This window comes from Saccopteryx leptura, chromosome 10 (assembly GCF_036850995.1).
Source record: "Saccopteryx leptura isolate mSacLep1 chromosome 10, mSacLep1_pri_phased_curated, whole genome shotgun sequence".
NCBI classification, from domain to species: Eukaryota; Metazoa; Chordata; class Mammalia; order Chiroptera; family Emballonuridae; genus Saccopteryx; species Saccopteryx leptura.
The window spans coordinates 11,863,883-12,005,211 of record NC_089512.1 but is presented as its reverse complement, the minus strand read 5'-3'; the positions used below and the strand labels follow the sequence as shown (position 1 = coordinate 12,005,211).

General features: G+C 51.6%; 1 protein-coding gene across 8 annotated transcripts; it reads left to right on the top strand.

The window, feature by feature from the left end:
• Positions 1 to 33,112: 33,112 nt before the first annotated feature.
• Positions 33,113 to 137,404, top strand: TRAK1 (trafficking kinesin protein 1). 8 transcript variants are annotated; one of them, XM_066351491.1, is made up of 18 exons: positions 37,614 to 37,755; positions 60,241 to 60,435; positions 98,442 to 98,518; positions 101,810 to 101,926; positions 105,227 to 105,327; positions 106,214 to 106,322; positions 107,993 to 108,071; positions 109,072 to 109,202; positions 109,832 to 109,906; positions 110,407 to 110,544; positions 112,939 to 113,015; positions 115,360 to 115,596; positions 116,610 to 116,926; positions 123,355 to 123,573; positions 128,555 to 128,610; positions 131,600 to 131,702; positions 132,447 to 132,534; positions 134,528 to 134,656. In XM_066351491.1, exons 1-17 carry the CDS (start codon positions 37,665 to 37,667, stop codon positions 132,491 to 132,493), a joined length of 2,169 nt encoding a protein of 722 aa, XP_066207588.1. In that variant the 5' UTR covers positions 37,614 to 37,664; the 3' UTR covers positions 132,494 to 132,534; positions 134,528 to 134,656. The 8 variants fall into 8 exon arrangements, with proteins under 8 accessions (XP_066207585.1, XP_066207583.1, XP_066207582.1 ...); XM_066351493.1 differs by lacking the exon at positions 128,555 to 128,610 and having other exon boundaries at positions 123,355 to 123,510; XM_066351492.1 differs by lacking the exon at positions 128,555 to 128,610.
• The last annotated feature ends 3,925 nt before the right edge of the window (positions 137,405 to 141,329 follow it).

The following is a 141,329-nucleotide window of genomic DNA, read 5'->3' as shown; positions in this document are numbered from 1 at the left end:
TCTGGGCCATGCTTGCAACCGAGCTATTTTTAGTGCCTGAGGCAGAGGCTCCATGGAGCCATCCTCAGCACCCGGGACGATGTGCTCAAACCAATTGAGCCATGGCTGTGAGGGAGGAAGAGAAAGAGAGGGAGAAGGGGGAGGAAGAAGGGGAGGGGTGGAGAAGGAGATGGTTGCTTCTCCTTTGTACCTGGACTGGGAATCAAACTCGAGACACCCACATGCTGGGCCAATGCTCTACCGCTGAGCCAACCTGCCAGGGCCTAATTTCATTTAGTTTTTAAGGGTTGAAAGAAATTTTGACTGAAATTGGAGACACTCATATGTATACCTTACCTAATTCTGAATATATTTTAGTGCATAATATTTAAATTAATCCTTTATGTTAAGTATGGCCAAGGAATTAGATTGCTTAAAAAAAAAAAAACTAAAGCAGTTTTAAGAATGCATAATTATTATGTTTCTGAATTTTCTTCATGTATTTAATGGAGATGAGGGGAAGTATAAACAGTTCCATACAAGCCAATCTTTTGACAGATCTGGAAGGTAGGAAAACTGCTCATTTAAAATGTACTTTTCCCTATTTTATCCTTCAGATCTGGGTTTGACAGTAATCCTGTAAAATAGAGGAGGAGGAAGAAGAAAGCTCTCGCTCCCACAACTTTGGAACATTAGCTCATAGCTATCTATGGCTGACTTTTAAAATTTAAAATAGTGACATGTGTGTGTGTGTGTGTGTGTGTGTGTGTGTGTGTGTGAGAGAGAGAGAGAGAGAGAGAGAGAGAGAGAGAGAGAGAAGTAGCCTGTTTTATGCTTTAGAAAAGAATAGAAATGAAAGCAAGAAACCTCCCTCTCCCAGATCAGACCACTCGGAAATACCCAATGTTCTGATTAATAGATCACATCTTGCCAGAAAATCTTCTCTGGGCGTGATGTCTATTTGACTTTATTTATTTATTTATTTATTTTGTATTTTTCTGAAGCTAGAAACGGGGAGAGACAGTCAGACAGACTCCCGCATGCGCCCGACCAGGATCCACCCGGCACGCCCACCAGGGGGCGACGCTCTGCCCAGGGGGTGATGCTCTGCCCCTTCTGGGCGTCGCTCTGTTGCGACCAGAGCCACTCTAGCACCTGGGGCAGAGGCCAAGGAGCCATCCCCAGTGCCCGGGCCATCTTTGCTCCAATGGAGCCTTGGCTGCGGGAGGGGAAGAGAGAGACAGAGAGGAAGGGGGGGAGTGGAGAAGCAAATGGGCGCCTCTCCTGTGTGCCCTGACCGGGAATCGAACCCGGGACTTCTGCACGCCAGGCCGACGTTCCACCACTGAGCCAACCAGCCAGGGCCTGACTTTATTTTTAAATAATTCATTTTTATCAAGAAACTAACATGCATTCTTTAAAAAAAAAAGGAAGCTTTATATTAGAAAATCAAACACAGAAACAGAAAGCCACACAAAGCACCGAAGAGCCTCGTGAGTTACTCTTAGAGAAGAATCTTCCGTCCCAGGCTGGGAAGCACAGCCTTGCCAGCTTCAGTGGAAGCTCCTCTCACCCTCCTCCCGAAGTAACTACTATTCTGACTTCTCCGAGGCATCATCATTCATTTATGCCTGTCTTTTTTTTTAAAACTGGATATGAATGTGAAGTCTCTGTTAATACATAGGTTCCTCCTTCCATCACCATGTTGTTCTTACCGTTCTTCCTGATAACCCAGTCTGTTGCTTCTTGAGCCATTGTCTTCCCAGGGGTGGCGGGTCACCCCACATCTGTCCTTGTAGTTGGTTCTGATGGCTTTCAGCAGCCTAGACGGCACTCAGTCTTCAGAGCTAAGCTCGGCGAGGATGAGGGTGGCTCGGAGCTTTTTGTGTCCCTGCCTTAATGATTCCGTCGGGAACCTTGGTGCCATGCCCAACACAGCAGTAAGCCGGGCAACTCGGTGGGATTCGTGCCGTTTTATTTTCCTCTGAAGCAGGGACAGTATTAATTGTGTTCAGAAGTCAGGTGCCCCTGTCCTGGCTGGATGGCTCCGTTGGTCAGAGCATTGTCACAAAACACAGAGGTTGCTGGTTCGATCCCTGGTCAGGGCACATACATGGAGCAGATCGATGTTCCTGTCTCTCTCTCGCTTTCTCCCTTTCTCTTTAAAATCAATAAAACAAATGTAGAAAAAAGAAAATAATCAGGTGCCCTCTCAGCAGAGACTGCCCCTTTATCTGCAGATCTCTTTTCAGCCTGGGCCAGTATGTGCTGTATTTTTATTTTTATTTTCTGCTCTGCCTCTGGTCTGTACTCATGGACCAGCGTGAGCAGCTGAGTAGCTGTGTGATGGCCCAAGGCCACGAGGTCTCGTGAAGGATGGCTAGCCCTTTCCCACCGAAGTCGGACGAGCCGAGGAAGGAGGGGAGGACGGTTACGGGTGATGGGACCTCGGAGATTGAGAGGCCTCCATCTTTTAAAGCATGAAAGACAGTGGTGTTCTCGCCGCTTTGTCCTCGGTCCCCAGAACACAGACCTCGTGGCTGTCCAAATGTGGCTGAGACTGTTTTTTTCTGATTAAACTTCTCCCCCTTCTTATCCCCACCTCTCTAGTGTCTGGTGGCACCCTGGTGACCCCTTTGGAATCCTTTCGTAAGTTGAAGCTGCCCTGTGGCTGCATGATATGATGGTAGCTTAGCGGGTACCCAGCTTTTGAGTGATTAAACCTGCAGTCTCCATGAGAGGCAAGAAGTAATCTGTCAAGTCTGAAGTTCACAAAGAATTTAAAGATGATTAAAAATACGAAACATCCGCTCCTGGGCAGGGCTCTGGAGGCCGGCTGGGGCATTAGCCCCATGCCGAAGAGTTCAGCGTGTCGTTCCTTAGGGATATGTTTGGCTTGAAATCGCTTGTTAGTTGAAAGCGGTGGCCCTCGTTGTGGTCCCCACATAACAGCAGCCTCACCTAGGAGCTTGTCTGAGATGCTGATACTCGGGCCTTACTCTAGACCACAAAATCTCAGGCACGGGGCCCAGCAATCTATGATTCAATAAGCCCTCTAGAAGGTTCACATGTGCGCGAACTGGTTTAGATGGTCTTGTAGACTCACAAAGAAGACAGTCGTCGTAGGGTGGAGAGTCAGTCCCACAAATCCTGGAAAGCGGTCTCCCGAGAGAGTAGTCCGCTGACCCTAGGCTTCCGGGGGGAGCTATCCCTCCAGCCCCACTGCCTGATGCCCCTCATGCCGTTGTTGAGGGGCTCAGCCTCTGATTTGGAAAAGCAGCCGACTGGACCAAAAGCATGCTTAGCTCTCGCTGGAAAAAAAAGTAACTTTCTTATTCTGCATCATGTGAGGAACTGCAGAGGTCTGTGTGTGAGGACGTGTGTGGTGAGAGCAGTTGGGATTCTGGGGCTTGCTCCCAGCGTTTCTTCTGTGTGCATGTAGGTGTGGGATGCGTCCTTATCCTAGTTGGGATCACACTGTGTATATTGTGTGTGCCTCCCTCCACCCCCATTCATGCAAGAGCCCTGGACAGCACAGCACCAAGGCCCAAGGCGGCGAGGGGCCCCAAGGTTTGAGTTCCAGTTGTCAGAAGCCCCTTGCCCTGTGGAAATTGGGGACCAGGTACACAGGCCCTCAAGAAGTCATTTTCCAGGGCATTTAGACATGGTGCTCCTGGCCCGAGCCTCTGTGAGGTGGGAGCCACAGGGGGCGCCCAGCGACTGGTCCACTCCACTGACATTTAGATTCCCTGACGCGGCGGACTGCTGAATGTTGCTTTTTCATGTGCTGCCTGGAACAGAGCCCTCGGATTCTTTTCTCCCGAACAAAGGCTGTTTTGATGGGGTTCCTGCTTCTCCCGGGCAGTGTCGCACACAATGCAATCTTTTCTTTCCCATTTGGTTAAGCCGTGGACCTTATGGTCTCTGTCTGGTTGAATTTTATCTAATGTTTACAGTTAGTGTAGTGTGATAGCGGAGAGCTCCCTCTTTGCATGCAGAAAAAAGAAGAGGCAGATCATCACACACACAGCCCATTCCCAGGGGGGTGGGGGTGGGAAGACCCTTTCTGAGAGAGAAAATACCCAGGTCCCAGGTCCCAGGTCCCATTCAGAGTTAGGGATCGAGTTGGCAGCACAGAAATGGGGTAGGAGGAGAGGAGACCCTTGGGACAAGTGGCTGTTCTGGGGTGGGGAGTCTCTCCTCTCGGTGGGGGACGGCAGCACCCTCTGCCCGGGTGTAACTTTAACCTAGTTGAAGACCGGAGAAATCCTTGTCTGAGGAGCCACTGCCCCTGAGGTCCAGGCCCAGAGGAGTCGGCAGAGGTCAGCTTGGCCCCTGTGCCAAAGGCCTGTTCCGGGCCAAGCTCACACTGACCCTGCTTGACCTGGCTGGCCGGCTAGCGCAGGCCTGAACCGGCCTGAGCAGAGGTATTCCGAGTTCAGGACACCGCCTTTCCTCCTTCCCTTCCTAGCTTGTCTTTCCTGAGACCCCAGCTCCTTCTCTGCCTTTGCCAGCACCGGTGAGGGATTCACTGCTTAGCCACGCAGCTGCGAACACGGCTCTCCCTGCAGACAGCCTGCCCTGCCCCGACGCCTACTTCCGCTGTGACAAAGGAGACAGGGCGGCACAGAGGTCTGCTTCCAGCTTTAGTAGAAAGCGTTCTGAATACTCTGGCCCTTCCTGCAGAATCTTCCCCCTGTTCTCTAGGACTGGTTTCATGCAGTCAGCGTTTTTATTGAGGATCTGCTGTTGTTGCCGTTTGGGTGTTGAGGATAGAGCGTACACAGGGACCTGTCCTTGTGATGCTCGTGTGTGTATGTGTGTGTGTTTATGTGTGTAGAACTGTATGTGTGTGACCTTAAACATAGCTGCCATTGATTGACGGCTCCTGAGTGCCAAGTGCTGTGCTCAGTGCTTAACCAACATGATCCCTAAGGACTAATGGAGAAGTGATCGATCTCCTTCCGTATTTCCTTCGGCTGGAGAGCTGAGTAAGCCTGGCTGGTGTCATGGCCGACCCTGCTGTCCTGCTTTGCACTGGCCCCCAGCCCTGCCCAGAGAGACAGATGCATGCCACACAGTGAGAGTCTGCAGGCCGGAATCAGGAATGTGGCTTTTATTTTATCAATGAGTGGGTTTTAAGCTGTCGGACCAGAAATAACTCACCCCAGGTCACTTGCTCACCAGCTAACCAGTTGGATAGCCAGACCTAGCTTCAGGGACTTCCCACTGCTGGCCTGGTGCCTGGAAGAAGCAGCAGTAGATGGGAGATTCCATTATTTCCTCTAGAAACGTCCTTCAGCTGTTTTACCCACCTTCGCATTTGTGCCCACGCGTTTGAAATACTTTAAGGAATGGTACAATTCGTGTATGTTGGGAAGTGGAGGTGACTTGGTTATTTTATTCACTGATACAGGTGCCAAGTCAGCAAGAGGTGAATCATTCTCCATTTCCCAGATTAATCATCAACATGATTATGTCTGAACATTCACTCATGATACATCAGCTGTGGATGTCCAAAGCCATTGACTTTTTTTTTTTTTTTTTGTATTTTTCTGAAGCTGGAAACGGGGATAGACAGTCAGACAAACTCCCGCATGCACCCGACCGGGATCCACCCGGCACGCCTACCAGGGGGCAACGCTCTGCCCCTCCAGGGCGTCGCTCTGTCGCGACCAGAGCCACTCTAGCGCCTGGGGCAGAGGCCAAGGAGCCATCCCCAGCGCCCGGGCCATCTTTGCTCCAATGGAGCCTTAGCTGTGGGAGGGGAAGAGAGAGACAGAGAGGAAGGAGAGGGGGAGGGGTGGAGAAGCAGATGGGCGCCTCTCCTGTGTGCCCTGGCCGGGAATTGAACCCGGGACTTCTGCACTCCAGGCTGACGATCTACCACTGAGCCAACCGGCCAGGGCCAAAGCCATTGACTTTTGAAAATTTTTTATTTTTCATATCGCCATCAGCAAAATAAAAATTTGGCAGTCATCACCATATCAATTCTAAACACTTTCGTGGCCCTGGGCAGAAACCCTATGCCAGCATTTACTCCCCCATTACTGCCGGTCCTCCAACCCCAGGCAACCCCTAATTTACTTTCTTTTCCTTTGACTTTGCCTGTGGTGGACATTTCAGATAAATGGAATCACATACTATTTGATGCCTTGTGCCTGGCTTCTTTCACTTTAACACGATGTCTTCAAGGTTCATTCGTGTTGTGGCTTATGTCAGCACTTCATTCCTTTTTGTTGTCAAATAATATTCCATTGCACAGATGGATGGACCCCATTTTGTTTGTTCATTCATCGGGTGATGAACTTCTGGATTGTTTCCACTTTTTTGACTACTGTGAACTATGCTGCTGTGAACATTTACTAGACGGCTTCTTGTATGGCCATGTGTGTTCGTTTCTCTTGGGTAGATTCCTGTGAGTGGAATTGCTAGGTCATCTGGTAAACCTTTTTTTTTTTTTTTTTGTATTTTTCTGAAGCTAGAAATGGGGAGAGACAGTCAGACAGACTCCTGCATGTGCCCGACCGGGATCCACCCAGTACGCCCACCAGGGGGCGACCCTCTGCCCACCAGGGGGCGATGCTCTGCCCCTCCGGGGCGTCGCTTTGTTGTGACCAGAGCCACTCTAGCACCTGGGACAGAGGCCAAGGAGCCATCCCCAGCGCCCCGGCCATCTTTGCTCCAATGGAGCCTCGCTGCAGGAGGGGAAGAGAGAGACAGAGAGGAAGGAGAGGGGGAGGGGTGGAGAAGCAGATGGGCACTTCTCCTGTGTGCCCTGGCCAGGAATCGAACCCGGGACTTCTGCATGCCAGGCCGATGCTCTACCACTGAGCCAACCGGCCAGGGCCCCTGGTAAACCTTTGATTGTAGCCGTCCTAGTCAGTGTGACGTCATGTCTCCTTGTGGTTTTGATTGGCATTTCCTTGGTGGCCACTGATGTCGAGCATTTTCTCATGTGCTTGTTGGCAACAGCTCTCATACAAACTTTGGAAACGGTTTTGTTTACTTGTAATATATCTTGGAATAAGTATCCTTGAATAAACACTTAAAATATTATATTTCAACATAAGCAGAATTACACTCTTGTTTCCTGCATCATTGATTTGTTTTTTTTAAAGATCTAATTGGCTCTATTAAGTGGTTCAGGAATTGGGCAGCATCCCATGCAGCAACCAGAAGGGCATTCCTTTATTGACTTTTAAGTGATATTTAGTATACATATTAACTAGATGAAATAGACTATTTCATCCAGGTGAATATTAGAAATTGTAAAATTAAAAGCATCAAATTTTTTTTGTTCTGTTCACTCAGAAATCTTGTAGAAACAAGGTAAGAATTCCTGCTTTTAAATGCCCCATATGCAGCATAAAAGTATCCATTTTCCCTGCCTTAACCTTTAAATGTGTACCATGTGAGGATCCAATACTGTGTATTTGGGATTAAAAAGTTTTTTTGAAATCCCTTATTTCTGCTCTGCATCTTTTCTGATCCTCTTAACATTGATATTTCTGTTCCCAATACCAGAACTTTAAAAATAAAAATCTCGTGTGAGACCAAGTACCTGAATTGCCTCAGTCAGAAGAGCCAGTGTTATATGGATGTGAACCAACCTGTAACCTGAGTCACACACAGCTGCTATTAATAGAACAGGGCCTGGTGAAGGGCACCTTCTGCTGCTGCAGGCGATCCCGATCTGGGAGCTTCCTGCCCGGCTGTGATCATGAAGGCAGGAAGCAGGGTGCTGGTGCATTCTGTGTACAGTGATTCAAATCACTCCCAAACCGAGAAGTCACTCTTTGGTATTTAGATCCCCTGGGATAACCAGCGCTCCCTTGCATTCCATGGACATGGAATATTCTTACGTGAATGCGGCTGCAGTATGAGCTTTTGGAGGGCTAGAATGTTGGGCACCTGTTTTCTCTGTGAAAACTGAGGTTGGGCTCACCGAGGTACTTTTTGAATGAATGAACGAATGAATGAATGAATGAATGGATGACGGGAGTAGCAGAAACTGGTTGCCAACCCGAGTAGCCATCTTCTGCCACACTTCCCTCTTTCCTAACAAAATTTGATCTTGTTCCATTCTTCATCCTGGTTCGCAGCTTGTGGGGGTGGGGTGAGGGCAGGGGAAGCAGCAGGTAGGTGTTGATTGGTCGAGGTCCACAGCAGGTAGGTGTTGATTGGTCCAGAGCCACAGAAGATAGGTGTTGATTGGTCCAGGTCCACAACAGTGGTTCCACTTTCCCCGCGTGGTTTTGACATGGGCCATTAGGATGAGTCTCCCGAGGAAGGCTTTCTTAGGTAAGACAGAGGCATGTGAAGAGACTGCCCCTCTTCTTTCCCTGGGCACTGTCATATGTGCAGGTGACACTGTCTGCGGCCCTTACCTTGTGACATGTGCTAAACACTGACACTAAGCCTGTAGCCCCATGGAATAGAAGGGGTGGGGTGGGTATCAGGGTTGTCTCTGACTGTCTTCTGTATCCTAGGAAGGCGGCTGTGTTCTCTTCCATAAAGCATCCTGTACTTTGAGAACTAGCTTTATTTAACCTGCTACTTTGCCTGTCCACTGTTAATTTGAAGGATTTAAAGAAACTGGGAAATACAACGGCCTGAAAGATGTTTTCTTTTTAAATGACAATAAATCTGAACATGTCATACGAGGCTGAGCTCAGACCTGACTCCCTCCTGTACTCCTCCCTACACCTCCTCTCTACCCAGGTTGGGTTAGTGTGGCACCTTGGAGCTCTCCTGGCAATTGAGCACCAGAGGAACCCTTAAATGACCCTGTCCTCCATCCCACCTGATGCAGGGATGTCCCTTAACATCCAGCGTGAACTTGCCCATTATTTTTAGGGCCCTTTGAGTTTTGAGTTGTTGAGCTAACCTCTCCCTCCAACAGCTGGCGAAGTGGCTTACATATATTTAAATGATTCCATTTGACTCAGCCATTTCCTATCTAGAAACCTATCCCCTGCTTTCAAAAATCTGCAAACCTGTTACCTGTTGTCCAGGGATATTCATTGTAGTATATACAAAAGATTTAAAACAGGCTAAGTTCCCAATGCTAGGCTACTGGTTAAGTTATGGTTCGTCCATTCACTGGATAATTGTGGATCTGCAAAAGTCAAAGAGACATCCGTGTAGACATTGATAAGGAGCCATCCAAGATATCCTGCTAAGCAAAAAAAAAAAAAAAAAAAAAAGCAAAGTGCAGAACTATGTGTATAGTATGCTACAGGGTGCTTAACTCTTTTGTGGACTGGCATGAAATTTCTGGTGGATTGGCAGTTGAAACAGTTTGTCAGTGTTCACAACATAACTTGCTGGGATTTTGACTGGAATTGCATTGACTCTGTAGATCACATTGGGAAGAACTGACATCTAGACAATATTGAGTCTTGCTATCCATGAACATGGAATGTCTCTCCATAGAAGGTTTTAAAGAAATCCCATTAGCAGTGAGCAGAACATACAAAAACCACACCCACATGGAGCTTACTTTCCATGTGGGGGAGGTGGACACCAAACAAACAAGAGAATTCTAGAATATTAGAAGGAATCATTTCTAAGAAGAAAAGAAGGGAAGATGATACTGAATGTTGCATAAGGTGCACAGTTTTAAACAGAGTGGTCAGGAAAGGGCTCATGGAGGGGCTGACATGTCAGTAACATCTGGAAAAAGAGAGAGAGAAAAGGTCATGAGGATCCCTGGGAGGAGATACCCAGTAGAGGGAACTAGTACAAAGACCCAGAGTTTGCCCTGGCCGGTTGGCTCAGTGGTAGAGTGTCGACCTGGCGTGTGAGAGTCCCGGGTTCGATTCCCGGCCAGGGCACACAGGAGAAGCGCCCATCTGCTTCTCCACCCCTCCCCCTCTCCTTCCTCTCTGTCTCTCTCTTCCCCTCCTGCAGCGAGGCTCCACTGGAGCAAAGATGGCCGGGGCGCTGGGGATGGCTCCTTGGCCTCTGCCCCAGGCGCTAGAGTGGCTCTGGTCGCAACAGACTGACCCCCCCCCCCCGGAGGGGCAGAGCATCGCCCCCTGGTGGGCAGAGCGTCGCCCCCTGGTAGGCGTGCCGGGTGGATCCCAGTCGGGCGCATGCGGGAGTCTGTCTGACTGTCTCTCCCCGTTTCCGGCTTCAGAAAAATACAGGAAAAAAAAAAAAAAAAAGACCCAGAGTTTTGAGGACCAGAAGAGGCCAGAGTTTAATCACTTCTTTTGAAATAATTTGTTTAAATATGGAATAGGGAACTCCATGAGAACGAAAGAAATATTCTTGTAGGCGCACTTAGGATAATAATAAAGGGCAACTGGAGGACCGTCCTTCAGTGTTTGTTGTCTCTTTGTTTTGAGAGGGTGGGGACAGGGTAGCACTGCAGACTCAGCTGGCATGGTCACATAGTGAGGGAATGACTGACGGCCTGTTCTCCGGGCGTGGCTTCACTTAGCGATCTCACCAGGGTACAGTTACAGCCCGTCGTGGGGAAAACAGCCTGAATCGCGACATTGAACGTTCATACGGGTGTTGCCAGGTGCATTTTGCAGACCCTGGGGGATCTTATCAGCTTTATTTCAGGGCTAAATAAAGTGACTCTCTGAGGGATTTAGGGATTTATGCCATAGGAACCTGTGAAAACTAGAATCAGAGGTTTCTGACCTTGAAGTTGACCAAATGTTTATTTATTTATTTATTTTTTTTTAAGCCGAGAGCTTCTTTTTTTTTTTTATAATTTTTTTAAAAATTTTATTTATTTACTTATTTACTTATTTACTTATTTATTTATTTATTATAGAGACAGAGAGTGAGTCAGAGAGAGGGATAGACAGGGACAGAGAGAGATGAGAAGCATCAATCATTAGTTTTTCATTGCGCATTGCAATACCTTAGTTGTTCATTGATTGCTTTCTCATATGTGCCTTGACCACGGGCCTTCAGCAGACCAAGTAAACCCCTTGCTGGACCCAGCGACTTTGAGTTCAAGCTGGTAGGCTTTTGCTCAAACCAGATGAGCCCGCGCTCAAGCTGGCGACCTCGGGGGTCTCGAACCTGGGTCCTCTGCATCCCAGTCCGACGCTCCATCCACTGCGCCACCGCCTGGTCAGGCCAAATGTTTATTTAAAAAAAAAAAATCTTAGTATGATATAATTTTAGATTTACAGTAAATTTGGAAAGAGAATACAGAGTTCCCATACACCTTTAACCCAACTTCCCTTCGTATTAACCTTGTACATGACCATTGACCTTAAGTGATGAGCTTTCATGTATTTACCCACACGGATACACGCAGACACAGGCACGCACATATACACAGGGCAGGTCTGTTATCTGTCAGTCCTGTGGTAACTCATCACACTCACACGCCCCGGGTACAGCTTGGACTCTGGCCATGGCAAAAGCAGGCAGGGAGCTACTTTGAAGCTCCAGTTCCAAAGCCTGAGATATGAGGAGAGCAATCAGCTGTCTGGAGAGCTCCGAGGATCATGTGAACTCAGTGCCACTTGAACTTTATTTAGGAGAAGATTGGCCTGAGATACTTAATATAGACATCCCGGCGGTCATGTGAGAATTCCATTCTGCTCAAGTACAAATACGAGGGAATTGGGGAATGTTCACTTTTGCTTCTCTCAATGCTGAGTCATCTGACTTCTTTCCCATGCGATTTCTGAATTAGGCGACTGACGGGGTATACCAATTTTATTAATTTACGAACCAGGAGCAGTCAGTCCATCCATCCATGCGTTTGCCTGGATTTTAACTTTATTCAGTAGTAATACTTTGCTCTGGAAGTGGTCCAGGTTGCTTTGGAAGGGGACATTCAATCCTAATGATGACAGCCTTTGGCACTCACTCGGGGGCTTAACAGGGAACCCACACCCTTCTAGGATGTTGCTGACGCCATCGCTGCAGAACACAGCTGTCTCTCTCGGGGAGGCTGTGGGACAGCTGCTTCTGGCCAGGGCTGCCCAGCTGTGGGAGGAAGGGATGTTGAAATTGCAAGTAGGTGTCATGGCGGAGGTCCTGCTCAGGTGTCTGCAGCAGGAAAATCCTACAGCGGACAAGGTTTCGACATGGGCAAGTCACTCAACTTCTAATACATCCATTTGCCTGTGGACGGAACAGAATTTTCTAGAAGCAGGAGTGGCATGCTGCTAGTTACTTTTGTGGATGGACTACGCCTAGAGGACTGTTGCTGTGCTAACAGTCGTCCCTGTCAGTGGAGGTGCAAACACAGCACTTTCATGTGTAATTCCTTTGGGCTCAGGATAGATTGAAAAAAATTTTTTGAATATATATTTTTTCCTTCAAAGGCCAATTTCAGAAAAATAAAGCTCATACCCACATGTTGAAAAATTCCATTTATACTTTTAGCATTTAAAAGAAATATACTTGTCTCAGAGACTAATTTTTTAACCTTTCAGAAGCTACAAAACCGGCTTCCGTATAGTAAATTATACTGCTGGCCCTCTGGACAAACTTTGTGTTCGAGTAGTAACACTTCTGAGGTTTGCTCTTCTGCTTTTCTTTCTCTTCGCCGACCACGTATGCTGCTCGTTTGTGAAATGCTGGTTGTGCCCATGCTTTCTGGCTCCCGGAAAACAAGGTATTTTGTTCTCGAGAAAGAATGCAGCAGTGCCAGGTCTTGAACAAAGACTGTTCAGTCCTCTGCAAAATGTAATTTCAGTTAGTGAAGGTTGCATTTCATCGGAAAACAGTGCCGGACGGTCCCTCCTCTCTGCCCAACTGGATTGTTCTGTGACACCCCCCCCACCCCCGCCGGGAGCTGGTTTGCTTCACTGAGGGGCATGCTGTGCCCTTTCAAGCCTGTCACTCCCTACAGTCACCTTGAGACTTGGATGGCATCATCCTTGTGTTTTAGATGTGGAAGATAAACAGGAAAGTACAAGAAACTCAACCAAAATCACATGGGTAGTGACGTCGGAATTCCAGACCCGCCTCTCCAGTCTCAAATCCCGTTCTCCTTCTCCTAGACCAGGCGTCAGCAAGTTACTCCGTCCCTCCACCTGTTGTTGTAAATAAAGTTTTATTGGGACACAGCCATGCCCATTGGTTTGCAGATCGTCTGTGGCTACTTTCCTGTTACAGAGCCAGAGTTGAGTCGTTGCCACAGGGACCATATTGCCGTGAAAACCTGAGATGTTTATGGCTGGCCCTGTGCAGAAAGGGACTGTGAGGCTGGCCTGGAGCACAGCGGAAGAAGCAGCCAGGTTCTTTGTGTTACCAGATCTTTCCTGCAGGAAAGGCTTTGTGACCACGTCTTGCTCCGTTGGAAAGATGAGAACCACACAAGGCAGGGGAGGCACAGCTGTGCCTTCTTGTCTAAGAGGCCTGGGGCTGCCTGGCTACGCCCTGGGCCACGGATTCTTGCCCCACTCCTGTGGAGAGGTGGGCTCTCCCTTCCCCTTGAATCTGGGCTGGCCTTGTGACTTATTTTTACCAACAGCGTATACCAGAAGTGACGCTGTGCAACTCAAGACCAAGTCTAAAGAGCTCTGCCGTTTCTGCCTCATACTGTGAACACCGCCCCCTTGGGGTCCAGCCGTCATGTGAGAAGCCTGAGTAGCCCATGGAAACAATACGTTTCCACTGGAGAGAGAGGTTCCCATCTTCCCGCCACTGTTGCCAAGGAGCTAGATGTGTTAGTGAACCCGTCTGAGACGCTCCAGCCCTTGCTGCCCTTCACGGGAGACCCCAAGTGAGAAGAGCAGGACCACCCAGCTGAGCCACGGCCACCCCTACAGCATTGTGAGAGATAGTAAATCATTATCGTTTTGGGGCAACTGTGTTTCTGAGTGGTTTATTATACAACAATAAATAGGTCCCAGACCAAGGTGAGATGAGACGTAGGGGAGATGCCACACATGCCTTCTGCACTGCTTAGGAGTGATCACCTCTTCTTGGCCTTTTGGCTAAGATCAAGAGTGGATTGCTCAGAAGTGACACATCCCCAAAATATGAATTCTCCCCCCCCAGTCAGTCCCATCCATGTCAGGGTCGGGAATACTCTGAGGTGTGAAACAAATATTTGCACTTGCCGAGTTACCCAAATGTAATTCCTGAGGACTCTTAAAATATTTTCACCTGGAACCTGGGAAGCTGCCACTTGATCGTAGACAAGGTAGAATAGAACGCGCCTCCTTTGCTTGTGAACGTTTCACAGAAATGCCAGTGAATTTGGAGCTACCAGGCAGTGGCAGTGGGGACACTTCTGGATGAAGAGCGGAGGAGGGGGTTGTACGGGGAGAGTGGAGAAGAGAGGTGACAGGTTTGGGCCGCAGGACTGAGGCGGAGCCGGACTGGGGTTTGAAACGCGTGCCTTCCCGCAGATCGGAATCTGTGAGGCTTGTTTGTGCCTGGCGTTTCTGACCACCCGGCCGTGAAACTCTCTCATGTCCGAGCCCAGGGCTCCATTTCACTCACTGAGTGTCTTCGGATGAACTTTGTGTCCCAGAGAACGCCTGCCACGGTGGCTCATTTGCATCCTGGATCAAGGCCAAGCTCTTGTTAGCCTGGCGTGGGGCCAGGGCCACCTTTGTGTACGCTTACATAGATATAATAGATTCCAGTGTGAATGGGACCCCTGCATCTGCCCCTGCCTCTCCTGCTTTACCCCTTGAATCTCAAGTTTGCCCCACATGGAACCTCTTTTAGGGTTTTCTTGCTCCAAACTGCCAAAAATGCCTTTCCTGCCCTTCCAACTACAACCCGAAAATATTGTTATAAACAACACTTGGTTACGAACAACAACAGCAGCAATGCATTTACACATTCCACCTCAAAAAAATTAAAAACATTTATTTTTTTAATTTTAGAGAGAGAAGAAGGGAGAGAGAGAGAGAAAGAGAGAAAGGAACATCAATCTGTTCCTGTATGTGTATATACCCTGACCAGGGATTGAACCTGCAACCTTTGTGTATCAGGACAATGCTCTCTAACCAACCAAACTGTCTGGCCGGGACCCAGATAATTTTAAAATGGACTATACCCATGCTACGACCATAAACAAAACTACTGAATAGAATTCAAGATTTACTTTCTGTGGTTCTTTTTGTCTTTAGAATGTAACTTATTGTGTGCATTGACTTGACTGCTTTCTTTTTTCTTCTGAGTGTCGTGTTACTAATTAGGTCTATGATTACGTTCATTTCTTTCTGTTTACATGCAGTATTAGGAGTCCTCCTCTTCATTGATGTAATTTAATTTTTAGATTATGTAAAACATTAACACGATCCAAAGTCCAAAGTGTAGGAAATGGTGTACCCAGAGACGGCTCATTACTTTCTTAATTCTTTTGCCCTTTTTCTACCTACCTGCAAAGGTAATCAATTTCTAGTTGTTAATTTATACCATGTTTCTGTTTATGAAAATTAACAGCTACATAAATATATGTGAATATTCTATTTCCCTTTCTTGTACAAAAAGGTAGTAATCTTTTTATACCTTCCTTTTTTTTTACTTAGTATATTATGGAGACTATTCTATGACCAGTTTATGGAGATCTTCCTAATAAATATATATAGTTATTGCTCTGTAGTATTCCATTGTTTGGTCAAACAAATGCCTATATATAAACATTTTGGCTGCTTCTGATAATTTACAGGTCATGTCATGTTGAATAACTTTGTGTGATCTTTTAAATATTGTTCATCTTTCTTGTTCAGCTTATTTCTGATTATTTTATCTTGCTGTCTTATATGGAGTTTTACCTTCTGACTTGTTATTGTTCATGGTTTTGAAAGCCGTTGATTGTTGTATTAATATAGCCTGCTACTTTACTGAGTTCCTTTTTTGTTTGGATTAGTTTTGATAGTATTTCTTGTGGTTTTTCCAGATATATCAGCAAGGAAATCACTTTACTTCTTTTCTCATTCTTATGCCACTGATTGCTTTCTTTGTCTAATTGTATCAGCTGATAACCCTATTGTTTCCCAGTAGGGGAGATAGTGGGTGTCTAACCTGGTTCCTAACCTTATTGAGTATGCTGCTGGCATTTCTCCATGGAGTAAAGGTGTTAGGCTTTAGGACTGTAAGCTGTACCTGTTTCTGTTAAGGCAGCATCCATCAATTCCTATTTTATGAAGTGTTTTAAATAGAAATAGCATCGGCCCCGCGTGTGGATGTCCTGGGTTCGATTCCCAGTCAAGGCACACAGGAGAAGCGACCATCCACTTCTCCACCTTTTCCCCCTTCTCTCCCCCTCTCTCTTCTCCTCCTGCAGTCATTGCTCGATGGGACTGAGTAAATTGGCCTCGGGAACTGAGGGTGGCTCTGTGACCTCTGCCTCAAGTGCTAAAAACATAATGGATCTGGTGGCAATGGAGCAACAGCCGCAGATGGGCAGAGCATTGCCCCCTAGTGGGCTTGCTGGGTGGATCCCAGTCAGGGCGCATGCAGGAGTCTGTCTCTGCCTCCTCTCCTCTCACTAAAAAACAATTAAATAAATATATTGAACCATCTTTACATGTCTGGAATAGGTCCCATGAAGTGGGTTTTCTTTTTAATGTGGTAGTAGATCTTTTTTGCTCATGTTATATTAAGGCAGGGGTCCCCAAACTATGGCCCACGGGATGCTTGTGGTCCCCTGAGGCCATTTATCCGGCCCCCGCCGCACTTCCGGAAGGGGCACCTCTTTCATTGATGGTCAGTGAGAGGAGCATAGTTCCCATTGAAATACTGGTCAGTTTGTTGATTTAAATTTACTTGTTCTTTATTTTAAATATTGTATTTTTTCCCGTTTTGTTTTTTTACTTTAAAATAAGATATGTGCAGCCTGACCTGCGGTGGCGCAGTGGATAAAGCATCGACCTGGAAATGCTGAGGTTGCTGGTTCAAAACCCTAAGCTTGCCTGGTCAAGGCACATATGGGAGTTGATGCTTTCAGATCCTCCCCCCTTCTCTCTCTCTGTCTCTCTCTCCTCTCTCTCCCTCTCTGTCTCGCTCTCCCCTTCTCTCTCTCTGTCTCTCTCTCCTCTCTCTCCCTCTCTGTCTCGCTCTCCCCTTCTCTCTCTCTGTCTCTCTCTCCTCTCTCTCCCTCTCTCTCTCCTCTCTAAAAATGAATGAATAAATTAATTAATTAAATAAGGAAAAAAAAGATATGTGCAGTGTGCATAGGGATTTGTTCATAGTTTTTTTTATAGTCTGGCCCTCCAATGGTCTGAGGGACAGTGAACTGGCCCCCTGTGTAAAAAGTTTGGGGACCTCTGTATTAAGGTGTATTTTTATTGTTGATATTCATGAATGAGATTAATCTTTACATTTTTTGTGCTGTATTTATCTAGTTTAGGTGTCAACGTTGTATCTTCTTCATAAAGAAAAATGGACCCCCCCATTTCCTATGCTTTGGAACAGTTTAAATGTAATTGGGATTATCAAGGCTGTAAAAAGGTCTAATAGAATTCCTCCATGAAATTCCAATGTAAATTGAATAGTAGAATTTGATGGAGAAAATTCTCATTATGTGAAGTTTAAGGATTAAAAAAAACTTTCATGATGGGTTATATGTTCGCAATTATAAACAATAAGCTAACCAGAAATTTATCTAAAATCAATCCCATTTCCAGAGATTCTTTTTAACTGGAATCTTGCAAAGTGAACTTGATATAAAAACGAGGGCCTGCCAAGATTGGAATCCTTCTGTATGAGTTGAAGCAAAGTTATTCTAGAGCTTTGCCTTTTTTTTTTTTTAGAACGTGCTAACAGAGGCCAGACGGATAGCACTAAGGGATGAGACTAGCTGGGTATAAGGTACTAGGGAGTGGTGGGGACTGTGGCAAATTAGAGGGCAGCTGCCTTCAAGCTCCTGACCAAGTGTTACTTCTCAGAAACGTCTGAGGAGTGGGAGCCCAACGTTGCCAGATCTTCCAATCTATCAAGGGAGGCTGAGCTCTCCAAATTTTTTCATACGAAAACTGACTTTCAAGTTTTGGCAGTTAAATCAAAAATTAAAAACATGGTGTAGGCCAAGCATAACACAGTTTGAAAAATGTGACCCCCTCCGCTCTCCTGAGGCCGAGCAGGTGGTGTAGTTTTGAAGCTGTGAGCAAGCTGCCTTCGTTGGGTCTGCCGTTAAAGGTTCTGTTGTGAACCTCTGAGGGGTCTTAAACCCACCAAGGCCGTGGAGAGAGGGGCCGCTTGCTCTGGACCAGGAAGGTGAGGGACAGGGAAAGAGACAGCCCATCCTGGGAAAGCAGCCAGTGGGTATCGATCCGCTGAGCAGGGTTGCAGACGCTGCAAGAGGGGTGCCCTGGGGGAGGCTCAGCCCCGCTGCCCTCCACCCGACCCCCCTGGGAGAGGCTCAGCCCCTCTGCCCTCCTCCCGACCCCCCACCCGGGGGGAGGCTCAGTCTGGCTGCCTCCAACCCCCCCCCCCCCAGTCCCTAGCTGGAGTGTTTCCCCCTTTCTTTTCTGGTCTTGTTCATGGTCTTCATGCGTTATGATGACCACCGCCCCTTCTTCCTAGGAGATCTTGCCATCCCTGAAACTATGGGACCCAAGGCCCAGCTGTCAATATTTATTGGGTGTGTACAGAACTGTTTTGACCAGTTCCCTGGTAACAGCTCTGTTAATTTCAGTGAGAAAGACTAATTGAGTGCCTTTTTTCTGGAGAAAAAAAATGTGCTTCCTCCAGTGGCTCTCTGGGCTCGGACCTCACTGCTTCCTAAGATGTTCTCATTCAGAGGCCTTTGGCTTCTACCCTCAATACCACACATTCCTAATTATTTGTGCTACTTCTTGAGTAATCCTGAAGTCCGCTTTGGATTATTTACTTAAAATGGATGATAAAAATTGAGCCAAGGGTTCTCATTCCTTCCTTTCTGCCCCCCCCCGAAACCTGTGTTAGTGCTCCCTATAAAGACTCTCCCTCTCTCTCTCTCTGTCTGTCTGTCTGTCTGTCTCTCTCTCTCTCTTTGCCATCAAGCTGGTTTAAAGTCCAGAATCTGATTTTTTAAGTGGACCTAGTGAAACCGACTGTCCTATTGGAAGATTATGTCAAATGAATAAAGTTAGGAGTAATATAGTACTTTTTTCCGCATGTGCCTGGAGTGTGAATTGTTAGCTGAGAAAACTTTTATGCCGTATGGTTTTGTCTAGAGAATTAGGAATGTAGGGGCTTGATTTATTGATTCCAGTGTAAAGTCTATTTTATTGAAAAGAGCAACATATGTAGCTGTGTAGCTCTATGTCCCAGCTGACGAGGATTCTTCTCACTTGATACTGCAGGGAAGTCAGAATACAGTGGCAACTTCTGTTACCATAGCGGTGGACTCTGTTTGCAAAATACAAAGGCTCTGATTTCACTGTACTTTGGCACGCGCCGAGAAGCCGATATGGAAATAGAAATGAAGCTTGATTCAGAAACGCCATGGAAAACAACACTGTCCTGTCCTCCTTTGCTGCTTCAATGGGCTTTCTTTCCTCTTTCAAGCTTTCAAGTTTTGCAGGTTGATTTCAGAAGTTGACCACGATGCTGTCCCTCAGGAAGCCCCTCAAACATTTCCTTCTCGTTTCCCTAAATGACAGGTGACTCGGTGGAAATCCTCTGGGCTTACAGCCGCCACAGTTGTGATTGGCCTATCAGGTGGTTGTAGTTAAGACAGAGGGTTAGGCTGATTATATTAGGTAGACTAGGGCATGAAGGGTGAGTCATTTAGTTCCTATTACACAGACGACAGAACAGTGAGCAAAATTATGCAGAAAGGAATATTTTAAACAGTTCCCGCCCGTACAACATGAGGCAAGGAATATAAGCCATATGTGCTTGAACTTTTTGTATAGTCTGATTATAGAAAAAAGCCTGTTGAAACAGAGTTCCCACTTCCCCAAAAGATTAACTCCTACATAAGGGGGGAGGGCGTTTTCTCAGAGGTCTGAGCAGAGAGCCATTGTTTACTGAGCATTGACTAAGTGCCTTGAATGCATTTCACTTTTACTATATTATCTTACTTAAACCTTAGGACAGCTGTGCCGTGTTAGGCACTGTTATTACTTCCCATTGTATAGATGAGAAAACTGAGGCTTGCAGAGGTTAGCTAACTTGCCCAACATCACATGGTGTCTAAGGATGACTGTGTCTTTCTGTCCCCGGGGCGGGGGGTGAGCTTGTAGTGGAAGCACTTTCTTTAGGAAATGCATTTGAGCCCGTGTGGTCGTGTTGGCTGTGTAACAGTGTGGGCAGGTAGGATGGTGCAGTGGTCCCGCCATCCCCTGACCATCCGGGGAGGTGAGAGCTGGGTTGTCATGTTGCAGGATGGCCGGGAACCTGATCAGGAAGGGTAATGGGACTGTTCACTGTGGTTCTGTGGGTGGGGAGAGGGCAACAGTTCTCAACCTGTGGGTCGCGACCCCAGCGGGGTCGCCTAAAGCCATCGGAAAATACGTAATGCATATCAGGTATTTACGTTCTGAATCATAACTGTAGCAAAATTACAGTTATGAAGTAGCCACCAAAATTATTTTTTGGTTTGGGGTCACTGCAACATGAGGAACTGTATTGTGGGGTCACGGCATTAGAAAGGTTGAGAACCACTGGGATAGGGGGTGGGGATGCTGTGAAGAGGAAATTCAACTGGAAATATTTTTTTTAAATTATATTCAGCTGTGTCTCATTTTTCTACATCCTGTTTTGTGATCTGCCCTTTGCCCACCCAAGTCTATGCGAGCACCTTTTCCTGCCACCCAGTGTTTCTCCGCAGCAGCGTTAGAAGCGGGGCTGTGGCGGGGAGGGCACGGACCTGGTGTGTGGGTGGGCCGTGCGTGACTTCATCGAAATCCACACCATTAGACGTTTTCACTTTCCGAGTTTTCTCTGTTGTGTCCGGGTTTTCTCTGTTACCTTTTCTCTGAAGAGGCAAGTTAAATGTCTGTGCACAGTTATGCTGTCTTCTTAGGAAACAATTGTAAAAGTGGAGTTGCTTTTGTTGCACACTCCTGGGCGTGAGCAAGCTCATTACCTGTTGGCAACACAGGTTGTCACGAGGGAAAAAAAGTGCCAAATGATAGATAACATGATGGCATCTCATACTTGTGTTAATTTTCATTTCTTTGGTTACATGTGGGTTTTTTTTTTTCTCTGAAAACTTTTATTCCTGAATTTCTTTTAATGAAGATTCCTACATAAGCATTTAAATGATGGATTTGAACATTTTTCAGTGTGAAATGATCTTCATGATTTCTTGGAATGTGTTTGTTGTGAAATCAATGTTATCTTCTAATTATATTAAAAAAATACATTTTCATGTAGGATTGCTCTTTTTAGGTCCCACTGTTTTCTTCTGAAATTTTTTAGATCCACACATGCGGTGAGAGAAGAGTTCAGTGAACTTAGTAGATGTTTACCTTACACATTTGCTGGTGTGTTTGCCACGTGCTGTGGAGTTAGACAGGCTTGGGTTTGACACCAGCCCCGCCTGTGGGATCGTGGACGGTGGGCGAGTTACTCCCAGCACCAGCTTTCCCGTCGGCCACTCGAGCCGGCAGGATGCGGTGAGCTCTGGGTTGGCGCTCCCGGGATAAAGGCACCCAGGCTTGGCCAGGCACAGGGTCACTGTGGAGTCACCCAGCCCCTAGCGCAGGGGTCCCCAAACTTTTTACACAGGGGGCCAGTTCACTGTCCCTCAGACCGTTGGAGGGCCGGACTATAAAAAAAACTATGAACAAGTCCCTATGCACACTACACATATCTTATTTTAAAGTAAAAAAAAAAAAAAAAACAGGAACAAATCCAATATTTAAAATAAAGAACAAGTAAATTTAAATCAACAAACTGATCAGTATTTCAATGGGAACTATGCTCCTCTCACTGACCACCAATGAAAGAGGTGCCCCTTCCGGAAGTGCGGCGGGGGCTGGATAAATGGCCTCAGGGGGCCGCATGCGGCCCGCGGGCCGTAGTTTGGGGACCCCTGCCCTAGCGCACTTGCAGTCATGATTTTTCAAAGGCCGACTCCTCCCAGGGGTGAGCGCGGGAGAAGCCAGGCCCCGCGGAGAGGTCATGTACGGACAGCTCCTCTCTTCCCCCTCGTCCTCTCTTCCATCCTGCCCCAGGTTTCCGGGCCTCTTTCTCGCTCTGGTTATTACATTGCCTTTGTCCGAGAGTGGGACAGCGCGGCGGCCGCTGTTCTTGGCTGGACGCGGTTTATGACTAATTCAGGCCTGCGCGCTGGAAGGGTGGGCCAGACCTCAGAGCCTCCCCCGGCCGGCCTCAGCTGTCTTTTCCCCCATTCCTCGCTCCCCAGAGACCCCGTGGCCCTTCAGAGTGATGACACATGCAGTGTGGGCCCTAAGGCTTCCTAATTTAGGACATCTGGCTTTTCTCAGGGGACGCTTCCTCCGCAGAGCGACAGCTCTCCAGCCTGGCATCTCAGAGAGTTCCAGCTAGCCGCCCTTCAGGGGTTTGGCGTGAGGGCTCAGCTCTCACCAGTGTCTCAGGCTTTGGCCGGACTCCACCTTCCCTCCCGGTGTCCTGGGAATGCAGAGAGAGCGCCGCTGCTGTTTCTGATTGGGCTGGAAGCGGGGCGGGGAGTACAACCGGGATGCCCTGCTGAGGGCCACCTCCGGCCTGCCTGCCACCCGCCAGGCTGGGCCTCCCGGCCCCTGGCTGGCATGTGAAGTGTCCAAAGGCTCTGTCCTGAGTTGGTGTGGGAGCACAGAGCAGCCCCGTCGGCCTGGCATTCTGGAAACCCCTGTGCAGAGTAATGTACTCCAGTTACCATTTCTACGCCGGCTCTCGGGGACCCGCAGCCAAGCTCTGAATGTCTTGCCTAGCTTTGGGGGTCTCTCTTTGTGACACATGTCTGCGTTGGGCCTGGGCCAGCTGGTTTCACTGAACTCGCTCTGTGCCGGGAGGCACAGAAAGGTTCCGGTTGGGGACGAAAGAGGAGAGTCGGGCTGGAAGGGAGGCCGTGCAGCTCACCTCCCCACCTGGGCTCCTCTGCGGGAGAGGGAGCTATTTATGGCGGGTTAGGGACCCGCTGCCACCAGCTAGAGGGATGGGGACCGTTACATAAGGCTGTCAGAGCATGTTGCCTCTTCATTCTCTTTTCACCCTTATTCTGGGAGGCAGGGATGGGCTCGCAGAAGGTACTGTGCCTGTGGCGGCAGAATTATTTTTGGAAATTGAGGGGTTTGGTCACGTGACAGCCGCGCTCATTCATGAGACCCGATGGACCACGTGGATTTGGCACGGGAGGGGGACGGTGTGTGTGTGGGGGGTCTGCATCTGTCCTCAGCAAGGCTCAGGAAAGAGAAGGCTGAGTGATGAGAGTAAGCTGGGCTGGGGTCATTCTTCTCCAGTTGCCGTGAGTTAGGGATATTTTCTTTGAGTGACTCTTGATTAAAAAAAAAAACAACAACTATTTTGAGAGATTCACTTTTTTCAGAGCTGGAGAACAGTAATGTATAACCTTAGAAATGGCATTTATTTATTTTTTTTGTGTGTGCATGCACATGTGTGCACATGTGTGTGCACGTGGGTGCTTGCACACGTGTGTATATACGGGTGCATATGCACATGTGGGGGGGCATGAAGGTGTGGGAAAATGCTAGCAAGGGAGGAAAGACGTGCATGACAGGCACATGAGTACAGTCCCCATGCCACACCATACGTCACTCTCGGGGAAACCGTGACCGCAGCTGCCCGCAGACTTCAGCTGTCCTGGCCTCTCCTTTCCAAGGGGCCCGCGGGGCTCTCCTAGGAGTTCACAGAGGCCCCGACAGTTGTCCTCGAGACCATGCGGCCTCTCCTTGCCCGTGCCCGTGGTTACCCGCGCGTGGCCCTGACTTTGTGGCTGTGGTGGCAGAGACGAGGCTCCCCGTGTATTCTTGCTTGTCCCCCGTGTCCTCCCCCCGAGATGCCCCTTCCCCGAGCAGCAGCAGTTCACATTGTTCGAGTAAGTAAGGGTGCTGCTTCTCAGTCCTGCCTCTGAGATACAGTTTTGAGCCGGTCACCTGACATTTGCTCACCCCGCCTCCCCAAATGAGGGTTGTTTTTATCCAGCTCTAGTGGGGGGACAAACGGCATGAGGTGTGTGGAACCTGCCGTGTGCGGTGTCGCCCACAGGGCCAGTGGCTGCCCGCGGGCGGCCTTGCTCTTTTTCCCACCTGGCACCGTCCCTGCAGACCTGCAGCTCATCTCCTCCGTCCTCCAGCTGTTCAACGCTGCCGTGCTATTTCCCACTACTCAGCCATTGCCCAGTTATTTAAGGAGCTGGCCCGGACCGGTGGGGCTGCCGGAAAGGTCAGATGAGGTAGGACAGCGACATGATGGAGAAGAGGAGGGGCAGACCTGCGGGGTCGCCTGTCGGGTACCCGCCAGCCCAGCATGGGCATCCGAGCTCAGACCCTGTCTTCAGGTCATGGGGGGGGGGGGAGTGTATCTCTTCTACAGCCTGCAGTGGTCTCTGGCGGCTTTGCCTTGAGTTCCTTTGCCCCTGTAACAGCAAGATGATTATTTTGAGAGACGGTGGACAGATGTAGGAGAATGGTCAGTGGTCAAGGATCCCATAGAATTTCTCATTCTCCACTGGACTGTATCTCTAATAAGTAGAAGTTTACTCAGAACTGTAAGGGAGAGAGCAGCATCGGGAGCCGTTGAAATCTAGGTTCAAATCCTGGGCAAGTTATTTAATCTCTCTGAGCCGGTTTCCTCTCCCCTGAAAAGCAGATAGTGATAGCCCTGGCCTGATATAGCTCAGTTGGCCGGAGCATCATCCTGATTACGCAGAGGTTGCTGGTTCAATCCCCGGTCAGGGGATTGCTCTGTCTTGTTGCTCTATCTCTCTTTCTCTTTTCCCTACATCTCTCAAAAAATTAATAAATTTTTTAAAAAGCAGATAGTGATATTACTTGATAGGTGGTGAGCTCAACACAAGTAAATTACTGAGCCTAACGCTGGACCTGTCACTCATTTTACAATAACAGGAATTCTGGGCTGCCCGCCCTTTAATACGGCACATGTAGGGCTCATCACCTTCTAAGCAGGCAGCAGTTTGCTGAGAGAAGTAGCAAGAAATAGAACCGCCCTGGCCAGAGAGCGGGGAGACCCCGGTGCTGGTCTTGCCTTCGTTAAGATTTAAGGTCCTTGGTGAGCGAGTCAGCCTCAAGCAAGTGTCGAGGTCCTGGCGTGCTCACCATAGTTCCAAGCTGCTCTTTCCCCTTGGGACCCATTCACAACCTGCAGCTTACCTGGCCTCCTGTGGTTATTCCTAAAATGTGTTGAAGAGGTTCTCTCCTTGTATGTTCAGGTGCTAAATGCCTACGATCCTTAGGGCAGGTCTCAAGTCTCCCGAGATTCAGTCTCACGCCTGCTCCCTGGGCCTGGCAGGTGATCCGCTGTCATGGTGTCCGCTGCTGCCAGCCACTTGACAACCAGTTAGTGGTACCCACGTTTTATAGACGGGAGGCATCTTGGAACCGGAGCAGGCGCTGCAGTCAGGTGGTGGTGGTGGCTGAGCTGGGATAAACCCAGGCCTGTCTGGTCCCCAGCGTCGGCTCAAAGTCATCTTCCTCTGGGGCCGAAGGGGTGTCTGTGTGCTGCTCTGGTCTGCCCCCTCACTGGGCTCAGGGCAATGTGGGGGCTCCCGGGGTGTACTGTGTCTTCAGAACCAGAGATGGCTGTGGGAAGCAAAATTCTGAAGCCTTTCTCTCAAGATTCTGGTCCCCTGGCTAATCAATCAAGCACGAACCTAGGTGCTGCTCCAAAGGACTTTGCAGATGGACTTAAGGATAACGACTACATGACTTGAAGATGGGGGGATTATCTGAGTGTCATCAGATGAGTTCTTAAAAGCAGAAAAGGAAGGCAGATGAGGCTAGAACACTGTGGCCAAGGGGGATGATAGGTTCCAAGTGTGAGAAGGAGTCGACACACCACTGCTCTGAGATGTGGGGTCAGAGGCAGGGGCTGGAGAGAGGCCTCTAGGAGCTCACAGGAAGTGTGAAACTAGGAGCTCGCAGGAAGTGTGAAACTAGGAGCTCGCAGAAAGTGGGAAACTAGGAGCTCGCAGGAAGTGTGAAACTAGGAGCTCGCAGGAAGTGTGAAACTAGGAGCTCGCAGGAAGTGTGAAACTAGGAGCTCACAGGAAGTGTGAAGCTAGGAGCTCGCAGGAAGTGTGAAAGGACCGTGGACAGCCTCTAGAAACAAAGACCAAGTCCCTGCACGGAAACAGGGAGCTCAGTCCTGCAACCGCAAGGAACCAATTTTTGCCAACAACCTGAACAAGCCTGAATACAGGCCCCTCCCCAGAGCTCCAGGGACGGGCACAGCCCTGCTAACCGATAGAACTGTGAGTTGACACATGAGTGTTATTTCAAAACACTAAATTTGTGGCAATCTGTCACAGCAGCAATAGAAGACTGATATAATCTTGGTAAACAATTTGTCCTGTTTTGAAAACTTTTTGCTGTACCTGTTTGTTCAGAATTGCTGGACTGTGACAATAAGTCACAGTCCGTAGATTTTTTTTTTTTTTTTGCATGCCTCTGCTCAGAAAAAGGAATCTTTGAAAGCACAGGCACCTGGCTGGCCACGGGCACACGGCTGGCCACGCGGGAGTTACTCCGGCTTCTCCTTGTCTGCTGGGCCTCTGACCTGGAGCTGGACACGTTTGCTCCTGGCAACCTCTGTGTTTGTCCTGGAGGAAGCTCCTTTTTTTAGCCCGTGGGAAATAGGTGATCTGTGTTCACAAAGGACAGCTCTCTCCGCACTATCTCTTGGCTCTCCTGGCATAAGCCACCTGCACGTGGGTGGGGGAGGGTTCCTGCTAAGAGCAGCGGGGACATGGGGGAAGGGCCCAGAAGGACGCAGAAGCCGTCCCACAATGCTACCTAGCTCAGGCTCGCCCTTGTCCCGATGAGGCACCTGAGGCCCAGAGGAGTGGCCCCAGCTCCTGTGTCACACGGCTCTTTGGGTTCAGTTCCTGAGCCACAGAAATCCCAGGCTGAAGTGGGAGCTGTTAGGAACTTGCACACGTGTACTTTGTCAGCAAAGTTGAGTTTGGCCACAAAGGGGTCAGCTGAGCAGCCCGTCCAGCCCTCTGACGACCTAGGGTAGGCGTCCCCAAACTACGGCCCCCGCATGCGGCCCCCTGAGGCCATTTATCCGGCCCCCCGCCGCACTTCCGGAAGGGGCACCTCTTTCATTGGTGGTCAGTGAGAGGAGCACTGTATGTGGCGGCCCTCCAACGGTCTGAGGGACAGTGAACTGGCCCCCTGTGTAAAAAGCTTGGGGACCCCTGGTCCTAGAGGCTGGCATCATGGAGAGGCGTGAGGCCGGGGACCTGGGATGAGTGCCCCTGGCGCCAGGCAGAAGGCTGCTCTCAGCTGTGTTTCCTCCTACTTCTCTTCCTGGCACGTCTGGTTGCTGGAAAAAAAAAACACAACAACAACAAAAACAAAAACGAACCAGGTTGCAGAATTTCTCACTCCTCTGCTGAGAAAAATCCCTCCTGCCTGCCGGCTGCCGGCTGGATTCAGTGAGCGGAACAGAGGCGCTTTCATGGCTCAGGGCCGTCCACCCGCACTCTGCTCGCCTCGTTTGTGTCCTCTGCCTGAAAGGCGCCTTTTGCTCCGGCGTGCCAGGGTTTTTCTGGAGCCAGAGAGCGCCCAGGGCTGCCGCCGCTTTGTTCCTGAACTCCGTGTGGAGCCTCAGAAATGCCTGCTGACGTTAGAGGGAGGAGGGGACAAGACGCATGGCAGGCAGCCAGGTGCCAGGAATCCTTTTCGTATTTTCCCCCCATCATTTAGCTCAATGCAGACCTGAGTTCCCCCTCTTTGCTGGCTCTGTGACCTTTGGGAAGTTGCCAGACCTCTCTGAGCATCCTTTTTCATAACTGTAAAATGGGGCTGGTGGCAGCACCCAGCTGAGACAGGAGCGGTGGCAGCCGGTGGTATCAGTTAGAACTTTCAAAGCACTTGCCACACAGCGTCCTAGCTTCCAGAGTTCTGCAAAATCTTGGGACCCAACCGCTTGTTTCATTCATTGTTGTTTATTCTGCAAATATTTACGGAGTACCTAACAGGTGTGTCACCACCAGCCCATGCTTACAAGGAGCTCACAGCTTGTGAGAGACCTGAGTCCTGGACAAGGGCTGAGGAAGGCATGCACTCGTGTCACATACAGAGGGACTCTTTTCCAAAGTGTACCCCACGAAATAAACGCCACGTGACTAGGCGTTGTGCGGAGAAAGGTTTCACGGTGAAATAGATTTGGGAAGTGCTGGCGTGTGAATCTTATGGTAGAACCAAGAAAGGGACCTGATTCTGAGAGTCTGGGAATTTATGTATCACGTCAGTGACAATGATGATTATTTTGAGGCCTTCCTATGTCCCTGGCATGGAGGTAAGTGCCTTCCTTTCGTGTTTTATCTCATTTTATTATAGAATTCAGTGAGTGTGGATATGCCATTATTGGGAGCTGTTTTTCTGTTGACAGGACGTGGAGGTGGTTTTCTCCCTTGATTTTGATGGGCCGAAGGTGGTTCTTTGTGCACTTCAAGAGGGGCTCCTCAGCACAGTGGAATACTATTCAGACTTAACAGGAGTGGAATTCTGACACATGCTGCAAGATGGATGAACCTTGAGGGCGTCCTGCTAAGTGAAACAAGACAGTCAGAGAAGGACAAATACCTTACGATCCCTTTCATGTGAGGTACTTAGAGTAGTGAATTCATAGAGATAGAAAGTAGGGCTGGTAGGTTGCCTGGGGCTGGTGGGAGGGGGAAGGGGACACCGTTGTTTAATGGGACAGAGTTTCAGTTCTGCAACACGAACCGGCTTCTGGAGGTCGGTTGTACAACGCCGTGAATGTGCTTAACACCGCTGAGCTTACACACGTGGTTCTTTGTAATGTTAGTTTTTTTTTTTAAATCATAACAACCCAGAAATACTAATAGCCCGAAGAAAGTCATGTGAGAATTAACATTTGCAAATCATGGGGTTGTGAGGTTCCTCAAGTGTGGGGTGCACAGAATGCACATACTTGTTGTGTACTTGATTATTTTAACTGGGGTTTAAGATGTGAAAAGAAATTGGAGTAGTTCTATTTTTTTTTCCTAACAAAAGGGGGCGGGGCTTGAGCTTTTACAGGCGCTGCCAGTTGCTGGGCATCAAAAAAAGTGTACTTTGGACTTCAAAACGGTTGCTTGTGTTCCCCTTTGAGGCTTGAGTGATCGTTCGCTATCTCCAAAATTGTTTTTTTTCTACTTGAACTGTTTGTTCTATAACAGGACATTTCTGAGTGAAGTGTATGTGAGCTGTAAATTGCAGCCAAAGGTCCTAGGAGGAAGGACAGTGATAATTTAGGGCTAGTGATCAGCATTTAGGCCAACTCCCTCGTCTTACTCTCCCTCCTCTCTCTCTAAAATCAATTAATAAAATCTAAAATGAGACCCTATTTAATAAAAGTAAATATTTCCAGTGTCCAATTCAGTGGTTTCTATAGCAAACCATCACCCCCTTTGAATTAATTTCCTTTAGAGACAATTGAAAGCAAAAGTTGAGTAATCCGTGCTTGAAGCCCTTTTTAAGAAATCTATTTTCGGCCTTTTGTTTAAAGAAAAAAAAAACACATTCTTTCAAACAGAATGTTTCTGGTTATTAGTAGAATAATGGTATTTTGCCAAAGGAGAAAGTATTTCAAACTTCCAGGGAAGGATCATATAGAACACATCTTAAGTTACAGATTAAAGAAGGTCTGAGCGAGAGTTCTATCTGTTCATGGGTTTTAAAACCTTTTTTTTTTTTTTGTATTTTTCTGAAGCTGGAAACGGGGAGAGACAGTCAGACAGACTCCCGCATGCGCCCGACCGGGATCCACCCTGCACGCCCACCAGGGGCGACGCTCTGCCCACCAGGGGGCGATGCTCTGCCCCTCTGGGGCGTCGCTCTGCCGAGACCAGAGCCACTCTAGCGCCTGGGGCAGAGGCCAAGGAGCCATCCCCAGCGCCCGGGCCATCTTTGCTCCAATGGAACCTTGGCTGCGGGAGGGGAAGAGAGAGACAGAGAGGAAGGAGAGGGGGAGGGGTGGAGAAGCAAATGGGCACTTCTCCTATATGCCCTGGCCGGGAATCGAACCCGGGTCCCCCGCATGCCAGGCCAACGCTCTACCGCTGAGTCAACCGGCCAGGGCCTTAAAACCTTTTGAAGTCCATATTCCCAATCTGCTGCCTCCTCAGGCAGGCATCTTTCTGTGTTGATACATTCACACCTGCTCCAAGCTTCCTGTTCACGGCTGCAGGTTGACTTCCCTGTGTCTGCACCGTAACCAACATGATCCTCTCGGTTGCATGTTGGGCTGTTCTTCGCATTTCACTGGGATAAGCAACGTAGACCCATGTATACTCGGGCCAAAGAGCCACGTGCATTCAGCCAGGCTGTCTTTCCAAATGTATCACCACCCCCTGCCCCGAGTAATTGATGAGACAATGAGTTTTTAAAAACTCTTGCCAGGCCCTGGCCGGTTGGCTCAGTGGTAGAGCGTCGGCCTGGCATGCAGAAGTCCCAGGTTCGATTCCCGGCCAGGGCACACAGGAGAAGCGCCCATCTGCTTCTCCACCCCTCCCCCTCTCCTTCCTCTCTGTCTCTCTCTTCCCCTCCTGCAGCCGAGGCTCCATTGGAGCAAAGATGGCCCGGGTGCTGGGGATGGCTCCTTGGCCTCCACCCCAGGCGCTAGAGTGGCTCTGGTCACGACAGAGCAACGCCCCGGAGGGGCAGAGCATTGCCCCCTGGTGGGCGTGCGGGTGGATCCCGGTCGGGCGCATGCGGGAGTCTGTCTGACTATCTCTCCCCGTTTCCAGCTTCAGAAAAATACAAAAAAAAAAAAAAAAAAAAATTGCCAAATTGAACCTTGTTATCATTTTTAACCTTAGTCTGATACATTTTTTTTGGATACTATTAAGGTTCCTTAAAGTGCTCGGGTGTTTGTGCATTTCTTGGTGTTTGGAAGGGGAGGTCATCTTTCTATCCTTTGCCCATTTCCTTTTGGGCTGTTTGCTCCAGGTTGATGAGTCCTGTGCATGATTTTAGGCATTAACTGCCATTCGTACCTCAGCACTGCGTCCTCACCTGCGGGGGCTGTATGCTGATTGCCCTTTGGTGAGAGTGTGTAAGGCAGAGTGCATCTGCTCCAAGCTTCCTGTTCATGGCTGTGCCAGGGACTGTGGGTCTTGAAGACTTTGCATTGCTGACTGTCCTTCTGTGGTCATTGCATGGAACAACAGCCTGGTTGGCTCACCTCTGGAGTTCTTGCCACCAGCAGCCCTTCTCCCCCCGCCCCCCGCCCCCCTCTCCAGGTTTCTGCTGCCCAGAATGTTTGCCTCCTGGGGAGTGCTAGGCTTTTTCTTACCAGGTGGTTTAGCTGTTCGTTCCTTGTCTGTTGTTGAATCACTGACCAGGTGGTACAGCCTGTTATGTCTCAGGGTACCTTTCACTTTCACTAGGGGCATACAGACTCCCCCCACCTCTTCCACCTTATATTAGGTTTTTTCATCTGAATGAGGGCAGAGAGCCCATCATTTCAGCCAAGTCCATTTATAAGAGGATCTCTTGGTGGATTTTGTTTGGGAAATGTCCCAGGCTCAGGGCTGCCATTTTCTATCAGAACTGACTGCACCGTGTGGGATAAGGTGTCTGTTAACTTTCTCCTCTTTTTGTTTTCTTTCATTTTTGTTTAAAAAAAAACAAAAACACAACGGCAAATGATTCTTTTACAGTTCATGTACTAGAGAAGTAATTCTCAAACATTCTGGGTCCCAGAACCCCTTAAAAATGCCTGAGGACCCCAAAGGGCTTTTGTTCACGCATGTTATATTGATTCACATATATCATGTTAGCAATCAAAACAGAGTTTTAAACCATAAGGATGCAGAATCGTACATTCCATTCCTTCACCCCCGGAGCGAGGGCACCGTCACACGTCCTGTAGCTCTAGGAAAGCGTCATTGTGCATCCACGAGGGAACAGAAGCACCTGAGAACATGGTTTTGACCTTGTGGACCCTTTAGTGTGGGGTAAAGGAACCCCGGGGGTTCTCAGGCCACAACTTTGAGAACTGTTGGGCTAAAGAATGTATCTCAGGCTTTCTGCCTTGCTCATTAAGCTCAAGCCTGACATTTCTGCTGGCCTGTGTATGTTCGTGTGCTTTCACACATACATGCGGTGTATGTGGGGGTGGGTTGGGAGGAGAGGGGCCACTGGGGAATTGCAGGTGAACTGCTGAGGCCCTAGCGCTCTCCTGAAACGGGTGGGGACCTCCCTGGCAGGTCGGTTGGCTGTAACTGGCGCGCAGTCGAGTCTTCAGTAGCCTCTGTTGTGTGTATACCTTTCTAGCAATCTTATGTCAGATTTTAAATGGGGGTTGAAAGGCCCGGTTAAGTGGATGTTGCTGGAGTGGTCCCCTAGAGAGCGCGTGACCTGCTGGGCCCCAGGGTCTTCACCTGCTGTCCTTGAATCCTCCAGAACCAACACGTGGGCTGCTTTTTCCCGAAACTACATGTGGTTTTGTGTGTGTGTGTGGGGGGGGTTGTTATTTTTTTTGAATAAGGTCTGTAGTCATCCTGTTCTTAATGGAGTGCCCTAATTTCTTCTCGTAGCTTCGGGTTCTTGGAGAGTTGAGAATGTGTCGTGGTTGAAAGGGTTCAAGGGAAACATGGCGTGATACGTAATTCAGTATACAAACAAAATGTATGTGGATCCCGTGGAAGTGGATTGATGCGTGTCTTCCACAGAATGGACGGGCGCCGCTCTTCCTCCAGTCCGCGTGGCTGCCGCCTGGCCGGGTGTCTGTTTCCAGGCAGGTGTCATCCTCTTAGCTGTGGTCCGGTTTGCGTGTTTGCTTAGCACTGCTTCAGGACGTGGAGCGGGTGAAGCCATGAGCCGCATCGATGGCTGGTTATTTGAATGGAACGTCACTGCGGTCCCTTTATCAAAACGGAGGAATCTGATCGACAGCACCTTGGCATGGAGGAAGCAGTTTTCAGAATTTGCAGCCTGAACCCACGTCATCTTAGGGCCCTGACTTTCTCAGGAGTTTGTCCATTTTTCCCCAGACTCTCCGTGACCGTGCTCCTCTCTCTGCGTTGTCCCGCAGGTTGCCTGTGAGGGAACCCCGCTGGTGGTGCGCCAGACCTACCGGGGGCCATCCGCCCGACTGCGCCAGACTCCGGCAGCGGGACCCCCCATGGCAGTGGGCACCTCCCCGTGAAACCTGCCAAGCTGGACGCCACAGCTCTGCACGACGACACTTTGGCCAGCTCTGTGCCCTCTCCGGAGGCGTGCGACCATGCAGTCCTAGCCGGCAGCCCGGGCATCCCCGAGGAGCACTATGTAAGCGAGGCTGTGGAAGATGCTCCCAGCTACAGAGGGTACCGGGATGCCTGCACCATCACAGGTACGGGGGCCCTTTCCCTGCCGGGGAAGGGAGGACGGAGGGAGGGAGGACTGGGGAGGAAAGTGGAAGGTGGTGAGGGACCACCGGAGGCTGAGCTTTGGGATCGTGAGACCGGCCACCGAGAACCCATCTGACTGAGATGGAGACAGCACCTCATAGAATTGTGAAGGTTGGAGACGGGAGCATTGAACCCTGAGACGCATGCGTGTCCATAGCAATGCTCGGTGTAGAGTGGGCCCGTGCCCCGCCCTCTCCCTGAGACGCGTGCGTGTCCATAGCAATGCGCGGTGTAGAGTGGGCCCGTGCCCCGCCCTCTCCCTGAGACGCGTGCGTGTCCATAGCAATGCGCGGTGTAGAGTGGGCCGGTGCCCCGCCCTCTCCCTGAGACGCGTGCGTGTCCATAGCAATGCTCGGTGTAGAGTGGGCCGGTGCCCCGCCCTCTCCCTGAGACGCGTGCGTGTCCATAGCAATGCGCGGTGTAGAGTGGGCCGGTGCCCCGCCCTCTCCCTGAGACGCGTGCGTGTCCATAGCAATGCGCGGTGTAGAGTGGGCCTGTGCCCTGCCCTCTCCCTGAGACGCGTGCGTGTCCATAGCAATGCGCGGTGTAGAGTGGGCCCGTGCCCCGCCCTCTCCCTGAGACGCGTGCGTGTCCATAGCAATGCTCGGTGTAGAGTGGGCCGGTGCCCCGCCCTCTCCCTGAGACGCGTGCGTGTCCATAGCAATGCGCGGTGTAGAGTGGGCCGGTGCCCCGCCCTCTCCCTGAGACGCGTGCGTGTCCATAGCAATGCGCGGTGTAGAGTGGGCCGGTGCCCCGCCCTCTCCCTGAGACGCGTGCGTGTCCATAGCAATGCGCGGTGTAGAGTGGGCCCGTGCCCCGCCCTCTCCCTGAGACGCGTGCGTGTCCATAGCAATGCGCGGTGTAGAGTGGGCCGGTGCCCCGCCCTCTCCCTGAGACTTGGTCTCAGACCCATGTCAGGCGTCGTGGGAATGAGACAGGTGTGCTGTAGGGTGCAGAAATGGGAGCTACAGCGCCTTTTGGTCACTGTCAAGATTTGTACAGACATCGCCTGCGTCAGTCACACCTTCCAGTGTCCCAGGACCGGGGTTAATCGCCCCCCCCCCCCCCCCCCGTGTGCCCGCGATGTCTGCTGCCCGGCACATCGCGCTAGAACTATTGCTTGTTCCTTTCCGCCGTGGGATCCGGGGGACAGGTGCCTGGAGCCGGTGCCGAGGAGGGCTCTGGGTGGACGCGGTTTACGGAATAGCAGCCAGGGGTGTAATTGTAGTTACACCCAGCTGTATTTGCATTGCCTTTTGCTCTGTTCCTCATTTCTGTCCACAGGGTTTGCTTCTGTTCTCCTGTCTGAAATAATGCCCAGTGACAGTTTAAAATATGGATATTTACCTCCAGTGGTTTTTCACTGTTCCATCTCACCAGTTAGGCACGGAGGACCTCCCGTGTGTCAGGAGGGGGGCACAGAGACGGTCCGGTCCCGGCGTGGGGGCCTTGCCCCGTGGGCTGAGCTCCCTGTCCCTCGAGCAACCTACACTCGTGCACTAAATCCCACCCCACCTGCCTGCTCTCTGAAGGGCACGGTTCCAACACCTGCCCTCTACTCTGTCATCCGCTTCCTCTCAATCATGGACCTTCCCTGATGGCACAAAAACATGCTACGATCACTCCTTTTTATTTTAATTTTTATTATTATTATTTTTTAAGATGGCTCCCTTCTTACAAGGAATCCTCCTCCACAGCCAGTGCGTTTCTCTGCTCCCTGGTTTGCTGACCCATTTCCTCTTTACCTGTTCTCTCCCGCGTCCAATGTGAGCAGGCCTGTGACCCCGCTGTCCCCCCCCCCCCCCCTGCAGCGATGGCCTTGTTCAGCCCAAGGGTCTGTCCTCAGCCTCCATCTTTTTTGTTTCTTTCAGCAGGAGTCGACGCCGCCAACCATTCCCTTCTCCTGGAAATCTGGCCCTCCCTCGGCTTGGGCCCCCACCCTCCGGGGTCTCCCACCTGGCTGGCTGCCCCTTCTTTCCTCCGAGGGCTGGGCGGACAGGAGGGCCAGGGGCTTCGCCCCTCCAGCCCCTCGCTGCTCCGTGTGCACTGTGCCCTGAGTCATCTCACCCTGTCTCCAGGGTTTGGAACCTGCCTCCGCACGGAGCACTGTCCAGTTCCCGTCCTCAGACTGGGCCTTCCCCTGTGTCGGTCTTTACTCCACACTGTTTTCCCTTGGAGTCCTACTAGGCATCTCTCAGACTCCTGATTTCCACCCCCACCCGCTTTCCTGAGGTCTGCCCTGTCTTTGTAGATGGTATTTCAATCCTTCTAGTTGTCCAGGCCAAAAACCTGGGAGGCAGCCAGGACCTCTGTGTTACTTTCACACCCCAGTGGGCTGGGAAGCCCGGGAGCTAGCTCTCTCTTCCAGAATGTGACTACCTCACCAGCATCCCAGCATCCCCCCTGGTCCAGGCCTCTTCATCTCACGCCTGGGTGATGGCAGTGGCCCCCTGATAAAGGCCTTTCACTTCCCTGCCTGCCTCTGTGCAATCCATTCTCTGCCGCCCGGAGAGAGGCTTCTAAATGACAAAGTCAGGGGGTTTAACTCTTCTGCTCAGACCTCTGGTGGGCTGCATTCTGACCATGGCCTGTGAGGGTCTGAGTGACAGAGCTCCTCCTGCCCCTCTGACCTGGCTCCTCTGTGTCCACTCCACGCTGGGCACGTGGCCTCCTCGCTAGTCTGTGGACACACAGGAACATCCCTCCTCGGGGCCCTTGTTCTTGGAGCTGCCCAGCACCCGGATCGCCTTAACCCCCAAAGGCCTCATGATTCCCTCTCCCCTTTCTCCAAATGGCATTTGGTTAGAAATCAGACTACTCTGCACAAAGAGTAGTCCCCTTTCCCTTCCCTATCTCCCTTTCCCACTTTATCTTTCTCCCCAGACTTAGCCATGGGCTACACTTGCAGAGTAGGAATAGCGTATAGACAAGCAGAATAGAAACTAACCTCGGGGCAAGGACTGTGTGCACCCCCACATCCCAGTGACTGCAGTAGCGCCTGCCTGTGGCCCGTGCTCAGTAAACATTTGTTGGGTAAAGAAATGGTCACTTCATTAATATTACTGCATCCCCGTGAAGTGGAGCCGGTTATCTTTTTTTTACAAGTAAAGAGAATAAATCACAAAAGGCTCAGCATCCTGCGTAAGATCCCTGAGCTCTGAGAGGGTGGGATGTGCATCCAAGTGGTGACCCTGGCACACATGTTCTCTGCCACCCAGGATACAGTCTAGTTGGGGAGCCAGATGAGCGAGTGGAAACATAACCATGGTGTACACCCAGTAATGGGCATGGGCACATGGGAGGGCATCAACGAGGGGGTGCCTGGCCAAGCCATGGAGGGAAAAAGATAGGGGAAGGCCAGGAGGGCTTCTTGGAGGAGGCAGTGTCCCAGCTGCATCTTCATGTGTTCAAACGTGAACTGATCTCTGGGATTCTTGTGGCATCTGTGAATCATCCAGCCTTTTGGGCAATTTCACTTTCTCTGAACGTGACAGCTGAGGGCCAAGAAATGGCAGAATGCAGTTTTGAAACCTCAAACCTGATAGGGCGTGGTAACTGAAGGTTCCTTGCTGGGGCATCTGTGGCAAGCTCCACAGGACAGCTGAGAAACAGAGCTCACTGCTGTCACGTTTGGCAGTGACTTTGGTAAACGGGAGGGTAAACACAGGCAATGTTACATGCTTAGGGTGCTGGGCAGCCAGACCGTGTGGCTCATACTCAGGTTAGCGTCTCATTAGATGCTCAGAGTGACCCGGAGTATCCCCGGGGATACATGCGTGGACTCCACGGGCGCTGCCAAGTGCAGTCCTGGGAGACCACTTGGCGTCTGGCTTCCGATAAATGCGCTCCACCCCCTGTTCCCAGGGAGCGCTGAGACACGAACAGGAGACTTTTTGTTCCCCTTAAATTTGTAGGCAAAGCCAAGTGCCCATCACCCCCTGCCCCCAACCTGGGGAGATCACATTTTCAGGTGCGTCATCTTCTGTTTGGGGAGGTTTTTACAAGATGAGCCGATAGGGTGCCCGGCTGCCTGGAGTTACGTAACCCATTGTGTGTCCAGGGCAGCTCCCCGTCTTAGGATTTGTCCCAACAAGCTGACTCGGAAAAGTGCTGAGGAAGGCGTGGGAGGCGGCGGCCGCGGAGCTGCCCGGCCGGGCTCGGGCTCGAGTGGCGTGCAGAGGACTCGCTTCTCGCTCTGAGCGGCCTTTGGGGTTGATTCCTGCACATGGCATTGGTGTTTCAGTTCCGGCCGCCCGCAGGGGCCCAGCCTCTGCCAGGTCTCTGCCGGGCCGAGCTCATCCGGACAGGCGCGGGCGGTGAGTGTGGGTTTGCCCGTTTCAACTGCTGTTTGTTGTCTCTGTGGTGTGGCCGGTGCGGAGAAAGGACCACAGGGGACGTCATTTCTTGCCTGCTCTGTTCTGCTTGCCAGGTTGTCCTCAGACGTGTGGTAGGGAAATTGCAATATTGAGTCATTGGCAGGCAGAACAGAGGGACCTTTGCTGCAGCACACCCCTTGTGCCCTCATCCAGGCACAGAGGGGGCAAGGGGTGCCAGGCCAGGAGCAGCAGGTCCGGGTTGGGACCAGGCCACCGGACTCCCATCACATTTTCCTTGACAGTTCTTTGCAATGGCTGAACAGGGTCTCCACGGTGCCCCCCACCCCCCGACCCCGCCGACTTCTCCAACTCTGCCAGTTTCCTAATCCTGTGTCTTTATCCTGGTTTCTTAGAGCTTTGACTGGTGTCTGAGTAGCAAGGAAGTTTTCAAGAGTGAAGAACAGAGTTAGACCTTCTCTCTTTCCCTCTTTTCTGCCTTCTCTTCTCTTCTCTTCTCTTCTCTTCTCTTCTCTTCTCTTCTCTTCTCTTCTCTTCTCTTCTCTTCTCTCTCTTTCTCTTCTCTTCCCCTTTATTAAACGTGCCTGGCCTTGTACCTGTGACCCACACCCCAGTGGTGGGGAGCTTGCTAACCAGTTCCGCTCTGGCTTGTCTCCTGGCCGTGGGGCTGACGTCCCTCTTCACTTCCTCTGAGCTGATCAGAGGCTGACTGTGGCTGACCCGTTTGGTTTCTGTCCTGTCTAGGTGCTGTTCTCCCAGAGCTCTCTGGGCCGCACACCAGTGCATTCCCGGGAGGTGTAAGCGTCTCTTGTCCGGGTGCAGTGAGTTTAGGTGTGAAGATGCAAGAGACTTGGCGTGAGAGAAGATTAGGGAGATGCTGTGAATGTCTGTGTCTGTGTGTGTGGCTTCAGGTTTATTCAGTAATCCTGTTCGACCAGCATCTACTCAACGCCAGCTTCCTGCTGGGGTCCCTTGTGGAGAACCGGTCTGGCCCCAGAGCCTTGGAGGTGGGCAGGGATGTGAATGACTAGCTGTGACCCCAGTGAGAATGGCTCCAAGTGCTCTTCAAGGAGCATCCTGCCTGGGTGACCTCTTCTTCGTGGGGCCACCCTTTGGGATTTGTTTCTTGTCTCTCACTCATTGAACCCATCAAACTCAAGGACATAATTGTCTGAAAACATGCTCAAGGAAAATAGGGACTTCTTTTAAGAGTTAAATACAAGGTCTTGATGATCAGTTCCTGTCTAGAATAAAAATTTTTATGTGTTTTCCATGGGAAAATGTATCTTCTAATCCAGGGGTCCCAAAACTTTTTACACAAGGGGCCAGTTCACTGTCCCTCAGACCGTTGGAGGGCCAGACTATATAAAAAACTATGAACAAATCCCTATGCACACTGCACATATCTTATTTTAAAGTAAAAAAACAAAACGGGAACAAATACAATATTTAAAATAAAGAACAAGTAAATTTAAATCAACAAACTGACCAGTATTTCAATGGGAACTATGCTCCTCTCACTGACCACCAATGAAAGAGGTGCCCCTTCCAGAAGTGCGGCGGGGGCCGGATAAATGGCCTCAGGGGGCCGCATGCGGCCTGCGGGCCGTAGTTTGGGGACCCCTGTTCTAATCGCTACTTACTTGACTGAATGAAACAGAAAGGAATGGACAGTTGAAATATCTGCCCACAGAGTGAGATGATGTGAATTAGACTAGCTGCTAGTCACTAGCATATTAAAACTTTTTTTTTTTTAATTTGTAATTTAGAAATGTTTTTTGCTACTTCTCTTACTGGACTCTCCCCTATTTGACAGTTTATTTGTTTTTGCAATTATAACCCTGGAGTGGGGCCCTACTGTGCTGATTTCTAGAGGTAACTAAGCTTTAGCAAAAACACAGAAGCACTGAACTCTTTTAACTGTGCTCTAAATGATTTTGGTGGCCCAGCCCATCCTGCCGCCCCTCAGCTCCTCTTCCTTAGATGAGTGAGGAGAACATTTATCCCACAGGGTCTTTGACATCAATTGTCACATTTAGTTAAAATGTATTAGTAAACATTTAGTTGAAATATATATGTATTACCAGTACCTACAATTGGGGTGGGGAAGGGAAGGCTACACTTCCAGGTGTTTGATCCATTTTTCTCCTCCTCCTAATTGATTTTTGTTCTGAATTTGAAACAAGTCTTTAATGCAGGGGTCCCCAAACTTTTTACACAGGGGTCCAGTTCACTGTCCCTCAGACCGTTGGAGGGCCGCCACATACAGTGCTCCTCTCACTGACCACCAATGAAAGAGGTGCTCCTTCCGGAAGTGCTGCAGGGGGCCGGATAAATGGCCTCAGGCGGCTACATGCGGCCCGCGGGCCGTAGTTTGGGGATGCCTGCTAATGTATCTAATGTATTGGTGTTCGTTTTTTGCTCATGTGAAACCATTTTAGGAAGCTGACGAATAATAAATTGTAATAAAAAAATTAAAGAGTAATCTTATTAAAGGATTAATCAGGGATGCTTTGCAGGACTTCAGAGCATTGATCCCAGGCACAAATAGCATTGCTAGTGGTGTTCCTTATGAAGCTAAGTTTCATACTGGATTTAGGTTAATGGGATTTGTGAGCGTGGGAGTGAGCTCCCTTGAGAAGCACCCACCCACGCTTGGTCAAGGCTCTTTCTTTTCAGTGCAACCAGATCAGGGTGCAGAGGCAGATGCTGGGCACGGGGCCAGGTGTGGGCCTCTGCTTATAGCACCCTGTTCTTCCCACACTGCTGAGTCTCCGGGCATTTCCCGAGGGAGGGTGCAGCGTGTGACCTGCCGGGATCAGGCCTCGCGAGTGGGTTTGGATGTGTCCCTGGCCACATGGTTCACTGGGGACTCTGGGGCTCATGGCCCCATGAGGAACTTTGAGTCAGAAAGGTGACTGTGTTCTCTGAACCCTGCTTTCCTGTGAACATTGACAGATGAGCAAATCAGGCTGTAACTACCATGAACTGAAACTTTGTAACTGTAATTAGACCTGGAATGAATCAGATTTCGTAAATCCTATGTTAGTCAGGGCTCTCCAGAGAAACAAGCTTTTAAAAATCATTCCAGGATCCGGAGAAACAAGTTCTTAAAAATCATCCTAGGAAGTTCTGATGCACATAATTCTTTTTCTACAAAACATGCGTGGGACCATAGCATGTACCCTGATCGGCATTAAAAAAATGATTTCACAATATTTCTTAGGGATGTTTTATTACAGTGCATATAATATTCCTTATTCTTTAACATAGCCACATAGCTTCTCATTGTGTGGCTGCATCATTATCATCATTCATTTATTTAAACCAGAAGTGGTAATGTTTCTTTTTATATAAAAATCACAAAATGTTTCTTTTATATAAAAAGATTTTTCCTCTTTTGATCTGAAATCAGTAGATAACTAGTCCTCCCAAACACAGTTTTACAACCAATGTGTAACACCTTACTGTAATAGAGTGGAGAGACTGAGATAAGATGATGGAACCTGGGTTTCAGTTGTAACTGCATAGACGTGGCTTCATTGGGATGCGTAATGAACAGCCCTGCAGGCAGAATTGTTGTGCAGGCAGCAGCGGCAAAGACAACCCATTGGACTTGGCCGCATAATGTCCGAGAAAGAGCCACTGTTTTCAGTAGTCCCCTCCTGAAGGATGCTTTCAGTTTTTCCAGGTTTTGCTTTTTAGCAGCGCTCTAAGGAACATTCTTGCATGTATATTTTTTTGGGTCATTCATGCTGCATGCCTGTACGCTGACAGTGGGATGTGCACTTAGGATGTGGTATACGTACGTGCATCGCAGCACTGCCCTACGGGGAGCCTGCACCTGCTAGGTGCAGCCCAGGGGAGTGGCAGTTTCCGGTGGTTTCTTGCCAGATCTTCCTATTATCGATGCTTTTCATCTTGGTTAATCAGATCGTCATGAGAAATGGTACTTCACCTTATTTTGTATCTTTTTTTTTTTTTTTTTGTATTTTTCTGAAGCTGGAAACGGGGAGAGACAGTCAGACAGACTCCCGCATGCGCCCGACCGGGATCCACCTGGCACATCCACCAGGGGCGAGGCTCTGCCCACCAGGGGGCAATGCTCTGCCCCTCCGGGGCGTCGCTCTGCCGCGACCAGAGCCACTCTAGCGCCTGGGGCAGAGGCCAAGGAGCCATCCCCAGCGCCCGGGCCATCTTTGCTCCAATGGAGCCTTGGCTGCGGGAGGGGAAGAGAGAGACAGAGAGGAAGGAGGGGGGGGTGGAGAAGCAGATGGGTGCTTCTCCTATGTGCCCTGGCCGGGAATCGAACCCAGGTCCCCCGCACGCCAGGCCGACACTCTACCGCTGAGCCAACCGGCCAGGGCCTATTTTGTATTTTTTTTTTTTTTTTTTTTGTATTTTTCTGAAGCTGGAAACGGGGAGAGACAGTCAGACAGACTCCTGCATGCGCCCGACCAGGATCCACCCGCACGCCCACCAGGGGCGAAGCTCTGCCCACCAGGGGGCGATGCTCTGCCCCTCCGGGGCGTCGCTCTGCCGTGACCAGAGCCACTCTAGCGCCTGGGGCAGAGGCCAAGGAGCCATCCCCAGTGCCCGGGCCATCTTTGCTCCAATGGAGCCTTGGCTGCGGGAGGGGAAGAGAGAGACAGAGAGGAAGGAGAGGGGGGGTGGAGAAGCAAATGGGCGCTTCTCCTATGTGCCCTGGCCGGGAATCAAACCCGGGTCCCCCGCATGCCAGGCTGACGCTCTACCGCTGAGCCAACCGGCCAGGGCCTTTTGTATCTTTTAAGTTATGAACGTGTCTGGTCCTCCTTTCTGTGGTGTTTCATTTTCTGCAAACAGCCTGCTTTTTGTCTTTGCTCGCTTTCTAAGTGGGTTGCTGGCCTTTAAGAGTCATAATTGAGTTTCTATTGTGTGTCTAGAGGGTAGAGCATTGTGCCGGCTTGAGATTCTTTTATATTTCAGAGGAGGGAAACCATCTTAACAATTGTTAAACAAATTTCTATTTAACTATGACTGTGTGTTGATATTCACAGGAGAAGTACAGGGTGCAAAGAGATTGTGTAAAGGGGATTTCTGAGTTGCCATTTCCAAGAAGGCTTCTGTGGAAAAGCAGTATTTAAGCAGAAGCCTGAAGGATATGTAGGGGTTAGCGGGGTGGGGAGGGAGCATTTGAAGCAATGGAAACAGCTTGAGCAAAGGCCCCATGGTAGGAAGATATTGAGAATGACAATAGAACACTTACTATGTACTAGACATTGTCCTGAATGCCTTTTATGTCTAACTTTGTTTAATTCTTGTGTCTTAGTCAGCTATGGCTGTGTAACAAATTTCCCCAAACTTTGGCAGCTTAGAACAACAAACATTCGCAACTGTAGGAAATAGTCAGGCAGTCCCTCATAGTTACTGTGTGACTTACCAGTTTTACTCCTAGTTATATATGCCCAAGAAATGAAAACATAAGCTTGCACAAAACCATATATGCAAGTGTTCTGAGCAGTATAATTCATAATTGCCAAGAGGTAAAGCAACCCAAATATCCATCAGGTGATGAGTGGATAAACAAAACGTGGTGTATTCATACTACGGAATATTGGCCGTGGATTGCAAATAGAAAAGGGCTGCAGGGGGTGTCCGTGTTCCCACACATTGGAGCACCTATGTGATGAATACACTTGTGAGAATTCTGAGACTGGGAACTTGAGTGAGAGAAGTTGTATATTTCATATTGTTCAGAAAGCGTAGGAGAGAGTCTGGGCCCACACCCTGGGCACCCTGGGCACCTTGGATCTTGGCAAATGCCTTACTCTTGCCCGGCCAAGATGTGGAAAACAGCTGTGCATCTGTCTGGTCTCTATTTTTCTCAGGATGTGGACATTGAGCATCTTTTGATGTTTCCTAGAGGAATTTTTTTTTGTCTATGACTTGACATAAACGCTTCTTCGTAGTTCCTATTTTTAGCTCACGGAGTAGTTACCTCCATAATTCGGAATAATTATTATGTATTCTTTAGTTACCAGCTGTAGAGTGGGGCTCATGGTAGTAGTGGTTACTGGATTGCTGTGAGGAGTAAATTAGTTAATCCATGCGGAGTCCTTAGCAGGCTGTTGGCACATAGTAAATGGTCACTTAACAGTTTTCTTTGTTACTATTGTCTGTCTCTCTCTTTCTGTCACCCATGTATCTGTCTGTCTGCTTATCTATCGTGCTGTCTACCTACCTACTCACCTGTCTTCTCTCTGCCTGCCTCTTTGTCTGTCTGTCCTTCTGTATTCAGCCTGTGGGGAAACCCTGGGGTTCTGTTGCTGGGTTGGTAAGGGGAAGGGGTGGGGGAGGGGTGGCAGCTGCCATAGTGGACTCAGTGTTGCCCTTCCATCCCCCCTGGGGACAGACCCCTTCCCCAGCCTCTGTCTTCTTTCTCCTTGTCTCTGAGCCTGGGCCCCATGGCCCCGCCTTTCACATTCTGGGCCCAGGCTTACTCTGTTCTTTCCCCCATCAACGGAGACTCCCCCCACCTGTGTCTCAGAAATGTGCTCATCCTTTACTCACTGATGACTGTTTGCTCCGTCCCCCCTCCCCCGCCCTTGTAGCTCTTTACTGTCCCGTTTCAACAGAGGCTGGCTCACTGCTCTGCTGGGAGGGGCAGGGCCTGGAGGCCAGGGGGTGTGGCCTCGAGGAGGGGCCCTCTTGCAGGCTTCAAGTTGTGGAGGCCAACTTTGTTTCTCTGTTTGTCTGATGGGAATGATGGATTTATTGGGGAGGGGGGGAGCAAGTGACATATTTTCGTGAAATGTCTTAGAAAAGTCTGAAGCTCTGTGGGAAGCCATCCAGTAGAACCTTCTGCGATAATGAAAATTCTCTCTACTAAAATGCCTTGGGAGACTTGGGGCACACGACCTCCGCTTTACAAGACAGTACTGCTTAGGCGATTGTAGAAGTGACTGGCGTCGCTGCGTTCTTTGTTAAAGAGATTTTAAAGATACTTCGTATTATTTAGTGTCTGTCTCAAACATTTCTTGATGAGCTATTAAGGTTCATGCTCGAACCGTTTCCTCTTCTGTGTTCTTTTAATTAGCTAATGAGTTGTTGTTTTGGTGTGGGTGGGCGGGTGTGTGTGTCTCTTTACTTTGGCTTCTCGGAAGCTCAGCTGCCTTAGGTTTTTATTGAGTAGCTGTTCTGGTCAAACTTTGTCCTTCGCCAACACTCTCCGCCCTCCCTTTATGAAGCTTATAGGTTGCTCTTCTTTCCTGCTTATTCTAATGGTCCTGTTGAAATCTTACTGCACGCGTGGGGTTTGAGAGGAGTAGACGAATGTTTGGGCCCTTGTGCTTTCTCAAGGTGCCGTGAACTTGCTCCTCTGGGAAGGCTGCCCTACCCCCCATATATCAGCCCCAGCGGACTGTCAGTGTGGTTTCCTCCAGGTTGGGGCCTAAAGCCTGTTGGCTTTGGGGCAGAGAGGTCTGAGCGTGACTCACAGCTGTAGCACTTACCGTGTGACCCTTGGGGCAAGTCGTCTAGCCCGAACCTGTTTCTACATCTCTGCAACGGACACGGCAGCCAGAACCTCAAGGTTGTTGTTGGTCCTCAGTGTGGACATTCCTAGTTAGAGGGGTTTGCGGTGAGTAGAAATGGGAAGGGGCAAATCTGAGTTTGAAGCAGGGCCTGCGAAACTTCTGGTACTGGCTCTCTTTACTTCGCTGGGGGTGGGGGTGGGGGGAGTAGGCCAGTCCACGTGCAGATGCAGCGCCACCTAGTGGGCCACGGAAGCACTAGCAACAGAGGTGGCAGCCTTAACCTTGAGACCTGATAAGATACCTGCAGTGCCCTGGGTTTGCCACTTTTGAAAGGGACTGAGGGATTGTCCAGAGAGCCCGATAGGCCAGGCAGGCAGCCTTTGCATAGCTAGAACAAAAGAAGTACCCACCTCCCAACCCAATCCCTTCTCCTGCCTCCATTTATTTGCCTTTACTTATTCTACCCTCACTGCTCCTGCTAGGGTTGATTCGAGTTGTTGTTTTTTTAAGAGAGCATGTGATGAGAGACGAGTGTGGCCATGTCTTTCTTGTTTAAACTTCTTAGGAGATCCTGATGGTGGTGTAATTCCAATCCCATGTGGTGAACTTCATTCTTATAGTTGTCAGTGGTTATACCTTACGTGATTTTAATTGGGCATGTATTCGTCAGGTTTGCTGTAGAGATGCTGGGTAACAAACAACACCCAATTCCACAGCGGCGACATTTATTCTGTGATCGTGGTTGTAAGTCACCTGCAGGTGGCCTGGGCTTTCCTCCAGGTCTGTTTCATGTGTCACTCATTGGAGGGTGTGGGCTAAAGGGCCAGCAGCTATCTTGGGCCATACTCTCCTGGCATAGGATAGGAGGAGCACAAGAGAACAAACTCACCCACACAGGCACATTCACAGCCTCTGGTTAGACCTGCAGGAAGTTCTATCCACTCACATTTCACTGGCTAAAGCAAGTCCTGTGCCCTGGCTCCGAGTCATGGAGTTGTGAAATGACATTTCATTCATGGTGAACCAGAGCAAGGGTAGAGCGTGGAGGGAGAACTGTGAACAAGTGAATGGCCTGGATTTTAAAGGATCCTCAGGTCACCGAGGAGCAGCCTTGAGTGGTGGAGGCACACAGGTGGTCTTCAGGCAAGCCTCAGGGTGTCAGTGACCTCCGAGGCCTTTGCTTATTCTCTTAGCCCTGCTGGACTAAGGGACTTGGGGACATGGGGAGGGGGAAGGAGGGACTTCAGCTCCTGTGGCCTGGAACCGGGGTTGGCAGATGTTTTCATAAAGGGCCAGAGTGTAATTATTTTAGGTTTGTGGGTCCATAGTCTCTGTCACAACTACTCATCTCTGCTATTAGAGCTGAAAGCAGCCGTGGACAGTACGTTTAGGAACAGGTCTGTGTTCCAGTACAATTCTATTTCTAAAAATAGGAAGGGGTTGGCTCTCACTGTGGGCCATAGGCTGTGCACTCCTGGCCTGGACCTTCAGGTTCTGATTTGTATCAGGGCATCCATTTAACAATAAGAGAAGTATATGCTTTTTTTTAGTTGGGAAGCCAAAAAAAGATTCAAAGGACTGTGGGTGAGTCCTGCAGTAGTACCCCACCCACTTACATTGTTAAGCTGTAAATAGTTGTTCTATAGCATTGAATTCCCCCCCCCACAGCCAAAAACTATTGTTTCTAAATATAAAATCTCATTTTGCTTAACCCATTTTCAATAGAAATGTCTGGAAAATGTATGAGAAACTCTTTTGGCTTTCCAAATAGTTGATATGAAAGACAGTTCACCTTTTACGAACCGTATTTCTGTTCTCAGATAAATGGCCCTGTCACTGGTCAAAGTGAGTTTGCTTGGTGACTTTGCTTTTACATCCCTTGTGGTTGCACTGTGTGTGTGCGCGCGCACACGTGTGCATGTGCGTGCGTGTGTGTGTGTGTGTGTGTGTGAGAGAGAGAGAGAAAGATTGCTTGAGATATAATTCACATACCATATAATTCACCCTTACACAGCATACTGTTTGATGGTGTTTAGCGTGCTCATCGAGTTGCACAATCACCACCACAGTCAATTTTGGAAATTTTGCATCACCCCCAAAAGAAACTTTGGGTTCTTTTGTTGTCACCCCCAATCCACTCCCTGCCTCCCCATGTGGCTGCATTTTTAATAAGCTTTCAGAAAGTCAGCTCTTGCTTTCTGCTGCCCTTGTTTTTCTTGACTCGAGGCTCAGCCTGCCCTTGGAGAACAGGCTGTGGCATCTTCCTGAGTGACGGTCGTGCTATTTAAAGGTACAGCTAACAGGCACTCGCATGGCTTCTGACATTTGTGTATCGTAACGACGTCACCTGATAAGACTTCAACTTTTCCCTTTGTTGCAGCTCTGTATTTTTTCACTTGTATTCTTTGTAGGAGGCTGTCCTTTGTCAGTCTCCACAGTTTGTATTCATGTCTCGGTGGGTTTGAAACCTGGTTCGAGGAACATGGAATCGTGGTGGTTTTTTTTTTTCCTCATGTTTTATTTTCATCTATTTTGTTTAACTGTTTATTATCATCAGGCTGCAGTAATTTCTTTGGATGAGTTTGAAGTCTTTTAATATCCAGATGATCTCACTTGATGTTTTGAAAAAAAGTAACCATTGTCCATTTATAAACAGAATTTCCTGCTCAGGAAACCATTTATGAACAATAAGACGGTTGACTGCATTGCGTGGTAGAGGCACAGTAGGTATTAGGGTTTCTCCAAATTGTGTTCTATTAATAAAGTTAAGTTTCCCTGATTTGGCACTTAACCCTTTATCTCAGAGTTTACCCCTTGCTACTGACTGCCTTCCACTGTCCCCTAGTAGGAGCTGACTTTGGGGAGAAGAGGACAGACGGAGGATGTGGGTCCTGAACCCTGCTGGGCATCTGCTCGGGCCTCAGAGGGTCTAACTGTCAATATTGGGGATAAATCTCTTTGGAAAATAGAAAGCAGTTGGCCTGACCAGGCTGTGGCGCAGTGGATAGAGCATCGGACTTGGATGCGGAGGACCCAGGTTCAAGACCCCGAGGTCGCCAGCTTGAGCACGGGCTCATCTGGTTTGAGCAAAGCTCACCAGCTTAGACCCAAGGTCGCTGGCTCGAGCAAGGGGTTACTCGGTCTGCTGAAGGCCCGCGGTCAAGGCACATATGAGAAAGCAATCAATGAACAACTAAGGTGTCGGAATGAAAAACTGATGATTGATGCTTCTCATCTCTCTCTGTTCCTGTCTGTCCCTATCTATCCCTCTCTCTGACTCTCTGTCTCTAAAAAAAAAAAGAAAAGAAAAAAAAAAGAAAACATAAAGCGGTTGTAGGTATAAAAAGTAAATAATTTTAAAACAGGAAACTGGATCTGAACCCCCACATTTGAGCAATGAAACCCAAGAAGTGGGGAGTGAGGGAGGTGAGATGAGGTGTAAGTCACCCTACTTTTGCTATGGTTAATCAGCTGTGACCACCGATCTATTTTCTGTCTGTAAATTTGAGTACCGTAGGGACCTCGTATAAACGGAGCCGTGTGGTGTTTGTCCTTTTGTGACTGGCTCATGTCACTTAGCATAATGTCTTCAAGGCTCGTCCGTGTTGTAGCACGTGTCAGAACCTCCTTTTTAGGGCTGAATAATATGCCATCGCCCCTACATGCCACCGTTTGTTATCCAGCTGTCCACTGATGGACACGGGCTGCTTCTGCCTTTGGCTGCTGTGAATAATGCTGTTATGAACAAGGGTGTGCAAATATCTGTTCAAGTCCTGCTTTACATCTCTTGGCTATACCTATACCCGGAAGTGGAACTGCTAGATCATAAGATTCTGTATTTAACTTTCAGAGGAACCCAGTAATTGCATGCTTTTTGCTCTATCAGATGCACAGTAAACATGCTTCGTTATTTTGCACTTTAGAGTTTTTGGAGTCCTTTCTTAGATTTAATCCCACAGGGGAGATGACTGGTTGGAGGGTCACGACTAGTTTTTGGTTTTCCGAAGAGGCTGTCACGCTGTGTACTGCACCTGTATTCCAGCCGACAGCAGTAAACACGGATTCAGCTGCCAGCCCTTTAATTACAATCATATTGACACTGGCTAGTTTTATGTAAAAATATTTGACCCTAGTCATTTTATAATTGTAAGACAGAGCGTATACACTTTAAACAGAAATTATCAAGAGAATTGGAAAACCAAAGTGTTTTTTTTTTTTTTCTATTTATCTCCTCGTCAAACAACTTCTAATGAACAGGAGAACACTTCCTAGTTTTTGAGCATTTTGGGGGGAAGTTTAACTCTGGACTGAATTTATACCCATTAGTTAAAAATATTATAATAAAACAAATGTATTGACAGCCTTAGCTGTGTGTCTCAGCATTAGAGCCCCTCTGATCTGAAAGGTAATACTATCTGCTTTTGCACAGATCCATCCCAAGCCCATTGGAGCCACCATTTCTGAAAAGCACTGACCTTGGCTTTGACATGTGGGGACCCCCGCTGCAGGGTTGTCCCTTCTGGGTCCTGCCTTGCCTCTTCTCGCCCTGGCCTTGGTGCAGCACACTGGCATGGCCCGGGGACTCAGCCACGGGCTGTTGCACAAGCTTGCGCTTCAGCCTGTGGCGGAGACCCTGCTCTGAGGGGGACCGTGGGGCCGAGTGGCTGCCGTGCTCCTGTCCGGGTGCGGATGGATCTCTGGAGTTGGCGTCCACGTGGGGTTAAGGGATAGCTCTGAGCTTGACACCCAGTCTCCGGGGCATCGAACCCGCGTCATTGGTTATCCTTTTTCTTAGAAAGAGTTGCTTTTGGTGAAAAGTCTGGCCCCCGCCGTTCCGGACAACTCCCCAGTGCCGGCTTGTTTCTGTCTCTGATGGCTTCTGTTTCTGTCTCGGATGAGCAGTTTTGTTGGTGTTTTCTTTCCTGTTCCGTGCAGGTTTCTCCGCTCGGCCTTCCCTCTCCTGCAGGCTCCACCCCCCGCCCCACTCCCAGTGCTCACAGCAGAGGATTGCCGGTTGAGGTGGAAAAGGGAGAGAAAAGGAGACTGTGCCTGTCCCATTGGGGCTGGAATGTGAGCTGCGGGGGAGGCGGTGGTCCCTGGGGAGTTGAGCCAAGGGGTGGATGTGGGACAGAGGGGCGTCGGAGCTCTTAGCGTCTGCCCCAGCCACTGCTTAGCCATGAGACCTCACACGAGTCCCTGAAGGCCGCAGAGCCTCTGCTTCCCCTCGGGTGAGTGGGAGGAGGAGTGCAGGACCAGCTGGGCTGTGAGCTCACGCCAGCTCTGGGGGGGAGTCTGAGAAGTCCTGTGTGGGAGACAGGAGAGGGCAGATGTGTGGGCGCAGCTGGCGGGGAGACACCTCACCCCGTCATACTGTTTCATGCTGAGCCACGTGCTCTACTTACTGATTTTTTTTTTTTTAAGAAAGCAAATTTAGTCAATTAAAATCTCCAGGGGCAGCACTGTCAACGCTCATGTCAGTGTGCAAGTTTCCCTCGGAGGACTGACTATAAAAGCCAGTTCCCGGGTCCCAGTCGCGTGGATCCTGGGTCAGGAGGTCTGGCGTGGGATCTCAGAAACCAACGAAAGACACCTCTCAGAGTAGCCAAGGTTTGCAGTGTGCTGGTGACCGCCCGGTGTCACTGTCACTCTGTGCCCAGTCCTCAGTACTGCCGTAACCGCTACAGATGAGCGAAGGGAGGAGAAATATGCCTTCTTATAGGTTCCTTCCCTTCCGGCTCCTCACCAGGGGCCGGAAAGAGTGGGCGCGAGTCCTGTGAATTAGAGCTGAGAGGAAGCCGGATTGTGTGGGGTCTGGCCACACCACTGACTAGTGGGGTGACTTGGGCTCGTCACATCATCTTTGGGACCTTGGTTTTTTCATTTGTAAAATGTAAAATGTGTTCCTAGTGTCGCCCCCCCCCCCCCCACACCGGCTGGTTCATGAGAATAATGAAATGTAGGAGCAGATGCAGGTGCTTTGCACCGTTCAGCGAATGTTTAATGAGCACTTACTGGTTACCAGGCACGGTGCTGGGCAGACAGTGGAGGAGGAAACATGTCCAGTGGCCCTGTGGCTTCCTGAGACCCCTTCGTGTGGCGCGCTGGGCAGCGGGCCGTGCACCAGGCGTGGGTCTGTTGCCGGTTGCTCTGTGACCCTTGGCCACCTCCCCAGCCTCCCTGAGTACATTGTCCTCTTCCATCAAATAAGGTGGTTGAGCCAGAATTTTTAGCACTAAGGGTCCCTTTGTGGTTTGTGAAATCACAACTTTGATGGGATAGAAAGTATTTACACTGAGTTCCGTGAACACCGCTTCGGTAAGCTCTATGATTGGGAAGAACATTCTAGAAGGACATGGGTCAGACACCAAGTTACAAAGTAGCACATGCATCTCCGGCACCAGTATGGTCTGTGTGTGTCTGGGCCTGTGCCCTTTCATCCTGATAATTTCACACAAAAAAGGAACTGTTTCCTAGTCTGCGCAGAATGGTTTGTGTGTGTGGCTGAGTGGGGGGGGGGGGGGGTCTTGTCTTGGGACGTTCTTTTTTTTTTTTTTTTTTTTTTTAAATTTTACTCATTTTTTTAGAGAGGAGAGGGAGAGAGAGAGAGGAGAGACAGAGAGAGAGAAGGGGGTAGGAACTGGAAGCATCAACTCCCATATGTGCCTTGACCAGGCAAGTCCAGGGTTTCGAACCGGCGACCTCAGCATTTCCAGGTCGACGCTTTATCCACTGCGCCACCACAGGTCAGGCCTTGGGACGTTCTTAAACCTTGCAACCTGTGACTTTGCTGTCACCACCGGGTGCAGCGGCTGAGGAGAGAGGCTCCCTGCTCCCGTCAGAGTTTCCTCCAGCACAGACCTGGGTCCGCCCCTTACCCGGCACCCCTGTGGCCAAGCGCAGACTTGCTGGGCAAAGAAATGGAGCCGGGTTGGGATGAGGAGGGAAAGATAGAGAAACGGCGGGCTTTTGGACGAGTTCACTCATTTTGATGAGTTCAGGTTCCTGTTGTTGTTCTTGACCTTTAACGGAGTCTAGAACATTCTCGTAAGGCCCAGAGTGAGACACAGGATGGGAAATCCCAGCATGGCAGCTGGAGGCCCACTTGCTTACTTTGGCCCTCGGGTGTTTACGGAACTCTGAATTGGTGTCCAACATGGAAAATCAAAGAATCAGCACGTCTAGGGCCTCGGGGCTTCTCGCTGGTGGAGCAGGATTGCTGAGTGGCGGCCACCCTCAGACACAGCCCTTGGTCTAGCCACTCCGAGTCATTTAGGGTAGAAAAAGAGCTTTTCTGCAACCGGACCCCTTTCTTCTGCCGATGAAGACACTGAGTCTCAGACTGATCAAGATGTGACTCGCTGGGGCTACAGGGTGAAGCTGGGTCCCATTCTCCCAAGTCTTGGAGCAGCGAGTGCCCCTGCTGCGTGCAGAGCCCGCGCCTGCCAGCAGGTGGCGGTGGCGGAGCTGCCTGTGGCCTCCCGTCCTGTCTCCTCCCTGACTTGCCTGTTCCCTTCTTTCCCCTGTGCCCTTCTGTTCTCTCTTCCTCTGATTTTGCCACTAACTTTTCCTCTTTGGTGCTGCTCGCTCTCTCCTTTTCATTCTTCCCTCTCCCTGGCTGTTTTTCCCAGATCCGCTGGGGTCTGGGCGGCTGTTTAGGACACTGTCCTCTGAGACAGCTCTTCTGCCCACTCCGCTCCCTGTGGCAGGACAGTGCTCTGCTCTGCGGCCCAGAGCCCTCCAGCTCCGGCGTGCGGACCGGGGGGCCCAGAAACCCTGATGGAGCTACCCTCACCGCATCCGGGGACGGCCACGACTCAGAGCGTGGAACTGCACGGTCCCGGAGGCCAGGGCTCTGTATTGTCACATGAGAGTCTCTGGTTTTTAAAGATTGGATCCTAATCTGGAGCTGCCACTTCTGGTGGGAAATGTCAGCATGGTCTTGGGCACCTGGCACGTTTCCTGAAGCTGGCATTGTCACCCACACACATCAGTGCAGATCATTAGATGGAGGGCCCTTCTTGTAGCCCGTCTCTGGGGGTGAAGGGCTAGTCCAAGTCAGGCATAGAGTGGACACAGCGACACCTACAGCCCCGCACCCACCGGACGCTGAGAAGGCTCCAGGACCCTCTCTCACCTCCCAGACAGCCCTTAGTGATGCTCTTCTCCTCAGGCAGGAGGACCCGGTCACTCCAAACCTCAGGCCTAGGAGGAAACCTCGGAAGAGGTGAAGACACCCGTTATGTTGTGCTCCTGTGGGAGGGGCGGGCCTGGGACCGGATCGACGTTTGCTGAGTGGCTGAGGGGTCGGGCACTTTCCCTCCGGACTTTCCTCCCTGCTTGACGAAGACCTGGGGTGCTTCTGAGAGGGGCCTGGGAAGACCTGGACGTTAGATATCCCACCTCCCCCCTGCTGAAGGCTGGCATGTGTCCATCCCGGGTGGGCAGGGGGTTGGCAGACCGGACCTGTCACCCACTGCTGATTCTTCCTTCCTATTGCTCCACTATACGTCTGACACTCCCCGGCACGACTGCCCGGCCCAGCGCTGCGGGCTGCGCGGGAGGCACAGGGGGGGTAACTCAGAGCTCTTTCTCCTGAGAGGCTCACGGTTAGAGGAGAAGAGAGTGTAGAAAGCGCTCATCCCCTGGTCGTGAAAGAAGCCATGGGCTAAATCCGCAGGCAGAGGACAGAGGGCAAGGGCAGCCTGAAATACAGGGTGACTTTTGCATGGCATTTTGAGATGCAGTTTGCTGAGCGGGGAAGGGCGTTCTAGGCAGCTAGAACAGCTGGTGTGAAAACCAAGATTTCTGCAAAAATGTGTCTGGAGAATGGTGAGAAGTGGGTGTGGCCTAACAGAAGAGGTATGGGAGGAAACAGTGGAGGCGGAGCCGGGTAAGAAAGGCTATTTGGGGGCGTTGCACTGGCTGGCTGCTTTAACAGAGACCCAGCTAACAGTGGCTTCCATAAAGTAGATGCTTCATTCTCTCTTAAAGGTCAAGTGGAAGGTAGCCCAGGAGTGCTCTGCCCCACCAGGCAGTCCAGACACCCAGGATCGCTCTGGGCATCCCCTGGTGTTGCCTTTACTTGTAGGGTTGAAAATGGCCTCAGGGCTGCCCATCTGCCGTTCCACAAGTGGAAAAGGCATGCCTTGAAAGTTCTGTTTACATCCTGTTAAGTGGCAAATGGACAGACCTTACTGCAGGGAAAGCTGGGAAATGTAGTTTTTACCTGGGGTGACCGTGTGTCGAGCCACACCTTGAGGATTTCATGACCAAAAGGGAGAAGCAGAAATTGGATTTTGGGAAACTTCTGTCCCAGAAGCCTCCGTCCTAGGAAGAAAGTGTGGGCTGAATCATGCAACACTTGATAGGGAGGTGGGAGGTTTGTAAATCAGAGGGATACTGTGATTTAAAAAGTGTCATTTTGGGGCACACAATGCAAATATAAATCATGTACCAGAGAAATGTACACGTGAAACTTATATAATCTTATTAACCAATGTCATCCCAATAAATTTAATTAAAAAAACCCCCCACAAACGTGTCTTTTGACCGATGGGGCCAGCAGCAACGTGGCCAGCAACCACGGGGCTGTTGTAGTAACTGGGGAAAGGGAGAGGCCGAGGGTAAGTCCGCCCTGACTGCCTGGGTGACCTGGCTGTTTGATGACCGGACAGGCTGGGAGGGGGGCGTGCTAGTGGGTTTCAGATTGTTGTTGCTGCAATTCTGTGAGAGCCGTGAACCGGTTGGGATCAGGCTCAATCAGGAGGCCGATGCTCTTGGTTTGAGACTTATCCGAGAACACATTTTTTTTATTTTTTATTTTTTTATTTTTCTGAAGCTGGAAACGGGGAGAGACAGTCAGACAGACTCCCGCATGCGCCCGACCGGGATCCACCCAGCACGCCCACCAGGGGGCGATGCTCTGCCCACCAGGGGGCGTCGCTCTGTTGCTACCAGAGCCACTCTGGCGCCTGAGGCAGAGGCCAAGGAGCCATCCCCAGCGCCCGGACCATCTTTGCTCCAATGGAGCCTCGGCTGCGGGAGGGGAAGAGAGAGACAGAGAGGAAGGAGAGGGGGAGGAGGGGAGAAGCAGATGGGCGCTTCTCCTGTGTGCCCTGGCCGGGAATCGAATCCGGGACTTCTGCACGCCAGGCCGATGCTCTACCACTGAGCCAACCGGCCAGGGCCCCGAGAACACATTTTTATAGCCTGTTAATAATGAGTTGGGGCCATGGAGACATGATGACCATCGAGAACGTTAAGGGCTCCTTTCCCCCAGGTTGGGTCAACTGTATCTTTTCACACCATGAACCTGAGTCATCTCCAGAGAGGGCCAGCTCCCGGGCCTTCGTGGCTCTGCAGACAGGGTACTTGCGTTCCTGGCTCTGCTCTGTGTGCCCCGGAAGGGAAATCATCCCGACTCCTCCCTCGGTTGTCAGCGTGCGTGATGGGACATCCTTGCTGTACTCACGAAATCTGCCCATTTAGAACACAGACTTTCAGCTGGGGCGATCCTGGGAATTCCCACAGTCCCTGTGAATCTCAACTTCCTCATAACAAAACAGCACAAGTATCATCTGTGTCTCAGGCCGCTGGGAGGGTCAGAGACCGCTCTGAAGTCACCTGGCCTGGTGGTGTTGGGTGTACCGGGGAAAGCAGGATTCGGGGGGGGACTCTCAAAGGCCTACATACTATGTTTACCTAAGGTCAGGCCTCGGGTGTCTTCTCCGTGAGCCAGTTGTGGCGTCCCTGTCTACGGGAGGTCCCTGGGGGCTTCCGGCCCTGCAGCCAAGGTCAAGGAGAGCTCCCGGAACGATCTCTATAATCCTCTCGTATGCCCTAATTCTGTGGGTCTTCCAGGTCACTGAAAACTTGCTGGTGTTTATGTGGCTGGTCATGTTATGGAAAAATCAAGTCTGCAGAGGTTTATTGAAAAAGGCATCTTGGCACAGCCTTGCCTTTTGATTGATACTTGATCTCAGCGGTCATCACATAGGCTTTAAGGAAAACGAAATCTCTGGAGCACAAGGACCCACAGTGTAAACAGGTTGACCTTCAGCCCTGGAAACGTGGATGGACAGGTCAGGTCTCTGCGTCTGAGCAGCTGCCAGCATGCTCACAAGTGATGCATTCTTCTTAGAAGGGACTTTTTTTCTTCTCTCTTTTGTGGACACCATTGCCTTCCCCACCACCAAACAGCAGCGACACCAGAAGACTCCTGCCTGGTGTGTGGGTGCGTCAAGCAGGAATGCGTGGGTCCGCTGCCCGTTGTAGGACAGGATGGCACTGCCGTCTGTGGGGCAGATCCCGGGGTAGCTGAGAGGTGCTGCCGGTGGGGCATCGGCCTTCCTCGACCCCGTGTCCCCTCGGTCTGGTGGCAGCCATTTTCTGGTTGTGAGGCCTCTACTCCAGATGAGCATCGTGGGAACTTGCCCTGGGTTGTGAGAGGAAGAAACTTAACGACTGTCTCCATCTTGAACCTTTTGGACGGTGTTTGTTGCGAGTGGGAGATGGGAAGAAATAGGAGGAGCCTCTGCCTTGAGGCTGTGCCGTTGGCTCTGTCCTAGGGGGGGACACGACTTCTGTTCGGGTGGGAACTGTGCCCAGGGGCGGAGTTGGCTGCAATGTCAGGTGCGCTTGCTGTGACATTTCCCACGTCAGGCAGAGAATCCCGAACCTCCAGCTGTTGTCTTCCTTCCGGGAATGAGGAGCTCCCCCAAAGCGCCAGGTCAAGTTCTGAATGTCTTCACGTTCTACTTAAAACTCTTTCCTTAGCTCCTAAAAAACCACACTGACTTCCTCAGTCATCTAGCGCTTTGCATATTGAATTGAGTGAGAGGCAGTGTTGGATGGGAGAGGGTTTGGGGTGGGGAGCCTACAGGTGACTTCAGGGGGCTTCTGCCCACAGGGAGACAGTCGGTCTCTTCACCTGTGGCTCCACATATCATATTTTTCTGCCTGCTCTGTGGCTATCTTACTAACCCAAAAGAGACAAGGATTTTGTTAAGTCTTTGGATGGCCATTCTTCTGGGCACAGGTGTCTCCATATTCTACCTGAATGTGAGTGGCCCTGTGGTCCTTGCCCTACGGCCTTCTTTGCCTGGGTTCAAGCCAGGAGAGGAGCAGAGGGACTGGTCTCCCTGTGGTGCCTGCTTTGATGCCCTGGGCCCTTCCTGCTTTCTCAGTGGGAAGCCCCCCTCCCCAAGCATGGAGCATCCCAGGACTTGACCCAACCTTTGCACTGTCATTCTCTTTGTGTGCGTAGGGCTGGGCCTTTCTCCTTTAATTAGATGCCAACTCCATCTTTTAGAAAAACCTCATAATTTTGATCTCTTGTCAACATCTCTTTATTTTCTCTTGCTGTTGGGTTTTATTTATCTTAAGAGTGTTTTTATTTTTTTTCTCACCCTTTTTTACACTTTGGAGAGGGAGGGGAGACTGCCCGGATCTGCCATCTTTGTTTTCTGCTTCAAGGCAGGAATGTGGTGCAACCACCTTGTTAAGACTTGACTGCTGGTTGGCTCAGTGGTAGAGTGTCAGCCCAGCATGTGGATATCCTGGGTTCGATTCCCAATCAGGGCACACAGGAGAAGCACCCATCTGTTTCTCCACCCTTCGCCCTCTCGCTTCTCTCTCTCTCTTTCTCTCTTTCTCTCTTCCCCTCCTGCAGCCATGGCTCCATTGAAGCGAGTTGGCCCCAGCTGCTGAGGATGGCTCCATGACCTCTTCCTCAGGCACTAAAAAGAGCTTGGTTGTTGAACAATGGAGCAATGCCCCAGATGGGCAGAACATTGCCCCCTAGTAGGGTTTCCTAGTGGATCCCAGTCGGCACGCATGCAGAAGTCTGTCTCTCTTTTTTTTATATATATATATTTTTTGAAGCTGGAAACAGGGAGAGACAGTCAGACAGACTCCCGCATGCACCCGACCGGGATCCACCCGGCACGCCCACCAGGGGCGACGCTCTGCCCACCAGGGGGCGATGCTCTGCCCCTCCGGGGCGTCGCTCTGCTGCAACCAGAGCCACTCTAGCGCCTGGGGCAGAGGCCAAGGAGCCATCCCCAGTGCCCGGGCCATCTTTGCTCCAATGGAGCCTTGGCTGCGGGAGGGGAAGAGAGAGATAGAGAAGAAGGAGAGGGGGTGGAGAAGCAAATGGGCGCTTCTCCTATGTGCCCTGGCCGGGAATCGAACCCGGGTCCCCCGCACGCCAGGCCGATGCTCTACCGCTGAGCCAACCGGCCAGGGCCCAGAAGTCTGTCTCTCTTCCTCCCCTCCTCTCACTGAAAAAAAAAAAAAGGAATTGACTGATATTGTAGTCTTATCTTTTGGGTGGTTTTCCTTAATGAAGGTGCATCTAGCTCAGTTAGCTCTTCTCTCTTGTCCAGCTGTGTGTACCATGGGTGCCTTGGTTTTTATGGGTTGATAAAACCACTGCTACTCATGCAGATCATTGACTGACATAGGTTCCAAGTATATTCTGTGAAATAGGCTGATAATAAGGGTTGATGTCAGAATTAGTTGCTAGCTACCCATTAGCATTTATTTCATTCATTCTTCCTCAGGAAGTTGCGTAAGACTGAATCTTGTTCTGGGAACATTTGCCCTGTTGCCATGCTTACAATTGAATTAAAAAGCCCCCTTTAGTGTGCTGTGTGTGGGTTGAATTACCTTCATAGACATTACGGTACGACCCCTGTACACAGTCTGGGCCGGGACTAGGAAGGGTATGGGTGGTGGATCAAGGACAGCCGTGAGTAGAATGTGACTGTGTGAGATGTCACGTGTGATGCTGTTATGTGATGAACGTGAGATGTTTGCCATCTCACAGGAAAATGAATCAGATACCAAAATACCTGAAGGATAGAAGTTAGTAAGTGCAGTCATGGGAGTTCTGACAAAATTCTGTATGAATACAGTGGTCCCTTGGTATCCATGGGGGATTGGTTCCAGGACCCCCACGGATATCCAAATCCACAGGTGCTCAAGTCGCTTATATAAAATGGTGTAGTATTCACATATAATCTCCACACCTCCTCCTTATACTGGGAATCGTCTCCAGACTAACTTAAGAGTATCTGATACAGTATACATGCTGTGGAGGTGGCTGTTATGCTCTGTTGGTTGGGGAATAATGACAAGGGAAAAGCGCCTATACCCATTCAGTACAGATGCGGCCATCAGAGGCTTAGCTGCAGAGTACACGTCAGCCAACAGATATTTTCCATTGTAGTTGACTACATCTGTGGATGCAGAAGCTGTGGATGCAGGGAGGCCGGCTCTATAGGAGCGAGAAGACAGATGAATTCTGCTTGGAGTGCTCAAAGCACCAGTGCTGTCCGGGGAGGGGTGGTATTCAAGCTGTGTGTTGATGGAGGGGTTCCCGGCTGCTTTCATGGTCGGAAGCCCCATGACCGTGGCTGTTGTGTTTACCATCATGTCTCCTGCATCTCTGGTACTCGGGATAAATTTGGGTGGATGCATGGGAAGGGAATGTAGGTGGATGAGCAGAAGAATGAATGGATTCCATGCAAACCAAGTCCCAGGTGGAGGAGATAGCTTGAAGGGTAAAGGAGTGGCAGAAAAAAGTGAGGCACCCTGGCAACGTTATAACTGGTTTGGCTTCCGTGTGCAGTGACTGGGAGAGGGTGGCCAGAAAACGCCTTGGAGGGAAGGATTCGGCCCACGTGCTGCAGGCACAAGAATTTTTGCCTTGACTGCAAAGGCAGTGGGCAGCTTAACCAGCAGGAACGACTCTTCTAGGTCGTTCTTGGCACTGAGCTTGCGGATTTCTAATTTTTGAGGGTAGAATTTAGATGAGAAAAAGACCCTCGGTGTGACCTTGTCCAACCACTCCAGGCTGGGGGTAAATAGCCTAAGATACCTGCTGTAAGCCACCAGGTTAGTGACCGAGTCACCAGCCCGGGTTCTCATTGCTCTGTCCTCTCCCTAGAGGTGTGCAACAGCACCGACCTTCCGGAAGTCGAGATCATTAGCCTGCTGGAGGAGCAGCTGCCCCATTACAAGTTAAGAGCTGACACCATCTACGGTTATGACCACGACGACTGGCTCCACACACCCCTCATTTCTCCAGATGCCAACATCGACCTCACAACCGAGCAAATTGAAGAGACGCTGAAGTACTTCCGTAAGTAGGTCCCCGATGGGGCTCTGTGACGGCCAGTTCTTCTTAGCCACACCTCAGGGGAGGTCTCCGTACTGGTTGCCAGGACCTGTGGCTGCCATCTGAGGGGGAGACCTCAGAGGAATGTGACTGTAGGGTTCAGTCACATAAAAGACCTGGATTTTAAATGTTCCGATTGGAAGTTTTCGAATAGCAGGGGACAAGTATGGATTTCCATTTGAACCACCCGTCTCTTAACTCTACAGAAGAATTTGACAATGCTCCCATTTTTTTCCTCCAAACCAAAAAGTAACATGTGAGGCCTCAGAAACTCTTATTGGGAAGGGATTTGTCAGCATTTACACCAAAGGCATTGGCAACAGCTCGGCCAGTTTATATGACTTAGCAAAACATGGAGACCAAGGCTGATGATTTCCATGTGACAGCCCGCTAAGCTGGTCACTCCGGAGAGTGGAAAGGTCCCTGCCGCAGCGGGCCAGCATGCCAAGGGGCTGCCAGGCTGACACCTGGTAGGCCGAGCAGTGTGCCGGGTGGTTTTTCTCAGGGTGTCTGGGGTGACAAGGGCGTGAAACCTGATTTTGTAGACTTGAAAAAAAAATGTGATATTTAAAAAAAATCATACCAATGACATTTCTAGTGTTCATTCAAGAGGCAGGCACCTTTGTAGAAAAACCGACTCTTTAGAAAGTTGTGGCAGTCTGATGAGATTGTTAGGACAGACGGCCCCCTTTCTTTTTTTTCTTTTTTTTTTTTTTTTTTGTATTTTTCTGAAGCTGGAAACAGGGAGAGACAGTCAGACAGACTCCCGCATGCGCCTGACCGGGATCCACCCGGCACGCCCACCAGGGGCGATGCTCTGCCCACCAGGGGGTGATGCTCTGCCCCTCCAGGGCGTCGCTCTGCCGCAACCAGAGCCACTCTAGCGCCTGGGGCAGAGGCCAAGGAGCCATCCCCAGCACCCGGGCCATCTTTGCTCCAATGAAGCTTTGGCTGCGGGAGGGGAAGAGAGAGACAGAGAGGAAGGAGGGGGGGGGGGCGTGGAGAAGCAAATGGGCGCTTCTCCTATGTGCCCTGGCCGGGAATCGAACCCGGGTCCCCCGCACGCCAGGCCGACGCTCTACTGCTGAGCCAACTGGCCAGGGCCAACGGCCCCCTTTCTTTTGGCATCTCCAGCTTTAAAATTCAAGTTAACTTGAGGCCCGTGTCACTTTCAGAGTGACATAATTTACATATCTGTGTATCATTGTGTAAACCTTAAAAAAAAAATACAGCAATTCTGCTTGTACTTGGAGATAACTTGGTTCAAAACAAGCTTATAATGCACCTCTAAAGTTCTCTGTAACTTTCTGTACAGCCGGATCCTCAATTTTCTTGAACCTTGTGAAGTCATTTATAATAAGTCAGAATGACCAGTTTCTCTATTACAGTGTATCTGAGGCTTCTCTTACATTTTCGCCATCAGCTATGAATAAGGAAAGCAGTTTTATTTAAGGTGACCTGGTCCTTACACCTAACACACACCCTATGCAGTCTCTGTTGTGAACACTGCAGATAATCAGTTTCGATAGGAATAAAAACTGCGTCATCCACACCAGACAGATAGGGAGCATGTTCGACTTGGACTCATGTTCAAGTTGAAGCTCTGCCAACTTCCAGTGTGTCTCGTAGCACACAGCAGTCCCTTTGCGAGTCACTTTAGTGTCCCGTACTGACAAGGACGTGTGGGGTTGTGTGGAAAAACCGTGCCCTGAGTAACAACCACTTTGGTAGGCTCCATATTGGTTCCTTTGGACTGCTTCAGAGAGGAATTCACAGCAGGATTATTTTTCTGGAAACTTCTCTGTGTTATTTACCTTAAGATTCTGCAGGATCCCTCATGGCCGTTTCTGCCACAGGAGGCTTTGAAATCACATTCATTATTAGATGTTGTTATTCGATGCATTAATGGAGAAACAGTTCAGTCGCTGACTTTTTTCAGGTTTTAGTCACGGCCTTATAATGAAAGGCACCTGGGCTCTCTTTGCCTTTTGTCCTCACGTCCTTCTCCTCCGGAGGGCCCTGTGAGCCTTGCCAAGCTGGCTGAGGGGCTGGTGACCTTTGGGACCTACCTGTTTGTTTACCCGCGTGTAACCCGGGAGATGCCGTGACTCACGGCGCTGTGATTCACGGGTGTGTTCAGTGAGTTGTGAGGTGTGTGAGAAGGCAACAGGACCCTTCCCTCCTTTCTGTTTTTTTTTTTTTTTTGCTTCAGCCAGGGCAGTGGTCCTCTGTTGTGGGTGTAGGTGGGGGTAAGGGGACTCCAGGAGGTCCCGATACGCTTCCCCAGGTACGGACCCCTGGATGAGTGGGTCACCTGCACTGTGTCTACACAGGTCAGAGCAGGGATAAGATCTCACTCCCTTCCCTCACCTGCCGTCCCCCAGAGTGGAGAAACGACACTAGGCCTTGTAGATCTGGCCCTCGCCCGGCTTGAGGAGAAGAGGCGAGAAGCTTTGGGTGTCTGCCCTGACCGCCTGGTAGAACGACCGTTTTAGAAAAGTGTCAGCATTTCCACCGTCAGGTGGGTTTTTTGACTCCTGATCAGTCTGCGACACTCAGAAAAGGAGAATGACCCACAAAGCAGATGTGCCCATGGGGCATTTAGGGTTAGGTGGTCCAACAGGGAGAAAAAAATGGTCAACATTTAGTGCTTACTGTGGGCCAGGCACTGCTTTTAATTGTTTTATGTGTCTCTTGTTTAGTTCTCAGAGTGACGTCTGATTTTTAAGTAGTCTTGCTTCCCCATTCTATATACGGGGACACTGAGGTTCAGGGAGGTCAACAAGCTTGCCTAAAGTCACACAGCAGGCTGGGGTGCTGAGTTTCAGACTCAGCTGGTCTGGTTTGACTCCATATCTGAACCACTCTCCCAGAGTAGCTAAGCAAGCAAAAGGGATTCTAGTGTAAGAATAAAGCTAATTTGGTAAAAATGGAAAAAAAAAAAGAAAAAGAGCCCTCAGTTTTAGAATGTGTTAGTAGCTCATTTATTGATAAAATATATGTCCAGCATATTCCAAATTTATTTGTTTTTATTCAAGGTCACTGTCTCAAGTGAAACTCAGCCTGATGCAGCTTAATTTCAGGATGAGGTTTTCTCCTTTTCTCTGATGTCACCTCCGTCCCGTGGTCTGGAGGCCACGCTTCCCTGACCTCGAGTGGAGCTGACCCTGTGCCGTAGGCCTGTCAGTCATGTACCACTCAGCAGACGGCAGACAGGAAGGTTGCTGGGTTGACACGCGGTTGGCTCTGGTGCCTACTGGCTCCTCCTTCCAGGGGCCAAGCGATGTAACTTTTGTTTGAGGAACATAGATCAAGAAGAAGAATTCCTGTGTGTCTCCAGTGCCCATGGTCTGCTGACCACTTCACCTCAGTGTACTGGAACAGTGTTTTCCCCGAGGAGAAAGCAAGTTCATGAAGCAAAGACGAGTTTCAAGAGCTCATTGCATTGTTCGCTTTTGCTGTAACGCGTCGGTCTAATATTTACTGAGTGCCTGGTGCGCACCCGTAAGTTCTTTTGGGAACTTGATTTGTTTGAGTTCCAGCTGAGGTTTTTCTGGCTGAGGAAGTAAAATCGTCTCCTGGATCATTGACTTTCTTTTATTACCTGACTGAGGACTTTGCACTGGGTTGGGCCCAGCAGGGAGGTCTCAAGGCCCTGGGCTGGAAGGGTGTACCTTTGACCGCCTACCTCCCGTTCCCTCTCTCTACCCTCTCTGCCTCTGATAAACACAGGTCGGACTTCTTTCTATGAGTTTTTTGTTTAATCCCAAATATAAGTGAGATCATAACAGGATTTGTTTTTCCCTTCCTCTGTTGGAAGTGGTAGGATTGCCTAATTTTATGGCCGGATACTATTCCATTATATACCCCCCTCCCCCAACACACAACTTCTTTACCCTTTCATCCGTCCATGGCGATAGTGTCCATTTCTGATTTTTCAGAGTCAGAACCCAGGGATGCTTTTCCAGCTTCATGGAATTAGGGAGCCTACCCCAGTTCTTATCTCTTAGCGCCTGGCCTTTGAATGAACATAAGTAGTCTTTAAAAGGAGTTAGGCTTTATAAATAACCTATCTTCTGGTCATAAGAACATGCTGATTTTAGATAATTTGGAAAGTAAACAAAGACAAGAAGATGACTAACTTAGCAATCACTGCTCATTTTTTTTGTGAGATATTTTTAGTTGCTTTTTTTCCCCCTCTAACAAACATATTACATATTTGGAAACATAATGTTTTCTTACTTAATGATATATTTTGACCATTTTCCCATGGCACTTTAAGTCTTAAATTTTCACTATTGCTTAATATTCCAACATTTATGTTTAACCATTCGGTCTATTATTAGGAATCTTGGCTGTTTCTAATTTTTCCTTAGATAACACACCAGAGAACATTTCCTTACACATGCATTTGTTCACCCAACTCATGATTTCTCTAAGGTATATGACTATAATTGAGATACTGGGCTTAAAGAGGTAACAATTGTTAAATCTCTTTGATCTGTATTATTAGTAATTTTTCGATTAAATGTTTTCTTAAATTAGTGCAATATAAATTGCTTACACTCAGCCTGTGTTGAGTCATGAAATGAATAGGAAACCTCATGAATAAGTGTTGGGAGAATGAATGGCTATAGGACCATGAGGTGGTAAGAGTTAATTAACTTCCCAAGTCTCGCTTTCCTGAGAACGTTCAGAGCAGATTTGTAGATTGTTGGATATCTCATGGTTCAGAATTCCTTTGGGGGTTTTCTCTAATTCTGCGGGATGGTTTGTGGGTGATGGGAGTTCATCATGAATGAAAAGGACATCCACTGAGTGTCACATTCCCGGGCTGAGTCCTCCCGGCAGCCCCCCAGAGGTGGAGACCGTTCTTATATCCATTTTAAAGGTGCGGAAGCCAAGGTTCCAAGGGACCGTCCCTTGCCTGTCCAAGGACACACAGGGAGGGTGTGGGCGGGGCCTGAGCAACCCTGGACCACAGCCGGGCTCCCGGGCAGTGGAATCCTCGCTGCATCCGAGGTCTTTTCTTTCCTATTGTCTTTGGTTTGAAAATGTCTTAGTTGTTCCCCAGGTACTTTAAATGGACAGAATGTTCCCTTTCCCTGAACTGTGACTTGTAATCTTCTCATCTTTCACCAAATCCTCTTACTTCTAAGATATCGGGTCATGTGGTACTTAGAAGCAGTTTACATGCAAACACCAAATTTGGTCTTTAAGACCTCTGAACATCTGCCTGACCTATGGTGGCGCAGTGGATAAAGCGTCGACCTTGTACACCGAGGTCGCCGGTTCAAAACCCTGCACTTGTCTGGTCAAGGCACAAATGGGAGTTGATGCTTCCTGCTCCTCCCTCCTTTCTCTCTCTCTCTCTCTCTCTCTCACTCTCACTCTCACTCTCCTCTCTAAAATGAATAAATAAAAAAATTAAAAAAAAATCCAAAACATCTGACCATCTTTTTTTTATTTTTCATTTTTAAATTTTTATTGATTTTAAAGAGATGGAGAGAGAGAGAGAGACAGACAGACACCTATTTGTTGTTCCACTTATGTGTGTACTCATTGCTTGATTTTTGAATGTGCCCTGACCGGGGATCGAACTGCAACCTTGGTGTACTGGGATGACGCTCTAACTAACTGAGCTACCAGCCAGGGCCTTAAATATTTTCTTACAGGACACCTGAGACAGGGTATCTTGCCTTTTTCTCAGTTTTTACAGGTTGTTATTTATTAGTGAATGTTTGGAAAATGATAGCAATAGGGCATGGTCATGAAGGAGATGCCTAAAGTTTACCTGAGTATAGTAAATTATTGCAAGCAAGATGTGTGTGTGTTTAATTCAAAGTGTTCTCAACCTCTTGAACCTTTTTGCCAAGGGCAGCTTGATGAGAGAGAAGAGCAGTGCATGCTGTCTGTGACGTTTAACTAGAATTAGGAGATGCAGCCAAACTGTGTGGGGGTAGACGATGTCTGTTTGAGATTTCGGTGATTTCTCTCCTTTTACAATTACGCACCATATACTGACCTTCAGTCAGTGACGGACTGTGTATACAACAGTGAGTGGTCCCATAAGGTTGTAATGGAGCTGAAGATTCCTACCACCTAGTGACACAGCCACCAACATCGTAGCGCAATGTATGAGTCACGTTTGTGGTGATCCTGGCAGGAACAGGTGGGCTGCCAGTCGTATAAAGTGTAGCTCATACAGTTAGGTACAGTGCGTGACACTTGATGATAATCAACAACTGTGCTACTGGGTTATGTAGTCCCTGCACTAGACTTTTCATTGTTATTTTAGAGCAGGGGTAGTCAACCTTTTCATACCTACCGCCCACTTTTGTATCTCTGTTAGCAGTAAGATTTTCTAACCGCCCACCGGTTCCACAGTAATGGTGATTTATAAAGTAGGGAAGTAACTTTACTTTATAAAATGTATAAAGCAGAGTTACAGCAAGTGAAAGCATATAATAATAATTACTTACCAAGTACTTTATGTTGGATTTTCATTAAGTTTGGCAGAATAAATTTTTATAAAACAACTTACTATAGTTAAATCTATCTTTTTATTTATACTTTGGTTGCTCCGCTACCGCCCACCATGAAAGCTGGAATGCCCACTAGTGGGCGGTAGGGACCAGGTTGACTACCACTGTTTTAGAGTGTATTCTTTCTACCTACTAACAAGTTTACTGTGAAACAGGGTGCCGTGGGATGCTGGTAGAGCCTCTTGTGTTCATGGCGGCTCTTGATCATGTCATTTTCTCTTGTACTTGGTTTAATCTCTGTTGTTTGGTCATCACGGCCCCTGAGTACTAAACCCACTGCTAATGTTGCCAGTAAGAGGCCACGCCAGGTGATTGGCCTGGAAATGAAATTACAAGTGACTAAGAACCACGAAGGTGGAAAGTCAGTGCCTGATCAGGTGGTGGCGCAGTGGATAGAGTGTCAGACTGGCACGCGGAGGACCCAGGTTCAAAACCCCAAGGTCGCCAGCTTGAGTGTGGGCTCATCTGGCTTGAGCATGGGCTCACCAGCTTGAACCCAAGGTTGCTGGCTTGAGCGTAGGATCATGGATATGACCCCATGGTCGCCAGCTTGAGCCCAGAGGTCATTGGCTTGAAGCCCAAGGTCGTTGGCTTGAGTCCATGGTTGCTGGCTTGAGCAAGGGGTCACTCACTCTGCTGTAGCCCCCTAGTCAAGGCACACACGAGAAAGCAGTCAATGAATAAGCAATTAATGAACAACTAAGATGATACAATGAAGAATTGATGCTTCTCATCTCTCTCCCTTCCTGTCTGTCTGTCTGTCTGTCCCTCTCTCTGACTCTCTCTGTCATTGTCAAAAAAAAAAAAAAAAAAGAAGTTGTTGAAACTAGAATAGCAATGCAAAGAAGAGGCCAGAGAAATGGAAATTGCAGGAAAAGAAGATGAAGAACCCTCAAGAAAATGCACAGTGAAGGGTTTAGCAGGAGCCTTTGCAGAAAGTTCCTTAAAAAGTTTGAAAACATGGACACCAACCCCGAAAGGTTTTCATTTACTAGGGAAGAATGTTCATGGTGCGTTATTTGCTTACAAGCAAACCTGTGATGAAAATAAGAAGCAAACCAGCATGGACAGGTCCTTCAGGGGATATTCCAGTGCCTTGCATTACATACCATATTTCCCCATGTGTAAGACGCATCCTTTTTCAAAAAATTTGGTGTCTAAAAACTGGGTGTGTTTTATACATGGGGACGTCATATACATGGAGAAATACAGTAGGTGCTTCATAAATGCTTCTTAAATAAGAGAAAATGCAAAGACATAGGTTTGTTTGTTTTTTTGTTTGATTGACTGATTGATTTTTAGAGAGCAAGGAAGGGAAAAAGAGAGATAGAAATCTCAATTTTAGTTCCCGCATGTGCCCTGACCAGGGATCAAACCAGCAACCTCTGTGCTTCAGGATGACGTTCTAATCACCTGAGCCCTCTGACCAGGGCATAAATTTAAAAAGTTTTTCTTCTTGTTTCTCTCTCTCTCTCTCTCTTTCTTTTTGTAAAAACAACTAAATTAAAAACTGACATAGAATACAAAGATTATTTTGTCTGTTGTCACCTTCCAAAGATTGCCTTTATCTAATTGAAATTCTCAGTGAAACAAAAATAGAGGCACCACAATACGGGCTACACCTGTGCAAATTAAATGGATGAATGACACACAGTGCTGGCCTCCGGAAGGGGGGGCAATCGTTTTATGAAGCGGTGACATAGGAGAAAACGTAGGTATTTGTGTGTGTGTGTGTGTGCGTGTTTGAAGGAGCGGTGCCATGTGGAACATTGAGGAGTCTGTTCCCACTCAGACATTGTGTGTGGTGAGTGGAGTTGAATGCAGGAAGAACGGATAATCTGTTCCCACTCCGACATTGTGTGTGGTGAGTGGGGTTGAATGCAGGAAGAACGGATAAATTATGGGAGTGGGTGGACGTCGTGCTTAGGACGGAAAAGGGATGTGATGACCAGGGTAAACTTGTCATTATCCTTTGCTAACAAAAATAATACTAAGAATGCATGCATTGTAATATACATGGGTGGGCAAAAGCGGTTTTACAGTTGCATTGTGGCATTCTTTTGAGTTAATTACACTCTGGTAATAATCATAACCTGCGTGTCGTTTTCTGTACAAACAACTCTACGCTTTCTTTTGCCCACCCCTGTATTTATAAGTAGTTGCCACGGATGTCTTTCACGTAAATGCCCACCTATTAGCCATGTCCTTTCAGCCATTCCCAAGGCCCGGGGCCATCTTATTTTCAGGCGAGACCGCGAGTGAACCCTGGAATTGTGCCTTCTCCCTTTTCTTGCTGGCTCCTCACACTAGTGGGCTCCTCTCTGGGCCCCTTTTCACTGTTGTTAGCTGCACCCATGTCTGCAGGGGCAAAGGTGGGAGCAGAGAGGCACCTGCCGCCATCGTTCCCCACGTGAGCCACACGTGGTCACCATGCCTCTACCCTGGTGTGGCCTGGGCAGCAGGTCCCGGGTGATTGAAGGTGCCTGTCTCTGGAAGGTGGTCAAAAGCAGCCCCGTGCCAGGGCGCCTGTGACAGCACCAGGAGCCCTGCACGCAGTGTCCTGTCGTGGGCAGGGCAGCCCGGCACTCGCCCTGGTGGGCAGGTTTACCCGCATGGTCCCCAGGCTGACTTTGTCACCTGCCACCTGGCAGCTTTTGTTCTTTCTCGGCAAATTCGATTCCAACGTTGAGTATTGGTTTTTATCTTTTTCTCTTAAAAACAAAAATGCTTGGCAAGCAATTCTGTACAGATTGACCGTTTTCCTTTTCATGTGGCTCCAGCATGTTTCAGACAAAGCTGGAACGGACCCAGGCGGGAAACTGACATGACGGCTCAGCTCACACGCCATCCGCCGCTCCCGGGTGGCGGCTCAGGCCACACCAGCTCAGTCTCAGCAGGTGCAGAAACGGGGACCACTGTTGTTTGTGTTTTGAAGCCGGTGGCATCTGCTATGTCGCCCGCCGGTCCCAGGAGCACGATGCCCAGGCAGCCCTCCCAGGCTGCAGAGAGCAAACTGGGGACCCGTGCAGCACGTCCGAGCCCTGGTCCCTCTCTGCCTCCTGCTGAGACGGGCAGGTGGCTTCAGGGACCGCCCGAGGTCGGGGTTGGCTCTGGCTGTGCCGTGCCCGCTGAACACCGACTCCCTGCTTTGGGATGATGTCTTCTCTAAAACCAGGCTTTGTTCTCTGCAGCCCTCCCCGCCCCGGAGGTGGGTCGGGCGCCTGAAACGAGGCGGAGAGGGTTTGAGAGTGGTAGCTGACAGCAAGCTGATCCTTAGCAGCCTGCTTTCTGCCGCCAGAGCTCAGGGACTGGCAGTGGCACTGTTTAAAAAAACAAAACAAAACAAACCCAGAACTCGGAAGGCGAACTCTGCAGAAGCAGCCTGTTAGTTCATTTTCTGTAGCCAGTGGAGGGACGGCGTGCTTGTGAGGCCATGCTTCCTGAGATCCTCACCCCCCTGCCGTCTTAGGCTCCTGGCTGGCTGTCTGTCCGCTGGGGCAGGAAAGAAGGCCGGCAGTCCTATTTCCCGGAGGGAGGAAAGCTCTGGAGACTGGGAACGTGTCCTAGACGGGGATGGGGAGGCTGAGAGGTTTCTCTTCAAGCAAGAGGAAGAGGCCCAGGGGGTCAGCCTTGGACCACTCACTTATTCACTGGGCAACGCTGGGGCCTCAGCACGACCTGTAATCATCACTAGGCGGGGTGGGGGCATGGAGGAAGGTGGCCTGGGGCATGATCTGTCATATCGGAGACACTCTGGGGCGAGCTCATAACTTGGATCCTCAGGTGTTAGTGTCGCCTCACCTTTCAACTGTATCGAATGACAGTCTATCAAAACTTGTTCCGTGTATGCATACACGTTAAAAATTGTATAAAATCGTATAAACATATACAGCCAATTCACAGGCTCACACAACTAATCACTAGAAACTTTAGAAATTTTATTTAAAGTCTTTTAAACATTTCCATTTGAATACAAATGTATTAGGTTCTCCGTAAGATTGCAGACCAAATCTATCAAGAGTCTCTTAAATGTTTCCCAGAGAGAACGCACAACCCACCTTGCGGCCCCGAGGCAGACCCTCCTCCGCCTGGTGTGGTAGGTAAGTGACCATAGCGTGGGGCGCCCTGTTCTCCGACCTGCCTGCGCATTCCGTATCTGGGAGCCATGCTCGTTACCGAAACATGCAGACCGAGCTGTAGAAAAGAGACATCGTCATGCACACCCAGCCGCCCCTACTTCTTAAAATGAATTAAAAATAGCTTCCTTTTGTATTCTTTTCTTTATACACCACTTGCCCTTTTCGTTTTGATATTCATTGATATTCACGGCCTTTACAGACTCAGCCTGTTCCCTTTGACTATTACTAACTGTATTTTCTCTTTGATGTTCAAATTGTCGCAGCCTGGTCCGTGATTGTCCTTTTACCCCAGACTTTTTGGAATCGTCTTTGCTTTCTTGCAAAGTGCTGTTGCAGGTCCGTCTCGATGTTTCCCGCCCCAAAACATGGAGTTAGCAGTCGTCCATGGGGCCCTGTTAGGGTTCAACTCAAGTCTGGGCACCAAAATGTTGATGTGCGGGGAGGGGTGGACGGCTACCATGTTGGGCCGCTTTCTTGATGGGGCTGGAAGTGACATTCTTTTTTTTTTTTAGATTTTTCCAAAGTGAGAAGCAGGGGGCAGCAGACAGACAGACTCCTGCATGCACCTGACCGGGATACACCCAGCATGCCCACCAGGGGGTGATGTTCAGCCCATCTGGGGCGTTGTTCCGCTGCAACCGGAGCCATTCTAGCGGCTGAGGCAGAGGCCATAGAGCCATCCTCAGCGCCCGGGCCAACTTTGCTCCATTGGAGCCTTGGCTGCAGGAGGGGAAGAGAGAGAGACAGAGAGGAAGGAGAGGGGGAAGGGTGGAGAAGCAGATGGGTGCTTCTCCTGTGTGCCCTGGCCGGGAATCGAACCCAGGACTTTCATATTTCGGGCCAACACTCTACCGCTGAGCCAACTGGCCAGGGCCAGTAACATTCTTTTTAATATCATGAAGCCACATTGGTATTTTCAATTTAACTCTCACTTTCCTGGTCATTTTTCTATTTTGTTCTTTAAGAAAAAAACTTTTTTGTTTTCTTTCTGAAATGCCATCCTGAATATTGATCTCCTTTAATTGTATCCTTTCATGTTTATTCTTTTCAAATTTTGTTTATAAATAATCTTAGGCTGTTTTCTCTATTACTGACCGTGTGGACAGGCTTTGGAGGGGGATCGTGCCTGGTGTATACCCAGAGGCTCTTGGTATTTGCTGAGTGGTCCTGGGCAAGCCACCCACCGAAACCTCCTGAGCCCCTCCCCTCATCTGCACGGTGGGGGCGAGCAGGTCGCAGGGGCCTGGGGAGTAAGGGAGCTGCGTAGCATCTCCTAAAAGGTGAGCGTGAGTGAGAGGTGGCTGCCGGGAGCCAGGGAGGCTTCTGGGAGGCTGCTGGGACCGGTGTCTGTTCCTGACTCTCCTAGCGGGGGCGGGGGAGCCCAGGTTCCTGGAGGGAGGAGCTGCCTTTTCAGCTGCAGTCAGCCTGGGCTGGGGGACGGTGGGAGGAAAGTGTGGATTGGAAGGCGGGTAGACCTGGGTTTTCATCTCAGCACCATCTCTGCAGAGCTGACCCGTGACTTGACCCTTCGGAGCCTATGAAACGGAGCATTGATGTGAATGTTCACTTTGAAAGTGCTCAGAGCCCCTAACGTCCACCCATAAAGGATGCTGTGCCCTTTGTACTTACACACTCTCTGTTTTTCTTTCTCGCCCGTTTTCTTACAGAATAAATGGGATCTGTGCGGTCTTTGGACCTGGTATAGGCTTTGTTCCATAAAGCGTTCCTGTTGGAGAAATGTCACCCCCTCCCCAGCCCCACTGTCACTCCTGCTCATTACTGTGAACTCGGTGCCTTCGAATTAATTTATGCTGGGAAAAAGCTAATAAATGATGTTTCTACCTCATTTCCCTAATTATAGCTTAGAAAATTGTACTCTCTTTTTAATAGCTCACACTGGCTTGTTTCCTATTTTAAAGAATTAGAGTGATGAAGATGATTGCAGCCAACATTTATTGCACTCACTCTGTCCTGGGCACTGTGCTAAGTGGTCGGCTGTGCATTAATTAAAGCCTGGCCCGTCAATGCAGCGGGCATTGTAAAAACCCCATTTAGTGACTAAGACTCGGCTCTCTACGAAGTTCACAGAGAAGGCGGAGCAAACCTCAGGCCTTCTGACTCGAAAAGCCCGTGTTCTTAACTATGAAATTAAATTGCCTGCCATTAGCCTGTCCATCCACCCTCCCGTCCATCCTTCCATCTGACCATCCGTCTATCCATTGTTTTTTGTTTTTATGGCGATGCACTATGAGTAGCATATTTGAATAAGTCTGTGGCACTGTGACATAAAAGCGCCACACCTTTGTCTGAGGGGTTTTCAGCCTCACCCAGCTTTTCGTGAGGCTTGGCGGAGTTTGCATTTCCTGTTTCTTTATTACTGTCTTCATTATGCAAATTCATGTTGGACCCTCCCCCCCCACCCCAGACATAGTGGATTGGACTTGTTGAAATGCTGATTTTTTTTTTTTTTTTTTTTGTATTTTTCTGAAGCTGGAAATGGGGAGAGACAGTCAGACAGACTCTCGCATGCGCCTGACCAGGATCCACCCGGCATGCCCACCAGGGGCGATGCTCTGCCCACCAGGGGGCGATGCTCTGCCCCTCCGGGGTGTCGCTCTGCCTCGACCAGAGCCACTCTAGCGCCTGGGGCAGAGGCCAAGGAGCCATCCCCAGCGCCCGGGCCATCTTTGCTCCAATGGAGCCTTGGCTGCGGGAGGGGAAGAGAGAGACAGAGAGGAAGGAGAGGGGGTGGAGAAGCAAATGGGCGCTTCTCCTATGTGCCCTGGCCGGGAATCGAACCTGGGTTCCCCGCACGCCAGGCCGATGCTTTACCGCTGAGCCAAAGCCAGGGCCGAAATGCTGATTTTTGAGGACCCTGTTAACTATTGATCTGTTTATGTATGAGGTCCCCTTTTTAGGGTGTTGAAACAAACAAAACCTTGGGACACTCGCCTCTGCTCACCTGTCACGAAGAATGTCATCAGAAAGGACCGCTGTGGGGCTGTTGAGAGGTGCCGTCATTGGTCAGTGCCGGGGAGACATGATAAAGGAGCAAAGGGAGAGACGAGATGTGCTCAGATGCCAGTTACAGCAGGAATTAAAATCGCTGTCCTCTGACTTGAAATAGGCAGATGCCCTAGAAAAATTTCAATGTGTATGCAAGCCGGGGTCAGGGAGAGGGAAAGGCAGGGAGAGGCGATGGGGGTCTGAGCTCTGCTTTGACCGGGAAACGTTGGGAGCTGGGTTGCGGGTGCCTTGGAGTAAAAGGAGAGGGGCCAGATGGGCGCAGGTCCTGCAGGGTGTAAGTGACAGCTGGGGTCAGGGAGGCCAGAGACAGTGTCATTCACTTGCCTCCTTCATTTCCTGAACTTTCTCGAAAGCCTGTTTGCAGCTTGAGCCAAGATTCATTGGCAGCGGCCTTCCACTTTCCCCTCTGAGACTTGAGGGCATCCTGATATTTGCTGGGGTTCAGTCGGCCACCTGGCACGTGGGCAGGTCTGTTGTGTAAGCACAGCCTGCGGAAGAGGCCCTGAAGCGAGGAGGGGGAACCCCGGAGCTGGGAGCGGCTGCTGGAACACAGACAGGATGTAGGGAGCCAGCTTTGGGGAACTCAGATCACAGCGCTAAAAGGCTCACTGGCTTCCAATGATCTAGGAAGGTTGAGACAGATTTATATATAGTATAGATTCTGCCCAAGATTAGATATACATATGGTGTATACGCATATTTGTGTATGTGTATAGTTTTCTTCTTAATTTCACACACACACACACACACACACACACACACTCCCCTACTGTGCATCTCTCACCTTTTTCTCCCTCTCCCCATCCTTCCAACCTGCCAGCCAGTCTGTCCGAGTGGGGTCTGGGGACCAGCAGCACTGCCGTCGTGTGAGACTTGGCTAGGCGTACAGAATCCTGGGCTCTGCACAGACCTGCAGCGTCAGAATCGGGAGTTCAAACCAGGGAAGCCCTGCCCTAGGGGGACGTCTCTCCCCTAGAAGGTGATTAATTGAGGCATTCTGTGCCACTGGGAAAAAAAACAAAGGAAAATGGTCCATTTGGTCACTGCAGGAGGGAAGAAGCATGCCCTCCCAGCGGGGGTCAAGGGACAGTTTACTATTCTTTGCAGATTTATTCAGGCTAGAGGGGAATTTAAGAGGAGGACTGAACTGAGGCCATGCTGCTGTCATTGACCCTAACACATAGTTACACACTCGGGTTCTGGGGTGGTTTTTTTTTTTTTTTAGGGCAGTGGTTTGCAACCCAGACATTTTGGCCCCTGGTGGACATTTGGAAGCATCTGGAGACATTTCTGGTTGTCACATCTTGGGGGAGAGAGGATGGTCCCTCTGGTCTCTAAGCGAGTAAGCCAGGGACGCTGTCAGACATCCTGCAGTGCCCCCACAGCAGAGAATGATCGACCCTACGTGTCTGGGGTGCTGCGCTTCCGAGAGCCTGCTGCAGGGGATGGACCGGAACCCACAGGAAGTCCCAGACGCGTCTGGTCGTCCAGGAGCTCATTTTTATGAGATATTTCAAACATGCCAAACACTTAGAAATAATGAATGTTATCTCTGTTTTTTGTTTGTTTGTTTTTAAGGAGACAGAACATCCCAGATGTATGTATTTGTAAGGATAGTTTGAAAGCCCTGTTTCCAGTCCTCCCTCCCTGGAGGCAGCCACCTTTCTCAAGGTGAGCCGTCACCTCCTGGTGGGTATTTCTGTGCTTTGCTTACACGTGGGAGTGTCCATGACATCCTATTGCTTGGGCCCCTTTTGACCGGCATTCTCCTCTTGTTTGTATGTGGCAGGCTATTTTTCCAGAAGTTTGAGCCAAGGCGTGAGCGGATATTGTTAGTACCGCATCCAAATGGAAATGTGTCCATTTTCTAAGTAATTTCCATTTCCTTTAGGTGGCAGTCAACATTTTTCAGAGATGTTGAATGTTTTTTAAATCAGATTGAGGACAGAAAACCAGTAGTGCTTGCAGGTTTTTCAGAGGTGACACATTTCCCAAGTGCAGACTCTCTCTAGTGGCCCAGACTCGAGCCAATAAATACACTTGTCCTGACATCTGTTGGAGGTGGCGATGGTGGTGAACCACGGCCCCCCCCACCACCACCCCCTGCACGCCCTCCTTCCTCCCTGATGGGCACTTCTTCTCAACCCCGGCCTCTCCACATCCTTGAAAGACATTTGCCTCCGTCTCTGCATCATTTTTCAGAGCTGGCCAGTTTCTATGGCAACCGATAGATTGAAAGATGAGCGGCGGCGAGCAGGAGGCCAGGCTGGAGTGAGATCTCCGGGTGGGGTGGTGTGTGTCCCTGACGTCACCCGCCATACGCCTGGATAGGATGATTCTGGCTACTCCCATTGAGGGCGGCTGGCCAGGCTGCTTTATGAGCGGGGCTGCCAGGGTCTCCCGTAGCTCTGCACACTGCCTCCGTTTCCGCTCCTCCTACCACCCCTCTCTCCCGCGAATTTCTCTTTCCACTGCCCCCTTTTCTGTTTGGGCTCCAGACTGTCGTTGAGTATGCCCAGCTTAATTCTGGTGTGTGTGTGGGGGGGGATGCCGTCCTCCTGCCCAGGCTTCTGGAAGGGCAGGGAGGCATGGCAGCGTTATCCTTGATGTGGGCGGCGCTGTGAAGTCCGTTCCTTTCTCGGCGAGAAGACTGACTATGCAGAAATTTATCGAAGCGGATTATTATGAACTAGACTGGTATTATGAAGAATGCTCGGACGGTAATTATGGCCCCTGCAGAACAGAGCAGGGATGTGTTAGGGGCATTGTCTCTCGGCGGGGGTGGGGGGGGGGGGAGGGAGGAGGGTGTCCTGAAACCCTTCCGGGGAGACCGGGGAGAAGGAGGGGGCAGTGGGACCGGCGCCGCCAGCAGACGTGCGTGGCTCTGTGGCTCTGACCGTTTCCCAGGCGCGGCGGAGGATGGCAGGTGGGCAGGGTTCGTTCCCGTGGGAGGCTGCTCCGCGGCTGTCGGGTCTTTGCTCAGAAGGGGAGATGGTGTTGGAGTGCTGGGCTCGCGAGCATTGTAAGTCGGATTGAATTCTCTCTCCGGGCTGAGGGGCGAGTGTGGCGTTGACAGGCGTGTGTGCAGCAGGGACGTGCTGCTGCTGTTCTCTGTGCTGTCGGAGCGGCTGGGAAGAGTGTATTCAGGAGGTGGCTCTCTGGACCGTCAGCAGCAGGCCTGGAGGAATCCACCCGTTCCCCCCTGAGCCCAGACCTGCCACTCAGGCTCACTGAGGGGCAGAAAATGCAGAAGCATCTCCCACCTGGCCCGGAGGGTCATAGGAATTCTGCTTGTGGGAAGCCACTGAGGTGGGGGTGGGGGCGGGGAGGTGCGGGGAGAGGCCGTGTCCTTCTGTCACAGTCTCAGTCTGTGCAGGGAGGGTGTGGCACATTCCAGGGGAGGCTGGGTGGAGTGTGTGTGGCCAGACGGGCCTCATTCTCAGAGAGGCCACCGGGCAGGGCCCCGGGCTCCTGTGGTGTGGGGTGTTGAAATTGTGTATGCCACAGTTCATCCATCGTCTTCAGCACGATCCTCACTCAGGTCACATGCCTTTACATGCACACCCAGCACACAAAAAGGGCACGATTTTAAAAAATGTACACTTCGAGGGTCTGTTCCCCAGGGCTGGTTTGTCTCCAGCCCCACACGAGCTGTTAATAGGTAAGGTAACTGCTTTTTAATTGAAGGGGGAGTTTCAGATGGCTCGAACCGCGGCTACCTTGGGTTAACCCGCATGATGTAACAGGCTGGGAGCTGGCCTCATTAGTCAGCCGGAGAGCTGCATAATTATTTCTTCTCTGCTGGTTCCTGCCTTGACCGGGGGCTGCAGGAGAGGGGGGGGGGGCTAGAGGCTGTCTAAGGGTGGTGGGGGGGGGTATTCAAATGTGCCACGCAGCTTCCCCAGTGGAACCCCACTGTCCCCCAGCATTAGAAGGAGACCGTGCCTGGTTGAGACTGTGTTTGTCTTTAGGCATCTTGAGTAATGAGGATGGTGGGCAGGTCCCGAGGGCTTGAGGGGAGAAGATGACCGAATTCTTGTTTTCTCTTGGATGTATTATTATTCCCGAAGCAAGTTCTCATCCTGTTATATCCCGTGGGGCTCCTTTTTGCAAACCCATCACTGACCTCTTGTAGTTTCCCTGGTGACTTGTGACTCGCCGGACCCTTCATAACTTTTTAAAGCGCGGACCTCGGCGAACCAGCAGTTGGAGAGCATCGGTGACAGCAGGCGCACCTGTCCCTTGGCCTGTGGCTGAGCTGGGTGTGGCCTTGGCTCCCACGGACCCATCCTAGATGTGGGGGAGGCAGGCTTCTTACTGTCTTGACCCAATTGCTATTACTGTACTGCCCAGCTCTCCTTACACCCCGGTGTGTGGAAGGAAAGCCAGCCCCTGGTGCGGGTCAATCTGAGGAGCGAGAGGAGGCCTGCTTCAGATATCCGTGCCCGTCGGGAGGATTTCCTTACCCAGCAGTTTCTCAGTTGAGCCTCTTGGCCCTGAGGCAGCCAGATCGCTCTTCTTCCAACAGAGAAGGAAGATGGAAGAAGAGGTGGCTTACCTGCTCACGGGTAAAGAGGTGCTGGTGGTGGTTACCGTGTGAACGTGTGTGGGGCAGAACGCGTGGCCTTGTACCCTCCATCCCAGTTTGGATGTAAAGGAGTAAAGCCACTGGGGTGGAGTTTCCTGGGACGATGGGCCGTTTCAGAATCCTCTCGTTTAAAGGATCGTTGGCAAAATAGGGACGGAAGGGGAACAGAGGCCCAGAGACACATATTATAGTTCAGGAAAGCTACCAGCGGGGCGGGTTTCGAGACCATGAGGAATTTGTAGTCACTGGTTTCCATACTACTAACGAGCCGGGTTCTTACCTGGCAGGTCGGTCTGGAAAGGCAGTTTGCGTCTGTCTCTGTGCATCTTTACAATCAATCGCAAAGCAGCCTTCATCTGCCAGGCCTGACCTTCCGGGCGGGCGAGGAGGCCCGGTGGGGGCCGGCACACAGCCTGGCTTTGTCTCCCTTATCTTCCGGCATCCGCATCCTTAAATAAGGGAAACTTAGACTTCTAGGGAACTTTCCATACTCATAAAAAAAATTAAAAAAAGGATGAGTCAAATGTTTTGAAAAAAGATGCCAAATCATCATGTATGTCAGAGTTACCAACTCATATTTAAATTACAGGGTTAGCACCTGAAAAAAAAAAAAAAGTGGTCCAGACGGGTGGGACTATCGCAGGACGGCGAGGACCCCTCTTGTAAAGTTGGAAGTAAAAAGAAATGGCCGCCGTTCGTTCTCTTTTACCTCGGAGCTCTCAGGGGCTCGGTCCAGTGTCGGGTGGCCGTCTTCTCCTCCCTTACCAGTTCCCGCTGTGGCATCTGACGCTCCTTCCCCCTACCCGGCAAGCACGCAGTAAGACCCCAGATGGGGTAACCAGGGGCAGGGAGGGCAGGGAGTTAGAATAATAAGATAGTAGAGGGGTGAGCTGCCCACTATCTTAAGTAATTTTTGGAGATTTGAACTAGCCAGCAGTAACGGTGGCCTTTGCAGGAGTTGCCCAGTTTACAGTTCAAGCTCTGGTGTCAGGCGGGGCCTTGGCGCACTACACTGCGTGTGTCCCTGTGTCCCATCCCTAATTGCAGGACCACGAGAGCCTGGCAGACCAGCCCAGTCTCCGCTTCCTAGTGCAGCAGGTACTCTGGCCCACCCGGGACCAGGGGAGGCTCTGAGCAACCTGAAGCTTTAGCAGATGCTTTCGGTGATCCTTGCACCAGGTGTGTCTGGGACACTTGGGGCCGTTATCACTGGAGACCAGCCCCGGGCACAGGCACACGGCGGTCCGGAAAATAATTCTTTAGGGTTGTTGCAGAATTGTAGGATGTGTCTTGGCTACCCCGGTCACTTAAAAAAAAAAGTGTGTTAATAAAGAGAGTAAGGCCTTCTTTAACTCTCAAAAAGGCTTCAGTTCAAGTGTGTGCCCTGAAGTTAAAGGAACGGAGGGCACTTTTGTAGTTATTCCAGCGAGAGGCGGGAGAGCAGCGCTGGCCTGAGGTTTGCGTTTGATGTCTGCTGTTCCCTCACGGGGGCTGTGTGGTGTGGGCACCTCCTGGGACCTCAGGGAGCCTGCGTCCACGCAGGTTCCCCTTCCGGAAAGTGGGGATAGCCAAGAGGGTGAAGAGTGTCGGGAGAGGAAGAGTTCTTTGTAAACAGGGCCGGGCCGGGCCGGGCCAGGCCGGTGCTCCATTGTATTTTCTCAGAAATAATGCTAGTTATTAAGTTCTTTTTGTTGTTGTTGTTTTAATCCCTTTGAAGAGGCACAGGGTCTATCGAACAAGGTCTAATATTTTGACCACCTGTTTCTCACTGCAGTTATTTTTGTAATCAGCCTCTTTCCCTCCTTTTCCGTGTGGCAGTTCCGCAGGTCGGGGCGGGCGATGGTCCAGGTCGTGGTGGTTCTATAAAGGGGGACACTCAGGCATATTGTCAGAGTTGTTTCTGTGGCTCCTTGCTTGATCGTGCAAATGCCTGACAGTACCCAAGGGCGGTCACCTGGGCTGTTACTCCCCTGCTTGCCGTGGCCCCTAACATGCCCCCCAGTGAGGTGAGGGGAGCTGGCCTGGGCGTGCAGCCTTGTCAGAGGTATTTTAAGCATGGATTGAAAAGCTGTCTGTAGATGAGTTTTTCTGATTTTCCTGTACTTTGTGTTGAACACTGTAAAGGGGCTCCCTGTTCTCGTCTTGTATTGTGAGATGTGCCTTTGGAGGGAGGGTTCCATCTCCCCTTCCAGATAGCACTCTTCTGATGGCCGTTAATGTTTTTAAAAAAGGGGAATTCAATATCACTGTAAAATGTAGCTGTGAGATTTTAATCGCTAGTTTTGCTCAAGTGGAGGGAATGTTTCCCTCAGATCGAGAAGCGGAGGTCTAAGGGCTCACAGGAAGGCCGAGGGAGAGGCCACAGTTTTAGAGCTCTGTGTCTCTGTCCAGAGGGGAAGCGTGGTGGGCTCAGGGGAGATGTGGTGGGCTCAGAGGGGATGTGGTGGGCTCAGAGAAGGTGTGGTGGGCTCAGGTCAGATGTGGTGGGCTCAGAGAAGGCGTGGTGGGCTCAGGTCAGATGTGGTGGGCTCAGAGAAGGCGTGGTGGGCTCAGAGGGGATGTGGTGGGCTCAGGGGAGGCGTGGTGGGCTCAGAGGGGATGTGGTGGGCTCAGAGGGGATGTGGTGGGCTCAGAGAAGGCGTGGTGGGCTCAGGTCAGATGTGGTGGGCTCAGAGAAGGTGTGGTGGGCTCAGGTCAGATGTGGTGGGCTCAGAGAAGGCGTGGTGGGCTCAGGTCAGATGTGGTGGGCTCAGAGAAGGCGTGGTGGGCTCAGGTCAGATGTGGTGGGCTCAGAGAAGGCGTGGTGGGCTCAGAGGGGATGTGGTGGGCTCAGGGGAGGCGTGGTGGGCTCAGAGGGGATGTGGTGGGCTCAGAGGGGATGTGGTGGGCTCAGAGAAGGCGTGGTGGGCTCAGGTCAGATGTGGTGGGCTCAGAGAAGGCGTGGTGGGCTCAGGTCAGATGTGGTGGGCTCAGAGAAGGCGTGGTGGGCTCAGAGGGGATGTGGTGGGCTCAGAGGGGATGTAGTGGGCTCAGGGGAGGCGTGGTGGGCTCAGGGGAGGCATGGTGGGCTCAGGGGAGGCGTGGTGGGCTCAGGGGAGGCGTGGTGGGCTCAGGCAGGGAGACATAGGCGGGGAGGCTGCAGGGCACAGCGCTTACCCCTGGAAAAGAAGTGTTTCTCTCAGAGCGCCCATGCCCAGCGGACCTTTCTGTGACGATGGAAGTATTGGTTTCTGTGCTCTCCGTTGTGGCAGCCACTGGCCACGTGTGGTTATGGAGCACTTGGAATATAGCCAGTGTGACTGACTTTTGGGTTTTATTTCAATTTAAACATAACCAGCCCCAGGGGCTTGTGGCCACTCTTTGGACGGCGCAGGGTACAGCTTCGGAGAGATGACCTTGTGGCAGGGTGGTAATGACCCTGGAGAGGGACACTCACGGAAGGACGTCCCTCTGTCTGCAGGACAGGGGTCACGCCTTCCTCCTTTGGTGCTTCTCATCCAGGGTTTCTGGACATGGGTCAGGAACACTCTCCCCACCTCCCTGCTCTGGGCCCCGGGGGCGACAGTCACACCTGCTACTGGACTCTCCCAGGGCTGGGCTGGGCCGGGCCACCCCCAGCTCCCAGGTCTGTGTCCTTCTCTCTCCTTGGTGCAGGGAGTCCCAGGCTTTCTTACTGGTCTTGACGGGTGTGTTTGGCTTTGGCTTTCGGACAAACCGCTCTGTTAGAGAAGATGCTGTTTGGCTCATCTTTGCCTTTAACCTTGAAGTGAAAGCAGATGTGGATGGGGTTTGGAAATTCCTTCACATCGCATAGGGAGGGAGAGAAGGAGGGAGGGAGGAGAGAGATCGGGGTGGTGGTGGTGGGGAGGTGCATATCCTGAAGAATGATGAAACCTAGAGAAATCGGGTGACACGAAGAGGTTAGGGTGGTCTTGTGTTCAACGTGCCACATCCTGAATTTTCTTAAAAATGTATCTCTATTATTAGTATTTATTATACAATGGATATAGACTTGGACACCATCTGTCGAGGGTAGGCTGGATTTGAGTTCAAGGATGAGTAACACCAACTTGGTTATGAGTAAAATCAGTTAACACTGTTTTCAAATGTAGGAACTCAGCTTTTGTTTTCGTTTATACACACGAGGCCCAGCCCAGCACCCTACACATCTTATCGCCAATCTGCGACTTGCTGAATGAATAATGCACGCGGTGGGAATTCTCCCTCCTTCCCTTCCCAGGGCTTCAGATTCCCTGTCACTGGAATCGAATTAACAAGCCCAACTTGATAACATTTCCGGAGATTAAAGAAAGATTTCTTCCCGAGTGTGTAGCTTTATAAACATGGCGATTAAAACTTGTGTGAAGATTCCCTCCCCCCATGTGATCCTGAACTCCTTTAAGGCTATAAAATGTAGCAATTGTTTGCAGAGTCCAAAACATTAAGCAGACATGCATCTGTCTCGAAGCTTTAGTTTTTAAATAAAATCTGTATTATAGTCTGGCTTCCACGTGAAGCCCTCGTCTGTGGTCTCCTCTTCCTGTGTATGGAGGTGGCAGTTCAATGGAGCAGACATTTTTCGCTGCCGAAGCAGCCCCCCTCGCCCCTAAGGATTCGTGGAGGAGTGAGACCTGGTCGCTGAACTGGTGCACAGAACTCTTCCCGACGAGGGGGGTGAATCGGCAGAGAGGTAGATAGAGCGGGTCTCCCCGTGTGTGTGGCCGTTAGGAGCAGGGAGACCTGCCACCGTGTTGCTGGGAGAGGCACTGAAATTGCAGAACGGGCTGTGATGCTGTCAGATGCTAGCGCTGGGGGCCACCTTTTAGTGGGTTTGATGGAGGAACTGCCATCTTCCCTGTTACAGGCAAAACCAAACAATAGCGCCGGGATTCGGTAAAGAGTTATGCAGTGAAACTGTGGATTCTTTTTCCAGGCAACATTGTAATCCAAAGCAGCCTTTAGATCTCCCCCTCCCCCTTATTTCAGTAATTAAAGAGCTCTTTGGCTGTGACTACACAGATTGTGGGTGAGATTTACAGAATGAACTTTAAAAAAAGAGCGAATGCAATGTATTATTGCCAAAGAAAGACTGGTGGGATGAGTTAAGCCTAACACTGGTAATGGTGACTGCAATTTTCCCTCCCTTTTGCTGGAATTCAGAACGATCACTTCCTTCCCTGTTGAGCACTGAGTCAGGCTGTTGTCCCAGTCGGATTTGTGTCACCTTCTGCAGCATTCACGGGAAATCCCTCCTCTGAGGGCGTTGGGCAACCATTCACCTGGCACGTCCTCCGCTAGAGCTCCACCTTCAGACTGGTGTACCTGCTTCAGCCTTGGTTGGTACTGCCCTGAGCAGTTGTTATGAAACTTCCCAGGAAGCCGCGATTCCTCTGTGGTTCGGGGGAAGTAGCGGTGAAAAGACTGTAGGCAGAGAGCTTGCTCTGAGTCCTCCACCTGCCTGCTGCCTCCCTCCCCTCTGAAAACAGAGCCCCTGGCAGGGTCACCCCAGAGCTGGATGGGGCATTGCCATTCTGACAGGTGCTTCGCCCCACCCTGCCTCGGAACTCCTCCCAGCTCAGGAGTGCCACCCCCTTCCGGGTCTGTCCTGGGTGATACTGGGCTGATGGCCCTGTGCACACCCGCCACTCCAGCTGAGCCAGGGCACGTCCCAGGCCCCGGCCAGGGCCCAGTGTGTGCCCCCGGGGCCTGGGCCCCCATGGCTCCTCCCGGGAGGCGGCCAGAAGCTCCTCCAACGACAGCCCCTTAGGGTGATGTTTTGGCTGTAGGGTGACTTCAGCAATGTCCCTGAGAAATGAGGGAGGGGAAGAAGAATGTTTTGAGTACAGTGGCCAAGGTGAAGAGAGGAAGCTCACCCCGGAGCACCAGGAAACCGTGGATCTCGCGGAAGAGGGTAAATTCTGTGCTTGGCACGAGTCTGATGCTTTTCCCTGTTGGGGTCTCGATCGATCGGCCTGGCTGGCTCCCTGATCTCTCAGCACTCTGCCCCTTTTGTGCTTTGGGGTAAGGTCAGGCGCAGTAGATCCTACATAGTAAGTGGCTTAACGACACTCCTGTGAAGCTGTGAAGCCACCAGGAGGAGAGACTCACCTTTCTAGCACCCTGGGAAGTCCCCTCACTTACACCTGCCTCCGGGGAGACCTCCTCTGGCTTGTATCTCCTGAGATTTGTTTTGCCTGTTTTTTTATCCATGTAAATGGAGTCAGACCGTGTGTGTCACTTTGTCAGGCTTCTGTTGCTGAACTAAAGGTCTTTGAAAGTCATACATGTTGTTGCAAATATCAGTAGTTATCTTTTTTTTTTTTTTAACCCTTGGTGGCGTTCCAGCACTCTTGTTTTAAGAGTTTTAATTGTTTTCCTTGGGACTGGACAGGGTTTGATCAGTTCACGGGCAAGAGACCGAGTCACTATAAATAAAGCATGTTTTTGCGCTGGCATTGTTTATTTTGAAACATTGTTAATTACTGGTTTGAAATAGGGATTAAAGAAAACCTACAGGGGGCCGTCTGGGAGGGGGTAGGGCTGCTTGTGGAGAAGAGGCAGGTGTGAGCTACGTCAAGATGTGCTGCCTGCAGGGGGGTCAGTTCCCAGTGGGCTCCTGGGCCTCTGCCCACCGCCCAGAGGAGGGGACTTGGGGGTGAAACAGGATGTTTAAACAGTGACCGCATAGCTGTTCTTTAGGTCTTGAGTAAAAACAGCATACTGCTCTGTGCTGGCCCATTTTCATGTCTCAGTGTCACTTTTAGTTTTAAAATTGTTTATAATTGGCCACATACAAAAATGCATACATGTGTGTGTGTGTGTGTGTGTGTGTGTGTGTGTGTGTGTGTGTCTGGAAAATGTCAATGTCTTCCCTACAGGACAGTTCAGGCTTTGTAGCTGCAGGAAGTGGGGAACAGTGGCGACAGCCAGAGGGAGCAGAGGGGCTCCTTGCTGAGGGCTGGCACCCTGCCGTGGCCTTTTCGTGAAAGAGGCGCAGAAGTGGGAGAAGAGAAGAGTGACAGACTGACGGGGACTGTGCATTTGGTGGCTTCCTGGAAGTGCTCAGGAGAGGCACCCATCTGCTCGTGCAGAACCAGGGCCAGCCCAATGTCAGTGGATGAGTTGTGTCCCTGTAGGCCCGCATCCCGAGAGCCGCAGCCCCGAGACCGGCACCCCTGAGACCCGCACCCCTGAGACCCGCACCCCTGAGACCCGCACCCCCGAGACCCGCACCCCCGAGACCCGCACCCCTAAGACCCACACCCCCGAGACCCGCACCCCTAAGACCCACACCCCCGAGACCCGCACCCCTAAGACCCACACCCCCGAGACCCGCACCCCCGAGACCCGCACCCCTAAGACCCACACCCCTGAGACCCGCACCCCGGAGACCCGCAGCCCTGAGAAAAGTAGCCCTGAGACCCACACCCCTGAGACCTATACCCCTGAGACCCACACCCCTAAGACCCACACCCCTGAGACCCGCACCCCTGAGACCCACACCCCTGAGACTCATACCCCTGAGACCCACACCCCTGAGACCCGCATCCCTGAGACCCGCACCCCTGAGACCTACACCCCTGAGACCCGCACCCCTGAGACCCACACCCCAGAGACCCGCACCCCCGAGACCCGCACCCCTGAGACCCATACCCCTGAGACCCACACCCCTGAGACCCACACCCCTGAGACCCGCACCCCTGAGACCCACACCCCTGAGACCTACACCCCTGAGACCCACACCCCTGAGACCCGCACCCTGGAGACCCACAGCCCTGAGACCCACACCCCTGAGACCCATACCCCTGAGACCCGCACCCCTGAGACCCACACCCCTGAGACCTACACCCCTGAGACCCACACCCCTGAGACCCGCACCCCTGAGACCTACACCCCTGAGACCCACACCCCTGAGACCCACACCCCGGAGACCCGCACCCCTGAGACCTACACCCCTGAGACCCACACCCCTGAGACCCACACCCCGGAGACCCGCACCCCTGAGACCCGCACCCCTGAGACCCACACCCCTGAGACCCGCACCCCCGAGACCCGCACCCCTGAGACCCACACCCCCGAGACCCGCACCCCTGAGACCTACACCCCCGAGACCCGCAGCCCTGAGACCCACACCCCGGAGACCCGCAGCCCTGAGAACCGTGAGAAGTGCAGATTCTTGGGTCCTACCTGGACCCCCTGAGTCAGAATCTGCATTTCAGCAGGATCTTGGGGGGATTCTTATGCACGGGAAGGTAGGAGAGGAGCTGCTGCCCTGAAGGATAGTAAGGTGACTTTCAGAAAAACCAGTCACGGCCCCTTATGATTCTCAATTAAAGGCTCTGGTTCTGGAGCAGTGTCAAGGGTCCTAGCAAGAAGAGAAAATGATTTATTTGCATGTGCATATTTCATATAGCTGTATATGTTTAACTTAAAAAAACAACAACTGAGAGCCAGATGGTAATGACGAGAGCCAGTGTTTGTTGTGCGTGTGCCAGGCACCGTGCTAAGTACTCCATGCGGATTTGTGCGTTCAGTCATTCAAATGACCATCATTACTTCTGCATTGTAGATCTCTAAGAGGAAACTTAAACCACTCATCTAATGGCGCTCAGCTAGGAGATGATTCCAGCCTGTGGAGAGGGGTCCAAGGGCCCTCTGCTCCAAAAGCACTTTGCTGGGCAGTCCTCAAAGTGGGGTCCCCACTGGCGGCATGAGCATCGCCCAGAGCTGTTGTTAGAAATGTACCACCTCGGGCCCACCCCTGACCTGCAGAGTCAGACACTGAGGCGGGGCCCAGCGATCTCGGTGTTAACTCGCCCTCTGGCTGGTCCCCCCTGCACACTGTCTGTGCCGGCCCACCTCTCAGAGATGCCGGGGTCCTGTGATCCCATTCGAGGGGGGCAGACCCCGCCCGCCCTGTACTGGCCGTCTGATGCGAGGCTTGCCTTCTCTTCCTTCTCTCTTACATGTTGGCACCCCAGGTCCCACCTTTCTCCAGTAAAAGACTTTTAGCTGTTCTGTAGCTGACATGTTAATAATATTTTCAGGATAGTAACCTTAAAAAAGAAGAAGACACTTCATTGCTAAGGTGTTTGGTCTCCTCTGTGAAATGAAATTTGCGAGGCTTGCTCCAGGCCTGCAGGAAGTCTGTGGCGTGGGACCGGCAGTCAGGGGTTTGGTTTGGAAGGCTCGGTTTCTGTGGCCAGTTTGGCTGGAAACCTGTCCAGCCTCCTGAGCGACCCGTTTTTCTGTGACGCGGTCCCACCACCCTTGTCTTGTTCGTGGGAAGCCAGTCCCATGTGTGGGGGAAGAAGCGCTCTGAGGATGGTGAGAAAGTGCTCCGGGTGTGGACACGCCGTGGTCTCAGGTGGTGTCGGTGGTGTTCTTCACTAACTGGCTGAAAAGAGGGACTTCGGGTTGAAAACCAAAGGACAGAATTAGCTCTGGGGTTGCTCTGATCACGACAGACACAGGGCACACCGGTTCTCACCCGGTCACCTTGTCGGGGGTGAGAGGCGCTTTTTAATGTCGCCCATTTAATCTTCAAAACAGCCTTTGAGATCGACCCATTCCCATTTGCAGACAAAGCAATGGAGGCTCTGCTGGGGTGTCCCTGTCCAGGGTCCCACAGCTGGGGGCACAGAGCAAGGCCTCACCCAGCCTCGGGGCCGCCTCTCGCCACGCACCCAGCCTCTAAGCTCTGAGTCCCTTTCCTCTCGCCGAGGCTTCAGGGACAGAAGACATCCTGGCTCTGTCGGAGGCTTGCTGGTGCAGAACTGGAAGGGACCCTCAGCAGGATCATGCCGAGTGGCGAGTGGCATCTTGGAGGGTGGTTTTGCTGGGCTCCCCCGGCCCCTCTGCTCAGGAGGGGAGAGCCAGCAGGGCTGCTGGGAGTGACGCTACAGGCCCCACCTGCTGAGTCCCAGCAGCACCCCGGGCACCAGCAAAACGCTGGTGGAGAGGGAAGTTCTGACGTCCGTTCCTGCGGTTGGCTGCGCGGCCAGTTCCCACAGCTTTCTCGAGGAAATGCCGGAAGAAGCCGGACTCCGTGCTTCTTCCTCGCCTGGACCCTGCTGAGGCTGTCACCCAATGGCCAGATCAGCCCCTCGGTCCCTGGCAGGAGTGGAAAAGAGCACATGGGATGGCCCAGGGTTTCCTGAGGGCCCCGGTCTGCAGGGGTAGGTGTTCTGAGCTGTAGGCGGTAGGAGGGAGGGTGTCTAGTCCTCGGAGTGGCTGGGGACAGGCGAGGCAGCTCGGCCTTCGGCACAAAAGGTCATTTCCAGGTGTTTAGTACTAACCAGACGTTATTCGGAGAAGCAGAGATAGAAATAATGCCAGTTGGCAGTGGAGACCCAGAGGCTGAGGGTGGGTCTCGGGCTAGCCCACGGGTCTCAGCTGAACCATCCACGGCCCCCAGTTGGTTCCGAAGCCAAGCGCGAGAAGCTGCACGAACAGCACATCCTCCCGTGTGAAGGGAAGCCCTGGGCCAGGTTGAGGAGGATGGCTGCATTCGGATGTGCTGTGTCCCCAGGTGGTGGCCATGCCTCTGGTCCCTGCGGAATGGGAACGCCCACCCCCGAGAAGGAGCCCTCGGCCGGCCCTGGTGTCTGTGTGGATAGGGTGGCCATCAGCACATCTGGGTGCCGTGCAGGACTTTCCCCTGGGGTCACGATGAGGAAGGAGCTGACCTGACTTATCAGAACTGCCCTCAGCACTGTTCCAAAGGTCTCTTTGCTGATGTGTTTACTGCATGGGTCCAGCCTGGGGTTTTGTTGTTAGTCTCCATGGCGACCCTTGCAGTGAATCAGTTGCTCAGGCGGTTCTCTTAATGGGGTGCTGGTACCAGCGACGCCCCAGGGCTGGCCATGGGTAAAGCTCACCCATGGCGGGTATATTCTGAGTCTCCGACCCCTGAGCCCTCCTGCATTCCCAGTCTTCTTGTCTCTGAAACTCCTCAACAGCACCTCTCACCTGGACTTCCTGCTCCCTCCTCTGAATTATGCTAATTTATGCATGTTTCACCTTCTCCACTAGGCCAGGAATTTTTTTTTTTTTTTTTTTTCATTTTTCTGAAGCTGGAAACAGGGAGAGACAGTCAGACAGACTCCCGCATGCGCCCGACCGGGATCCACCCGGCATGCCCACCAGGGGCAATGCTCTGCCCACCAGGGGGCAATGCTCTGCCCATCCTGGGCGTCACCATGTTGCGACCAGAGCCATTCTAGTGCCTGAAGCAGAGGCCACAGAGCCATCCCCAGCGCCCGGGCCATCTTTGCTCCAATGGAGCCTTGGCTGTGGGAGGGGAAGAGAGAGACAGAGAGGAAGGCGCGGTGGAGGGGTGGAGAAGCAAATGGGCGCTTCTCCTGTGTGCCCTGGCCGGGAATCGAACCCGGGTCCTCCGCACGCTAGGCCGACGCTCTACCGCTGAGCCAACCGGCCAGGGCTAGGCCAGGAATTTCTTGAGGGTAAGATTCACTTAGTTACTCTGCAGTTAAGGGAATGAGCTTAGGAGTCAAAGAGATCCAGCCCTTCCCTGATAGCTCTGTGACCTTGGGGCACTTTCTTCAGGCCTGAAAAGGTGGACAATAGTCATTCATTCTTTCCTCTTGGGACGAATGCAAACACTAGAGGAGGTGGCAGGCACCCATAACTTAGCAGAGTGCCAGGCACAGGGTGGGTCTGTCAGAAATGAGCCCTTCAGTTATCACCACAGGCCCTCATTAACATTCCTGGTGATGAATGGCCACCATCGATCAACGCTGAGTGTACCCGTCTAGGGTGCGGCGAGCGATTACAGCGTCTAACAGACCAGGTTCAAGTTCATGGTTCTGTCCCGCCTGACCTTGGACAAGCCATTTTGCCCTCTCTCCCGGTCTGCTGTGTTCAGAGGGGTTCATGTTTTGTATCATGGGGTTGTTCCGAGTTGTAAGTGAAGTGTAGTATCTGTAAAGTGCCCAGGCGTAACAGTTGTAGATACTCAGGAGTCATCTCACTCCTCCTACCCGGCTTCTTCAGGTGAGCCAGTAAAGCGCTCACCCTGAAATTTCAGTGAATGATGCTGACGAGCAGGAAAACACAGCCCCGGCTGTGCTGTCAGGTCACTTGGCATGGGACGCCTCTCTCCTGCCTCCCAGCCCAGCGTCCCAGAGCACAGACCGGGCCCCACGCAGGCCAGGCGCTGGCGAGGGCTGGGCAGCTGCTCTTTGAAGTGGGCTGGCCCCTGCCTGCTACCTTGTGCTAAACCGGCACCTCTCACCTGAGAGGGGTGGCACCTCTCACCTGAGAGGGGTGGCACCTTTCACCTGATAGGGGTGGCAGCCGCCGCCTGCTGGCTTCTGGCTTCAGACCACAGCTGCTTATCAGCTGACGCCTCTCTTGTGAATGCAGCTTCTTTCTCGGGGCTGCCTCCTCCTCTCTCTGTCACACTGGCTGTGAGGCTGCCCCCTCCGTTTTGCTTCTCAGGGCTCTCCAGGACACCTGCTTATCTCGGGGTGATAAGATTTACACCAGGGCTTTTATGTTCTCACCCCCTCCCTGGGGCGCTGATTAGAAGGGAGCCTTTCCTTACAAAGACTGGTCAGGGAGGAAAACAAAACTTTCCCCTTTTTTTGAGTATCATGATGATGCCGTTGGGCCCAAAATAAGACTCAGATGTCATTATGTGACTGGTACCACCCCGGTGGGAAGGGATGTGGGACATTTGTAAGATTTTGGTTCGTTGTGGCTATCACCATTTTTAGTGGACCCTCACCCTATTTCTGTACCACGTCAAGGGCTCTATCAAACTAGTTTGTATATATATATTAATATATATTTATATATCGTTTATATATGTATAGTTTATATATATATATGTATATATTTTTTTAATGCGTGTCTTATGTGTCCTAGTAGTCACTTAGGTTATTGAGTCAAGTCTAAATTATTTTGTAGATATTGAAGGACTATAGCTGAGCGAGGGACTTGACTAAACCTCCAAACCAGGGGTCCCCAAACTTTTTACACAGGGGGCCAGTTCACTGTCCCTCAGACCGTTGGAGGGCTGCCACATACAGTGCTCCTCTCACTGACCACCAATGAAAGAGGTGCCCCTTCCTGAAGTGCGAGGGGGGGGCGGATAAATGGCCTTAGGGGGCCGCATGCGGCCAGCGGGCCATAGTTTGGGGACGCCTGCTCCAAACAGTGGCCCTAAGTGAGGAGAAGGGTCAGAGAGTGTTGTGCTGGGAAGAAAGTTCAAAGCCAAATTCTTCTCTGAAACCGAGGAGAGCTGGCCCTTGGTTTGCTTACAGATCTGTCATGAAATTGTTCTGCCATCTGAGCAAAATTTCATGCCAGTTAACTTTTTTTTTTTTTTCTGTATTTTTCTGTAGCTGGAAACAGGGAGAGACAGTCAGACAGACTCCCGCATGCGTCCGGCCGGGATCCATCCTGCACACCCACCAGGGGCGAAGCTCTGCCCACCAGGGGGCGATGCTCTGCCCCTCCAGGGCCAGAGCCACTCTAGCGCCTGGGGCAGAGGCCAAGGAGCCATCCCCAGCGCCCGGGCCATCTTTGCTCCAATGGAGCCTTGGCTGCGGGAGGGGAAGAGAGAGACAGAGAGGAAGGAGGGGGTGGGGGTGGAGAAGCAAATGGGCACTTCTCCTGTGTGCCCTGGCCGAGAATCGAACCCAGGTCCCCCACACGCCAGGCTGTCGCTCTACCACTGAGCCAACCGGCCAGGGCCACATGCCAGTTATCTAAGGAAAAAGAGTCTAGCCTCTGTGGGGCAGACTGGTCCACTTACGTGCCCTTCATACGTGCTGGCTTTTACATGGGTGAGTTACTCTTCCTAAACCATTTCGCTGTCTGGGAGCACCATCGAGGACGGCTTGGTCGGGGCTGAGATGACGAAAGAGCGTTTTTGCTCCGTCATGTAACGGGGAAGTGGTTGGAATATGATGGATGTAGTCGAGGGGATGGCTGGTTTGCATGTTATTTGATAACTTAAAATATTGTCTAATTTACATACTGTAAATGTCACCCGTGGAAAGTGGACAATTCAATGATTTTTAGTAAATTCATGGATTGTGCCACCATCACCATAATTCACTTTTAGAACAGTTGTATCCCCCTCCCCCCATGAGACCTCGCCTGCCTGTTTACGGTTCACCCCATGCCCGCCCCCAGTCCCAGGCAGCCCCTGGCCTGCACTCTGTCTCTGATTTGCCTGGACTGGCTGCTTCATAAGGATGGAATCATGCCACCGACGGTCTTTCGTGTGCGGCTTCTGAGCGGCAGGATCCTGAGGTTCGCCCCGTCGAAGCCTGTGTTGATCCTTCATCCTTTTTTTTTTTTTTTTTGTATTTTTCTGAAGCTGGAAACGGGGAGAGACAGTCAGACAGACTCCCGCATGCGCCCGACCGGGATCCACCCGGCACGCCCACCAGGGGGCGACGCTCTGCCCACCAGGGGGCTATGCTCTGCCCCTCCGGGGTGTCGCTCTGCTGCGACCAGAGCCACTCTAGCGCCTGGGGCAGAGGCCAAGGAGCCATCCCCAGTGCCCGGGCCATCTTTGCTCCAATGGAGCCTTGGTTGCGGGAGGGGAAGAGAGAGACAGAGAGGAAGGAGGGGGTGGGGGTGGAGAAGCAAATGGGCGCTTCTCCTATGTGCCCTGGCCGGGCATTGAACCCGGGTCCCCCGCACGCCAGGCCGACGCTCTACTGCTGAGCCAACCGGCCAGGGCCTCGTCCTGTTTTTGTGAACAGCATTCCATTGTGTGGCCGTTCCGCATCTTGTGTCTTCACTCACCACCCGAGGGTCATCTGGGTTGTGTCCACTTTCTGGCTCTCATGGGTGGTGCTGCTGTAAACATGCGTGCACAGGTCTTGGTGCGGACATGCGTTTTTCTCTCTCCAGGGGAGACGCCCAGGAGACGTTTGGAGCCCTGTGCGACCTTAGGCGCGTCATCTAACTTCTCAGAGCCACGGCTCCCTGGCTCAGGTGTGGGGGTGCACGTCTCACCTGCCAGCGCTGCGTTCTGGCTGCCGTGAGGGGGAGTCGCTGCTGTGCTGTTGGGTCGAAACACCCGTTAGAAGATTTCCCTTCGAAAGTGTCGTGCCAGCTTGGCCCAGGCTCAGTGTCTGCTAGGTGTCTTCCAAGGGAAGGCTGTCAGGGGCACGGGTTTTATCATAGTGGACAGAAGGGGTGAGACTTGGAGAGGGGGTCAGCTCCATGAAGGTGCCATCTTCCTGCTGGGCCATGGCGGGGGAGGAACAGGGACTCCCCCAGGGGGAGAAGTGGGAGAACGTCCCCACGGAAGGAAACAGCAGCTCCCGCGGTGCCAGGCCACACACCCGAGAGTGGCACCATTGGCTGCGGATGAGCTGTGGTGGAAAACGGGTACCAGTGGCAGGTGAGGAGGAGAGACAGGCCGCCTGGGGGCGGGGCACGGGTGCTCCCTGTGTCGTAGGTGTGGAGGCCGCCGCTTGGAGGCAGTGGCAGAGCTGGTGAAGGTTTCTAAGCAGAGCATTGACACATTCCATTCAAATGCGTGGGGACGAACCTTTCAGGGACATCCGTTCTGTAATGCCTGGAAATGGGGCATCGGGGGCGACTCATTTAGAATTTATGGGAAGCTTTTCAGCTCTGGCTCTCAGGTTGTGAACCTTCCACACCTTGTCTCTTTGAACAGGACAGTTTTTATTTGCTTTACTTCTTTCTTCCCTGGACAGCGGAGGACTTGGTCCTTTGAGAGCACGGTGAGCAGTAGCAGGTCCTCAGGCACAATACAGGTTTCCAGGCAGAGGCCTTTGGTGGCTGCTGTGACAAAGGGGGTGCTCTGATGCTCTCCTCCTGACCAGCTGGCTGGAGAGTGCGGCTTTTTGTTTTTGTTTTTGTTTTTTTTAGTGAGAGGAGGGGAGATAGAGGGACAGTCTCCTGCATGCACCCCGACCAGGATCCAATAGGCAACCCCTGTCTGGGGCTGATGCCCAAATCAGTCAAGCCATCCTTAGCACCCAGGGCCAACACTCAGACCACCTGAGCTATCCTCAGCACCTGGGGCCCATGCTCGAACCAATTGGAGGGCCCGTGTCTTTATCTACTCTCTGTTTTAGAACATGGTGGCTGCCTAGCTTGGAAACTAACTCCTGTCCGCGGTGTCGGAATCTTCACTCGATTTCTTGTGACCTCGAGTTGATGAACTATTTACAGCAATTTGAGCTGGACTCCATCTCTTTTAAATTCAGTTTGGGTTCAAACCGGCCCTTATAAACCCCCCCCCCATGCCTTTTCCAACCTGGCAGCCCTGACAGCGGGGAGGGGAAGGGAGCAGCCTGAGGCCGTGCTGTCCCCTGCAGCGGGCATGGGGGTTCCCGCCACCCAGTGCCAGGTGGGGGAGAGGCAGGGAGGAGGAGGAGCCCCTCTCCTGGTTCCCAGGGCTCTGTGTTGGTTGGGTTTCAGATTTGGAACCAGATTTTAGGTCACCTTCTTAAGCTAGAAAATCATTCCAACAGATCGGATTTCTCTGCGCTCCTTCCCCGGGATGATCTCTACTTGCCTCGATCAAATATTTAGAGACCTATTGCGTTTCACTTGCAGCTTGTCATTAGTAACGCTCCTGAGTTTGGCATAGTAATCCACTTCGGTTCCCGCATGCCTTGCGAGGGCTGTTACTGAATGTGGGTCATTGCCAAGGCCGAGTTCCCTAGAATCTTAGTTAAGAAGAGTTACTACGAAGTTATTATTGAGCCCCACGGTGGCAGGTTTTAAAAGAAATGTAGGCCGTTGGCCCTAAATCCATTCACATTCACTTCCTCCTCCACTGAACAAAACCCATGCTAACCTTCTTGGTGTTTGTTGGACTGCAAATCACTTCCTTGCCATTGATTTAAAGTAAAACTACCTTGAGTTTTCCAGCGGGCTAAAGTCTTGCTTTAATTGCACAAGCTTTTTCTCCAATGGAAGGGAGAACAGAGACACACAGTCCTTAAAGTGACCTGCACACAGCCTCTTAGAGTACAGTAAATTGTACATGTAATGAAATATCGCTTTGTGTGTGTGTGTGTGTGTGTGTGTGTGTGTGTGTGTGTTTTACTGGTTCCAAGATTCATATGCTTGACACTTCATAAAGGCCAGTAGTCAAAATGTCAGAGTTTGGAGTAAGGAGTGGTTTATTGATCAAGAAGGCTTCAGCGCATGAAGATGGGAGTTGCCTTAAAGCTTCTGCAAATCCATCTTAAAGAGAGCCCAGAATTCAGGCTTCTTTTATGTCAAGGGAAGGGAGATGGGTGGGGCTAGGGCTGTTTGACACCTAGGTGCCTTGGCACCCGCAGGGATCCAAGGAGGAGTGTGAAATCTCTTAAATCTCTGGGTTCCCTGGCCCATTGAGCCCTGCTGATCTGAGTCTGGTCTTGAGGGTCCTGCAAATCTCAGCCAGAAGCTCAAGCCTCCAGCAGAATTCTTCTGGTAATTAGCACATCTGTAGCAGGAGCTATTGCCCTGAAGGCCGTGGGAGAAGTGCAGGCTAGACTGAAGGTAGAGTCAGACAGAGGCCTGTCACTCTGTTAAATGTGTCATGGTGATAGTTGAGGTCTTTTGGGTGTGGATTAGAAAACTCTTTTATCACCCTAGTTTTCGTGGTATGGAAACTGGCTGCATAGCCTTAGAATTTAGGTCATTTGGGGAGGGAGGAAGGGAGGACTGTGTCACTATGAAATTACCAGCTAAGACTGTCATCTAATAATTACACCAATAGCTGCTTTCTCAAGGATCCTGCTCTGTCCACGTGGCTGGTCTCCGTGGCGAGTGAAATCTAGATCCAGTTGGTCTTGCTGATCGTTTGGGGACTGTGCTGCTGACCCGTTTCAGTTTGCTGACTTTGTCTGAGGCCGGGTCCCCGTCCACTCTAGGGCCTTGCTGCCAGCACCACCTCAAAGTGTTACACATACGATGTCAAAGTTTTGCAGGGGGCCCTGGCCGGTTGACTCAGCGGTAGAGCGTCGGCCTAGCGTGCAGAGGACCCGGGTTCGATTCCCGGCCAGGGCACACAGGAGAAGCGCCCATTTGCTTCTCCACCCCTCCGCCGTGCTTTCCTCTCTGTCTCTCTCTTCCCCTCCCACAGCCAAGGCTCCATTGGAGCAAAGATGGCCCGGGCTCTGGGGATGGCTCTGTGGCCTCTGCCTCAGGCGCTAAAGTGGCTCTGGTCGCAACATGGCGACGCCCAGGATGGGCAGAGCATCGCCCCCTGGTGGGCAGAGCATCGCCCCCTGGTGGGCAGAGCGTCGCCCCTGGTAGGCGTGCCGGGTGGATCCCGGTCGGGCGCATGCGGGAGTCTGTCTGACTGTCTCTCCCTGTTTCCAGCTTCAGAAAAATGAAAAAAAAAAATAAATTTTTTTTTGCAGGGGTTAGAGGTCATTCCCACCCCTCACCCTCTCAGAGCTTTGGGCTCGTCGCTGGACCTGGGAAATGAAACCAGGGGGTGCTGAGTGCTATGTGGGTTGAACTTGGCAAAGCCCATGACCCTTTGTGCCTAATACACGGGCACAGTTTGGAAGCCGCTTTCTTAGATGGGTCATTTGTTTGGCAGGTTTGTGGCATTGGTGATTTCATTGTCATTTTTAAAAAATTAAATTTGTTGGGGTAACATTGGTTAATGATGTTATATAAATGCCAGGCGTGCAACTTTATAATACACCATCTGTATTATGTCCCATTGTGTGCTGGCCGCCCAGTCTCGTCTCCTTCCGTCACCACGTGTCTGAATCCCTTCACCAAACTCTTTGTCCTCCGCCCCCTCCCTCCCCCTCTGGTAACCACCATTCTGGTGTCTGTATCTGTGAGTTTATCTGTTCATTTGTTGCTTTTCGTTTTGTATTTTGCATAAGAGTGAAGTCGTATAGATCTTGTCCTTTTCTGTCTGACTTATTTCACTTGCTATGATACTCTGAAGGTCATCTATGTTGGCACAAATGGAAAGTACTTACATCTTTTTTTATGGCCGAGTAGTATTCCGCTGTAAATGTGCACCACATCTTCTTTATCCACTCATCTGTCGAAGGATGCTTAGGTTGTTTCTGCGCCTTAGCTACTGTAAATAATGCTGCAGTGAACATACGCATACACATATCTTTACAAATAAGGGTTTTCAAATTGGGGGGGGGTAGATACCCAGAAGAGGGATTGGTAAGTTACATGGTAGCTTTAGTCTTAATTAATTAATTAATTAATTGTGACAGAAACAGATAGAGGGACAGATAGGGACAGACAGGAAGGGAGAAAGATGAGAAGCATCAATTATTAGTTGCAATACCTTAGTCGTTCATTGATTGCTTTCTCATATGTGCCTTGACTGGGGGGCTACAGCAGAACAAGTGACCCCTTGCTCGAGCCATGGACCTTGGGCTCAGGCCAGCAACCTTGGGCTTCAAGCCAGCAACCTTTGGGCTCAAGTCAGTGGCCATGGGGGTCATGTCTGTGATCCCACGCTCAAGCCAGCGATCCCACGGTCAAGCTGGTGAGCCCGTGCTCAAGCCGAATGAGCCTGCGCTCAAGCCAGCAACTTCAGGGTTTCGAACCTGGGTCCTCTGCGTCCCAGTCTGACCCTGGGACGCGCACCCGCGCTCCTTTTGTTCTACACCCCCGACAACACTTGTTACTCCTTGTCTGAGTCATTGTCCTTTTTATTTCTCGCAGTTTTATGTGCTGAAAGAGTTGGCCAGATGACTAAGACATATAATGACATTGATGCGGTTACTCGGCTTCTTGAGGAGGTAAGTGTTTCCGGGGAAGGGGAAAGGTCACTTGTAATTGACCGATTATAATTTACATAGATTGAAACAGTGTTTTTCAACTGCTGGTCCGTGGACTGGTGTCGGTCTGCCAGAAATTTCGTGCTGGTCTGTGAAAGAATTAACCATCTGGATGTTGCATATTTAGTTTGGAGAATATGGCTAGTTAGTTGATTGACAGTGGAATGTTTTTACTTTAGAAACACAGACCGGGTAATGTTTTTTTATGGGATGCTGCCTCTGTGAGTGCCCACCACCCGCGTTCTTGGCTCTGGCGGAGTTTGAGATGGCCGTGCTCGGGTGACATCGGCTCTGGCCCGACCTGACCGGACCAGCGAGGCTCTCTTCCAAAGGAGCCTGGGGCTCCAGCCCTTTATGCAGATGCTGGTTAAAAATAGTTCACGTTCCCCCAGCTAATTTCTTAAACGTGCCTCAATGTAGAAAGAGTATGCCATTGTTTTTTTTTAAATAATTGAGTCACTGAAAAGAATACTTGTGGGCCCGTTTATCAGGTGGCTCTGTGTTGTGCCACATTGGTTTTATTTTTAGTGGCTTCCCGTGGCCGCGGTGGGTGTGTATCTCTGTGCTTTGTATCGACCATTCTTCTCATCCTGATAAGAGTGGTATCTGAGTCACTCTCTTTGGAAGAGGCGGGTTTCCTGGTTAAAGTCTAAAGAGCCCAGTCTGAGTCACTCACGGCCTTTCTTTAGAAGCGGCGGGTGTCCTGGTTACATCCAACTGGCCCAGGCATGTGACAGTTGCCCGGTGCTTTTCTTGGCGTTGGTTCTGTTTCCTCCCATTGTGATCATTTGCTTTGGTTCGCGGGCCTGCCACATGCAGGGGGGGCGGGTGGGGGACTTGCACAGGGTGCTGAGGCAAGGCCGGTGTGGAGAGTTTGCCTCTGGGTTTGAGGGGAGGAGGACTCAGCAGCTCGCTCTGGCTTGCTGCTGTTCGGAATGGAATTCTGTAACTTGCCTTCCCGCCAGTTACAGAGAGGGTTGTTCTGAGGGCCCCTTAGTCACTACGCCTTTTACCCAAAACGGATGAATGAGATGAGTTAGCTGCTGAGTGTGGGAGGCAGTTCATTGGATGAAGGGGCCGAGGCATAAGTCACAGTCTTTTTAAACAAAGCGTATCTGGGAAGAGGGTGTGAGCAGGATGAGAATGAGCTCCACCTGGCCGCCTTCCCCAGGGACTAAAAGAACCCGTCTTTCAAGACCTTATTTCCAGCGGCCTTAGTTACTTATTTGTCATCTTTCATGCTCACTGTAGTTGAAGCCGGTGGTCATTTCCTGGCTGTGCTCCTGTATTCAGAAGTAAACTTTTATCAGCTGTTGGCTGGTTGTAAGAAATGGGAGCTTTCTCGTTCTTGTAATTCTCCAAGAGAAATCCAACCGGCCTGTCTGTCCCCTTAGTAAAGAAAAACCCAGAGACACTGTGATAACATTTTGGTTTAGTTTTCTTTCCATTTCATCCATAAACATTTTTACTACAGTGCCCTGCCCTTTCTTCCCCCTGCCCCCAGTAGAGAGTTTTCTTTAGGTTCCTATGAAGATTAGATTTTTGGTGTAGAGCAGGTGACAGCTTGGCAACAATGGGGCAGGGAGGGGTGAGGCTGGGAGTGTAAAGGGGAGGGGCAAGGGGCGTGGCCATCAAACTCCCCGCCCACTTACTCTTCTCTGGGGCTCAGTGCGCTGTGGGTAACCTTCAGCATCCTGCCCCTGCTCTGACATCGCTGTCCCCCTGCTGTCCCCCGCCGGTCTTCATCATGACCATTTTTTGCTTCTTTTGTCTGCAGTGGAATGTGTGTACAAAATGTGGCTAAAGCGTAGCGAATGTCTGTGCAGATGGGAACTCAGCGGCTTGGAGGTGTGAGGGAGGCTCAGACTTTTCCTCCACCCTCAGGGGTCTTCTGGCCAGCCCAGTCATCAGACAGACGCAAGAAAGATTGGTGCAGAAAGGCTAACGTCCAGTGATGTGTATACTCAAGAATGTCTTAAATTGGCAGTCCGGTAGTCATCAGCCTGGCAGTCATAATACCTGCTTCTGTGTTATCCTTGTGAACAGTCCTGTGGGACACAAGGCCACCCTGGGCTCAGTCCAAAGGTTATTGTGCCAGTTGAACACTTCCAAGGTTCGAGACAAGAAGACAAGCCCTCCGGGATGCCAGCTCCGGCTCCGCTTTAAAGTGGCTCCGTTTATGTTATTTTTCTTAATGACATGCTCCTTGTTCGTCTGTTTTTTATACCAGCTAAACAGAATGATTAGTATAGGCCTCTTAAATAATGGGGTTTTCCAGAGCTCCCCCTCCCCTTGCCAACCCCCGCCTGAAAGTGAGCGAGTTGAATCTAACCATAGTGACAAACAGCCCCTCTGGCGGGATCAGGAAGTCTGTATTTGATGGTGGCGACTGCCCCCCCGCTGTCTCCACTGTCGGGGGACATCTGTCCGCCCATGAAGGCAGCTGAACCTTTACACGCCACTGGAGGTTGTCCTCGGTGCCCTGCTCTGCTCTAAGTGATGCCGTCAGCTGGCGGAACGGAAAATCCCGCGTCTTGAACACGTCCTTGACTCAGAAGTAGGGCTATTTTAGGCATGATCTCTCCAGTTTGAAAGCTTTTTTTTTTTTTAAATAAAGCCCACCACCACCACCATTAAGTAAAGGAAACATGTTATTGTACTGTATTCCAGAGTAACTCGAAACATTTTTGTTTCACATGAGACAAATGCAAGGAACTCGGTCAGTTTCAGCTTGACCTGTTGTGCTGAAGAGGCTGCCTCCCTGCGTCTGTTCTTGGCTGTATGGGAGGAGCAGTGTGGAATTCCTGGCTTCGTCCCTTCGCCCAGGCAGTGGTCACTGAGTGGTTGCATGTGCTGGTCCCTGGCAATACGATAGCCCGGCCCTCGGGTCTTCCCGGAGGGTCCCGTCGTCAAGTGACTGCACAAATCCCAAAAGCAGGTGCAGAGAGATGTTTTTGGAAGCAGGGTTTTCCCGTTGGAACGAAGACTTGTTTTTATCACATGTTAAGGTTCCCTTGCATCCTTTGAGGTCTGTGTGGCTCCTGCCCGTGACGTGGGCAGAGCATGCATCTCTTTGAATGAGTATCCAGTGCTGGTGAGTGGATGGTGAATTATTAATCCCTTTGTTATTTCTAAATGCCCTGTTTTCCTCCGCAGGCACTGAGCTTCGTTGGCTCCTGCGGGAAAGCCTGAATTTGTGTTTTTTTTTTTTTTTTTTTTTTTAAATCTCCTCTCTCCCTCTGCCTTTTGTAGAAAGAGCGGGATTTAGAGTTGGCTGCTCGGATTGGCCAGTCGTTGTTGAAGAAGAACAAGACCCTCACCGAGAGGAACGAGCTGCTGGAGGAGCAGGTGGAGCACATCAGGGAGGAGGTGAGAAGCGGGCGCAGAGAGCGTCCCGGGCGAGAGCGGAGATGATGGAACGGGGTCCCACTCGGAAAGGCCCTCGCGAGGGCTCGCCTGAGGCCTGGGCACAGAACGCTGCCTTCCCGCAGCTCCTGTCCACCGTGTCTCCTTCCCACAGTGGGGACAGGGTCGCCCGCAGCGGGGACAGACCGCACTGAGTGGGTAGGTGCACACTGCCGTCCCGTGGCAGGCGTGGGTGTGCTGGACCAGCCACCATCCCTTTCCTCCCAGAGCCCAGATCATCGCCTGGGCTGGGGAGGAGACTCAGGGCGTGGCAAAAGCGCAGCAGGCAGGTGACACCGCAGTGACAGGGGTTCCCGCGTCGGGGTGGGCAGGCCGGAGAAGGAGCCCTCTCTGGAGGCCAGCCCATGCTCCAGAGTGAGGCAGAGGCTGGGAAGTTATCAGTATAATTTTGAGTTGGTAAATACAGAAATATAGCCTGTTGTTTTCATGATAGTTGTACCATTATTGTCATGGTACAACTCTTGGCTGTTGGGTATCGTGATGGGGGTGTGTGTGTGTGAAAGTTGTAAGCTTATCTTAAGGGGTTGAGGTTTTGGAGACACACGACACTGATTTTCTAGAAGGGCTGGGGTGTGGGCAGGAGGGGGCAGATTCTGTGATGTCCAACGGGTTTCCAGACCAAAGATGAGAGGCTCAGAGCCAGGTCCCACTTTGTAACTTCTTTCCATCCCATTCTAACAAGTGATTGAGTAATCGGTTTTATTAAAATTTATCGGGGATAGCGTTGGTTAATAACATTATATAAATTTCAGGTGTGCAACTTTGTAATCCATTCAACTATTACGTGCTCCCCACCCAAAGTCTCCTCTCCTTCTGTCACCGTGTAACAGCGCCCCTTCGCCTTCCTGTCCTCCCCGCCCCACCTCCCTTCCAGTGACCACCATTCTGCTGTCTGAGTCTGTGAGTCTGTTTGTCACAAACAGGGAGTTTTAACTGTGAGCGCTGTCACCGGATTTCCTTCTCTCCCTCATTCTGGATCAGAAACTGTCTTAGTGGGAGGGGACGCCCTTATTCGTGCCCCTAGGATGTATTCACACTTTTTCCCCCCCGGAAAGCAGTTTCCAGCTGTGGTTGTCTGGGTTTAATAATAGCGTCAATGTGATGAAGCAGAGTTGCTACTGTCCATGAAAAGTTTTAATCCCGGACTTTCTTTAAAAGATGACAAGGTCGTATGTGCCCGAGTTCTCGAGAGGTTGAGTTGTCCCCTGCCTTCCCTGCCCGCTTTCTCTCAGGTGCGAAAGCATGCCAGGTCCGCTGGGCACCTTCCAGCCCCCTCTGAGCAGGGGACATGCCACCGGGAACCAGTTCACGGTCACCCGTTGTCCCTCACAGACTGATTCTCCATGTGACCGCCCCTGCTTGGGGCTTCCCCACCTCACAGAAAGGACGCGCTGCTCTCTGGTGTGGAAATGCCTTTTCTCCCCCTTGGAAAAGCTGTGACTTTGAAAACTGCATTCCCCTTTGGAACATCATTAAATCCTCAGCCTGAGTGTTGAAGCAAGAGCCCGTGTACTCGTAAAATGGGCTTCTCTGTGGGTGTCGTACGGCACTGGTCCCCAACCCCCGGGCTGCAGACCGGTACCAGTCCGTGGGCCATTTGGTACTGGTCCGTAGAGAAAGAATAAATAACTTACATTATTTCCGTTTTATTTATATTTAAGTCTGAACGATGTTTTATTTTTTAAAAATGACCAGATTCCCTCTGTTACATCTGTCTAAGTTACAGGCGTCCCCAAACTACGGCCCGCAGGCCGCAATGCGGCCCTGAGGTCATTTATCCAGCCCCCACTGCACTTCTGGAAGGGGCACCTCTTTCATTGGTGGTCAGTGAGAGGAGCACTGTATTTGGCAGCCCTCCAATGGTCTGAGGGACAGTGAACTGGCCCCCTGTGTAAAAAGTTTGGAGAACCCTGGAGACTCACTCTCGACGCTTGTCTCGGTCACATGATACATTTATCTGTCCCACCCTAACGGCTGATCCATGAAAATATTTTCTGACATTAAACCGGTCCGTGGCCCAAAAAAGGTTAGGGACACTGTCGTACGGTACTCGGTGTGTTGTTTGGAGAGTTGGACTAAACCATAGACCCCAAGTCAAATTAGAAACAGGAAAGAATTAAACCAGAAGGGCAGCTCCCGCTTATAGCACTGGTTCCTCGTTCGTTCACACTGAACAATGAAAAGTCAAGTGGAGAATTTAATGCCCAGGTTTATTTGTTTTAAGCCCGAGGTATCCATATGATCTCACTTGTATGTGGAATCTAATGAACACATTAAACCGACCAACACAATAGAAACAGAGACATGGACACATGGAACAGACAGACATCTGTCAGAAGGGAGGGGACTTGGGGGACAGGATAACAGAAGGTGAAGGGAGTAAGCTAAGAAGAAAGCCATATGTATAGACACAAACAACAGTGGGGTGATGGCCATAGGGAAAGGGGGGTGGGGCGCACGTGAAGGCGGGCTAAGTGGGGGGACAGGGACAAAAGAGACTTTGCTTGGGGCGATGGGCACACGATGCCATGTGCAGGTGATGTTCCGTTGAGTTGCACACATGAAACCCGTATCCCAATAAATTCAGTGGGAAAAAGCCCCACCTTAGATAGAAGTCAGGATGACTTGCAGAACTGTCCTAGTAGTAGTTGCTCTGGCCAGTTCCTGAGAGTCGCTTCTTTTCTTCCTGTGTCTGAGACTCCTGTCTGGCCAGGCGTGGCGAGGAGCCCTGTGCGGTGCAGCGGGCCCAGGGTGGGACTGTGCCGTTTCCAGGTGTCAGAGCGAGGGTCCACATCCTGCTTGGAGCCGCCCGCCCAGAGCTGGCACCCCCAGGGCCCTGGTCCCAGGGGGAATCTGGTTTTGGCAGAAGCCAATGGCCTCCTCTTTCATTTGGGTAGCATGGTCCATTTCTCTGGTCATTTGCCCATACGCTATCTTGCACCCCCAAACATCATTCTAGAACCTTCTAGTCCCCTCTCTCACCTCTTCTCTGTACCAAAGTAAATAAAATTACAAATTGAGGCAGAGGAGTTTTTGCCAAAGGGGAATCCATTGTATCTTCCTTAAATGGGATGAAACTCAAGTGTTTGCTTTCTTTGAATGGCGCAAAATCAATGACAAGTCTTCGCTTTTAATGAGGAATCTTAAAAATATTGTCACTGAGCAGTGAGTGTTTGCGCCCTAGCGGGACGCCGCCGTCACCTTTGGGACGTGAATGACGGGCTCCTGGCTCTGTCTGTGCAGGTGTCTCAGCTCCGGCACGAGCTGTCCATGAAGGATGAGCTACTTCAGTTCTACACCAGCGCCGCAGAGGAGAGCGAGCCCGAGTCCGTGTGCTCCACCCCGTAAGTCCCCGGGGGCGCGTGTCCAGGGGCCAGAACCCAGGCTGCCTGCTGTCCCTGTCCTTGGAGATGCCTAGGCAGGGACGCCTTCGCCAGCCACGCAGGCCAGCTGCCCCTGGCCTCCTGCAGAGCGGGCATCTCTGCGCGCCCCGCACGGACTGACTTCACCGTTTCAGTGGGATGAGGAAGGACGGGCTTTTTGTTTTCCTCTTACTGGGTCTCCTCGCTCATTTGTGAGATTAGAGGGATTTGGCCTGGCGTGTTCATGGGTGGTAACAGGGTGGGGGCTCTGCTGGTAGAGGAGCCGCAGGGCCCTGAGGTGCTGGGGTGGAGCAGGGCCTTGGCGACAGGAGATGTGGCAGCTTCTCTGAGAGTCAGCAGAGCCTCGTGTTAGCAGCATGAACTCTAGAGCGTGAGGACCTGAGTTCAGTTCTGGAATTTACCAGCTGTGTGCTCTGGGCTAAGTGACTTAATCCCTCTGTGCTTGTTTCCTCATTTGTAAAAAGGGGATAATAACAGCACTGAGTTCATAGGGCTATGAGCATTAAATGAGCTAACCCATGTATTTTTAAACAGTCGTTGGCACATAGATGCGCATTATAAACATTAAACTCCCAGGCATTCCAGGATTGTGTAGGCTTCGAATAGAGCTGATTCCCCCCTAGTTGTGAGGCGATGTGACAACTGCAAATTGGGGACGGGGGTTGGGATGTGAGTCGGAGGTGTGAGCGAGCCTGTGTGTCGGCAGATGCTGCTGTCCCAGAGGTCACTGTCACGCCTGCGTGTTTCAGGACCATCCTGGAGACAGTCCTTTGGGCTTCCCCGTGGAGTACCAGCTGGTGGGAGGAACGTGTCTCTCCCTAGAAAGTGACTGTCCTTTCTCCCCCAGGCTGAAGAGGAATGAGTCATCCTCCTCGGTCCAGAATTACTTTCACCTGGATTCCCTTCAAAAGAAGCTGAAGGACCTTGAGGAGGAGAACGTTGTACTTCGGTCCGAGGTGAGGGCGCTCTCTGCTCTCGTCCCCTCTGGAAGGGTGGTGGCCCTGTTCACCTGCAGCCACGGTTACGGCGCCCTTCTCGAAGGGGGCACTCTGGAAGAACCACCTGAACCTTGGCTCATTTATGTGCTGGGTGTGGCCTCCCAGGACAGCACACACGGTCCGGGCTGGGCAGCACACATGGTCCTGGCGAACGAGGCAGCATGTGGACGGGCAGGGGAGGCAACCCCCTCCTCCTCCTCACAGTTAGGGTCAAAGCTCCCACACTGGGGTCTTTCCCTGGTGTTCTCCAGCTCTGACAGACATGACTTGGAGGCCTAGTGTGAAGTTCTCATTTCCATGACCCGAAACAGCTCCCAAGGAAGTAATGCCGGAAACTTGAAGATACATTTCTTAGACAGTTAACAAGGGCGAACAGAGGCTCGGGAACCTTGCCTTTGGGTTCCTCTGATCGACTAGTCTTTGTGCCAGGTCCTTTGCCTGCATTATTTTTTGCAAGACCCTGGGACTCCAGAGCCCACGTTCTCTCCCTGTCACCCGCTGTCCCTATCCAGAAACACTGATGCGTGCAGATTGAGTACGTGTTGTCTGAAGCATCAGTGCATTGGTGTGCTCCAGCCAGAGGTACGGTACAGCCCTGTTTACTGGGAGCCCGAATCTCAAGCTTGGGCTGATTCCCACCTGAGCTGGTCCAGGGCTCCCTGAAGCCCCTCCCAGAGGGCGGACCACCTGTCACCTTGAACTTGCCCACACTTGGGAAAGAACCTCACGTCTGGGCTTAACAGGACACTCTTCGGCACGAGGCCAGGGCCATGCTGTCTTAGACCTCACCTCGTCCAGCCCCTCATTTACTGAACTTCTGCTGCCAGCCGGTGGCTGAGCTGAGACTAGAGCCCAGCGCTCCTTATTCGGAGTCTGGTGCTGCCCCTCGTAGCGTCTGCCCCAGCTAAGTGCTCTAGTCCTGGGCACACAGCGATGGTCCCTCTGTCAGAGGCTTCACCTAAAAAAAGCCAGGAAATCCGATCCCAGCCAGAGTCTTTCAGGAGGGTAGGGTCTCTCTGGGGCCAGGACCTGAGCTCTCAGAGACAACGGTCTGTCTCACTGGGGCCTTCAGATCTGTCTTCTCAGCTCTTTAGCTAGGAGCAAGCTATACAGAGTCCTGGAATAGCTCCCGGGTCTCTGAATTTTAATGCTTTCATATTGTACCTTGTTTTTGCTCAGTTGAATGCACCAGGTTTAATTCCAATTCAGAGCCTCATAAAATAGTGCCCGGCACATAGGAGGTGAATGTGTTAGCCATTCTGCTTGCAGTTATCCATAGAATGCCCGCAGTAGGCAAAGCTGTGTCCCTAGGCACTGTTTGGGTCACAAACGGGTTCAGACTATAGGCCAGACAGACAGACATAAATAGACGGATTGGACACAAGGCACATGGCTTGGTGCAGCGCCCTCTAGTGGTACATGTTTCAGCTCTGAGAATCCGAGATTCCTTCACTAAGCAGGGGACTCAGACTGCCTTTCTGTATTTGAGGGTGCGATGGGTGACAGGTAGGGAGATGTGGAAGGGTGACTTTCCAGACCCAGGTTAGCCCTTGCTCCGTGCCCCAGCCTTGGCTGCCCCACTGGTCCAGGTGTGAATATGGGGCTTCTGACCAGAACCTTGTCCACAGGCCTGCCAGCTAAAGACGGAGACCATCACCTACGAGGAGAAGGAGCAGCAGCTGGTCAATGATTGCGTGAAGGAGCTGAGTACGTGCCTGGCCCTCGCCCCGCCCCTCACCTCGCCCCGCCCCTCACCTCGCCCCGCCCCTCCTTGTACTTCCGCCTGCCACCGTTATGGCCAGGCAGACTCGCATCCTCTGACAGGGATAATCTCCCTGCCTACCGGGCTCAGTACCATTTTCCTTAAAACGAGAGGTTTCCCTGTGGCAGCCCTCACCCTGACATGTGAGACCTTGGGGGCTGGGTTGTCAGTCATCCATCGTCTCAGTGTCTTGGTGAGTTAGGCATTTCATTTTCATTTTGCTCTTCGCTGGAATACTGGAATACCTGGTAGTGGCTTAGTTAGGCGTAGCTTCGGAGTCTTTGGGCTGAAGAGGCAGAACCGCTTTCTGGTCATTTGCTTTGTGAACATTGAGGCAAGAGTTCTTTCCACCCTCTCCATTATAGGTTTACAAGGTAAGATTAGACAGAGGTAAACAGAATATTTTGAGTTCCAGCACAATACTAAGTAAATGAAACAAACACACCTCATGTTCAAACCTAGGAAAGTGAGTCATGGCTCTGAATAGGGATTGAAAACCCCCAAGGGACGTGTTTCATACACGGCAGTATCTCCCTTCCAGAGCAGGGTTAGCTGGAGTTCCTGTTAGTGACGTGGATTTGTTTGTGGGTGGGAAGTGGGTTTTGGCCCCCTGCACCTCTGGGTTGGGGCTGCACCCCCTGGCTGACTCCCAAAGCCCGCCTGAGTTCCGTGGGGGAGGCCACTTTTGACAGCAGGCCTGAGCCCTCGCACTGAGCCTAGGGGCCACCGCTGGGGGCCAGGTTGCTTCTCCGGACAAACGGAGCCAGAGGAAGTCTCTGGGTTCCTTCTTCATAGGTCCTCTTTGCTCCCCACACCCCACCCCACCCCTGTCTTGCAAATAGAGGTGCTTTTCCTCGTACACACCACAAAGACACCATTCTCTCTTGGTCTGCATGTGGGGGTTTCTGGCTTCACCTGGTGATTGTTGGTGTGTCTCGGTCCAAGGGGACGCCAATGTGCAGATTGCCAGCATCTCCGAGGAACTGGCCAAGAAGACCGAAGATGCTGCCCGCCAGCAGGAGGAAATCACACACCTCCTGTCCCAGATCGTGGATCTGCAGAAGAAGGCGAAAGCTGTAAGGCTCTCATTGCTCCGGCTGACACAGAGGGGCTGTTCTGAGACCGAAAAGGGGCGCCGTCCCTGGGAGACAGTGCCCTTTAGTGTCCTATCTTAGGAGTGGCTGCCCCTTTGGAGAGAAAGCTTAGCCCATTCAATAGTATATTATTTATCACTGCTTTTCTCCTAAGAATAATCGTCCGGTTAACAGACGTCACTAAGAAAGGCGCCGTAGATACGGAGTTTTGGAATGTTACGTATGAATCATCTAGTCTAGTGTTTGTTTTTACACACCGCGCCTGGTGTGCTTAGCAGTAGAACAGTGTCCGCTTTAAATTTAAGATGAAGCAGCCAAAAAACAATTTGGTTTTCCATGTTCGGCCTTTGCTGAAGCAGGAGGTGAGAGATACTTCCGGAGAGCAGCTGGGACTGGGGGTGGGGTGAGGTGGGGTGGGGTGGCCCCTAGAGAAGGAGTATGGATGTAGGAGAGTCTGCCTTCAAAGTTACATAAAAGGTGAGAATTTCCTCCAGTATAAGATCAAAGCCACTGTAGACGTGTGGTGGGATCCGAACGGATCGGGTCATTAGAAGGGAAGGTCGTACTGAGTGTTCCGAGAGAGCAGCTGACGGCCCTGTGCCCCGTTTCAGTGTGCGGTGGAAAACGAGGAGCTGGTCCAGCACCTGGGGGCTGCCAAGGATGCCCAGCGGCAGCTCACGGCCGAGGTAAGCGGCTCCGCCTCATTTCATCAGGGGCAGCTGCCTCTCCCTGACGGGCTGTGAGTCGGGTTCAACAGCTTGTACTGAATGAATGTCGTTTTCACTCCTGGGTTGATTCCGGCCGTCGCTGTTACCGGTGTGAGCGCCCGGGAGGCGGGGCTGTCCACCGGCCCAGAGCCAGGTGTGCACGGGCTCTCCATAAACGGTCCCGTAAGAGGTGGCACAGAGCGCACCATGTGAAGCAAGCCCATTCCAAGACGCCCTTGAAATGAGGGGGGTCACGATTTGCAGTCCGATGTTTTTCATCCCAGTTGCCCCTGGTTAGGAGAGTTCTGAGTCTGTCACTGTGCTCCCTCCCTGTGAAAGAAAAACTGAACCTTGAGGAGTCCTAGGCTTCAGGCCGCAGGGTGCCGGGGCCTCCGTGTGCGGTGCCCATGCGGTTCCGGCTGCGCGGGTGCGTGGGCGTGTCCCCGTTGCTCAGGAGCTGCCTTCCCGGCCCCCCACAGCTGCGTGAGCTGGAGGACAAGTACGCGGAGTGCATGGAGATGCTCCACGAGGCGCAGGAGGAGCTCAAGAACCTCCGGAACAAGACCGTGCCCAGCACCACGTCCCGGCGCTACCACTCGCTCGGCCTGTTTCCCATGGTGCGTGCTGCGCGTCCTGGCGCCCCTGTTCCCGCCCAGAGCGCAGGAGGGATGGTCCTGGGACCAGGCGGGGCTGGGGTGCAGTCTGTGTGGGTGGCCTCTCATTTTGCAGCTTGGATCCGGGTTCCGGCTGAGGGCTCCTGAGCCCAGCCCGTGGCCTCTTAGCTACGGGGAGGCAGATTGGTGCTCTCTTTCCCATCCCTCCGAATCTGTCGTCTTTTCTCCTCCTGCTTGGAAGAGAGAAATTTAGTAGGCACTAGATCTAGTAGGAACCTTAGATATTTGGAAGATGTGATTTATACATTATTTTTTTCTGACCTCATGCAAGTACACTCTACTTCGGCCTCAGGAATGCATTCCGAAATTCCTAAATTGCCCGCCTGGACCTGCCGGCTCCTTGTGTGCTTATTACTCATTCTCCTGGTGCCTTTCGGGTTCTGTGATCTGAAAAAAAAAATATGTCGCTCTGTGTAGGTGTGGCATTTTCATACGGTTCCTATTATTTCCCCGTAGTCTTCCTGTGGAGCCCTGGCCTGACTCGTTTCCCATTTGGGCTTTAGGGAGCGTGGCTGAGGAGGGGGTTTTCCGGGAGGCTAACTCTCCCTCGAGCTGTTCGGCAGGGGCCCTGGCTGGTTGTGTCCCCGTAACGCTGGTGAGCTTCCTTGTTTTATCTTCTGTTAGACCAGAGCCCCTGGAGGTGAGCTCCGTGTCTCCTTGCTATTTTCTTCCTTCCCTCTCCCTACGACTCGGCACCTAGAATTGCAGATGCTCAGTAGATACTAGATTCAGACAGTGGATGGACAGACTGAAGAACAGATTACCCAGGACTTTTATCTGGGGCTCTGTTGCCATGGCATGCTGAAATGCCAGAAGTCTCTGGGGAGAGCACTTTTGAGACACTCCCCTGGCGGAGGTCAGCGTGGCTGGCTGTGTCTATGCTGGTGGACCGCGGTCCCTTCCCAGTCTGGCTTTTCCTTGGGGCTCTCTCCCTCCACCCCACTCCTTGTGGTCTGGTCCATTGTTCCTACATCTTGGCCTCTTTTTCTTTGTTGCTTCCATACCTCCAAGTCAGGCTGGGACTCTTTCTCTTTTTCTTGCAACTTGACTGAAATCTAATGAAATCAAAAAGAAAGGCATGGAACATGTATAGCTCCCCAAGGAGCAGATCATAATCCAGTGATTCCAGGAATCCCAGTACAGGTCATTCTGTCCCCCAAATTCCTTGGCCTAGAGATGTCCACACTCGGCTCATAGACTGGCCTGGGTGGCTTTGCACACTTCTTGCCTCTGTTTCCCTCCTTCCTGGCTTCTCTTCTGGGCACGGTGGTCTCCCAGGCCCTGAGCAACCAGGATCCACTGTAGTGCAGTCCCCACTCTCAAGGGCAGTCCTGTGGTTTTCAGCTATAAACCATCACATGAGAAAAGCTGACTTGTAAATCCACGGTTGGGTTTCTTCTGGAGAGATGCTCAGCTTTCATATCTGCTGAGATAAAGCTTTTGTTAGCCGTTGGCTGTAGCTGTTGGCACAGCTCCGTTTTAGAAGATGTCTATGTTTTAAGTGCATGATGCATGCATTAAAAGGATATTTCGGTCAACTTAATTTAAATCCATTAAAGTTCAGTGCAATAAAGAATTCAGTTCCTCAGTCACCCTGGCCATATTTCAAGGGCTCAGTAGCCCCCGTGGCTGGTGGCACCCATGATGGGCAGAAAGAGAACATTCTGTCATTGCAGAAAGTTTTGTTGGTTCGCACGGCTTCAGCCCCTCCCTTCAGGTTGTCCTACGTGGGTGACCTCCTCTGAGGCCGTGGTCGATGCTTTTCTGCACACGCCTGGGTCTGTTGGCGTCCACCTGTGTTTGTGTGTGGGGTTATCTCTTGGGTTCTGCCTCACACAATGCGAAGTGGCGGGCGGTTCAGAACCCTGGGTGAGCTGAGCAGTGAGCAGACCCTGCGGACGGGGAGGACAGTAGCTTACGGTGGCCCACATGGGCCACAGCACCATCTCGGATGGCTCACAGCTAGATGGTCTGGGAATTTGTTCATCCATGTCATTCTGAACACAACGCTCTCCACCCCCGTACCTTCTCCGCCTCTCCTGTGGCCACAGTTGCAGCTCCGAGGGAACATAGGACTTACTCTCAGATCTTTAGCTGCATTAGAAGCGAGAGGGCTTTCTACTCAGGCCCGCTGGGCCTGCAGTGTTCAGAGCCCGCCCTGGGGAGTGGCCCAGCCAGGGTCTCTGACAGTGGCAGGTGTGTCAGCCTTGTGTTGCGGGAAGTCTGCAGGCTGTCAGGCCTCGGTTTACCCTTCCGTGGTTAGCCTGGGCATGCGCCTCTTTTGGAGATAGAGTGTTTGAGGGGCTGCTCACTCATGTGTCTTCTGGCTTCTCCCAGGACTCCTTGGCAGCTGAGATCGAGGGGACGATGCGGAAGGAGCTACAGCTGGAAGAGCCCGAGTCCCCAGACATCGCGTACGGCCTTACTTCTGAACTTCCCAGAGAGACTGCGCGGTGGCCTGGGGTGGCCTGACGATCAGTGTTTGGGCCTGAGGCACCGAAAGCGATCACAGTAGTCCTTCCTCAGACGGAGGGAAATAAGAGAACACAGCTGACAGCACCCCCAGCGCCTCTTGCTAGGCTTTAAAGATACAGATGAACCTACAGCAAGTGGGGAGAGGGGAGACGCATTTCCTGTCTCTCTGACACAAGCTCCGCCTTGACACCGCAGCTCCTTTTTATCTTTCCTCGCAGTGATAAAAACATTATTTAAAAAAAATTTTTAAATGTCTTTGAGGGGAAGAAAAAAATAGGATGTGTGATACAGAGGACTCTTCAGGGGCCTCCATCTCCCTTCTGGGCCCCTTAGGGGTATCGGCCTCTGCCATCTCTCTCCTGACTCAAGCCTTGTGCTCGGCCTGCCCCGAGCTGTTTATCAGTGACCTGTGGATCCGGTGTCATTGTGTTTTCTCTGCCCCAAAACCCTGCAGACTGAACCGAAGAGGGATCCTGGGAGTGACCAGTGTCCCTGAGCCTTGGCACGTGTGTGAAACCCCATCCCAGAAAAAACTGTCCGTTATGGAAACGTGTCTTTTTCCCCTTGAAAGGGAACACAGTGAGCATCAGAATGTCCGGTTCTGCTCTTAGAAATAGCAGTTTCTAAAAACAGACTGATCTGGTGTTTATCATCTCAGAAGTTTAAGACTTAACTTCACGCCTTGCTTTTTTTTATACCCAGTCATGAGCCGCATAACGGCGTCTCAGTCAGTGATGGACCCCACGTACGGTGGTGGTCCCATCCCATAAGATTATAATGGAGCTGAAAATTCCTACCGCCTAGTGACGTCATAGTTGTGATAACGTCATAATGATGCCTTCCCTTTGCGGTAACGCTGGGGCGAACAGACCTACTGTGCTGCCCGTGGTTAAGGTGTATCACATGCGATTATGTACCGTGCATAATACTTGACAATAATAGATGACTAGGGTACTGGTTTACACATTTATTATACTTTTTATCGTTTCTTTAGAATGCACTCTTTCTACTTAAAAAAAAGTTTTCTATGAAACAGCACGCCATGTTACACTGGCTGCAGCCTCACGAACTCCGGGTTTACCACGTCTCATGATTGCATTTTTCTCTGGTGCGGGATTTAATCTCGTGCTGTTTTGTACGGTACCATGCTGTACAGGTTTGTAGCCGAGGAGCGGTAGGCTCTGCCATCTAAGTCAGCGTCAGTGCCCTCTGTGACGTTTGCACAGTGACAGAATTACGTATCGATACATTCCTTTAAACCAGGGGTCCCCAAACTTTTTACACAGGGGGCCAGTTCACTGTCCCTCAGACCGTTGGAGGGCAGGACTATAAAAAAAAAAACTATGAACAAATCCCTATGCACACTGCACATATCTTATTTTAAAGTAAAAAACAAAACGGGAACAAATACAATATTTAAAATAAAGAACAAGTAAATTTAAATCAACAAACTGACCAGTATTTCAATGGGAACTATGCTCCTCTCACTGACCACCAATGAAAGAGGTGCCCCTTCTGGAAGTGCTGCGAGGGCCGGATAAATGGCCTCAGGGGGCCGCATGTGGCCCGCGGGCCGTAGTTTGGGGACCCCTGCTCTAAACCATTGGTTCTCAACCTGTGGCAAAACACAGGGGTCGCCTAAAGCCATCAGAAATACATATTTTATTTAAAAGTGTATTGTATAATAAATATGTATTTTCCGATGGCTTTAGGCGACCCCTGTGTTTTGGTCGTTCGACCCCCGCCGGGGTCGCGACCCACAGGTTGAGAACCGCTGCTCTAAACATATCCCTGTCATTGAGTGGCCCATGACTGGATGTGAGCCGCCCAGAAGTACTCATTCTACAGGTATTTGTTGAGCCCTCATGGGCTGAGCAGTGACCACGGCCCTCCTGGCGTTTGCATTCTGGTGACTCTCACGAAGAGAGAAAACTAGCTGGGAGGCAGAGTACCACTTAAGTATTTTTATCCGGAGATCAAGCCTAAAGGAGGTAGACAGGAGCACATCACTCTTGCTAGCATCACTGTTAGGACGCGAGCCCGTGTTAGAGCCCATGTGTTAGAGCCCATGTGTTAGAGTCAGTGGGTGATCAGTCTCTCGAATTCCAACCAACCCCCTAAGAAACACATGCACGGCTGCAGGGTGGCGGGTTGCTTGGGCGCTCAAGTTGGGCCGGCTACCTTTTCGGCTTCTCAGTGGATAGTTTTTGGAAAGTTTTAACTAACTCCCAGGGTCATTCCTCCACGTGCTTATTCATGGATGACGTTGTTCTTTCTCCCCAGTCACCAGAAGCGCGTCTTTGAGACCGTGAGGAACATCAACCAGGTTGTCAAGCAGAGGTCTCTGACGCCCTCCCCCATGAACATCCCCGGCTCCAACCAGTCCTCGGCCATGAACTCGCTGCTGTCCAGCTGCGTCAGCACCCCCCGCTCCAGCTTCTACGGCAGCGACGTCGGCAACGTCGTCCTGGACAACAAGACCAACAGCATCATCCTGGAAGCCGAGTCGGCCAGCCTGGGGTGAGCCAGCCAGGAGCTCATACCTTGCTGTTTTTGGGGAGAGAGGGGTGTGACTTGAACGCAGGTTCCGTAACCAGAAGGGGGAGATGGGTAAGGATCGTGTGAGAAATAGAAACCCTCTGGTTCTCGTGTGTGTGTTTTACCAACCCGCTGAGTCTGGGCTTGTCCTCGACAGTGAGTGATCCGTTAACCAGTTTAGGGAGGAGGTGTTACAGGAGGCAGCAGGAAGGCTGGTTTTCTGCAGGATACCAAAGGGGAGCACAAGTGAATATGCGTTTGTTTCTGTTCATCTTCACGGCGAAGGCTACAGGGCAGATGTTTGTTTCATGAACCCTTTCGTAGCTGAGACGTTTGAAAGGCTGAACAGGACTCAGGTTCTGTCTCGTGACCGGAATCCGGTTTGTGTAAGAAGGTGGGGTGCAGGGTGCCCCGCGAGTGTCCGCCGCCACACCGAATGTCCCTGCGGTGGCCCTTTCCTCAGCGGTGGTCAGTCCCTGTCCGCCCTGAAGCCCTGCAGGACAACCCCCCAAACGTTGTCACCTTTGTACGCACTGTTCCTGTGACTTTAATAACACTGCTGTGTCTGGCCATTTGGGTCAGACCGCTGGGAAACGGCTTGATCAGAACAGTTTCTCAGCTTCCGGCTCCTTTCATTCATGAAGAAGGAGAAGCATCCCTGAGCCCGCAGCCCTGCTGGTGACTAGGAACTGCAGCCAAAGAGGGCTGCTTCCGAAGGTTTTGTAGGGACTGGATTTTACGTCGTGTGTGCAGATTTCCATTCTGCCTGATGGCTTTCTTTGCTTTCTTTCCTCTGGTTACCCCCCCCCCCCGCCCCTCGACACACCCCCACACACGCCAAAAACCAACAGAGAGAATTAGTTCTTCAGGATAGGCATTCGTTTCCCCATTTTTGCCCACATTTCCACCGCACACTCAGCAGGAAGGCCTTATCGTGTGTGGTACAGCGCCCCCTGCTGGGCGTCCCGCGCTCACCGCGTCTCCCCTCCTTCCAGAAACAACGAGCAGAGTAAGAAGCCGGGGACGCCGGGCACGCCGGGCTCCCACGACCTGGAGACGGCGCTGAGGCGGCTGTCCCTCCGCCGGGAGAACTACCTGTTGGAGCGGAGGTTCTTCGAGGAGGAGCAGGAGAGGAAGCTCCGGGAACTGGCGGAGAAGGGCGAGCTGCTCAGCGGCTCGCTCACGCCCACCGAGAGCATCATGTCCCTGGGCACGCACTCCCGCTTCTCCGAGTTCACCGGCTTCTCGGGCATGTCCTTCAGCAGCCGCTCCTACCTGCCCGAGAAACTCCAGATCGTGAAGCCGCTGGAAGGTGATCACCTGGGCCCTCGGCCCCTAGCCGCCCTCCTCGGGGACTCCCTGTGGTCTCTGATCCACCACCCGCCTGCGGGGAGCCTCTGTCCCGCTTACTCCTTTTTCTTCAGGGATAGCCACCCGCGCTGCTGGTTTGAGTTCCTTTGAGGGGCTCTGGCCCCGGCCCCGGCCCCCTGCTCCCCGGCGCAGGTTTGGAAATGTCCAGGCAGGCAGGCACCCACTCACCTGGGCCAGGAAGCCAGAGAAAAACACCTGTGGATGGCTTGCTAGTTCTCTCTCTTTTGCATTTAGATCCTTAGAAAGACAGATCCTTTTTGGAGAGCCAGAGGCACTGCTCAGGCACTCAGGAATTCCTGGGGGTCCTTCCTGCCCCGGGCGTCAGAGCAGGGCAGAGAACTAAGGCTTTGACTTCTCAGAAATGTAGGTGCCAGGGAGGGAGGGGTGCAAGGCACACGCTCTTGAGTTTTCTCAACCACGTGAAAGCGATTTGCAATTTGTTGATGTCCGTGTTCTGCTTCGATCTTCAAATATAAAGTGTGGCTTTCTTCCTACGCGGTGTTCTGAGCACGGCCCCCAGACCGCCACTCTTTGGGACCTCCAGGAAGGAGGTGACCGTGGAGGCCAGGGAGTTCAGTGCCTCCTCAGTTCTGCCTTTCCCAGGGTCACGTCCCTTTTTCCTACCAGAGACACCTCAGACAGTTCAACTCATGGAGGAATGCACCTTTCTTTTCTCTTTCCTTTAGGCACTGTACAATGTTTGCCCCTCTACCTACCTACCACTGCCCGGCCACGTGTCTGTATTTTTCATGTTTTACAACTTTAGTTTGGAATTCTGTATTACATTTGTTGATGAAAAGCCAAATCAGAATTTCTGCAAGACCGAATATCTCAAGTTTTAATATTGCCCCCTTTAAGGAGCTGTTTTAGCTATTTATTCCCTCTGGAAAATGTAATTCCACAGATATACTGTTTATGTACTAGACGTATGTCTGTGCTCTGTGCCTAAAATGAGTCGATTCTTCTCACCCCACAAGAACCTGTCTTCAGCCCCTTGGAGGCAGCATCACCCCTGTTGAGAGTTCCTGCTCTAAGCTGAGGTTGGGCTGGTTAGAGACCCCAGGCCAGCTGGGCTCCATCCATATTCTCCAAAGGAAGGAAGAGGGTGGTGGGTTAGATTCTTTTTTTCATGATTTTTTTTAATTGTATAATTTAGATCTTTCTTAGATTTCAGAAAAGGGACAGCTCATTTTTTTTTCATGTTTATTCAGTTGTAAGCTTGGTGATTGTTTTCTGATCCACGATTATGTCTGTTTTTCTTTCAATAAAAATCTTCCATTTCTGCAATTTTACTTTTTGCCTTTCTTTTCTTTTTTCTCTTTTGTCTCTCAACGATCATTGGAGTTTATCATCTCTATCTTGTCTGCTTTCTATAGTTGACTTTGTGTCTCATTAGATCATCTAAGAATATGTTTTTGGATTCATTTTCCAAGCATTATGGCAGGAAGAGATTTTTTAAAAAAAATTTATTTTGACCAATACATCTTTTTTCCCCCCCTTATAATCTTGTGACTTAGGTAGCAGTATTTTTGTGATAAGTTAATGGAATAAGAGGCAGTCCCATTAGATTTGCAAGAGAAATTTCATCTATAGTGCCCTGCTCACCAGAAAGCTAAGTCGCTATCATTAAGAATTTTTCTCTTATCACTGTGGCTTGTAACGCAACCTCATGATAGAAGTCCCTCTGGCTCCATTTTGTAGTTCTCAGATATTTTAGTTGTATAAAATATAACTAATATTTTATTTCTCCCCTCCACAATTATTTTTTGTGTTAGTATGTTTAGTTTGCTCAGATATACTACTGGCATGGAAATCTGCCTGACCCCAGGTTCAAAGCCACTCTAACTGTGGCATTGGCTAAGTTACCTCGCCGTTTCGAGCCCTCTCTCCCTTATTTGTGAAATAGGGCTCACATCCACCACACAAGACGGTAACGAAGTGAATGTGATATGTTTTGTATAACGCCCACACCTAATTGGTGCTAATTAAAACTTGAGGCTCCTCAACCTTGTCCCTGACCCAGCCGCTCAGGTCTAAAGGGTGGCCTCAGCCGTGTTGAGACCAGGACCAGCATTGTGCCGGGGCCATGTTCTTACGTCGTCTCTTCCCATTGGCTCACTAAGCAGCTGATAGGCTTCCTGTGATCTGCAGTGACCCAGGTAGACCGTACCTGAGGTGAGGCCCCGGAGAACGTTGGCTGAGAACACGGCAGATAGCCAATCGGTGTCTTCCATCGGTGTCTCCTTACCTATTTAATTCATCTTGCTCTGTGTGTCGGAGTCAGCCAGAAGAGCTGGGCTCGGTGTTCAGGGGCGCGTGCACCCGTTTCTTCAGCTTACTTTAGTGCTTTAAGCAGCTGAAAAGCGAACAAAACATTCGGACTGGAAGAGATGTATGTGCCTTACAAAGATGAGTTGGACAGTAATTTTTCCCCCCTGAATGTTGTCTTCCTTTCTGATTAATCATAATCAGGATAGTATTTCCAAGTCAACAAGATAATATGTAATGAGGGAAAGGTATACACCTCTAAGCTGTGCAGTGCCCAGCAGGCTCACTTCTGACTCTTAGGGGTCCGGGTGCTCCTCTGACACCCACGCATTTGTTCTTTTCCTTTGATGACATGAATCCCTTTTAGTTAGAACAGTGGGGTGTGGAAGAAGGGCCAAGAGAGGGACAAAGGGCAGTGACTGTGATGATGGTTTCTGCACTGTCCACGCCCTTGTTTCATAGAATTTCATCGTGCTGCCCACCAGGAACGCGAAGGACCCTCTCTCCCCCTGCCCTGTCGCCTGACTGCGGCCTCATTCTTGTGGGGGTGGGAGGCGGTGGTGGTAGTGGGAGGTAGCTACTAGTACAGTCAGTCCTCCCTTAACATCGTCCATAGGTTCTCAGAACTGCCACTCAAAGTGTGTTACTGGCCCGGTTTCTGAGATACTTAGGAGAGGCCTCCTCTTGGCTGTGGTTCAGAGGACGGATGCTGGGGCCAGTCTGGGTCTGAATCTCGGAGTGGCCACCTGCCAGCTGTGCAGCCTCTGGCAAGTTATTTTACCTCCCTGTGCTCAGTCTCCCTACCTGTGGAATGGGACAGGAGGGTTACCGTGATGCTGAAGTGAGTTCATAAATGGAGACCTCTTAGAAGGGTGTCTTGTCACGTAGTAAGTGCTCAACGAAAGTTAGTTGCTCTTTGATGAGTAAGGGAGGCCAGGGACTGGGATAAAAATCCAAGTCCACGCACCTGTCAGCATCATCCTTCATTTGTCATCTCACTAAATTTCCTTGGCTCTGTGTTGTCAGGGAATGCAGCTAACCCCATGTCCTTCTGTGACCTCTGTAACTCCCAAAGCAGGCCCTCTTAGCCTCATTTCTCTCTGGGGTCCATGCATGGGAGGTGGGGAGGAGGTGGGGGGGCCTTCTGGTAGGCAGGAGGGGCGAGGTGCACGGGACCCTGGTCTGGGCGATCCTCCAGCCTCACGGAGTTCTTTCCCGGCACGTCGTGACCATCTCGAGCCCCATGCGGAAGCATGATGAGATTCGGCCCTTCCTTGACAGCAGTGTCAACTTCCCTTCCCCTTCCAAAAGTGGAGGTGAGGCGGCCACGTTGCCCCGGGGATTTCTCATCATCCTTCTAAGCCCATGTGTGCAGCCCCAGGCCGGAGGTCACATGCCTTGTTGAATACTTCTCGCCATGTGCTTCAGTTGTCAGGAATGTGCCTGCGCCTCCTGTGAACACGTGACCGGGTGCCCCCTGTGGGTTAGGAATGGGGGTCCCCGGGGTGGGGCCTGAGAAATCCCATGAGCAGAAGCGTGTGCACCTCCTGGCGGGCCCTAGACACCCACCTGGACGGTTTCACTGCCCACCATTGATGCTTTTCACTTAACCCATGTTCCTGGCTGGAATGCTGATGTCTTTGCTTGATTTCAGACCTGTGGGTTTTGGAGGGGGGTGGCACCTGGGACCCGGGACCCTGGGAACTGGTCTCAGCGGGAGTGCGCAGCCGGGCTGTCTGCACACAGGGATGCTCACCTGTGGGGTCCCTTCGGGGAGAGGGCCCACGGCAGCCTCAGCCAGCCAGAGGCCGGGTTTCTTGGTCTCGACACTGCTGACACGGTGGTCAGACCGTTCTTTGTTTGGGGGCTGGCCCGTGCCTGGCAGGATGGATGGCAGCATCCCGGCTTTACCCAGTGGATGCCATTAGCTCTCCTTCCTTCAGGGTGGTGACAACCAAAAAACACCTCCAGACATGGCCAGATGTCCCCTGGGAGGGGGGGCACTGTTTTAAATGTGTCTTATCAGCTAGTGACAGAAAATAGGTATGTGATGCCCTCTTTCATTAGGCGCATCTTGTTTTTGTTTTTTTTTTTTTTTGCATTTAGGATATTTTCTGTTTATCAATAGATTCCGGTGAAGCAGGTTGCTGTTGTACTTGTGTATGCTTAAAACTGAGACGGACCTCAGAGAGGAGGGGGACCTGTGTATTGGCAGTATGGACCGTTTTTTCTCTCTTAAGTGGATTTGAAATTGCCCATTTAGGCAAGTCTTTCATGGCTTCTTGGCTGAGATTGTCCCATGGGAAGTTACCTTCCATCAGTGATGAGAGATGGTGGCCTCGCTGGGCAGCCCCGAGGGTCGAGGGCTCCTGGTCCGTGAGCGAGGGTTCTCCGCCTCTCGGTCCCATTCCTGGCTGGTTCCTGACCTCACTGCCTGCCTGCCTTTCCCTTCTGTTCCATCTCAACTTCCTGAGCTGTTGGCTTCTGGTATCCTCAGCTCCCCTTTCGGACCGGGCTGCCTAGTAACCCGGAGTGGTTCCTGCCCGCCCACAGAGGACGCTGTCGGTAAACCGGCAGTGACCGTGCGTGTGGAAGGCTGTTGCTCTCCCGTCCCCGAGACCCTCTCTCAAAGTCTGTCTGGGGTGTAGAATATTGACTCGCGTGGTTAGCTTTATCTTGAGAATGGATATCGGATGCCCAGCCGTGCGGGCCACGTGCCCGTAATCCTGGGGCCGTGTCCGGTGTAGCGAGTCCCCCAGGGGCAGACGGGCTGGCAGCATCAAGCACATAGCAGCGTCGTAAAGGCTCTGAGATGACCCCCGGTAAACATGCTTCCCACCTGGGTTTGCTGAGCCCACTCGGTCTTGGAACGTTTCTCTTTGTGAGCACCTGGGACATCCTCGAGGTCCCCAGGGACACAGTCCGGTGTTATTACAGACCTTTCGTGATGTTATCTGAGTCCTAGGGTCCGGTGTCACTGAGCAGATTGGCTTCTCTGCCTCAGACCTCTGTGTGGAACCATGTTCTTTTTTTTTTGTATTTTTCTGAAGTTGGAAACGGGGAGAGACAGTCAGACAGACTCCCGCATGCGCCCGACCTAGATCCACCCGGCACGCCCACCAGGGGGCGATGCTCTGCCCCTCCGGGCGTCGCTCTGTTGTGACCAGAGCCACTCTAGCGCCTGAGGCAGAGGCCGTGGAGCCATCCCCAGCGCCCGGGCCATCTTTGCTCCAATGGAGCCTCAGCTGAGGGAGGGGAAGAGAGAGAGATAGAGAGGAAGGAGAGGGGGAGGGGTGGAGAAGCAGATGGGCGCCTCTCCTCTGTGCCCTGGCTGGGAATCGAACCCGGGACTTCCGCACGCCAGGCCGACGCTCTACCACTGAGCCAACCGGCCAGGGCCTGGAACCATGTTCTTCAGTCACACCTCTTTAGGCAGGTCCCCTGTCCCTAACCTGGAGCATCTCAGGGTTGCTGGCAGATATGCAGAACACCTAAGTCAAGGAGGCAGGGGCCATACCTACCCCTTGTCTACATGCTACTCCGATTCCTTTCCGCTTTTCTCTTCTTGTGGCTCCCGGGCTCGGCTGGGCCTGGGCCTGTTCTGCTTCTGCTGTGTCCTGCCTGTTCCCAGCGGTGTGCACTCCACACAGAATCAGGACGTGTCCCCTCCCGCAGCCCCCTTGTGTGCCCATCTTGCTTATTCCCTCCTCTTCTGTTCCTAAAGTGAGTCTGTGTTGGAGTTTGGGGTTGACTTCGGTTCATTTAAAAAAAAAAATTGTTTGGAAAAAAAAAAAAAAGTAAAAATAACAAAGTGTTTTTCCCAAACACACCTGGCCCACAGAATGGTATCAAGTTTACTTTAAAAAGATTTTTTTTTTTTTTTATTCCTTACATTGGTGCCCTTTTTGGGCACGGTGGGTATTCGCTGCAGTTGCAGGGTAGGAGGGAGAGGGAGGGCCACCCCTGTCCCTACCGGAGGCCACCTCCTGCGGAGCTCAGAGCCTGCTGGGCCCCCGAGGCGGGTGAGCGGCCCGTCAGCTTAGACTCCCATCCTGACCCTCTCTCCTCCCTGTCCCCCTTGTCTGCCCTTTCTTCCGCAAGGCTCGGCCACCCTTCACCACTGGCAGCAGCTGGCCCAGCCTCACCTCGGGGGCATCCTGGACCCCCGGCCCGGTGTAGTCACCAAGGGCTTTCGGACGCTGGATGTCGACCTGGACGAAGTGTACTGCCTTAACGACTTTGAAGAAGATGACACAGGTGACCACATTTCCCTCCCGGGCCTAGCTACCTCCACGCCAGTGCAGCACCCAGAGACCTCAGGTGAGAGGTCCCGAGCACATGTGACTGTCTCAGGCAGCAGAAGTTACCCGAGCCGGCCTCAGGCTTTCCCAGAAGAGATGCAGGAGCCGCCAGCGGCCGCGGAGGAGGAGGAGGAGGAGGAGGAGGAGGAGGAGGAGGAGGGGTCTGGTGAGGGCACCGAGATAAGTCCTGTAACCCTGGCGCCTTTCCCGGACATGGAGTTCTGGGCCACCCTCCCCTCTGTCCCGAGCACCATCCGTAGTGTCTCTCTGTCTGTAGCTTCTGCGCGTCTGTGTGGGTGATAACTGAAGCACTCCCGTTGTGCCCTTCTGGGGTTCGCTACAGTCCGATGCCTCCTTTCTGTAACAAGTGGGTCCGGCTCCCGGCCCGCCTGGGAGGCACACGGCTCCGCAGGGTTCTTGAGGCGGGGGCAGGAAAGGCTGCTAAAAAGAAGTGGGTTATTCCCCCTCACCCCCACCCCGGACATCAGCTCCCCTCCTCCTGTGACGGTCTCTCCCCCGCATCTGAGGGACAGGTTTGTCTTGGGTCCCCCCGCTGGTTCCCAGACTGAGCTGAGGCGAGGTGGACGGTTTGCGGGGAGGCTCTGAGTCCTGGAGGTGAGTGAGCGATCTCTATAACCTGCCTGCCGCAGGAGGTCGGGAGAGGGCCCGGAGAGCGCTCAGAATTTCAAGCTCTTGACACCGGTTTATTTTTCTAACTTGAATGAAGGTGTATTTCTTTTCCAGCTCGCATGTGTGTGCAAAGTGGATCTTGAAAAGTGTTTGAGCCACCACACTCCTTAGCCAAACCAAGCCTCAGAGGCTGTCAGAGAGAGGACGCCAGACGAATCTGGAAAACAGATCTGGCCTGTCCCCCCCCTTACACCCCCACACACCGTCCCAACGAGCATTGAAGCAGTGACCTTGAGCTTACAGACCTGCCCACATCCCAGGTGCTACAGGGTCAGAAACCTTCGTGCTCAGGGTCATATGGTTACTATTAGCCAGACTTCCTGGACCTCCTGGCTGTTTGTGCTAAAAAGACAAGGAAGCTCTTATGGGATAAGGGGAGAAACCCAGAGAAACATGAATTAGCCAGTGTCTTCATCCTCACGATATTCCCGACTCACCAAATTCGAAAACAGGATGCTCAGTCATCTCTGCGATTGGTAACTTTCATTCATGAAGGCCACAGCATTCCCTGGACGGTACAAGGCGGGGCAGAGCGGAGGTTCTGGGGGCATCCCTCCCCCCTGGCTGAGGGCAGACGCCTACGGCCAAGGGACTTCATTTGGGGTCTTCTTTTTTTTTTTTTTTTCTTAACATAAACATTAGAGGTATCATCAAGATACAAGTATTTGTTTAGCATGGAGGTTTATTTATGGTTTATTTTCTCTTATGTAGCAATTAAGTTATCAGATTAAGCTGGTAAGGGAATGACGGTCCTTATTATTTTGTATCTTTGCACTGAAGAGAGGGAACCCAGCCCCGTTGTTACTTCCCTTCGTTAGGAACACGGCTGCCCATCTGGAAGGCAGACACTGTTACAGAAAACAGGGTGTCTGCTGATTTTAGTGGCTAAAGTGGGGGGGGGGGATCATGTCGAGTCAGATGTCCCCTCCCTGCAGCCCCGACGTGTGGAATTAAAAGGTATATCCAGAAGTTTAAAGAAGTGCCATTAGGTGTGTCTTTGCGGACTTGTCCGGAGGGAACAAAGCTTATCAAGTCAGCTAAGAGCTTCTCTGAGGAGGCAGAGGGAGAGGAGGGACCAAGTATGAGGACCTAATCCCTCCCCTTTTCTTACATAAACAAAGACTTCGTTCTTGCTTCTTCTTCCCTCCTTCCCCAGCCTTGCCGGGGGACAGTCACCCCAGCAGCTTTGAGGAGGGACACAGATTGACAGTTGAAGCTGTCAAGGGGTCAGGTGGAAAGTGTGTGATCAAAGAGAATTATGCGGATGGCTGAAGGCCATTTAGGAATTGTTTAGCTGAGAGTTCTTTGGGGCTTGTTTTCTGGGTAAGACTTGTTGAAAGCTCAGTGCAGAGAAGAGAGTCACAAAAGTCTGGCTCTTTTTTTTTTTTTTTCTCTGTTATTGGAAATGACAGGATCATTTTGATTCTTGGAATGTCTAAGAAGCACATACTCGAAATAATGGCCCCAGAAACCCGAGTGGTGCTAGGTTTACAATCTCAGAGTCAAGGGTAGAGAGGTAAGCTTCAGCAGGAAGGCCTGGGCATCTTCTGTCTTGGCATTTGTATCCAGGCTGCTCTGGTCCCCACCCTGGTCCACCCTCCATGCTCAGGCTCCTCTGTTGCCAGGCAACACAGTCCCAGGAGCCACCACCGACGTGGGTAGACTGCGTAGGGAGAGTCTTAGAAGACAGAAGGGGATTCACCTTTTTTTTCTTGCAACTGCATGATGGAAGGAAATTGGGAAGACTTGTCTGTCGGGCACTTGTCTAGAGCCTGCTCTCTCACACAGAGAAAAAGTTTGGAGCACACACTGAAACATACGGATGAATCTATTTTTAATGTATGATTATTGTATCACCATTTGCTGATTTTTATACTTCCATGTCTTAAAAACAACGGATCCTTGTTTTCGTATTTGTAAATAATTTAGATAATTAAAATTGGATTGTTTAAAACAACTTTTAGATTATAGTTTTACTTTATTCCAGTGATGTTTTTTACGTTGTCATTCGTCTAGAAAGTACGCTCTACCGGAGGAAGGCGTTGTTGTCTTGTCCTGTTGGTGTTCTGAGTCTCGGGTATTTACGAGTAGGGAAGAGCCTGCCTGTGGTGAAGGGATCAGACCCGAGGTTTTAAAGTCACACAGTGAAGTTGGTAGACGGACGGTTGGTTGGCCGGATGGTTCCATCAAATTTTCTTGGATGCTTTGGTCATGGAAGGGGAGAAGGAGGTGGGAATAAGAACAGGGAAGAAGAAAGTGAAGGTCAGTTTATTTTCATACTCAGACATGTGGAGACATTTCCAGTGTGTGTGTGGGGGGGGTATCCTAACACAGGCTCCTACAGATAGACAGATCAGGGTGGCCTTTCGGATGGTGGCCCTGTGGTGAGCTGTCATCTTTGGGCGCGGCTGCTCTCTGACATCTGTGTGGGCACACGTGAGGGTTATTTTTTTTTTATTTTTATTTTTTTTCATTTTTCTGAAGCTGGAAACAGGGAGAGACAGTCAGACAGACTCCCGCATGCGCCCGACCGGGATCCACCCGGCACGCCCACCATGGGGCGACGCTCTGCCCACCAGGGGGCGATGCTCTGCCCATCCTGGGCGTCGCCATGTTGCGACCAGAGCCACTCTAGCGCCTGGGGCAGAGGCCACAGAGCCATCCCCAGCGCCTGGGCCATCTTTGCTCCAATGGAGCCTTGGCTGCGGGAGGGGAAGAGAGAGACAGAGAGGAAAGCGCGGCGGAGGGGTGGAGAAGCAAATGGGCGCTTCTCCTGTGTGCCCTGGCCGGGAATCGAACCCGGGTCCTCCGCACGCTAGGCCGACGCTCTACCGCTGAGCCAACCGGCCAGGGCGTGAGGGTTATTTTAAGGACTAGGTTTCATGAAAGAAAAGTTTCTGCTCTGCCCAGCACGTGACCAGCCTGTCCTTCCCATCAGATGGGGAGAGGAAAGGAACACTCAGACGAATGACTTGCGTGAGCTGATGTGTGCAAATCTGGTCACGTGAACGGCCAGACTGCAGGTACCGAGGTGTCCTCGGGTCCCCACCAGAGTGTACCGGTCTTGTCCTTGGCCCGAGTGTCCCACCAGAAGCGATCAGCAGGTCTACGTAGCACACTTGCAGATAATCCCAGCGCAATCTGCCGGGACACCCAGGGCGTCGCTGGAGACTAGGGTGGGGGTGTGCCGGGTGCCCCCCCTGACTGGTGCAGCAGCAGGGTCCAATGCACCCAGTTTTCCAGTCTGTACCAGGTTCCACAGGCCCCCCAGAGGAGCACTGTAGATACAACCCTCTACCTAAAGTGCACCTCTCCGGGCAGAAAGCGCGCTGATTGGATCAGAGAGCGAGTGAGCAGGGTGACTGTCACCCTGGCAAAGCCCTCCCGCGCCCACCTGCGGCCACCTGAAGGGTGTGAGCTGGAACGTGCCATCAGAACAGAAATCTGCACACTCACCACCCGTGCATAGTTCACCCGCCCGGATCTCCAATAATTTGGGGCTAATTAACTTGATAAATGATCTCTGATAGATTAGGATATCGCACCGGTGTCAGAACCTGGGGAAGGAGGAACAGATAAAAATAATGAAGGACGAGGGGTTTTATTGGAAAAGGCAGTGTCTCACCTAGATAAAAATCCATGATGAAAGCACTTGTCAGTGGCAATACTCTAACCCAGCGGTCTTCAACTGGTGCGCTGCAAGAAATTTTAAAACCTGCCACACCTGACTGTTTAGTCAGGGGCACAACCTCCTCTGCCCGAGACTGTCAAGTAATAGAATGACAACAGCCTACACCACAATAGCCTTCCAGTATGAATGAATCAAAAATAGACCTATTTTTTTTTTTTTCATCATATTGGCAAAAAAAAGAAAAGTGTTTTTGTGGTGTGCTGCAGAATTTTAGTAATTAGTTCATTTGTGCCGTGAAATGGAAACAATTGAAAATCTCTGCTCTGACCCGTTTACCCTCTCTTCGCACAACATTCTGCGATCAAGTCAGACGGAGAAAAAGAATAAGGGTTTAAGTAGGAAGTCAGCACTGAGTCCCAGAAACCCTGTCCTCGGAGACCCCGAGTGAACAGCACTGAAGGCTGGGGGTCGGTGTGGGGTGAGGACTGGGGAGCTCAGTAGTGAGCCACCCCCACCCCCCAGCCCCTACCCTGCCGAGGGGAAGAATGTGTCTGTGCCTCTTCCTGTGGGAAATTGCTCTTTCCTGCATGTAGGGCGGTGGGAACCCGCCCGGAGCTCCTCCGTGGCAGCACAAGGAGCCTCGGGCGACTCACTGTCCCTGTGTTGTGTCCCAAGGAAGGGAGGTGCTGCAGCGGCCCGGCCGGAGGTGACACGCGGAGAGCTGGCGTCCCAGTGGTATTGCAGAGGGGCCGAACTGGTGGCTTTGGCACTTTTGATACTGGTTGATCTTCCTTGGTCTTCTAAAACCATCTCTTCTGGGGAACAATGACTTCCAAATTTTAGCAGCCTTTCCTATCCCCCCCCCAGCCCATTCATTCTCCTAAGATGGGTTTTGCTTCTGCTGATGCAACAACTGTGTCTCTAAATTGTCCATCTCACGCCCCCCTGTTGCAATCAGAGAGCTAATGAGATGGGGGGAGGGGGAGGTGAGCACTGTGTCCTTTTGATCTGACCTCTGGCGATTTGTGTGTAAATGGGGCACGCTTCTGATCCCAAATCCAGCCTTGCTTGTGTTTGATTATTTTTGTTTTTAAATGTTCTCTCTCTTTCAACTCTTTTGTCTTTAATTACTTCTGTTTCCCACCTTTTCCTTTCCTCCCACCTGAATAACCACCTCGCCTTCCGCCTGCCGTGGGACGCTTTTCTCAGGTGTTCTGCTGCTTTTGTTTCTAGTCCTCATGGCCGTCAGAGAATCCTGATTGTTCGGTTGCCTTTTTTTTTTTTTTTTTCCCCATCGCTTACTCCATTTTAGTTTGGCTTGCGGCAGTTCCTCGGTTATCCGAGGTCCTAAACCTAAACCAGCCCATCTGTTGCTTGAGAAACACAGATTCATAAAGGCTGTTTCTCTGTGCCCTCCACCCTCCCACCTTTGCCTGGAGCTCCCCGTGGTTGAGAGAGTTTGCTTTGGTGGCCGTGGCGCCAGCTGCCATGCCGGGGGCCACGGGAGCCTCCATCAACACAGAGAGACGGGTTGGACGGTGATAATCTGGACAAAGCTGTCTTGCGTTGCTTCTCTGGTTGCCGCCGCCATTTTTTAAATTTTTTTATCTTTCCGAAGTTGGAAACAGGGAGGCAGTCAGACAGACTCCCGCATGCGCCCGACCGGGATCCACCCAGCATGCCCACCAGGGGGTGATGCTCTGCCCATCTGGGGCGTCGCTCTGTTTCCACCAGAGCCACTCTAGCACCTGAGGCAGAGGCCATGGAGCCATCCTCAGCGCCCGGGCCAACTTTGCTCCAATGGAGCCTTGGCTGCAGGAGGGGAAGAGAGAGACAGAGAGGAAGGAGAAGGGGAGGGGTGGAGAAGCAGATGGGCGCTTCTCCTGTGTGCCCTGGCCGGGAATCGAACCCGGGACTCCTGCACACCAGGCCAACACTCTACCACTGAGCCATCCTGCCAGGGCCCCCACCGCCATTTTTTTTTTTTTTTTTTTTTTTTTGTATTTTTCTGAAGCTGGAAACGGGGAGAGACAGTCAGACAGACTCCCGCATGCGCCCGACCGAGATCCACCTGGCACGCCCACCAAGGGCGACGCTCTGCCCACCAGGGGGCGATGCTCTGTCCCTCCGGGGCGTCGCTCTGCCGTGACCAGAGCCACTCTAGCGCCTGGGGCAGAGGCCAAGGAGCCATCCCCAGCGCCCGGGCCATCTTTGCTCCAATGTAGCCTTGGCTGCAGGAGGGGAAGAGAGAGACAGAGAGGAAGGAGGGGGTGGAGAAGCAAATGGGCGCTTCTCCTATGTGCCCTGGCCGGGAATCGAACCCGGGTCCCCCGCACGCCAGGCCGACGCTCTACCGCTGAGCCAACCGGCCAGGGCCCTGCCATTTTTGTGCTCTGGCTGTGTCCTGCCTGCCTTGAATTTGCGTTGTCTCCACCATTTTTTGTTTGTGTCATCTGGTTTCTGCTTTTTGTTTTTTAAAGACACAGTCACCCGTGTGTGGATTTGTAGGTCTGGGGCACCCATCCCTTCTGTTTTGTCTTTCTTGCCCTGTTTGCCAAGTCTGAGAGCAAACTTGCCATAAAGAGCTAGAAGATTCTCGTTCCCAGCCTGTTGAATCTTCAGAGCGCTCATGGCCTCTGGTGCCCGAATCTGTTTTCTCCCAGGAGGTCTCTGGGGGCTGAGCTGCTGCTGGGGCGGCGGGCGGGCGGGCGGGCGGGCAGGGGCACTCTAGCACTTCATCGTGCATGCTATTGGGAGCAGCATCTTTTTATTTTTTCCTTTTCATTTTTTTTTTTTTTTTTTTTTTTTAATGTTTGAGTTCTGAATGAGAATGACCTCTACAATCATGATGTCTCCCGTAGACCTTCCTCCTTCTCCCTCTTCACCAGCCTCCCTGATGCACGGTCCCTCACGCTGCTGTGACGTCCTGTGCCCCACCGCGTGGCCTCCAGCCGCCTTAGCAACAACTCTGGAGACCTTTCAAAGGAACTAAATCGAGGATAACGTGTTGCCGTCTCATTTTCGTTAGAAATCAGATATCCTAGAGATGGCAGGAGAGTGGCCCGAAGGGGCCGGTGCTGTCGGCACCGCTGTGCTTTGGACGGAACCACAGAGAGCCCTGGGTCGGGGTCTCAGCCACGTTGTTGCTCGGGCAGCTGGGGTCCCGCTTTCCCCCGCCCCCGCCCCCGCCGGCCGCAGAGACAGTAGTGGAACCAGCCTCCCCAGGCCCCTTTTTGTACACACCGAAAAGGGAGCCGCGTGAGCCTGCCCTGTTCCCAGGTGGCGAGTGCCTCTCCCCGCCTCGCGCCCGTCCCCTCCCCTTGGCAGAGGTCGGCACCCGTTTGCCAATGCAAAGAAAACATAAAGCAACAAGGACAGGAGCCGATTCTGACCTCCAAAGAGGGAACCCAAACTGACCCCCAGGGGGCCCCTGGACCCCTCACGCTGGATCCACTACTGAGCGAAGCGCGCCCAGGGGGAGCTCTGTCTGGACTGGGCCGGAAGCTGGGATCGATGCTCTGCACGCAGGGCTCGGAAGCGTGGTTCTTGAAGAACCACCTTCGGTCCAGAACATTTGCGTTTCACCTTCCTGGCCCAGATCCGGCTCCCAAGGTAGCTCCTCGCTTCTTGCATCTGCCGAGGGCTGTGCTGGGTTTGTCCCTGTCTCGTGGGTGTCCTGGGATGCAAGAAATGTGTTTTGTCCCCTTCCCCTCCCCCGATTTAGCCCACCACCCCGGGAAGTGCATGTCACAGACCAACTCCACCTTCACCTTCACCACCTGTCGCATCCTGCATCCTTCAGACGAGCTCACACGGGTCACGCCAAGGTAAGGGGCCCCGGCCCTGGGAGCGGGCGGGGGTGGGGTGACGTGGGGCTCGGCCGGCAAGACGGGATGTCGAGGAAAGCCCAAGCAGAGAGTCTCGTTCTGCACCAGCGCCGGCCAGCGGAGGCGTCTCGCAAGCGTGTGCAGGCTCCGGAATGGGGGCCAGCCTCTCCTTTGGAGCCGAGGTCCCTGTTAGTTCAGATCCACGCCTGTAGCTGAGGAGACCCGGGCCGCCGTTAGCTGCCCTTTTAGTCAGTCATGGAAGAGTCTCGGGCCTCTCCTTCGCCTGCTGGCCCTTCCTGCGGCCAAGGCTGTGGGCTTCTGCCCCAGCGTTGGCCAGAGGAGCCTGGAGCTTCTTCACGGATGGGCGTCAGCGAGCCCGGTGGGAGCCCGTGTGTCCCCGGAGCAGACCGCAGGAACCACGCACCACGCTGCACCGTAATGACCGAAACGGTCAGATCTGCGGGCTGGACCACGTGCCCCGCACGGTCCATTTCCCTCCGGCGCCTCCAAGAGGCAATAGCGGTCGGCACCCTCTGGCGAGAGGACCTGTATGGCATGGGGTGGTCTGCGTGGCTTGATGCCAGGCCTTCCACAGCTTCCAGTGAAAGGGAGTGACCTCCCTGACCCCCCAGCCAGTGTCTCTGGGGAAATGGAGGCAAAGCGAGAGGGAGGGCAGCAGGCGGGGCCGGCGTGGACCGGGCAGCACCCCGCAGGGCACCTTCAACTCCGCATAACTCTCCGCAGGTCATGTGAGGAGGACGGCGAAGCAGCCCCGTGCCCCGCTGAGCTGAGAGATGTAGGGCAGAGAGTGCGCCCACGGGCGAGGCAGGGGGTGAGCGCACGGGCCGGGCCTGCCCTGGCAGGGCCCCGTGCAAGGGGCTGCGTGTGCACGCGTGGCCGCCACTAACCCGGGACTCGGGTGTTGTTGTGTCTCTGTGGTTGTGCCTGGCTAACTCGGCCCTGACCGTGGATACCCCTAACCCGTCTAAACGCCCCAGTCGAGCCGAGCGCCGGCACTAATCCAGGCCTAACCGAAGTTCTCACCGGAAGGGGGCCTGCAGTTGTTAGCCTGTCTTCTCCGTTTCCCTGCCTGCCTGTGGGGAATCCGGCTTTCCCCGTCCTGTTGGGACGAGATCGTGTTTAAAACCAGGGGACGGGGCTCCCCCCGCCTGGACAGAGGCTGGTGCCCTGGCGTCCCTGCAGCCGTAGCCCTGGTGTTCGCACCTGCACGCCTCTCTGCGTCTGCAGGGACGCTCAGGAGGGTAAGCCTGCACACTCAGTGGCAAGAGGAGGCTTTCTGCCTGAGTTTGGAAGAAGGGCTGCTCGGAACAGAACAGACAGTCTCCCGAGGATTGGCCCTGGAGACGGGGTTTTCAGTCCAGAACGGCCTTGCCCTCCCTTGCTTGCAGATCAGCGTTTTGTAGCTGTCCACCTGCACTGTTGGGAGAGTCTGCCTTTTAACCTTAGGACTCCACTGTGGTTTCTAACCTCGTGTTTCTCCGTGTGCCCCCGACCACCAGCCTCCCGTGGGGTGGGCCTGCCCGGTGTGCCTCACCCTGCGCTGACCGCTCAGGGGCAAGGTCACCTGATGCCTGAGCTTGAACTTGCTTGTGAAACTGTGCCTCTCACAGAGGGGACCCCGGCTTGGGTCACTCCAGGAACCTGCTCCAGAGGGCATCCCCCTTCCTTCCCTTTCTCTCCACTGGAGCTTTGCCCAACGTGTCTGGTCCTTCCTCCCCCTGTCAGGCTGAGGATAGAAGGGGGAACCGCCCGGCTGGCCTGCTCCAAGAGGCCCCTGGAGCGGCAGCCACATCCCTGGGCGGGTGCCGGGGCCGGTCTCATGACCGTCAGGGAGGATGTGCCCGCGTGGCCTCCCCGCCTCCTGCAGCAGCTGTGAGAGGCGGCCTCTCCTGTTCCTTCAGCGGACAGCCAGCCATCGCCGCTGCTGGTCCTCTTACCTTCCTGTCCGCATGCCTGCACGGCTGGATCCCAGCTCCTGGGGCTCAGCGTGACACGCGTGGACGTAGGAATCTCTGCTTTTCCGTAGTAACGGGTTTCAGACGCCCACTGGGCCTTTTCCTACGGAGCTCCATAGACGTAGATCTGAGAACACAGCATGGCTTCCTATGACCCCATAAGTTATAGATTTTGGCGACCGGAGGAAGGACTAAGGGCCGCTTCCTGCAGAGGAAAGAGCACTGTACTGGGAGTCAGGGGGCCGGGGTCTCCACTGACCTGTGTGCCCTCGGCCTCCGTCTCCCCGTCGCCCAAGGACCCTCCACCTGGATGCCACCCCCCCCACCCTCCGCTTTGGCCATTCCTAGATAAACTCATACCCTGTGGTCCTGGGCAACTTTTGACCTCAGGGACATTGGAAGTAGGAAGGAACTCTGGAGTTTGAGTAAATTTGGTAGGGAAAGACAGACTCTCTGTCCGAGGGCTTCTTCCCCTATGGTGGGGGTCCGTAGACTGGGGTTCGGATCCAGGGTCTTCCGCTCAGTAGCTGAGTGTGACATTCACGAAGCCGCCTGACCTCTGAGCCTGTTCCCTCACCTGCAAGGGGGACAGTGATACCCACCCTCCAGGGCTGAGAGACGGGAATCGTGTGCCACTTCCTGTGAACTGAAACCATGCCGCCGCCCCCCCCCGAAGCGAACCCAGGACCCCAGGGGTGGTGGAAAGAAGTATCCAGTGAACGTGGGCTGGGGGTGTCCTCTCATTGAGTCCCAGGCCTGCCCTGCACCCCTGCAGGAAACTGGCCACAGACCCCCTTCCTGGTGCTCGTAGCATTTTCTGATGAAGTACCTCTTGTCTTTTCCTGTCAGCCTTAACGCGGCCCCGACTCCAGCCTGTGGCAGCGCCAGCCACCTGAAGTCCACGCCGGTGGCCACGCCGTGCACTCCCCGGAGACTGAGCCTGGCCGAGTCCTTCACTAACATCCGCGAGTCCACGACCACCATGAGCACGTCCCTGGGGCTGGTGTGGCTGCTGAAGGAGCGGGGCATCTCCGCGGCCGTGTATGACCCCCAGAGCTGGGACAGGGCCGGCCGGGGCTCCCTGCTGCACGCCTACACCCCCAGGATGGCTGTGATCCCCTCCACCCCGCCCAACTCGCCCCTGCAGACGCCCGCCTCGTCCCCCCCCTCCTTCGAGTTCAAGTGCACGAGCCCTCCCTACGACAACTTCCTGGCCTCCAAGCCGGCCAGCTCCATCCTGAGGGAGGTGAGGGAGAAGAAGACGGTCCGGAGCAGCGAGAGCCAGACGGACGTGTCCGTCTCCAACCTCAACCTCGTGGACAAAGTCAGGAGGTTCGGCGTGGCCAAAGTGGTGAACTCAGGGCAAGCCCACGTCCCCGCCTTGACTGAGGATCAGGGACCTCTCCTCTGTGGGCCTCCGGGCCGAGCACGGGCGCTCGTCCCCGGAGGCCTGGGCCCTGAGGGCCTGCCTCTCGGATGCCCCACTGTCACGAGTGCCATCGGCGGGCTGCAGCTCAACAGCGGCATCCGACGGAATCGCAGCTTCCCCACCATGGTGGGGTCCAGCATGCAGATGAAGGCCCCCGTGACTCTCACCTCGGGCATCTTGATGGGTGCTAAGCTCCCCAAACAAACAAGCATGCGGTGAGGGTGGGAGGGGGGCCCTTCCTCGGAGGAGACCAGTCTTGTCCCGCCTGCTTTCCCCCCTGCACTGCTCTCTCTTCCTCTTCCCTTCTCCCCCGCCCCGTCCTGAGCTAGACAAATCAACCTCGTGCCTAATGGGGAAAAGAGTGGAGACTTTGTAACATGTGTACATAGGACTTGGAGATCGGTGTCCAACCTGCCCTTTCTTCAGATCCCACGGGGGGAGCCCTCCCAGCCCCCACTGTCACCGCTCTCCCAAGGACTTCCCCTGGGCTCGCCTGCAGGCAGGGCGGGCAGGCGTCCCTTTCTCCTCCTGTCCTTTGTGAAGCACTGAATTCCCAGGGCATTCTTATCCTATGGATAGGAAACCAGGGGACTGTGGCTGGTTGCTGGTGCGCACATGGTGAGCGGTCACACGGCAGAGGGCACGATGGCCACGTCCCCCGTGTCGCTGCCTCGCCCGCCCTGTCAGAGCGTAAGGGACCTTCGTCTGCGGCCGCAGACGGCTGACGTAGCTTTCAGGACTGGAGAGCTGTTCTTTTGTGGGTGGTCCAGCTTCTTCAAGACCCCTCACGACTCTGCCTCAGTGGATGGTCGCTGCTTTTCTGAGGTGTGACTTTTTCCTCCCATGCCTTCCACCTGAAATCACCCTTCAGTGTTTCTGCAATCAGCCGTCAGGCCGGACCCCTGACCGGAGAGAGAATGTGTTTACACTCCCCGCCCAACCGTCCCTCTGCCCCCGCAGGCTCTGTCTGCCCTGTTCCGTCTTCCTGTGTTCCGTAGGCAGGGAAGCCGTGGTATACTAGGCGGGCCGTCACTGTGTGTGTTCTCGCTGTGGTTCTGTGACACCAAAACACACGTGGCCAACACACCAAGCCAGTGAGGAGATGGCTGCTTATTTCCTGGACCCAGGGGCACAACCCAACTCATTAAGGCCAGACCCAAGACAGCGTCAACAGTAGCATTAAAAGGAAAGGGGACAGAGGGGAAAAGGTGGTGAAGAAAATCTGTCAGCAGTCACAGGAGGAAAGAACACGACCAAACGTTAATACCAAACTGGTTCACGGGAGAAACGAGGCTCTGGCCTCCGGACTGGGTCCAGCCCTTGCTCTGAAACCCGAGTCAGGCCCACGGCTTTCACTCCGGTGGGTGGTTGTGGCCGCCGTTCGTGCCCACACGTTTTGCCCTCCTGTTTTAGAACAGAGCAGTGGCAGCAAGAGACCCCTCCCCCAAGCCACCAAGCCACCAAGCCCTGCACCTCCCGGTGCCACACTGTATCCTTAGGGAAAGATCGAGGTGCTCGTGAGACCAACGTGAGTGGGTGAGGGAGTCCCGTCCTGTTGCTGACTTCAGTTTTGAACTTTTATTTATTATTTATGTGTGCCGTATTTTAAGCGAACATCCTCTCTCCAGCTCCAGTCACAGGGGTGCCTGTGGCATTCCAGTCTAAGCCGGTCATTTATTTATTCTAATCTGAGGACTGCAGTGTACATCACGGTGTTCCATGGCCATTTCTTCCTGGCCTCTATAGAAGGATTACATCATATGCAAAAGAAATTGCCATTTTGCAACCCCCTATTATCCCCTCCCCTCCCCATTGGCAAAGGATGTGTCCTTCAGTTGAAGGAGTGTAAGCTTATATCCACCGGAGATACATTAAGAAAGTCCCCAGGAGCGAGCCTCGGTCCCACAATTTCAGACTATTTATTCTGTGAATACGAGGGTGTTGGTCAGTTACGTTTTCAACGCTCCTTGTGGTTGTGTGTGTGCATTCACTGCAAGGAGCGTGCATCTTTTTATTTGAACGTTATTTCAAAGCAGTAGGTAGGATAACGAACATGAAAACCATGGACTGAATGGACCACTTTATGTATTCAGAGAGCAGAGCCACCCATCATCACAAAGGAAATACCAGTGTAAAAATAGGCAACTCGGAGGTTGCAGTATTTAGCATAGTAAATAAATGATCAACATCATCGGGCAACCACTATCAAAAAGTGTGTTGTAATGCATCAAAAAAAAATCAATAACATTTTATTTGCTAATGAATATCAATAAAATAAGTTCAAATGATGGAAACCCCATCGGTCTTCTGATTTGCATTTTTTATTCTTTTTCATTGATAATGATCTCTTTATGTAAGACTATTCAGCTCTTTGGAGAAATTAGACAAAAGCCATATAGTACTTTACATGCTGTTATATCTGCCCTTTCTTTAATACTAATATACATTAGACAACCTTCCAAATAGAACCTTTCTTCCCTACTTTTCAGGGATGCATACTATTCCGCCATGTGCACATACCCACTGTGACCAGTACAGATTAGTAGCCTATGGCTGGGTGTTGATTCTAATATTTTACTATTCCAACACTGTCATAAAAGAAAAACAACCTTGCATACATGTAGTTTTCCACATATGTGAGCACATCTGTGCAACAAATTCCTTGATGGATGTTACCAAATTGCCCCCTGTAGAGTTGTGTACAGAGACTTCAAAACCAGACACAGTGGAGGATCACTAAATGGAGAACTATGAGAAAAGGGTAAAGTAAAAATAATTCTGCCACCTTAATATTCAGAAGCAGTGACACTATGCAGGCAAACAGTGGGTGGTGCCCTGGCCGGTTGGCTCAGTGGTAGAGCGTCGGCCTGGCGTGTAGAGGTCCCGGGTTCGATTCCCAGCCAGGGCACACAGGAGAAGCGCCCATTTGCTTCTCCACCCCTCCCCCTCTCCTTCCTCTCTGTCTGTCTCTTCCCCTCCTGCAGCCGAGGCTCCATTGGAGCAAAGATGGCCCGGGCGCTGGGGATGGCTCCTTGGCCTCTGCCCCAGGCGCTAGAGTGGCTCTGGTCACAACAGAGCGACGCCCCGGAGGGGCAGAGCATCGCCCCCTGGTGGGCAGAGCGTCGCCCCTGGTGGGCGTGCCGGGTGGATCCCGGTCCAGCGCATGCGGGAGTCTGTCTGATTATCTCTCCCCATTTCCAGCTTCAGAAAAAAACAAAACAAAACAAAACAAAAAAACAGTGGGTGGTCCCAGCGTGGACTTTATATCAGGTGCTACCTGATATAAAATAGTGGTGTGACCCTTGGACAAGCCACTTGGTTGGGTCCTCCATTTTTTTAACCTGTAAAATGGGCACAGCAATACTTAGGGTTAATTAGTTGAGTGGATATATTTCGAATGTCTATCAGGGGCCAGGGATTGTTCTGAGTGGTGGGATCTGATGATAAACAAGTGAACCATGTCTCCCATGGAGTGTGCACACAGTTCACAGGAGAAGGAAGACTCCAAACATGGAGACATGGCGTGATGAGGGCCACGCCGAGAATTAAGATAGGGTGGTGTGAGGGTGTCGGGGAAGGCCTGCTGGAGGGGAAACAGCTGTGTTAGGCTTGTTCGCTTGCACTTTGCATGATTAGTGCATAAGCATGTGGCAGAAAGCCACGTGTGTACAGAGGCAGATTAAGGTCGGTTGAGGCCCCGGGCGCAGAAGAAAATATTGGGCCCCTTAAAAAAAAGAGACAGGGAAAATAAAAATACGTGTTAAGCATATTTTTAAATAAATAAAAAATACTATGTACTATTAATGTTAAAATTGCACATAGGAAACCAAACTTGGTGTAGTTATAAAATGTCTCTCAGTTTGGGTTTGTCGATTTTTCAACCCCATGATTCAGGTTTTGCGTTTTTGGCAGAACAGCGCCAAAGTGACGCCCTTCCCAGGTCATCACACTGGAGGAGGGACCTGGCATCAGTGTGTCCCGCTTGGGTAATGGTCCGTGTGATGATTTGTTTACAATGGCACATGACAGGTTTCTCCACAGCAAAGGTACCTCCCCCTCCTTTGAAAATTAATACACATTCTGTGGGAAGACACAATGGGTGCAAATACGCTGCTAACGTATTTAGAAAAAAAGTGTCCAGTTGGGGTTTTGTGGGGCCCTTCAGAAGTCGGGGCCCAGGGCCTGTGCCTGGTGCGCCCGCCGTCACATCCACCTCTGTGTGTGTATATCCCAGGGGTCCCCAAACTTTTTACACAGGGGGCCAGTTCACTGTCCCTCAGACCGTTGGAGGGCCGGACTATATAAAAAAAACTATGAACAAATCCCTATGCACACTGCACATATCTTATTTTAAAGTAAAAACAAACAAACAAACAAAAAAAAACAGGAACAAATACAATATTTAAAATAAAGAACTAGTAAATTTAAATCAACACACTGACCAGTATTTCAATAGGAACTATGCTCCTCTCACTGACCACCAATGAAAGAGGTGCCCCTTCCGAAGTGCGGCGGGGGCCGGATAAATGGCCTCAGGGACCCCTGCTATATCCTATCTAAGGCTATGGTGCGTTCCTTAGGTGGCTATTCTCCCAGCTCGCTCTCCTGCCACTGCGCAGGGCGGCTCTCTGGTTCCTCAGCTGCCACCATCACCGCGAGGGGCCGTGTTCTCAATCGCTCGCCCTCTACTGCAGAAAGCGGTTTTCCTTTGCTGACTCACTCACCTGTCTCTGTGAGCCTCCAATAGAGGGGAATGGCCCGACACTTGCCAGCTCCACAGTCCCTCTACCATCTGCCCGGATCCAATGTGCACCTGCGTGGCCTCACCGCTGGCATTACACCTGTCCAGGTGAGAGGTGACTCCAATGCCAGAGAGGTGGCATTTGAGTCAACCACGTGAGATGTGGCACAAGAGTATTTGAGCAGAGGGCCGCAGGTGCCGAGACACAGTGATAGAAAAGCATTTGGCGTGTACGGAGCAGAGAGAAGGCCCTGTGGCTGGGTGTCAGTAAGGAAACAAATATAGCTGTGACAACAGAGAAATCATGGTTCACCAAATGGGCCATCTGGTCTACTTGCTTCCCAGCCACTTTGTAGTGGGCAAGGCACATACATGATTCGTTCTGGCCAGTGCCTGTGAGCAGAGAAGAATTCGTGTTCCTCTCTTCCCTGAAGTCACATGTTGAAAGGGCGGTGTCACAAGTCGGTGGAGCCTCCATCATCCTGGGTCTCAGAGGAACTGGGTGGGCCAGACTCCCTGCCAACCCGCGTTTGACATATGAGCTGAAGGAGAAACAAACGATTGTTGTTAAACCAGTGAGATTCTTGGGCAGTGAAGCCCCGGGCTGCTGCCCAGGTGTCTGTGTCCTAACAAGCCCTCCAGGTGATTGTGGGGCTCAGCCAAGGGAGAACCACTGTGCTAGAGCGGGCAGAGCTGAGGCAGGAGTCCTCCGGGCGAGAGCCGGGCTCCTCTCGCTGCCACCTCCCGGTCCCGGGGCTCAGAGGGCCAGGCAGCTGCAGCTCACCTTGCCTGAAGGGGAGACGGAGCGGGCAGGCTTCTCTGGGCAGGTGACCCTGCATCTGGGCTTTAAGGACAGGCAGGATTGGCCACGTGGGAAAAGTGTCCCAAGCACAGGACAAAGGTGTGGAGGATGAGAGAGAGAGAGAGACAGAGAGAGAGAGAGAGAGAGAGAGAGAGAGAGAGGCAAAGGGAACCTGGAACGCATTCTCCCAAGCTCTTTCTTATAGTAGAACGGTAAGTGGCGATACAGAAGGGACAAGAGTTAGAAAATTCACCGGTTTGCAACCATAAAATTAACTCATTTCAGCAAGAATGGATGCTAGAGCCAGTGGGCAAGAATTTGTTAGCAGCGTATTTGCACCCATTGTGTCTTCCCACAGAATGTGTATTAATTTTCAAAGGAGGGGGAGGTACCTTTGCCGTGGAGAAACCTGTCATGTGCCACTGTAAACAAATCATCACACGGACCATTACCCAAGCGGGACACACTGATGCCAGGTCCCTCCTCCGGTGTGATGACCTGGGAAGGGCGTCACTTTGGCGCTGTTCTGCCAAAAATGCAAAACCTGAATCATGGGGTTAACAAATCGACAAACCTAAACTGAGAGACATTTTATAAAACAATTTACCCATTTCCTTTAAAAATGATCATGTTGGCCCTGGCCGGGTAGCTCAGTTGGTTAGAGCATCGCCCCAATACG

Bases quoted from the DNA above. Each gene is read 5' to 3' on its own strand.
- TRAK1 (XM_066351485.1), top strand. From the start codon at position 37,665: ATGGCATTGGTGTTTCAGTTCCGGCCGCCCGCAGGGGCCCAGCCTCTG. The intron at 98,519-101,809 runs GTAAGTGTTTCC...TGCCTTTTGTAG, and splicing joins TTACTCGGCTTCTTGAGGAG to AAAGAGCGGGATTTAGAGTT. The intron at 109,203-109,831 runs GTAAGGCTCTCA...GCCCCGTTTCAG, and splicing joins TGCAGAAGAAGGCGAAAGCT to TGTGCGGTGGAAAACGAGGA.